Here is a 124,104-nt window from a genome sequence, read left to right as displayed (position 1 = left end):
TAGTGAAACTGAGTGTCTTTTCATATGCTTGTTGGTCACTTATACCTCATCTTTGGAGAAACATTCAAGCCTTTTGCCCATTTTGTAACAGGATTATTTTTTTGTTGTTAATTGGTAAGTGTTCTTTATGTATTCTTTAAATGTGCTGGGTGTTGTTGTCTGTGCTTTTGAATTCACTTCTGAATTTTTTTTTCCTTTGCTTTTCATATGGACTGCTATTTCCATGCACTGGAAGCCACTTTTTCTTTCTCAAAGGACTTTTCACAGCTTTTAAATTGTTTTCTCAGGTCCCCAGTCTTCTTGTTCCCGCATGACTATGAAGGGCGAGTTGAAGGAGAAAGACAGAGCTCATATTAATTCACCATTTTGTTAAGAATTGGAAATCCTGACCCTTTTTATTACTTTCTTGTGGTGGAAATGATTTGGTCTGACAGGTCTAATCACAATTCCATGTGTGGGGTGGGGATTATAGATTAATATGCTATGTGCTCTCTGTTCTTTACAAGCTATATTAAACAGTAAGAGTGCTTAGAATTCTTTTAAGAATTTTGCAGGGTTTTTTTTTTTCCACATTTTTGTTTTTTCAACACCAAAAATATTTTGTATTGGGGTATAGCTGATTACAAATTTTGTGATAATTTCAGGTGAAGCAGAGAAGGGACTTAACCATACGTATACATGTCCTATTGTATAGCACGTGGAACTCTGCTAAATGTTATGTGTCAGCCTGGATGGAGGGTGTATTTGGGGGAGAATGGATACATGCAAGCATTTATATTGTGACAAACTGGTGAAATACACCTTTCTTGGAAAAATTATAGAGTGATTTAATCAAAAGTACTAGCTGTTGTTCAGCTGCTAAGTCGTGTTCAACTCTTTGCAGCCCAGTGGATTACAGAATGCCAGGCTCCTCTGAGAGAAAAAAGGCCTTCACCCTCCTTGCTATTCTCTGGAACTCCGCATTCAGTTGGGTATATCTTTCCATTTCTCCCTTGTCTTTCGAATCTCTCTTTTCCTCAGCTATTTGTAAAGTCTCCTCATACAAACACTTTGCTTTCTTGCATTTCTTTTTCTTTGGGATGATTTTGGTCACTGCCTCCTGTATAATGTTACAAACCTCCATCCAGGCTTCTTAGATCTAATCCCTTGAATCTGTCACCTCTACTGTATAATCATGAAGAATTTAATTGAGGTCACACCTGAACGGCCTAGTGGGTTCCCCTACTTTTTTAAATTTAAGCCTGAATTTTGCAACAAGGAGCTCATGATCTGAGCCACAGTCAGCTCCAGGTCTTGTTTTTGCTGACTCTACACCGCATCATGTTAATTGCTCAGTTGTATCCAACTCTTTGTAACCCCAAGGACTGTAGCCTGCCAGGCTCCTCTGTCCATGGAATTCCCAAGGCAAGAATTCTGGAGTGGGTAGTTATTCCCTTCTCCAGGGCATCTCCCCAACCTAAGGATTGACCCTTGGTCTCCTGCACTGCAGGTAGATCTCAGCCAACAGGGAAGGCCATAATCAATGTGATTTCGGTAACCTGCCAATCCCATTTGTCTCCTGGAGAGTTGGGGGAGGGTCATTAAATCTAGTGGACTTCCAGAGTAAAAAGGAATTTGACCAAGAAGTTTACAGAAGTACACTAAGCAAAGGAACTTTTGTTACCAGTCTTCAAGGAGCATTTAACTCACAGGCTTGCTGTGAAGATTATATAAATTATTCATGAAGAAGCACAGAATGGTGATTAAGAAGATAGGCATCAGAATTAAGTAGACCTAAACTGTGCTTCATGTGACCCTAAAATGTTTAAATTCCAAAGCTTCAGAAATGTTTTCATCTGTAAAATAATAACATCTTAACAATAGATTGCTTAGAATTTTTTGAACCATTTCATGGAAAATACAGAAACTTTGCAGCTACATAGTTCCATTTACAATGAACTCCTGACAGTTTCTACACACAAATTTTTATATGTATTACAAAGTATTACAAACTCCATTAGAAAATGCTGCAATTTTTGCTTTAAAAAGTCAAATGTATTTTAAAGAAATTAAAAGGGAAAATAGTCTTTTATATTTGACCTAGTCTTCACGCTGAATGTCCAATTTATTTAGATATCATTTCTCTTTAACCTGAAGTATTTCCTTTAGCATAGCTTGTAGTGTATGTCTCCTGGCAACACATTCTCTCAATGTGTTTCATCTAAAAATGTCTTTATTGCATCATCATCCTTGAAAGGTGTTTTTGTTATATTGCCTTTTTCTTTAAACACTCTAAAGATTTTGCCCTGCTGTTCTCTATCATCCATAATATTTGCTAGGAAATTTGTGATTCTTAGAATTGTGGTTCCCTATGTGTGTCTTTTTTTTCTAACTGTTTTTTAGCATTTCAATTATGATGTGTCTGTCTGCTGTGCTGTGCTTAATTGCTCAGCTGTGTCCGACTCTTTGCGATCCCGTGGGCTGTAGCCCACCAGGCTCCTCGGTCCATGGGGATTCTCCAGACAAAGATAGTGGAGTGGGTTGCCATGCCCTCCTCCAGGGGATCTTCCCAACCCAGGGACTGAACCCAGGTCTCCTGCATTACAGGTGAATTCTTTACCATCTGGTCCACCAGGGAAGCCCATGATGTGTCTATAGTGTTCTTTGAATTTATCCTGTTTTGTGTTTTCTGAGCATCTTGAATCTTTAAAATTTATGCTGTTGGCCAAATTTTGGTAACTTTTGGCTAGTTTTTTTAGTTTTCTCTGCCTAAATTTTTCTACTTCTGAAACTCCAATTATTTGTATATTAGACCTTTTGATATTGTTCCACATGTCTCTTGGGTTCTGATAATATTTTTTCAACCTCTTTTTCCTCTTGTTTTTTCATATTGGATAGTTTCTGTTGATTTATTCAAGTTTCTGACATTTTTCTTTGTTAAATCCATTCTACTATTAGGCCCACCCAGTGAATCTTTTTATTTCAGGTACTGTATTTTTCCTAAAATTTCCATTTGAATCTTTTATATATATATGTGTGTGTGTGTATATATATATATATCTTTTATATATCTATATAGGTATATTTACACATATATATACACTGATATATATGTATTTGGTCTCTTTGCTGAGTTTTACTATCTTTTCATTGATTACAGTGTACTGTCCTTTATTTCACTGAGCACAGTCCAATATTAGCTGTTTTTAAATCACTTTCTAATAGTTCCAATATCTTTGTCACCTGGAATTTAGCTTCTTTACTTTTTCCTTTGAGACTAGGCAGTACTGGCATTGTGTGTGTGCGCTCAGTCGTGTCTGACTCTTTGCAACCCCATGGACTGTAGCCCGCCAGGCTCCTCTGTCCATGGGATTCTCCAGGCAAGAATACTCAAATGGGTTGCTTTGTTCTTCTCCAGGGGATCTTCCCAACCCAGGGCTTGAACCCACATCTCCTGCATTGACAGGAGGATTCTTTACCTCTGTGCCACCTGTGAAGCCATGGAGACTAGGTCCCACTTTCTTAATAGGTTAAATGTCAAGAAATTCTGATTTGTCTTTGGCATTTATGAAAACTGTTGGAGTCTCTGGATTCTGTTTTATTTCTCTGCAAAGCACTCATGCTTCTTCTTCCTTTTTTTTAAAAGCAAGAAATAAACTTTGAAACAAACTGGAAAATTTTGTTTTGCTTGCAGTAATAACTCAAGTCTTGCTTCAGTTCTTTTAACTGGAAGAATAGTAGGATATTCTATCTTTGGTTCTTTTATCTGCCTTTAGGTTATTCAAATGAAAATAGGGTTTTTTGGTGCTAAAAATTTTAATTGAATTAAAGACTCTACATTCTATAGTGCTTTATAATTTTCAGAAGTTCACACAATTTCATATAACCTCATAACTCCCCTTTTTCCCTTACCACTATATTGACCCTACCCCATTCTCTCTCTTCACTGACAACCAACCATGTTTATTCTCTGAGTTTGTTAGTCTGCTTTTGTTGTTTTATTCACTAGTTATATTCCACATAAAAGTGATATCATACAGTATTTATCTTTCTCTGTCTTATTTCACTTAGCATAAGGCTCTCCAAGTCCACTCATGTTGCTGCAAATTGCAAAATTTCATCTTTTTTATAGGTGAGTAATATTCTATATCTCATATGCTTTATTCATACCTGATTATGGACTCTTAGGTTGCTTCTGTATCTTGGTAATTGGAAGTAAAGCTGCTATGAACACTGCGGTGCATGTATCTTTTGGAATTACTGTTTTTGTTTCTTTTGGCTATACACTCAAGAGTGAAACTGCACCTCTGCATTTGTATAGAGTTTGCCTCTCTGGTTCTGTTTTGGAATTCCTGCCTCATTCTCTGCTACCCTGGGCTTCTCAGGCCAGAAAGATAGTGGGCTTTCGATGATAGTTTTTTCCACCCTGTATTGTACCATGATTTTGGTCTGTCCATAGGTAAAAGCTTTCAAAAATTGGAAATCACTCTGTGTAGGTAACTTACTCCATATTTTGACTTTGCCTGTTTCTGTTCACTCTCTTGACCCCTTGGATAGTTTTTGCTTGTTTAATTGTTTTTGTATTTTGTCTAGAGTTTATAGCTTTTATCTGTGGAAAGGTCAGTCTGTTAGGAGCTTACTATTCCTCCCTACTAGAAATGGAATTCTCTAAACTAAAAAAATTAAAAAACTAAGTTTCTAGATAGAAATAATTATAAGGTTTATACATACATGATCTTTCCAAGGATTATGTTTTTTAGCATATGTTTTAGGAGAAGTCTCTACTTGTCATAAGCTACCATTTTAATTTTACTATGTCAAGATACTTTATTCTGATTTAAGTTGAAGGCACAAACCTATAGATCCAAATCAGTGCCATTCAGATTGTTGTCCACCAACTAGTGCCTGTATATGAAGGTATTTGCTGCCTTTCCGCAATGAGGACAGAACTGGGAATATGTGCTTAGAACCTTTCATGCAACTTTTATGGAGTAACTTTTATGCACTAAATATAAGAAATGAAGTAGCCATCATAGTCAACAAGAGTCCAAAATGCAGTACTTGGATGCAATCTCAAAAATGACAGAATGAACTCTGTTCATTTCCAAGGCAAACCATTCAATATCATGGTAATCCAAGTCTATGCCCTGACCAGTAACGCTGAAGAAGCTGAAGTTGAACAGTTCTATGAAGACCTACAAGACCTTCTAGAACTAACACCCAAAAAAAGATGTCCTTTTCATTATAGGGGACTGGAATGCAAAAGTAAGAAGTCAAGAAAACCTGGAGTAATAGGCAAATTTGGCCTTGGAGTACAGAATGAAGAAGGGCAAAGGCCAATAGAGTTCTGCCAAGAGAACACACTGGTCATAGCAAACACCCTCTTCCAACAACACAAGAGAAGACTACACATGGACATCACCAAATGGTCAACACTGAAATCAGATTGATTATATTCTTTGCAGCCAAAGATGGAGAAGCTCTATACAGTCAGCAAAAACAAGACCGGGAGCTGACTGTGGCTCAGATCATGAACTCCTTATTGCCAAATTCAGACTTAAATTGAAGAAAGCAGGGAAAACCACTAGACCATTCAAGTATGACTTAAATCCCTTATGAGTATACAGTGGAAGTGAGAAATAGACTTAAGTGACTAGATCTGATAGACAGAGTGCCTGATGAACTATGGATGGAGGTATGTGACATTGTACAGGAGACAGGGATTAAGACCATCCCAAAGAAAAAGAAACGCAAAAAAGCAAAATGGCTGTCTGAGGCAGTCTTACAAATAGCTATGAAAAGAAGGGAAGTGAAAAGCAAAGGAGAAAAGGAAAAGATATTCGCATTTTAATGCAGAGTTCCAAGGAATAGCAAGGAGAGATAAGAAAGCCTTCATCAGCGATCAATGCAAAGATATAGAGGAAGACAATAGAATGGGAAAGACTAGAGATCTCTTCAAGAAAATTAGAGATACCAAGAGACCATTTCATGCAAAGATGGATTCAATAAAAGACAGAAATGGTATGGACCTAACAGAAACAGAAGATATTAAGAAGAGGTGGCAAAAATACACAGAACTATACAAAAATGATCTTCACGACCCAGAAAATCACAATGGTGTGATCACTCACCTAGAGCCAGACATCCTGAAGTGTGAAGTCAAATGAGCCTTAGGAAGCATCACTACGAACAAAGCTAGTGGAGGTGGTGGAATTCCAGTTGAGCTATTTCAAATCTTGAAAGATGATGCTGTCAAAGTGCTGCACTCAATATGCCAGCAAATTTAGAAAACTCAGCAGTGGCCATAGGACTGGAAAAGGTTGGTTTTCATTCCAATCCCAAAGAAGGGCAATGCCAAGGAATGCTCAAACTACTGCACAATTGCACTCATCTCACACGCTAGTAAAGTAATGCTTAAAATTCTCCAACCAGGCTTCAGCAATATGTGAACTGTGAACTTCCAGATGTTCAAGCTGGTTTTAGAAAAGGCAGAGGAACCAGAGATCAAATTACCAACATCCACTGGATCATCGAAAAAGCAAGAGTTCCAGAAAAACATCTATTTCTGCTTTATTGACTATGCCAAAGCCTTTGACTGTGTGGATCACAATAAACTGTGGAAAGTTCCGAGACAGATGGGAATATCAGACCTGCCTCTTGAGAAACCTGTATGCTGGTCAGGAAGCAACAGTTAGAACTGGACATGGACCAACAGACTGGTTCCAAATATGAAAAGGAGTATGTCAAGGCTGTATATTGTCACCCTGCTTATTTAACTTATATGCAGAGTACATCTGCATATACTGGGCTGGAAGAAGCACAAGCTGTAATCAATATTGCCGGGAGAAACACCAATAACCTCAGATATGCAGATGACACCACCGTTATGGCAGAAAGTGGAAGAACTAAACAGACTCTTGATGAAAGTGAAAGAGGAGAGTGAAAAAGTTGCCTTAAGGCTCAACATTCAGAAAACTTAGATCATGGCATCTAGTCCCATCACTTCATGGCAAATAGATGGGGAAACAGGAGAAACAATGGCTGGCTTTATTTCTCTGGGCTCCAAAAAAACTGCAGATGGTGATTGCAGCAATGGAATAAAGGATGCTTACTCCTTGGAAGGAAAGTTATGACCAACCTAGAAAGCATATTCAAGAGCAGAGACGTTACTTTGCCAATAAAGGTCTGTCTAGACAAGGCTATGGTTTTTCCAGTGGTCATGTATGGATGTGAGAGTTGGATTGTGAAGAAAGCTGAGCACTGAAAAATTGATGCTTTTGAATTGTGGTGTTGGAGAAGACTCTTGAGAGTCCTTTGGACTGCAAGATCCAAACAGTCCATCCTAAAGAAAATCGGTCCTGGGTGTTCATTGGAAGGACTGATGTTGAAACTGAAACTCCAATCCTTTGGCAACGTGATGCGAAGAGCTGACTCATTTGAAAAGACCCTGATGCTGGGAAAGATTGAAGGCAGGAGGAGAAGGCGACGACAGAGGATGATATGGTTGGATGGCATCACCGACTTTACGGACATGGGTGTGGGTAAACTCCAGGAGTTGGTGATGGACAGGGAGGTCAGGCGTGCTGCAGTTCATGGGGTAGCGACGAGTCGGAAATGACTGAGCGACTGAACTGAACTGAACTGAAATATAAGAAAAAAACTTGGACTGTATTTTACACGCTTTTGGCTATTCTTAAAATTCATTTTCCTAGTAATTACTTTTTCTTATATTTTAATGAACAGTTTATATTTCTTATATTTTTTCTTATATTTTACAAGTAATGAAATTTTCTTATATTTCTTATATGTATACCATTGTTGGTGATGGCTTGGAAATTAAAAACAAAAAACAGGTTTTTCTCACAGGTAATTTGAAAAACACTGGCCTAGATTTCAAATAAGTAAATAACTTTTGGAAAGGTCTCAAGGTAACTGTTTAATAGGAGAGATGAGCCTAGACTGTTATTTTATTATAGTGATGGTTCCTAAATGAACCTGGGATAGGCTAAAAGGTTCTTTAAAAGATAATGAAACTGAGGTGCAGAAAGTCCTAATCAAGTTGATTTTTGAGGGGGTATATGAATGTCAGAAAAAAATTCAATGCTAACGTAACTTTCAGCTGAGTTGAAAGTATTCTTTGCTGCTCACTCTGAGAAGTTGCTGTATTATTTAAGTAATATAAAGAAAGCTGAGTGCTGAAGAATTCATGCTTTTGAACTGTGGTGTTGGAGAAAATTCTTGAAAGTCCCTTGGACTGCAAGGAGATCCAACCAGTCCAACCAGTCCATCCTAAAGGAGATCAGTCCTGGGTGTTCACTGGAAGGACTGATGCTGAAGCTGAAACTCCAATGGTTTGGCCACCTGATGCAAAGAGCTGACTCATTGGAAAGACCCTGATGCTGGGAAAGACTGAAGGTGGGAGGAGAAAGGGCCGGCAGAGGATGAGATGGTTGGATGGTATCACTGACATGATGGATATGAGTTTGAGTAAACTTCGGGAGTTGGTGATGCACAGGGAAGCCTGGTGTGCTGCAGTCCATGGGGTCGCAAAGAGTCGGACACGACTGAGGGCCTGAAGTGAACTGAAAAAATGAACTGAGTAGTAGAAAGTACAAGGGTTCCCGTCCAAGGACTCATCAGCTTTTACCAAACTTAGACTGGAAAATCCATGTCGAGATATCAGGTGACAGTGAGCCAACAATTTGGAAGACAGGTAGGGATTGAAAAGCATTAGCAAGTTTTTTTTTTCCTAATGAGTCATTATAGATATTTATTCTTGTTTCTGACTACCTGTTCTCTTTGCCTATCAGAGGAGTACAGTTAAGCTCTCTTTAGAGTTTATAGAAATAAAAAACAATAGTTGCCATCCAGTACCTGCGAAACTAGAGAATGGAACAGAAAGGCCAAGTCTTTTTGCTTCAATACATATTCATTAATTGTAAAAAGTACAACAGTGGCAGATTTTATTTCCTTGGGCTCCAAAATCACTGCGGATGGTGATGACAGCCATGAAATTAAAAGACATTTGCTCCTTGGAAGAAAAGCTATGCCAAACCTAGACAGCGTGTTAAAAAGCAGAGACATCACTTTGCCAACAAAGGTCCACGTAGTCAAAGCTATGGTTTATTCCAGTAGTCATGTACTGATGTGAGCACTGAAAAATTGATGTCTTCCAATTGTGGTGCTGGAGAAGACACTTGAGAGTCCCTTGGACAGTAAGGAGATAAGTCAATCCTAAAGGAAATCAACCCTCAATTTTCATTGGAAGGACAGTCGCTGAAGTTGAAGCTCCAATACTTTGGCCACCTGATGTGAAGAGCCAACTCATTAGAAAAGACCTGATACTGGGAAAGATTGAGGGCAAGAGGAGATGACAGAGGATGAGATGGTTAGATAGCATCACCAACTCATTGGACATGAATTTGAGATAGTGATGGACAGAGAAGCCTGGCCAGCTGCAGTCCATGGGGTTGCAAAGAGTTGGACAGGACTTAGCGACTGAACAACAACGAACTATAGCTTAGACAGAACACAACTAGGTTAGCTGCTCTTCTGAGGAATGTACTTGCAAGTTAATATTTCACTGCTTCTATACCTTGAGACTTTCCTAAAGACATCAGTTACTGTGAGTGTAAATTACATCTAGTTTAAATCAACATAATTCTATTTACCCTAGCAAGGAAGTTTTTTTTTTTAACTACTCATTGTCTTGATTTCTCTCACAGAAATAACCTTTGCATATTTTTATACCATGTACATGAGGTGACTGTGATTCCGTCTCAACCAGAGAAATTCCTTTATGATATCCCTTCTATGGCCTTCCTTTGTCCTCTGTGATAGAAAATTACCAGCAGAAGCACTTCCCCTTCACCCAGTTCCTGTTCTCTTATCACAGATTATCCGTTTACACTCCCTTCCTGCCTTGTTGGGGAATTTAAGGGCAGGGAAAGGCGGCTAAACCTTTGCCTTCTATCCAATAGCCACTGCATCCAATGGTATATATGAATCTTTTGCACATTTAACAGTTCCCTCACCAATTCCTCTTTCATACCTTTTTGTGTGGACAATGGATTAATGCCAAAGTGGTTTTTCCCCTTCACACACTTCAAAACCACAGAGTTTAATCCAAGCTACAGCAGGACTGATAGTTCCAGCTTTTATTTTTTTGTAGTGCCCTTTCTATAAAGGTGGGCCAGGGGTGCAAGGGAAACAGAATGATGAGCAGTCCATTTTTTTCCTACCTGGTTTTCATACTACCATTAACATACCAATCACACTTCCTTCTCAACCCCCTCCTCTCCTGTAGCTATCATGTTTGAAACTGTTAGAAACTGCTTATACACACTAGTCCATTTCATCCTAACCGCCCTTATGGAGAGGGTAGTAATACTACCTACATTTGAAGGCTTTCTATGTATGAAGGATTGTTTTAAATGTTTAAGATGCATTAAGTCATCTAATCTGTGAAGCTAGTTTTCCTGTTTTACAGATTAAAAAGTTAATGTTCCATGCCTTGGATTACACTGCAAATAACTGAGAGAGGCAGAATTTGAATCCACTAACTTTAAAGTAGGCTTTAATTATGATTTAATGAGCAATTACTTAATCATTTTCAGCCCTTGACCTGATGAGTATTTCGCCATCTCACCTCTCACAGCCTCATCCTTTACGCGAACCTGTGTTCAGGTCCTCCCTTCCTCATCCCCCCACGCCTCTCATCCTACGGTCTGCCCACATCCTGTATTATTCTGTCCTCTCCCCCGACCCCCACATTTCCGTCACAATCGTCCCCGTCGTTAAGGTCCTTGTTTCTCTCTTCAGACCCTGGTCCGTAGTACTCGCTGCTTCCTTGAAGATTTTTAAAACGGCCCCTCCTCCTGCAGCCCCGGCTCCCGCCGGCCTCAGAGGAGCCTCGGCCCTCAGGCGCCGTCACGCGCTCCCTGGCCCCCGGCGGCCGCGCGGGGTGGCGGCGTGCGAGGCGCGCGAGGGCGGGCGGCGCCCCCGGCTCCCGGCAGCGCCCGCGCGGTGCAGGCTGGGGGAACATGGCCGCTTCCGGTCTCCCTGCCGGGCCGGCGCGGGCCTGAGCTCGGACCCTGCCCGTCGCACCCCGCCCTCAGCTCCTCCCGCCGGGCAGCCGCGGCGGTCGCCGCAGGCTTTTCCTCCCGCTGCCCCCGCGCCGCGCCATGGAGAAGAGCTCGAGTTGCGAGAGCCTTGGCTCCCAGCCAGCAGTAGCACGGCCGCCCAGCGTGGACTCCCTGTCCAGGTAACCGGGGCCCGCCGAGCGTCCGAGGGGGATGAAGAGGGGCCTGGGACCCGCTGGACGGCGCCCCACCTCGCGGGCTCCGGGACTGGGAAGCTGCGCCGGAATTCCTTCCCTCAGGCTGGGAACAACTTCTTCCTTCCTCTCTGCGGGTTAGAGGCTGGGAAAGAGGAGGTTAAAACTCTGCGGTTCTTCATCGGCCTTACCTTTTGTATTCTGGCGTTTTTATCCGCGGCTGAGGACGCCTCGGCCCACTACATCCTCTGATCTCTCATTTCCCTCTTAATTCATTTTTTGGACAGCCCTTCCCGGACTCTGTCCCCACCACCCCCGTCTCCTCCCTTTCTCTGGACCACTCTTTTCTGACACCGTTCTCCTGTCTTTTTTCCATCCGTCTTTCAGTCTTCGGTTTCTGGGTTCTTGCCCACCTTTTCCGCTCTTTCCCGTCACTTCACTTACCTCTTTTACTGTTTCTTTGCGTTCTGATCTTCACCCTCCCCCCCAACTTTGCCTTAAAATGTAAGCAAGAGTACCCCCACCGTGAATCTTCCAGCTGAACGTTGTTATTCCTGAGAAATGAGGGGTAGTTTTCGTCCATCCTGGGCTACCGGTTCTCCAGGTTTCCATCTTGTATCAGCTGGGATTTTTTTCCCCTGGAATTTTGAGGAGGATTTTACTATGCAGCTTTTCACACAGTTGTCGTGACTGTTAACTTGACGTGTTTCAAAGGGAGTTTTTTCCTTTTGTTTTAAAATAGTAATTTAAATTTTATTAAGAAATAATGGAAGACCTGTATTGTTATACTGCTACGTTGAAATCAGGTTCTTTTCCTTTGAAAAAGTCTGGTTATTGTTAGTTATTAGATACTAAACCGCTGTAAACGAGCACATGTTTCATTTTTTTCCCCCGTGAATAAATTGGCGTTGCTCTCTTTTAATTCTTTTTGGACTCTGCTAAATACGGGTGATACTGCCATTGTTTTCGCTGTTGCTTTTCAGGACCTCATTGGGAAGTCAATCATTACCTGATCCCACCTTTCTTTATTAGATTCTCTTCCTAAATGTTCATGGCCACCTGCCCACCCCTTTTATAGTGTTTTTAACAAGCACAGTTTGGTTTAATTGTCTTCCCTACTAGACTATAAGCCACTTGAGGACAAGGATCATGTCGTATTGGTTTTCATATCACCATCATTTAACAGAGACCCTGCCTGTCAGAGGTGCTTAATAAAATTTTTTTTTGAATTTGTAGATGGAATTATGCTGGAGAGTGATTTTGCATTTGATGATGTACCACTAGTGTGCATTTGTTTCAGGTGTTTTTTAGGTGTATTGCTTTGAAATTTAGGTCTTCCCTGGTGCCTCGGAAGGTAAAGAATCTGCCTGCAATGAAATTTAGAAGGCTGGGAGATTTACACTCAGCTGTAAAATCATTCAGAAAACAGTTTGGAAAATTATAATTTTATGGGAAAGTTACAAATGACAACTATGGCTCAGGATAGAATGTAAAGAAAACAAATGAGACAACTGAAGTAATCTCATCCAAGGGAGGGTTTGGAACCACAGGAGGCAGAATAGTCTTGTTAGAAAGAAAAGTGCTGGCTGTCAGGAGGCTCCGGCTCTTTAGTCCTAGGCTCAGTCAGTCATTTGGCCTCTCATTTAACCTCTCCAGTCTGCAGTTTTCTCATATTTTGAAATAAGGCGGGGGAAGGGAGAGTTTATCTAGAATATCTGTAAGGTCCCTTTAAGCTTTCAAAATCTTGTCAGTTCTGTATCTTAGTGATAATAATCTTTGTTTTGAATTTTTGAAATTACACTAAATGTTTATATCACACAACTAGGTTAGTTTTGCCAATTAAGCACATTTATTTACTAAAAGAAAAAGCCCAACAACTTCAAAGTTTATATGTATATATTTTAACTTCTTAATGAAACATTAGGTTACATGTGAATATGGGAAAGTTTAAGAATTCTTTGAATTTTTACTGGAGTTTGTTGTCTTCATCCTCTCCAGACAAAACTGTAAGTATGGCTCTACTTTCACAGGAAAATGCCGGATTTCATTCCTCTTCTTTGGAAGAGTAGAAAAATAACATTTATTGATTGTCTATAGAATTCATCCTGCAAATTCTTTCATATCTTTTGTGAATCATTACACCTATTTGTGGCACTCTTTAATCAACATTATAAGATAGCTGGATTGTAGACACTTGTTAGAAAGCTTAATTTTAAACTTAATTTAGAGTAACAGTCAATCACAGGTGATTCTAATACAGAGGGAGGGTGGACAACTATGGTTACAACAGCAATGTTACCTCACTACCCAGATTAAGTTTATTACTTTTGTTATCCTATGATTAAGTGAAATACTGGTGTTTGAACTGTATTATCTCAGTCTTTTGCAGAAATCTCATTCTTAAATTGTTGTTCTGCTTTCATTTTATACAATTAGAAAATTCTCATTTTCTAATTTTCAGTTAGGAAAATTGCCTTGTGAAATTACTTTGATATCTCCTGCAAAATAATAGTTAATAATTCTATTCAGTGTATTACAGATTGTGATTTGCACAGTAGATTACCAAATTTCTGCTGAGTTTAGTTTCAAGGAAATTTTTGCTTATGCTTTCTGTTTGTTTCAAAGTGGAAATTATGTAGCTGCATCTTCAATTTGGCAAAAAGTCTTCAGTCAAATTTATTACTGAAGTTGGTAATATATTCATTTTTAATTCCTTCAATACTCCTACTATTAGATGGATCCAGCTTAAATATTATGTTTAAATGTGTTAATTTGTAAAATGTTTTATACTCTTCTGGGAAGTAGGAAAAATATAAACTGTAACCCATGTGGTTGCCCATTGTTTTTTGGAAAATGACACCCTCCATTTAGGTTGAGTGATTGGCTCTTGTGGGACCTGTAGTTCACACTAAATATATGTTGAGTTTTAATATCTATATATCCACAGTCTATGTATATCTATAAATCTGTAGTCAGCTCAGAATTGCTATTGCTTCTAGCTTTGCCTTCTAGGCCATGATAAGCCTGGTATCTTTGTTCACAGAAGAGCAATTTCATTCTTAATATGATATTCAGATAGTAGTTTCTATCAGCTATAGCTGATTAGCAATTATGTCATCTTGCATGCTTAAGCTAATTTTCTTTGGTTGAGTCCTGCTTGGTGTTGCTTGCTTGAGTGAACTGTTCAGCAGCTCTTGTATATCCTGCTGTTGTCCGCTCATCACACATGTCTTGCCCCACAGAGAGAGAGTTGTGAACACATTCATTTCAGCAGACTGATTATCTGACTGTATTCCAGTTGGTCTTGCTCTGATTTTGTGGTAGGACTATTGATAAAACAAGACTGTGGGCTGGATATGGTAGCTCGGGTAGACCTGAGCTTCAGAATTGTAGAAGTTACACAGCAGAATTTAACACTATATTGGTCCTCATCTGCCTTCTTGCTCTGTTTTTTTCCATCTTTCAGTTTGTACACTTAGAGAATGCTCTGCTTAAGTGGGTTTCTTTGATTATTTTTTACTGTGCACAATCATGCTACTACAATCTAGTGCTAAAGAGGCACCCAGCGAATGATCCAATAAAGAACTGTTGACTGAATGTTCAACACTTGTCTTATTTGTTGTTTCTACTCAAAGAATTAAAAGGTTTTCTAAAGTGAAGTGTGGCCTGTAAAGTCACGACTTCAGGTTCAAGCTGACGGTGCCCTTGCGTGAAGCCTCTTGACACCCTGGGCGTTTTTATTGTCTGCATTATCTTTTCTGTGCCCACTCCTTTGTCTTCACAACATTGTTTCCTTAGCCTACTGGATTTTCCATCTGTCTTCATTACTTCGGTCTTTTTCTCTCGAATTTAGTTTGTCAGTTATTTTATTTAATGTGTTTCTTTCATCTGATATATCCTCTTTTTCTAATCTCCCTGGGCACCATTTGTCTCAGATTATTTTTGGTTATCAGTTGATTTCTAGCGTATAAATTCATTAGCATTTATGAGCGTCTTATATTTATATTTAACTTAGATTAAAACAAAGAGGAGGTGCACATAATATAATAAAAAAAGTAGCTCCAGCTAATTACATTTTTGAATTGCATGTCTTCCTTAAAATTATCATCATTTGAAAACAGCAGATCGTGGATTTTTGTTTCTATGAATTTTGATGATACTTATAGCTTGAAGGGGCTTCCTTGGTGGCTCAGCAGTAAATAATCTCCTGGCAATGCAGGAGCCTCAGGAGCCGCAGGTTCGATGCCTGGGTCAGGAAGATCCCCTGGAGGAAGGCATAGCAACCCACTCCAGTATTCTTGCCTGGAGAATCCCATGGACAGAGGAGCCTGGCCACCTACAGCCCATACAGTTGCCAAAAGTCGGATACAACTCAAGCAACTTAGCATGCTTGTACGCAGACACACATAGCCCGAAGAGGTAGGAGTTTTTAAGATTTCTAAACTACATTTCACTGGAAGGTCTCATTTCTGGTTTCAGCCCCAAGGTCACTTAGAAGGGATGCCAGTAGGAAGTATCCTTTCAGGTTGTTTTTTTCAGTAGTGGTGATGGATTTGTATCCAGTGATACATTCTTACCAATTCTCCTTTTGACTCTTGACATGACTTCTGAGGCAGCTGGCTGCGTTAGTGGACTATAGCTACAGAACAAAGTGAAGCTAATAGATTGTATCTCCAACCTTGGCCTTATTATTAACACCTTGCATCAGACGTTGAACATTTTGACAGCCTAAAAATTACTTATTTTGAGTTTCATTATAACAGGACCCTAAAAGAACCTTAAAGTTCTATTAGATAAGATCCAGTATTACTGTGAACTAATCAGTACTTGTGTATATTTTTCTGGAAGAACATGTAAAGAGATTACTTATTGATCACAAGTGTTTGGGTTAATACTAAAGCTGAAACTGGGTCCTGTGTATGATTTTTACCTGCTTACTCTGTCATCATCAGTCTTCTATTAATATAGCTCAGTAGTTCCAAGACAGTAACATCAGCATCTTTTAGGAATTTGTTCAAATACAGGTTTCCTGACCCTGCCTCAGATGTAGCTGAATCCAAAGCTTTGGGGGTGGAGACCAGTGTTTGTATTTTTTTTTTTTTTTTGTTGGAGGCTAATTACTTTACAACATTGCAGTGGTTTTTGTCATACATTGAAATGAATTAGCCATGGATTTACATGTATTCCCCATCCCGGTCCCCCCTCCCACCTCCCTCTCCACCCCATCCCTCTGGGTCTTCCCAGTGCACCAGGCCTGAGCACTTGTCTCATGCATCCAACCTGGGCTGGTGATCTGTTTCACCCTAGATATACATGTTTCGATGCTGTTCTCTTGAAACATCCCGCCCTCGCCTTCTCCCATAGAGTCCACAAGTCTGTTCTATACATCTGAGTCTCTTTTTTCTTTTTTTGCATATAAGGTTATCGTTACCATCTTTCTAAATTCCATATATATGTGTTAGTATACTGTAATGGTCTTTATCTTTCTGGCTTACTTCGCTCTGTATAATGGGTTCAAGTTTCACCCATCTCATTAGAACTGATTCAAATGAATTCTTTTTGATGGCTGAGTAATATTCCATGGTGTATATGTACCACAGCTTCCTCATCCATTCTTCTGCTGATGGGCATCTAGGTTGCTTCCATGACCTGGCTATTATAAACAGTGCTGCGATGAACATTGGGGTGCACGTGTCTCTTTCGGATCTGGTTTCCTCAGTGTGTATGCTAGCAGGACGGCCTGATGCATGCTGAAGTTTGAGAACCACTGTTTTGGATCTTTTACTGATGGTTGCTTAGTAACTCCAAGCCTATTGCTTGAGAGCACTTTTGTAAAAATGTTAACTGAAATAATGAAAGGTAAAAGTCCATCTCTTGTGGATTTATTATATATGACTTTTAGGAAATTTCCTGAGAGCTTTTCTTTCTTAGCCACAAGAAAGAATACCAAAACAAGAATATATGTTTTTGGGCTTATAAAAATAGGTACTTGGGTGAGATGCATTAGTGGTAACATACAATTTTAAAAACTATTAAAAAGAATTCCAGAAGGCTATCACCTGAACCAATAAAGGATTATGTCCAAGGGAAGGAAATAACCCAGATACAGATGTTCAGAAAGCAGTGAGTTTAAAAAAAAAAAAAAAAATGAAAGCAGTGAGTTTATTTTGGAAAGCTTCCAGTTAATGCTATTGTATTCAAACTCACCAGGGACAAAGGTTGCATGTGATTCAGGAAATTCTCTAGATTAGTGTAGAGTATTTTCTTTCTAAAGGAAGTTAGTTTTGAGTTGGTAAAGAACTTGCTTTGTCTTGGCCTACTCTATATGATTTAGTTAAGTCAATGGATGGGATTAAAACTATTGAGAGGTGATAGTCTGCATAGGGAGTGATTTTATAAGCTTGCTTTACACAGGAAGTCAGGTTAAAAATGGAACTATATAAAATGAAAAGATTGATACAAGGTTATTATAATTAAAGGGACAGGGAAGATGCCCTTTTAATGGAAATAATAACCCCAGTAGCCTCAATTCCCTTTCCTGTAGCTTTGTTACACAAAACTAACTGTGGGTGTCCCTCTTAATGTGTTTCTATGTATGTACCAGTGTTGTCATCACTGTAGACCACTTATGAGCGAGTTTTGTAATTCTTCTCCTGGCCAAGTACCTTAGTACCGTGGCAGTCATTGCTGACGAATTTTCCTTCTTTAAAAGACTTTACTGGGTGTGATTAACTCTTGGGCTGTTTAAGTAATTCTTAGTCTAGGTTAAATAAGGGCAGATGCTACATAATAAAAATTTTTAAGTGTTTCAACCTATACACTTCAAAAAACCTAAATACACTTACTTGGAAAACTCTTCTTTCTTCTTTTTTTTTTTAAGTTTAGGTTTAGCAGAGTATAACAGAAAATCCAAAGTAACCTTGGCATAAAACAAAGATAGTTTTGTGTTATTTTTGCCCTACATAAAAACCCAGGAATAGTTAATACAGATCTGATACAGTGGATATAAAGTATCCAGGACACAGATTCTTTCTAACTTACTGTATCTTACATGCCAATCTTACCATGAGAGCCAAAATTAGTTGCAGTTCTTTAACCACTGATCTTCATGAGTCAAAAAGGAGGACAGGAAGAGGAAAGACATGTTGCCTCTATTTAAAGGATACACTTTTCAAAGTCACTTACCGCCTTTTAAGTTTACATCCAGTTGGTCAGATCATGGTCCCATGCCGTACCTGGCTACAGTGGAGGTTGGATTATGTAGTTTCTTCTGGGAGGCCTTATTCTAAACCAAACAATTGGAAGTGTGTTTCTAAGGAATAAGAGAGAATAGGTATTGAAGACAGGCAGTAGCTTCTCCCATGTATACAGATAAATCATCTTAAAGCAAGGAAAATATTTTTTTTTAAAGCAAGGAAAAATTAAGTGTACAACACTTAATTATGCCAGAGACATTCTTAGATTTGCCTGCAGTGATCATAATGGAAAATGCCTGGAAAGAGAGAGATGATATGTTCTAGCAAACCAAAAATGAGAACTGTATCTTGGAGCCCTCTAAACTTTTGAGTTTTTAAGCTTTTTACTTTTTGTGTGTGTATTATCTTAGGATAGATTTTTATAATCTTAATCTAGGACCACACAGTGAAAAGGATGCATTTATTAATTCTCGTGGCACTAAGTGGAAAGCAAATAGAAATCAAAGGAAGAGTGGCCAGCTGTGCTATTTCATTTGTGACGCTCAAGGAATTGTTGGGTGAAGTGGCGGTGGTCTGAGCACAGTGGCCTGCACTGCTGACGACTCTGCACTTTGGCATTCATTTTGAGGCCATGTGTCCATGTGTTTTACATCCTCCCAAAATGCTGCATGAGGTTATACTGAGGTATTTTCTCTCATTTCAGTTGAGGTTTGGTCTTCACAAGGAAAGGAAAGCGGGCTGTTCAGGGCCATGTTAATTTATGAATGCTTTTGCCAATATTGTTTGTTTATTTTTGTATCTTCAACCTAAAAGTTTGATGGAAAATTCAGAGCACTCAGTGTTTTATGCATTTTTGATACCAAACTGAAATATTAATATTTTACGCATGTAATGTCAAACATAAGGAGTTTAGTCATTGGGGATTAATGGAGGAGGGTAGAGGAGTCTCTTCTGGGAGACTCCTGTGATTCATTGTACTCAAGGAATTTGATAGGCATGAGTAACAGACATATCCATCTTCTTTCTAACAGCATTGGCAATACCGAAACTAGCAAGTGGGTAGTTGTTCAAGTAAGACTTTGTTAGGAGGTTGTGTGTTAGCCAAAGGTGTAATAACTGACTCATGATGGGCTAGTAATTATGAGCCTTAGTTTTCTTGAATTGAGCCAGGACATCCAGCAAAAGTCAAGAATAAAATTTCACATAATATAAATGTCCTCTGTTACTGGTACTGGATAATATTATTCTGTTATAACCAAAGGCAGTACTTAAAAATATGAACACCTGAGATAAACTCTGCTTTTCAAGTGAAAGTTGTAGTAAACAATAGTAGTAATATCAATAGTCACAATAATATTGTAAATAAAAGCACTTAACGTTTATTGAGTGCTTACTGTGTGCTTGGTATAGTGCTAAAATTCCTTATATGCATTTTCTCCTAATTGTATAAAAAGAAGCAGTATTATTTTTCCCGTTTTACAGATGAGGAAACTGCAGATTCGGGAGAGCAGTTTGGTGTTTGGGCCCAAGTTCTGCTTCAGTTCAGGGCTCAGTGCTGAAATGAACACACCATGCCTGGCGGTCTGGTGCCCCAGCTGCGGGGCAGAACTTGGTTCAGCAGTGAGGGCTGTCCCGGGCAGGTCGGGTGGGTGTCTTGACTGGGAGGTGAGTTTCCTTGACCAGTTGCACTTTCTGCTGAGCAGAAGGATGAGGTACACAGTATATTAAGTTCAGAATTTCAATCTTTGGAGAGAATTTTCTCTAGTTTTGAATGTTTTTTTCTTCCAACGGAAAATAAGATAATTTTTTTTCTTTGCCTGAATAGTAAGAGGATAGTATCACTTTCAGTTAGAAGAACAGTTTTACATTTTGAATAGCAGATAAATTAATAAAGTGAGTAAACATGATGCCAAAACCTCTTTCTGCCCACCCCTCCCCTGTAGGCTGTACAGAGTATTTTACTGTTTTACTGTAGGCTTCCTTAAATATCTGAATTCCCTTAAGTTCCTTTGTGTTTGTTTACAGTTAATGTGTTAAGAGCCATTGACATTTGAAGATCATCAGAAGTGAAGATAAAACATCTCAAAAATTATAATGTAAGTGAATGGGAAAATGGAAAGAAAAAATGGACGAAAGTTAACATTGCCGACAATATTTCTGCAGTTCATATATTATCCCAAATGAAATTTATGTGTATGAGTAACCAGTAACTTCAAACTTAATCCCAAATCCAAGTCCTAGTCCCTAAATTCTATTCTTTTCTACCTGGGGAAAATAGTCACCAAGTTTTAGACATCAGTAATTTCCCTTTAAAATTCTTTTGGCTTCCATGTACTATTTTTTGCTTTTTCCTTCCTAGACTTTGCACTTTGACAAGGGCTGATTTTGTATTTAAAATGGTATGTGTGTGGAGACTGAGGTCTTCACTTTCCAGCTACTCATGTATGTTTTATGCAGTTTTCATTTTACTATTGTTCTGTATTTCTTAGGCAAAAATCTGACCAGTAAACTAGCTAGCCTCTCCCTTCCTTCCCTTCTGTCTTTACCCGCTCCCTTCCTTCCTTTCTTACTCTCTATAAATATTTGCTTAACATAGATAATGTCCTGCACATTGGGCTTGGTCCAGAATTCCTGAATAAGACCTTGGTGCTGAAATGAGTAATGTCATCTTTTTATACAGTTAGGGCATTAGAGATCAGCTAGTTAATTTCTCAAGTGTGCCTGAGGCCCACTTGCACATTTCAGTCACTTGCTTGATGAGCATTTAGTTTTCTAGGTTCCGAACTAGACATTCTGAATCCTGGGGAGTGGGCCCAGGAATCTCTCCTTAAAGTAAGAACCACTAATCCAGATATTTTTAGATTCTAGTACAACTGTGCAAGTTTGTAGTTGAGGGAATAGACCTAGAGAAGTTAAGTAACTTAACCCAAAGACACCATAAGTGTTTGAAGGCCAAGAATGGTTTGGTGGTGTTTTCTCCAAAATCACAGAGATATTTAGTGCCAGAAGTGATCTCCTGACTCCTGCTTCTAGACTTCAAGTCATGGCATGATTTCAGTTAGGCCAGACCATTTTAGTGTGCTTGTGTGTGTGTGTGTAATCATAAGCGGTTCATCATTGTTCCTGAAAAAAGTAACTAAAAACATAACTGAAGAACATGATATTTGTTTCTTCATCTTTAGTCAGATGAATGACTGGTTCTGATTTTGAAATCATTGGGTGGGAAAAAGCCCTGGTAGTCCAGTCCAGAAAGAGTAACCCCTCTCTCCCCCGCACCCATGGCACTATCTCTACTTGGTCTTTAAATTTTATGCTTCTGAAAAGGAAGGATCTGATTTCATTTTTGAATGATGGTAGCTAATAGTAGGTGCTTGATAAATAGTATAAACAGGTTGCTGTTAAAATTTTCTTTTTTTCTTCCTTTGGATTCTATAAGATACTATTAGGAGTGGTTTTATTTCTTTGTATAGAAGTTGATACTTTATATATTAAGGCAGAGACCTTAAATAATTGAAGTCATCTGTATGTATGATACTCCACTGTTACATTTTATATGTTCACAGTATCTCTGAGTATGAAAATATTCTAAAGTATTTTTGGAACTATGTGTGAATTAATTTTAGTGTTGTATTTTATATTGTATATGGTATATTGATAATTACTGAATTTTAACCTTACATTAGTAAATGTATTTATTCAATTTTCTTTGAAATGTTCTGTGATTTTCAAATTAACTAAAGAGTTTAACTATAAAATGCTGTTAACTCAATTTTCCAGAAATTTTGGAACATATTTTAACTGTAAGATTTTTAAAAAGGGACATTTAAAATCACATACTCATTTCTAATAAGTTGTATTTTTGTAATTTAAAATTTTCTCCCATTAAATACTTTTTTTACTCTTTTTGTAATCAAAGACTTATAATTGTATGTATGGTAGTTCTAAAAAGGAGTCTTATCTACTATGCAGTGTAAATCCTTCCTTTTTTGTGTGTGTTGAGACACTGAAGTTAAGGGACTTGCCTAAGAGTGGAATTTTTATAAATATTAAAATACACATGTGAGCAAACAGTAATATTGTATTTCTATAATGATACGTATGAAATGTTTTAAACACTGTAAAAGTATCACACAAATGTAATGTATTATGGTTACTGCTCTGGTGATAATATGTGCACTTCGTTTCTTTATGATTAAATTAAAAACATTTACTATTTAAAATCAGAAAGAAAAATACGCAGATGCTTGTGACATGATCTATTCTCTTATTTCTTCTGTTCAGATTTTACTGTGTCTCCTTGAAGTCCGTGATACTAGAATAGATACTTTGTGTGGGTTACCAGTGAAATTTCTCTTTCCCTGTGGTAGTCCAATCCAGATTGTCACCTTATACAATTATACAAAATACTCAGAATGATATTTCTATATTGCAAGACTTCTATCAGCAGTTTTCTTTGGGGAAAAAAAATGGTGAGTGATGAATGTTCAGTAGTGTTCCCCAACATAATCAAAGTAACTGATGGTAATGTTAACACATTTTGGTCTAGTTTTTATAGTTAGAAAACTGTTTGGCCTACATTATCTCTTGTGAGGAGGTTCTCATTGGACAGATGAGTAACTTCAGGCTCAGAGGGGTGAATGACTGTCCATTGTCCCTGCTTAGAAGAGATTCAACTAGAACTTGAACTTTGACTCTAAATGCATGCTGTTTCCCTGTCCTACATAAATCATAGTATGCAAGTGTTCAAGTTCATGGGGTATTACGTTTTGTTTTTAAAAGTAAACTCTAAATATTGGAAAATTAATGATAGGTTTACCTTGTCCAGCCAGTCTAATTATTTTCTTTGGAAGTCTGACTCACTTTTGCTACTCTTAAAATGCTTAGCAAGAGATGAAGGTTTATTTTGAATATAAGGTATATTCTTAGCATGGTTATCAGTGTGTGCTGCCTAGAATTATTTGAGTGTTTAAATGTTTAAAAGAGTAGTAATTATAGTCTTTAGAAGTATATTGAACTGTGTAAGCCAAAAAATTGTGCTGCATAATATGTACAAACTAATGTAGTGAAAAGTCTTGGTACTTTCTTAGACCTGAGTATTTTTAGTTTGGATTCTGCTTCTTAACTGTAACTTGGCTTGATTTCTCTGAGCCTGATTCCTTTACCTGGAAAAAGGGTAAAATGATACTTGCTGTCCTTATAGAATTGTTGTGAGACCTGAATATGATGATTTATCTTGATGACAGTAATTAAAAAAAATAGCTAATGCTTATATAGTATGTACCATATAATAGGCACTGTTTTAAGTATTTTATGTGTAGTCATTGAATTCTCATAACAGTACTGTGAAGTATGAGAATTATCACTATAGATGAGGAAACTGAAGTACAGAGAGTTTAGTAACTTCCTCGAGGTCACAACAGGGTGGGAGAATCATAATTTAGTACCAGACAGTCTAGTTCCAGAGTTGGTAATAAGTATGAAAGAGAATATGTATGAGAGCTCTTTGACATTTGTAAAGGGCTATGCTAATGTTAAGTATTATTACTTTAAAAATATTTTTAAAGAGAGATGTTTTCGTCATCTTCATTATATAGCTAGAGGGAAAAAGGCAAAAACAAGCAAGAAAAAGCAACCAGCTTAATCTGGTAAATAGTGAATAGTGTTCAAAATTAAGGGAGGATAAATCCCTGAATGATGCTAGTACAGCAGATTTTTAACGTAACCATTCCAGGCTAGGAAGAGAAAGAGATAGTGAATGGTCTTATTTTCCTACGAAATGTTTCAGTGACTGCAGAATGAAACTAAACACCTATGTCAACTTCACTTATATTACTGAAGTTTTTGCAGAAAACTTGTATCTCAGGTTGATGGGGCTGTGACCAATTAATAGTAATAATTTGTTTTTCTCTGATTTGGAAAAGCAAAAATGTCTGTCTAGATAGCTTGAAGAATGGATGCATGACTTCAGAGTTTTAATAATGAATTCATATTTGCATGATGGAATGAGAAAATTACATGCAAGGTCATTTGTCAGTGTGTGAATTCCCCATGTATTTTCTGTATTTGTTCGGGTGAAAGTGTTGAGCAAGCATTTACAGAATAGGTCAACTCTTCCTCTTTTAAGTGTTTCTGCTCTGATACTTCAACTTGGATGGAACTGTTTGTCTCTAAAAGGAAACACAATATCTGTGTAGTGTGCTTTGAGCTCTGATAGTCTTACCAGCTTTCTAATAATCTTTCTCAGCTAAACTGATCTACACATAACTTCTCCTCTCTAGGCTTTGTATGAAACCATGTAAGTTTTAATTTCGACTCGTCAGAGTTTGAATCAGGATTTTTGAAGGGGTTCTGAGAAACTCTTAAAAAGGAGTTCTTGAGGGTGTTGGAACTCGTGGTCCCTCCTGCTCTCCAGTTCTTACCCCATCCCCCATGGGAATATTTGTTTTGGCTAGAATACTTTGGCTTTCACCTATTTATTTATATTTCCAGATAAGATCTTTGAAGAAACCGTACTCTGTAGAAAAAAAGATGTATGTAAACTTTTTTTTTTGCAACCTTGTTTTTCATACTTTCTGTTGCATTACCAAATAATAAGTCCTACCTTTTAGTTAGGAAAATGTAGTTGATAGACCTGAAACTAAAATAATAAAAATTAAACTATAACCAAGGTTGGCATGTACCTTAGGACTTAGAGATTTTCCAGATGTCAACTTGCACCAGCTGTCTCAGAACTCAAATCCCCTTTGTTTCTCTGAAGAATACGAAATGTAGTCTCATCTTTGTTAAGCAGATGCCATGATAAGATCACTGTGCCACCTCTTTTATACTATGGGTTGGTTAGGTAGAAAAAAAAAAATTCAGGTTTCTGGTGTACCATTTAAAAAAATAATTACTATAATTTGTAATTAAATTGTTTGGGGAGTTGTTTTTCTATTTTGGAGATCCTACAAATATTCTGACAATAGGTCTTTTGTATCCCAAGTGCTTTATACACACTGCAGGCCTTTTATTTATTTTTAATAAAACTTCCAACAGAATGATGAATAGAGCATGAACAGTGCTTATGTACTGTAGTCTATTGTGTAAGTATTGACAGCAGAATTTGCATTTCTAGAAAAGCCTGTTCACAGTCAGAATGTAGATTACATTCTTTAATGTACTTGGGCAAACATGCTATGTATGTGCTCAGGACATTACTTACAGGAGAATACTTATTTGAAAAGAACCTTTTCTTCCCATGGAATACTGAAGAAAAATTAAATTGGCTGTAGGAGTGAAGCGGTTTATATAAGGCAAGTGATTTAAATCTTACTGTAATGACTATGGTCAATAGTGACTGGAAATAAAAGAAATGCAAGCTTTCTCAGATCCTTGGGAGGCATTAGTTGATTAGGATATGTGAAAAGATAGGTGAATTGTTTCCAGTCACTTGAGTTAGGAGTGTAAAGTGTGGGCATATTTATCTGCACCCCTAATTTGCAGACACACTTTCTCAGTTTTGCTATAATAGAAATATTTTTTACTGGATTTTGAATTATTAAATCAGGAGAACTAAGAGGAGTATAAATCTATTTTTGGTGTCTTCTGATGCTTGAGTTTTATTTTTCTGTTTGTTATTGTGAAATACCTTGGTGTGTTTGACAGTAAAGTGATGTTAATTAATTCCATTAAGAGCCCAGCAGACCAGCAGAGTCAAGAGGGTCGGTACATTGCTGATAGTTACACTGAAAAATGCTGGTGATGGAATTGGTTTTATTTGGGCCAGTCTTCTGTTTGAATCTGTCAGAAGTTACACAGGATACATGTATGCATGTGTGTAACATGTACATATTTATATATATTAAAATTTTTTCCCCTTGATGTTTGTACTTGGAATTAAGTGATTCATCCATTAACTAAAACTTTTTTATTTTAAGCTTAAAAGTTTATACATTTAGTTATCTTAGTCAAATGAGGACATTTTACAGTGCACATCTGAGTAAAAAGTACTTTTAGTGCCAAGGGCTTTGCTTCGTTTTAATTTAATTAGTGAGTTACTTGAAAGGAGACCTTTATTTTTTATTTTATCCTATTTTCCCTTCTGACTAGGGTACTCTTGTATTTTCACAATGCTGTTGGTTGAACACTTTCTACCAGTTACTTTCTACAGGTCATGTGTTTTTTATCCTTATTACTGTCTTAATAAGGTATCATTACCTTATTTTATAAAGAAAGACGTTAGACTAAGTAACTTGCCTGAATTATTATCTGCTAAGTGGTGAAACCAAGTCTTTGTGAGCTGCTGCTCATGTTTCAGCTCCTGAGTGCTTCTGACGCCGCATCTGTGTTCTGTGCTTTGTAATCTCTGCTGTGTTTCTGCTGCATCCTTTATATCCCTTCATTTCCACACTGTTATGAAATACTTAGATATCCAGCATCTTCCTTGTACTCTTAAGTCCCTTGAAGAAAATGAATCTGTTTCAACACCATCCCTAGTCCCTGATGCATGGGTGATGTCAGTAACTGTCAGAGGGGAGGGTATGAAACAGGCGACTTGAGGCACTTCCTGCTCCCCGAAGGGAGAGGGAGAGAGTGAAGACCAGATGCCTTTAGTGGAGGGAGAGATTCTGAGTCTCTGTCCTGGCAAGGAAGCTGAGGGGTACTTTGAGGCATGGGAATATTTGGACGTGATAAGTTACCCCTACTAGCAACTGAACAGGAACAAGTATCTGGAGACAGAGTTTTCTGCTTTTGCAGCATTATCAGGGATGCTTGTAAGTTCAGTAGTGTGAGGTAAGAAATACTTCTGTGTAGGTACCCAAATTCATTTGTTTAGATATGACTGTCCTAAGTAGCAAGCTTTTAGCCTGATTAGCTCTCAGGGATAATTATAACTTTCAGGAATAAGTATAACTTAAAATCTGATTGAAACAAAGAATTGAAAAGTGGAGAGTGCCTTACCTTATTTAATGATACTATTTTGAAAAGCATATAAAAAGTAACTTCTGCCTGCCTACCAGTAGTTAGTTTGTATAACTCTATTTACCTAAATGTTACACTTTGAGCTTTTGAGACCAAAAGGGTGGAACACTGTTGTTAGGAATGGTGTAGCAAGGGAAAAAGACATTCTGTTATAATAACAGCAGACCAGTTAATGTGTGGGAATGACTAAGAGTCAGACGATGGGATTTCTGTTTTGATCTTGTGGTGGAAAGAAAACTGTGTCACTCTGGCTGCGATAGTGGCAGGACTATTGAAAAATAGTGTGACTAGTGCTCTCCTGTGTTCTGCTCTCTGTTGTTGCTCAGTCGTCAAGTCCTGTCCAACTCTTTGCAACCCTGTTGACTGCAGCAAGCCAGGCTTCCTGTCTTTTACTGTCTCCTGGAGTTTGCTCAAACTCATGGCCATTGAGTTGCTGATACCATCCAACCGTCTCATCCTCTGCTGCTCCTTCTCCTTTTACCTTCAGTCTTTCTCAGCATCAGGGTCTTTTTCACTGAGTCAGCTCTTCACATCATCTGGCCAAAGTATTGGAGTTTCAGGTTCAGTATAAGTCCTTCAATGAATATTCAGGGTTGATTTTCTCTAGGATTGACTGGTTTGATCTCCTTGCTGTCCAAGGGACTCTCAAGAGTCTTCTTCAGCATCACAGTTTGAAGGCATTAGTTTTTCAGCACTCAGCTTCTTTATGGTCCACCTCTCACATCTGTACATGACTCCTGGAAAAACTATAGCTTTGACTAGATGGACCTTTGTTGGCAAAGTGATGTCTCTGCTTTTTAATACGCTAACTAGGTTTTTCATAACTTTCCTTCCAGGGAGCAAGTGTCTCTTAATTCCATGGCTGCAGTCATTGTCTGCAGTGATTTTGGAGCTCAAGAAAATAAAGTCTATCACTGCTTCCACTTTTCCCCCTTCTATTTGCCATTTGTATTTTCTTCTGTGTTTCTGTTGCATCTTTTATACCCCTTCATTTCCACACTGTACTATTATGAAATACTTAGATATCTAGCATCTTCCTTATACTCTAAGTCATCATTCATCACTAAGATGTGATGAGACCGGATTCCATGATCTCAGTTTTTCAACTGTTGAGTTTAAGCCAGCTTTTTCACTCTCCTCTTTCACCCTCATCAAGAGGCTTTTTAGTTCCTCTTCACTTTCTGCCATTAGAGTGGTGTTATCTGCATGTCTGAGGTTGTTGATATTTCTCCCAGCAATCTTGATTCCAGCTTGTGATTCATCCAGCCTGGCATTTCACATGATGTACTCTGCATAGAAATTAAATAAGCAGGGTGGCAATATACAGCCTTGACGTACTTCTTTCCCAATTTTGAACCAACCTATTTTTCCATATTCAGTTCTAACTGTTGCTCCTTGACCTGCATACAGATTTCTCAGGAGGCAGGTAAGGTGGTCTGGTATTTAAGAATTTTCCATCTCTTTAAGAATTTCCACAGTTTGTTGTGATCCACCCAGTCAAAGGCTTTAGCGTAATCTGTGAAGCAGATTTTTTTCTGGAATTCCCTTGCTTTCTTGCCTCTGTTACTGTCTGTATACCTAAGTTCTATTTTTTCGTGGGTATGTATATATGTTCATTAGGTTATTTTGCGGAGCCAGACATTAACATTAAAATAATACTGACTTGATTCCTTTAAGTTAGGAATAAATAGAATAATATAGTTTAGGGTAGAATGAAAAATGGGTTAAAGAGGGGAATTCTGCTAAAAGTGGTTTCCCATTTATGAGGGCCATGGCTTTGCAAATTTGGATAAGCACATTTGTGAATGTAAATTGTTTGCCTGTTCATGTAATCTTTAACTACTCTTCTGAAGGGTAATATAATGAATTAGAATTTAGAGTGTAAGCATATAATGGCAGTTTTATTCTGAGATTTTTTTTTTAGCCTCTTGAGAAAAGCAGTCTACATATGAATAAATATATAGAATAATTAGTATTATTAACAAGAGTATTCCACAGTGCTAGTTATATTTTAATCAGCTTTGTAGCTTTTGAGAAAATATTCTCTCTATAACAACTTTATTTATTTCTAAAATGTGTTTTATTTATGCTTTTTTTTTTTTTTTGACATAGCACACTTATTTAAGTAAAGATATTACTACTGTTGAGGGCAAAATTTGTTTGCCTACCGTTAAGGTATTAGGATTGCTTTTGCTCCAAAGTACACTTACCTCTCCATTATTTTGAACCATGTTAATTACTTGAAGGTTATGCAAGGAATGTTCTATTTATTTATGGCTTAGATATTTGAACCTCTTTGGTGGTTTTTGGTACCTCCATTAAAGGATTTATAGGTAAAGAATAATTATAATTTGATATTATTTCTTAATGATCCTGATTGAAGGTTTGGGCAGAAAAATGCCCATGCTAATTAAAGATGAATAAAATTGATGCTGCTGCTGTGTAGCAACCTTCTTATAGGGAAAGTTTATGCAAAATAGCTAAGAAGTAATACTGACGACAAAGTCTTTGAATCACATTTTCATACTGACAGCGAAGTCATTGAATCACGTTTTCATATGGGACAATAGTTTATTTGTATGTATGTATACATGTGCGTGTTTAGAAGGGGATAGTCAGGGGCATTTTGACTATCAGGAGCTGAAAGGAATATTAAAAAATGGTAAAGTCCAGCTTAGCAAATTTTTCCAATACTTAGAACCATAGCTCTTTATTTGTAGTCTTAGAATTTTATGTCTAAGATTTGCATGCTCTGAGTCACAGGATCTCAGATTTGAACTTTGATACCATCTTGTATAGCAGCTCCATCCCTCAAGTCTTCCTTATGACTTGAATGTCATCACTGAATTGAGTTCATTGAATGTCATTGAATGTCATCATTCACAAAGCCCTCACTTTTTCAACACTTCCTGAACCATTTTGGAGATCATGCCAAAGAAGAGGCACTGGATATAGGAAATGACCCTTTAGTAGCCTGTCAGTTAAAGGGAATATGGATAGTGGAGAATGATTGCTAAGTCTGGAAACATAATTGCATTTCTCATGTATGCTTACATTTGGAGAAATCTTTTTTGTCATGGGGGGAGCTGGCATTTAGTGATTAAAACAGATACTGTGTAATGACTATAATTTAATTTGAATAGCAACAACTACAGTTCTTTTAATCTTTTTGAAATCACTCAGTGAAACTATAATGACACTAATTGGTCATTAAAAAAAAAAGTATTTGGGCCATGAGTCTGTGACTCTATATGTCATCTTCTCATTTGTGTGACCGATTCTACTCAATCTGGATTTTGTCAAAAATAAGATGACGTGATTTTTTTTTGGACATTTGGTGACTTTTCCACAGATCTTTTATTGTTTGTCTGACGGTTTTTCCTAGTGGCTCAGGTGGTAAAGAATCTGCCTACAATGCAGGAGACTCGAGTTTGATCCCTGGGTTGGGAAGATCCCCTGGAGAAGGGATGACAACCCTCTTCAGTATTCTTGCCTGGAATATTCCGTGGACAGAGGAGCCTGGCAGGCTGCAGTCCATGGGATTGCAAAGAGTCGGACACGACTGAACGATTAACAGTTTATTGTTTGTAATGATAGATTTGATCATCTCAAATATTTATTTAATGTCTTTTCCTATAAATCAGTTATCCCTTAAAAATTATTTTTAGTATAAATCAATCTGGCTTAATATTCTATTACTGTCATTTTAAATATAATAGATATGTTGTAAATGCTAATCTCTAAAGAGCCTGATTTTTATTTTTGAAGTTTTCTTGATAAGCAAGCATTTATTGAGTTTGAGCATTTTACTTAACTAGAAAACATAAGGTTGCTTGAAAACACTAGCAAAGAACTGTAAGAATTAGCTGTGAAGCAAAGATGAATGTGGTGAGCGGGTGTATATTCAAGGGAATCATCTGAGAGGAATGAATGGTGTTAGTCTAGAAAGTTCCTGATGCCTAGTTTTTTTGATAGCCCCATATATATCTGAAACATTTTAACAGTAACTTCACTATAATACATTATCAGTTGTTGAATGCTGGTCATCCCCCTGCACCCCCAGTAATGGTGTTTATATATAAAATAATTTTAATGCTTAGATAGTATTTTCACATTATTTTCACTTGGTCTTTGTAACCATCCAGTAAGATAAGAAGAGCGAGTATTTTTATCCCTGTTGCAGTATGAACTTGAGGCTCTGAGGGGCTAAATGACTTTCCGTGACTTATGAGACCTGATTTTCCTTTCCCTCCTTGTAGCTTAAACTTACATGTCCCTGTTAGAATGAGAGATTAGTTATGTGTCAGCATCTGCCAAAATGTCCTATGCTTCATCTTGTGAAGATGCTTTTCAGTATGGTTACTTATAGTAATCCACTATTAAACACATAATGGTAGATATCCTTTTTTGGTCATGAAATAGTACACAGCTTTTGTGATGAGAGCAGAAAGGATCTTATGTTTCCAACAGTGATTTAATAATTGGAATGGATTGCTAGAAGGGAAATGTGAAACCTTCTTTTCCAGAAGTTATTTTTGCTTTCTTGTCATGTTTTAAATAAATTGTATTAAATATTCTCTGGCAGAGACTATCCGATTATGGATAATTTAGCTCCTTGTTTCTTTAAGGATCAAATCGCTGAGAGTGTCATTTTTCTTAATTCTCCAGCCCTGTGTTTAACCTCATTCTGTTAAAACTGGAGTTCTCTGACGATAGTACGAGGCATGCTGTTCCAGTCTCCATTAGATAAAAATAATATTTTACATTGTTTTGGTGTTTCTGTCAGGTAATATGCTAAACTTTTTACATGCATTGTTTTATTTAATCTCTACCAGTATTTGAACTCTTCCTGGCATATGGTAAGTAAGTACTCAGCGAGTATTAACTAAATGGAGAAAGCAGAAAATAAGTAAAACAAGAAGTGTATCAGATTTGGAAAAATAAAGCTGGGAGAATAAGTAGAGAATGAGTGGGTGGGTTTGGAGTTGTTCACAATTTTAAATGGAATGGCCAGGGAAGGTCTCACTACACAGGCAACATTTGAGTAAAAAGGCTGGAAAAAGGAAGAAGTGGACTATTTAGAAGAGAGTTACAGATAAACAGAAAACATTAAGAACTTGAAGCGGGACCTTGCCTGGTGTGTTTGCGTGAGTCTGAGGGCTTCGCTGTTGCTGTGGTGCAGGGAAGCAGGGGGCGACTGTGGAAGGCTGTGGGGCATTTTAAGGACTCCATGGCTTCTGTTCTGAGCGCTGAGGGAAGGCAGCGGGGCTCTTTTTGCAGAGGGGTTACCGTGTCAAATGTTTCAGAGTGATTAATCTGACTGCTGTGTTGAGAAGAGACTAGGATGCCGAAGCAGGGAGACTGGTTTGTAGGCAATTGGAGTCGCCCAGGAGGCAGATGGTAGTAGCAGCCAGAAGAGTGAAGAGACTTGCTCTGAGGGGGGCAGCCAGGCAAGTTTCCGGACGGACCGAGCATGCAGTACAGGAGAGAAGTCAGAAACTCACTCTCGAGTCTTTAGCTCAAGGAAGTGCAGGGGACGTGCTCAGTTGTGTCCGGCTCTTTGCGACCCCATGGACTGCAGCCCGCCAGGCTCCTCTGTCCGTGGAATTACCCAGGCAGGAATACTGGGCTGGGTTGCCATTTCCTTCCCCAGGGGATCTTCTCGACCCAGGAATCGAGTCTGTGTCTCCTGCATTGACAGGCAGATTCTTTACCATTGCACAACCTGGGATACCCGGAGAAGGACAGAATTACTGTTTACTAAGATGTTAGAGCTGGTATCAGGAAGAAGAGCAGGAATTTGATTTGGGGCATATTAGATGTTCATCTGAAGGTATTAAGCAAATTCGTAATTGGAATCTAGAATTCAAAAGAGAAGTGTATGATGGTGCTTAAATTTGGGCTCATCATCTTAGAGATACTCAAGTGGGTGAGACTGGATGAGACTAAGGAGGGGAGGTGTGCATAGAGGAGATAAGAGTGTCAAGGACAGAGTTCAGGTGGAATTCAGTGTTAGGAGGTTCAGAGTGAAAAGGAATCACTAGAGGAGACTTGAGAGGAAGAGGGGCTTCTGAGGTAGCCGTAAGCATGCAGTGTTGGGGAGCCGGGTATAGAGCGTCTTTGAAGAAGGACAGAGCTCTGTCAGATGCCGCTCACAGCTGGGCACGGAGTGTTGACAGCTGAGTTTAGCACGTGGGGTTCCAGATGGCCCGATGGAAGCGTTTTTGTGGACCCATTGGAAACGGGTTCAGAGAGAGTGAGAAGCGAGGAGGTGAAAGCAGTGAACAGACTTCTGTTTCTAGGAGTTTTGCCAAAAGGAAGCGCAGAGAAGCGAACTGGTATCAGTAGGGGTTAAGAGAAATAATAGCATGTTTCTATGTTGACTGGAATGACTAAGAGGAGAGGAAAGTTTTTCTGATGCAAGAACCAGAGGGAAAATTGCTGGAGAGATTTTCTTGCAAAGATGAGGGGAGATAATAGTTCAGTGGAGGAGCTGGCTTTAGATGGAATTATGGATGCTTTCCCTGCAGTAAGAGAAGGAAAGGCAGAGGATATGTATACAGATGCAAAGACGTTGTAGTTGAGGGAGCCTGTGAAAGATCAATTTTTATTCCTTCTATATTTTTCAGTGAAATGGAAACCTAGGTCACTTACTGAAATTGAAGGTGGAGAGGGCAATAGAGGATTGGGAAAGAAAAAGCCATGTGAATTAGTTGTCTGGAAGAATGGGAAACATAATGGCCTAGAGAAATGTAGTGTAAGTCAAAGTTGCCTGAATGAATGAACGAACAGGTGCATGACCAAGTAACATGTAAAACGGCCCTCTGCTGCCTTGATGCCACCCCGGTCTTAATTCCAGGAAGAACCTTGTTGGCTACTTTCCTTTGTCTAATTGGCACACTGGTTTCTCCATCAGCAATACTTGGATCATATTTTGACCCTTTTCTCTCCCTGTCTCATCATGTCAAGTCAGTTGTTGAGTTCTGTTGATTCTGTCTCCAGTGTCCTTTGCATCCACTCCTATTTCCTTTCTCTGCTAGTTTAGGCCCTTAATACCTCTACCTTGAGGAGGTCTCCTAATAGTTTCCAGATAGGTTTTCCTGCTCTTATTGTCCATTCCTTGACCCACTATTAAAATGATTTTCCTTAAGCACAGAGACTTTTCAGTGTCTTCTCCTCGCTTTCAGAATCATCTAGATATCAGGTTATTTTTTAGGACTTGTGCACTGTAATAAAAACTTACCTTTTCTGCTGTATATCTGATTGAGCTTATAATTATCCCATGGTTCAACCAAAGGGGTCTGCCTCTAACAGTGGCCTTAAAATGTCCTGAATTTCCTAATTCTTTTTCTTTTTTTTTCATGTTGTTTATTTAGTAAAATTTTTGAGACCATACTGAGTGTCCTCTTCTTGTTCAGTCGGCCAAGTCGTGTCCGACTCTTTGCGACCCCATGGGCTGCAGCATGCCAGGCTTCCCTGTCCATCACCAACTCCCGGAGTTTACTCAAACTCATGTCCATTAAGTCAGCAATGCCATCCAGCCATCTCATCCTCTGTCAGTCCCCTTTTCCTCTTGCCTTCCATCTTTCCCAGCATCAGGATCTTTTCCAGTGAGTCAGCTCTTCGCATCAGGTGGCCAAAGTATTGGAGTTTCAGCTTCAGCATCAGTCCTTCCAATGAATATTCAAGACTGATTTCCTTTAGGATTGACTGGTTGGATCTCCTTGCAGCCCAAGGGCTTCTCAAGAGGTTCTCCAGCACCACAGTTCAAAAGCATAAATTCTTCAGGGTTCAGCTTTCTTTATAGTCCAACTCTGACATCCATCATGACTGCTGGAAAAATTATAGCTTTGACTAGATGGACCATTGTCGGGAAAGTAATGTCTCTGCTTTTTAATATGTCATCTTGGTTGGTCATAGCTTTTCTTCCAAGGAGCAAGCATCTTTTAATTTCATTGCTGCAGTCACCATCTGTAGTGATTTTGGAGTCCAAGAAAATAAAGTCTGTCACTGTTTCCATCGTTTTCCCATCTATTTGCCATGAAGTGGTGGGACCAGATGCCATGATCTTCATTTTTGAATGTTGAGTTTTAAGTCAGCTTTTTAACTCTCCTTTTTCACTTTCATCAAGGGGCCCTTTAGTTCCTCTTCACTTTATGCCGTAAGAGTGGTGTCATCTGCATATCTGAGGTTATTGATATTTCTCCCTGCAGTCTTGATTTCAGCTTGTGCTTCATATAGCCCCGCATTTCGCATGATGTACTCTGCATATAAGTTAAATAAGCCGGGTGACAATACACAGCCTTGATGTACACCTTTTCCAATTTGGAACCAGTCTGTTGTTCCATGTCCATTTCTAACTGTTGCTTCCTCACCTGCATACAGATTGCTCAGGAAGCAGGTCAGGTGGTCTGGTATTCCCATCTCTTGTGGAATTTTCCGCAGTTTGTTGTGATCTACACCGTCAAAGGCTTTGGCGTAATCAGTAGGCAGAAGTAGATGTTTTTCTGGAAGTCTCTTGCTTGTTCTATGAACCAGCAGATGTTGGCAATTTAATCTCTGGTTCCTCTGCCTTTTTAAATCCAGCTTGAACATCTGGAGGTTCACGGTTCACATACTGTTGAAGCCTCGCTTGGACAATTTTGAGCATTACTTTGCTAGCATGTGAGATGCGTGTACTTAAAGATGAACTCCCCAGGTCGCTAGGTGCCCAGTATGCTACTGGAGAAGAATGGAGAAATAACTCCAGAAAGAATGAAGTGACGGAGCCAAAGTGAAAACATTGCCCAGTTGTGGATGTGACTGGTGATGGAAGTGAGGTCTGATGCTGTAAAGAGCAGTAATGCATAGGAACCTGGAATGTTAGGTCTGGGAATCAAAATAAATTAGAAGTGGTCAAACAGGAGATGGCAAGAGTGAACATTGACATTTTAGGAATCAGTGAACTCCAATGGACTGGAATGGGTGAATTTAACTCAGATGGTCATTATATCTACAACTGTGGGTAAGAATCCCTTGGAAGAAATGGAGTAGCCTCATAGTCAACAAAGGAATCCAAAATGCATTTCTTGGATTCAGTCTCAAAAATGACAGAATGATCTCTGTTCATTTCCAAGGCAAACCTTTCAATATCACAGTAATCCAAGTCTATGCCCCAGCCAGTAATGCTGAAGAAGCTGAAATTGAACGGTTCTATGAAGACCTTCTAGAACTATCACCCAAAGGAGATATCCTTTTCATCATAGGGGACTGTAATGCAAAAGTAGGAAGAATAGAGCTACCTGGAGTAACAGGCAAATTTGCCCTTGGGGTACAAAATGAAGAAGGGCAAAGGCTTACAGAGTTTTGCCAAGAGAACGCACTGGTCATAGCAAACACCCTCTTCCAACAACACAAGTGAAGACTCTACACATGGACATTACCAGATGGTCAACACTGAAATCAGACTGATTATATTCTTTGCAGCCAAAGATGGAGAAGCTGTATACAGTCAGCAAAAACAAGACCGGGAGCTGACTGTGGCTCAGATCAAGAACTCCTTATTGCCAAATTCAGACTTAAATTGAAGAAAGTAGAGAAAACCACTAGACCATTCAGGTATGACCTGAATCAAATCCTCTATGATTATACAGTGGAAGTGAGAAATAGATTCAGGGGATTAGATCTGATAGACAGAGTTCTGGAAGAACTATGGACAGAGGTTTGTGACTCTGTACAGAAGGCAGTGATCAAAAACTTCCCCAAGAAAAAGAAATGCAAAAAGGCAAAACAGTTGTCTGAGGAGGCCTTACAAATAACTGAGAGAAGAAGAGAAGCTGAAGGCAAAGGAGAAAAGGTAAGATATACTCATCTGAATGCAGAGTTTCAAAGAAGAGCAAGGAGAGATAAAAAAGCCTTCCTCAGTGATCAATGCAAAGAAATAGAGGAAACCATAGAATGGGAAAGACTAGAGATGTCTTCAAGAAAATTAGAGATACCAAGGGAACATTTCATGCAAAGATGGGCTCAATAAAGGACAGAAACGGTATGGACCTAACAGAAACAGAAGATACTAAGAAGAGGTGGCAAGAATACACAGAAGAACTGTACAAAAAAGATCTTCACAACCCAGATAATCACAATGGTGTGATCACTCACCTAGAGCCAGACATTCTGGAATGTGAAGTCAAATGGGCCTTAGGAAGCATCACTACGAACAAAGCTAGTGGAGGTGATGGAATTCCAGCTATTTCAAATCCTAGAAGATGATGCTGTGAAAGTGCTGCACTCAATATGCCAGCAAATTTGGGAAACGCAACAGTGGCCATAGGACTGGAAAAGGTCGTTTTTCTTTCCAATCCCAAAGAAAGGCAATGCCAATGAATGTTCAAACTTCAAATGTTACTTCTTTCTTAAAAACTTCAAACCCTTAGTCCTGATCCTTAAGTTCTTTCTCTCTCATTTGTGTTTTGTATTCTATATTGTGTTGTGTAGTAAGTACTTTGGACTGAAATTCACTAGGGGTAGCAACCCTGTTATTTTTCTCTGTATTAATACCTAGTAACTCCTAGAATAGTAGTAACTTGCATGTAATAAGTGCTCAGCAATATTGATGAAATTTAGCTTAGATATGAAATAACCAAAAGAATATGGTAGTGAGGAGAGCTGAATTTATTATAACAGAACTGAGAAAAGACCTTTCTTAAAAAAAAAATCAGATCATTAATAAATACATTAAGGAGCCATTTTAGGGACTTTGTAGAGTCAAAAGCCAAAGTAGAAGGAATTGGGGAAGGAATGGGTACTAAGCAAATGGAACCATTGAGAATAGACAATTTGCTGTAATGTGGAAGGTAGCTAAACTCTTAAGAAATGGAATATGGTGTGCAGATTTGGAAAGAGACTGGTGAAGGAAAAGCACATGTGGTGTTTGAAAGAAAAATGAGTGTGTTGGCAGAAATACAGGTACCAAGATTACTCCAAGTCATGTGTTTTCGTTTTTCACCTTGGCAGAGGCTAAGCTCTTCAATGAGTCAGGCCACTGAAGCTAATAATGAGTCCAGTGTGCTGAGGTCACAGGGCTAGAGGAAGAGTGTAGATCTCGGGCCAGGAAGCCTTGTAAACCTGGTCAGAGCGACCATCGGCAAGGACGACGCTCCTGAGTCACACGTTCTTGTGTTCTCGTCCATTCTGATGGAATTATTTATTTAGAAACGTTAACTGAACCAACTGTATGTATATTTTTATGGAGGTATCTGCCATAAATTATTATAGATATGTTTTGAAATTTATGAGGTTTGATAGAGAATCGTTAAGCTCAGGAGTCCGAATTCAGGAGCTGTTTGATGTGTGGTAGGGCCAGGGAGGCAGACTCTGAAGGCCTTTCCATCGCACTGAAATGACATGATGGGGAGACTTCTGTGGCCCATCTGTGGTTCAGTTTTTTTTTTTTTAAAAAAAAAAAGGAAAAAAACTCATTACTTAGCTAATTAAAATATTTTTCAAGTGTATTTTAAAAGATATAGTTTCTGATAAAATCACTTGATTTAAAAACAATGAAAATATTTAATTTCATTGTTTAAATATTTAAACAATGAAAGGTAAATAGTTTCTGATAAAAGTCACTTGATATTAAAACAATGAAAATATTTCTTGATAGAGTATTATTTCTGTTTATCTATAATTGGGGGCGTTGAGTTTGCAAAGTGATAGCCCAGAGTTCCTAAAATAAGTGTAGCTGTTGGATTTAGTTTCCTTTTGATTCTATTATGTGAAATACAATATGGGAATATTTCTATTTAGGCTGTGAGTCTTAAAATTTATTCAAGTCTGTGATTACCTAGTTAGAAAATACCTAAGTGTCTGCCTACAATGCAGGAGACCTGTGTTCAATCCCTGGGTTGGGAAGATCTCCTGGAGAAGGAAATGGCACCCCACTCCGGTATTCTTGCCTGGAAAATCCCATGGACGGAAGAGCCTGGTAGGGCTACAGTCCATGGGGTCACAAAGAATCAGACACGACTGAGCGACTTCACTTAGGTGTATATACACATACATGTACATATACCTTCTGGACAGTCAGTTTAATTTTTCATTATTTCTCTAGATAATTGTGTGAATATTTCAAAAGGTAGAATACTCATTTCTGAAGCTCTGGACTATGTTAGAACTAAAAGAGATCATCTAGGACATGATTGTTAACCTTAAAGCTACTGACATTGGAAAGAGTTCAGGGAATAGTTTCCAGGAGATTTTCAAAGAGGTATTTGACCATCAAAAAGCTAACGTCTAAATAGTCTGATCGGTACTTTTCACAGATATGGAGCTATAATGGAGGGTAGGGTTTAAGTCACTCAGCTGCGGATACTGCTCTTAACTAGAATGGACTAAACTCCTGGTTTCTTAATTCTCAACAACTTTTTCTTTAACCATTTGGGAAATAGCAGTCAAAAAACAATTTCTACTAGTTGTGTAAGGATTATTTGTCATTCACGTCAGACATGGTCTCTTTATTAAAAATTTTAATTTTATATATTATTTTTGGCTGTGGTGGTCTTTGCTGCTGCACAGGCTTTTCACTAGTGCGGAGAGCAGGGACTAGCTTCTCCCATGGGCTTCTCATTGCTGTGGCTTCTGCTGAGCTCACAGGCTCGGGGGCGGAACCTTCAGAAACTGGCGGCGCGTCGGCTCAGCAGTTGCAGCTCCCGGGCTCTTAGAGCACAAGCTCAGTAGTGGTGGCCCGCAGGCTTAGCTGCCCTGCGACATATAGGTCATCCCACGTCAGGGATTGAGCCCACGTCTCCTGCATTGGCAGGTGCATTCTTTACCACTGAGCCACCGGCGAAGCCCTAAGACATGGTCTCTGTCACAGAATGTTTGCTCTAGTGTCCTAAGAAGTTTTTATAGAAATGGAATACTGTATATATGGCATATATATTAAAAAATCCTCAGTAATTCCAGAAGGAAAATGAAGCTTTCTGTTTATCTTCCCCTACTTTTGAGTTTTTTTTTTTTTCAGTTTCAAATGGTTCAGCTGAATGTATTTCTTCTTTTCTCTAATCCTTAAGTTATTACCATTTCCTTTGAGTTTTTTTCTCCTAGCCCTTGTTTGTACCTCTGTGGTATTATTGATATGTGCTTGTGGTATAATGTCTGTTTCTGGCTGAAGTCTCAAGGGCAGAGGCTGTTCTGTAATCAAGCGTTACAGTTCAGCTACTGATCTACTGATCAGTTCAGCTCAGTTGCTCAGTTGTGTCCGAGTCTTTGTGACCCCATGGACTGCAGCATGCCAGGCTTCCCTGTCCATCACCAACTCCTGGAACTTGCTCAGACTCATGTCCATCAAGCTGGTGATGCCATACAATCATCTCATCTTTTGTCGTCCCCTTCTTTTCCTGCCTTCAGTCTTTCACAGCATCAGGGTCTTTTCCAGTGAGTCAGTTCTTCACATCAGGTGGCCAAAGTATTGGAATTTCAGCTTCAGCATCAGTCCTTCCAATGAATATTCAGGACTGATTTCCTTTTTGATTGACTCCAACACCACAGTTTAAAAGCATCAATTCTTCGGCACTCAGCTTTCTAAATAGTCCAACTCTCACATTCATACATGACTACTGGAAAAACCATAGCTTTGACTAGAGAGACCTTTGTTGGGAAAGTAATGTATCTGTTTTTTAATATGCTGTATAAGATGGTCATAGCTTTTCTTCCAAGGAGCAAGCATCTTTTAATTTCATGGCTGCAATCACCATCTGCAGTGATTTTGGAGCCCCCCAGAATAAAGTCTATCACTGTTTCCTTTGTTTCCCCATCTATTTCCCATGAAGTGATGGGACCGGATACAATGGTCTTGGTTCTCTGAATGTTGAGTTTTAAGCCAGCTTTTTCACTCTCCTTTTTCACTTTCATCAAGAGGCTCTTTAGTTATTCTTCCGTTTCTGCCGTAAGGGTGGTGTCATCTATGTATCTGAGGTTTTTGATATTTCTCCTGGCAATCTCGATTCCAGCTTGTGATTCATCCAGCCTGGCATTTTGCATGATGTACTCTGCATGTGAGTTAAATAAGCAGGGTGACAATATACAGCCTTGACTTACTCTTTTCCCAATTTGGAAACAATCCATTGTCCCATATCCAGCTGACTGTTGCTTCTTGACCTGCATACAGACTTCTCAGGAGGCAGGTAAGGAGGTCAGGTATTCCCGTCGCTTTAAGAATTTTCCGCAGTTTGTTGTGATCCACACAGTCAAAGGCTTTGGTGTAGTCAATAAAGCAGAAGTAGTTGTTTTTTTGAAACTCTCTTGCTTTTACTGTGGTCCAACAGATGTTGGCAATTTGATATCTGTCTCCTCTGCCTTTTCTAAATCCAGCTTGAACATCTGGAAGTTCTCGGTTCATGTAATGTTGAAGCCTGGCTTGGAGAATTTTGAGCATTAGTTTACTAGCGTGTGAGATGAATGCAGTTATGCAGTATTTTGAACATTCTTTGCCTTTGCCTTTCTTTGGGATTGGAATGAAAACTGATCTTTTCCAGTCCTGTGGTCACTGCTGAGTTTTCCAAATTTGCTGGCATATTGAGTGCAGCACTTTCACAGCATCAACTTCTAGGATTTGAAATAGTTTAGCTAGAATTCCATCACCTCCACTAGCTTTGTTCATAGTGATGCTTCCTAAGGCCCATTTGACTTCACATTCCAGGATGTCTGACTCTACATAAGTGATCACACCATTATGGTTATTTGGGTCATTAATATCTTTTTTGTACAGTTCTTCTGTGTATTCTTGTCACCTCTTCTTAATATCTTTTGCTTCTGTTAGGTCCATACCGTTTCTGTCCCTTATTGTACCTATTGTTGTATGAAATGTTCCCTTGGTATCTCTAATTTTGTTGAAGAGATCTCTAGTCTTTCCCATTCTGTTGTCTTTCTCTATTTCTTTGCATTGATCACTGAGGAAGGCTCTCTTATCTCTCCTTGCCTTCTTTGGAACTCTGCATTCCAATGGGTATATCTTTCCTTTTCTCCTTTGCCTTGAGCGTCTCTTCTTTTCTCAGCTATTTGTAAGGCCTCCTCAGGCAAACGTTTTGCCTTTTTGCATTTCTTTTTCTTAGGGAAGGTCTTGATCACTGCCTCCTGTACAGTGTCACGAACCTCTGTCCATAGTTCTTAGGCACTCTATCAGATCTAATCCCTTGAATCTGTTTGTCACTTCTACTGTATAATCGTAAGGAATTTGATTTAGGTCATACCTGAATGGTCTAGTGTTTTTTTTCTACTTTCTTCTATTTAAATATGAATTTGTCAATAAGGAGTTCATGATCAGAGCCACAGTAAGCTCCTGGTCTTGTTTTTGCTGAGAGTATAGAGCTTCTCCATCTTTGGCTGCAAAGAATATAATTAATCTGATTTCAGTGTTGACCATCTGGTGATGTCCATGTGTAGAGTCTTCTCTTGTGTTGTTGGAAGAGGGTGTTTGCTATGACCAGTGCTCTCTCTTGACAAAACTCTGTAAGCCTTTGCCCTGCTTCATTTTGTACTCCTAGGCAAATTTGCGTGTTACTCCAGGTAGCTTTTGACTTCCTACTTTTTGCATTCCAGTCCCTTATGATGAAAAGGACATCTTGTTTGGGTGTTAGTTCTAGAAGGTCTTGTAGGTCTCTATAGAATTGTTCAGCTTCAGCTTCTTCTTCCTGCTGAAACTAAAAACTATGCCTCCATATGGCGTATGCAGTCCTTTGCCCCTTCAGTTGGGGCAAGTCCAAGTAGACTTGGACTACTGTGGTATTGAATGGTTTGCCTTGGAAACAGATCGTTCTGTCGTTTTTGAGATCGTACCCAAGTACTGCATTTCAGACTCTCTTGTTGACTACAAGGGCTACTCCATTTCTTCTAAGTGACAGGGGAAAGTAGTTAAGGAACGAGTTGGGTCCGGTGTGGGAAATCTGGGTGCAGCCAGAGAAGAGCTACATCTGGCAGCCAGATGTATAGCTAAGTTTTGTACATAGGGTTTTATAATTGTTAATTTTTTTTGAAGAAATATGTGCCTTATGCAGTGAATCAGTATAGACAAAATTGAGTCAGTATAAACAGTACATCAATATAAACATAACCAATTACAAAGGTTTTGAAATGACTAGACTTATTGAATCAGTAAGAATAACAGGACTTTTTATTGTGGAAAATGCACCTTCAGGATAAGTTTGAGGTGGTTAAAAACCAGGATTGGTCAGAAGAGAAGACAGTTTGGAGACTCAGTTAAAGAATATTTAGAGAGGAAATGGACAAGACTGATTCTCATGACCAGTGGCAAGAAACAGGTGTGTCTGGCTGGAGTGAAATGTAAACTTGAGCTAGAATTAGATATGGTGGAGCACCTTGGCACTCTGAATACTGTTAAGAGATTTAATTTGATTTGGAGGTAATTGGGTAACAGTGTATGTACTTTCATCATAATGAATACAAGTGCTAAGTAATTGTTGGAGTGATGTTTGAAGAAAATTATTCTTATAGATTTGAATATTATATATTAAAAAGTTATGGGACTAACATTACTGAGAGAATCCAGTTACGAACTGATTCCGGCTTTTTTCAGCCAAAGTGTTTTGAGCTAGAATGAGACATGAAAATGGGAAGTAAAAATCATATTCAATGTGAAAGAAAGGAAGGGAAGAAGAAAAAAATATATATACAGTATTCCTTAATGGACATGACTTCATGCAATTGAATTGGCTGTCAAATTGGAGTAAACAGTTTTGGGAAAGGTAGTTCTGTGGAAAACATAATAGGCAAAAGAACTTTAATTTTTACTCACATTTTTTCCAGAGAAAGGTTATTTTTGGTGACATAATTAGGTGCCTTCTGGTGGTACTACCCTGTCCTTTTTATTACATTATAGAACACTTGAGCTTTTTTGTATAGAAAAAAGTTAGTTTTATATTATCAGTTTCAAGTTGGATGTCTTTCACTTCTGAATCCATATTATCTAACATAATGCTGCCCAAAAGATACAGTTTCTTATTCTGTGAGTGCCAGGTCTTTGATTACAGCCCCGCTGTCTCCTCTTCAGCCCTGTCAACCTGTGAGGATAGTCACTCAGAACATCTGTGCTCTGACTTGGGTGTCACAGCCGGAGTAGTGATATTGCGAGTGAAACAGCACCTTTGCCATTAGGATTTTTAAATTTACGCAGCTAGTCTGACTTGGAGTAGTGTAGTTTCTGTGTAGTAACATCTGTTGTAAATAATAGCAGTTAATCATGTGGTGCTACTTTTTTTTAGGCACTTTACATATTTTGTTGTAAGCAAGTTGAGGAAATGATCTATGGTGAAGGATCTTGGAATAGCAAACAACAAAAATGTCTGAGAAGAGGAGCTCATAGATGAGTAAATAAAATAAAATTTTACAGGTATTGCAATAGAAATGTGTACAGTGTGCAGTGAAGGAAGAAGTAGTTACGTTTATAAGATGGATAGGGACAAACAGGGCATGGAGGTGTATGACGGACATTACAGGCAAGGACAGCAGAGTCAGCAACAAAGGTGCAGATGCATGAGATGGCTGAAGAACCTAGAGAATCTGCACGCCATTCCCAGTGGGTTCCGTTGAGTGATGGCTACAGCTAAAAATATAGAACAAGGCCTGGTCCTGGAAGACTTCAGGTGTCATGCTGAGGAGCTTGGGCACGATCCTGTAGGTAGTGTATAGTCACTGAAGGTTTGAGCAGGGAGTGCAGGTCAGAACCACAGTGGACAGCACTTCATACCTGTTGTTGTTCAGTTGCTGTTCAGTCGCGTCCCACTCTTTGAGACCCCGTGGACTGCAGCACGCCAGGCTGCCCTGTCCTTCATACCTATTAGGATGGCATTTATCAAAAAGACAGAAAATCGTGAATGCTAGTCAGGATGTGGATAAAAGGGAGCCCTGGTAGACTGTTGGTTGGAATATAAATTGGTGCAGCCATTTACGGAAAAAGGATGGCAGTTCCTCCAAAGATTAAACATAGAACTACCATGCGATGCAGCAGTTTGACTTCGGGATATTTCTCTGAGAAAAACAAAAACACTAACTTGAAAGGGTACTTGCACTCCCATGTTAACTGCAGCATTATTTCCAGTAACCAAGACATGGAAGTAACCTAAAGGTCCTTTGATGGGTGAATGGATAAAGGAAATGTGCCGCGCGCGTGCGCGTACACACACACACACACGAAGAGAGACACAGTGGGTGATATTTAACCATAAAATGAAGAAAATACTGCCATTTGCAACAGCATGGCTGGATCTTGAGAGCATTATGTCGAGTGAAATAAGTCAGAGAAAGACACATACTATATGATCTCACAATACATGTGGAATCTGAAAAACAAAATCCAAACTCATAGGTACAGAGCACAGATTGGTGGTTGTCAGAGGCAGGCGATTTGGGTTGGGGGGAATGGGGGAAATGGGTAAAGCTGGTCAAAATACATACTTCTGGTTATGAAATAAACAAGTTGTGGGGATGTGATATATACCATGGTGACTATAGTTAATAAGAATGTTGAGAGTTGTAAGAGAGTTGATTTTAAAAGTTCTCATCAGAAGAAACAAATTGTTCATGTATGTGGTGATGGGTGTTAATGAGATTTTCTATGATTATTGCACAATATATACAAATATTGAATCATTAGGCTGTACACCTGAAACTAATGTTATATATGTATTATATGTCAGTTTTTTAAAAAAAAAATTTTAAGCAGAGAAATGATAGGATCAGATCTGTTTTTGAAAGATCACTTTGGTATTAGTTTGGGATGATGTATTGAATGAGTAGTTGAGGGAAAAGGTGTTGCGCTAAGACAGTAAAAATTAGGATATTAAAAAGGATGCATTCAACGGATGGTAGGGAGGTGGACTCTATAGGACTTTGGATTGATTGGTTGTGATTGGTTTAGGAAAAAAATGGTGATGGTTTAGAAAACTCACTGGGGAAGTGGGAGTGTTGCTGAGCACTGCCTAGGGTTTAGCTAATGTTTCTAACGGAGAGTTTAAAATGGCCCCAATGTGAAGATTTACTCCATTAGCACAGGAGAAGGTAGATAGTTATATTGATCTGAATTTAGGGATTAGCAGGGCAGGGGTGGTCAGTGGATAGAAGGATACTGAGGGCTTGCTGAAAGAGAATGTAAACTGTTACACTGGGTATTTGAGGTTGGATGCAGAAGGAGGTGGAGCGGGGAGAGAGAGCAGTAAGCATGGAGAGTAATGACAAACGGAGAAGTTGAGGAATGAGTTGTCACCACTGGATTGAAGATTCGATGAAGGGAAAGTTAAGAAAGTGAGACCTTTGGAAAGAATAGCGTCTGCGGTCAGATACTGGTTTCCTTGAGTTTACGATGACAAAGACTGGGTAGTTTCCAGAAATGATAAAGTGTGGTATGTGCTGCAGAAACACGTTGCTCAGGTGGGGATGTTGATGAGGAATATAGGAAGTGAGGAATTTTGAGCTAGGTGGTTGCTAGTTTGTCCCTATGAACATTAAAATTCCTACGATGAAGGCAGTTTTGGAGTAGAAAGAAGCTTTAAGAGGAGAAAATGAGCCAGGCTAGTAGGAAGTCTTCGCTAAAGTGAGAAGCTGTGATTAAAAGGTGAGTGGGTGATAGTAACAGAGAGGTTGTATGCCCAAATACCAAGAACCTCGGAGGAAGAAGGCTTTTATATGTGGAGGTGGAAAAGTAACACTCTTGTGGAAGCGTGAGACAGGAGCTGGGGAAATGCTGGCTTCACCTTTGGATTTTGTTAGATGTGGGACAAGAGCCTTCTCTGGAAAAGGCTGCAGGGAAGTGGGCTCCTGGAAGGAGATCTCAGCTGAAGCAAAGAGGTGGAGGGGAGAATTTGGTTGAAGATAGACAATTTATTCCATATGGTGTAAAAAGTCCAGTATAAGGGAAAGGTTAGCTGAAGGAAGACTTGGGCAGGGAAAATGGATAGAGGAAATAGAGTCGGACTTGAAGGTCTGGCCTTTTTGAAGAGGTTCAGGATGACAAGGGTAACAAGAATGTTTGGATTGAAGTTTGCGTGGTGAAGTTTATGGGCCTAGGGAAACTGAGGACCAAAGCAGCGTTGGTTACTTAGTGAGATTGTTGTTGTTTAGTCGCTGAGTCGTGTTTGACTCTGCGACCCCGTGGACTGTACCCACCAGTCTCCTCTGTCCGTGGGATTCTCTGGGCAAGACTGGAGTGGGGTGCCATTCCCTTCTCCACACTTAATGAGGTTAGCAGACTGCAGTCTTTGCTCAGAGTTCAGATGCCTTGCCAATTATAAGATTCTTATTCTCTAGCAGTTTATCATTTAAAAGGAGGAGGCAGTGTAACTAAAGTGCTCTAGTCTAATGTGGAAAGATTTAAATGCCATTATAGAGCATAGGCAGAAGTACAGATGACTGAGTTTTATGCCACTGGATCACCTGGGAAGACTTCCTGAAAAAATTGGCCTTTTAACTAGGTCTTAAAAGAGTAAGTAACAATAAGACGTTAATAAATAGAGAATTAGCTCAGTGGTGTTTGACTCTTTGCGACCCCATGGACTGTAGCCTGCCGTGCTCCTCTGTCCATGGGATTTTCCAGGCAAGAAGACTGGAGTGGGTTGCCATTTCCTTCTCCAGACCTTCCTGACTCAGGGATATCTGACCCAGGGATCGAACCTGGGCCTCCCACACTGCAGGCAGACTGTTTACCGTCTGAACAACCAGGGAAGATAAATGGGCATTCTGTTTTGGAGTTGCATGAGCAATGTTATGAATTCAGGGAAATACAAAGCTTATTTATGGAACAGTTCATAGAAGGTAAACATAGAGAGCTTGACCTCAAGATGAGCAGTGGAGAAATGGAAAAGAACAGTGGAAATTAAGTTATATTGTCCTAGTATCCATGGTGATCCAGAAGCATGTACAAAGCCCATATGACAGGAGAAAAATAACTATTGAAAATAGAGCTCTGCATTCTGTAGCCACCTTCAGTCTTGAGTAGCCACTGCATGTTTATACCAGAACTTTCAGTAACTGTGGTGGTTGGTGGTAGTGGTATGTGTATGTGTGTGTGTGTTTGCTATAATCACAAGAACAATACTAGATATAGTCACACGTGCGTCCCCTCCAGTCCCTCGTAGCTTGCCTGGAGCTTAAAACCTTCTAGTGCTTATTCACATATGTTGTAGATCATAATATCTATATATTTATGTGTATCTGAAAAGAGAAGTTAATAATTAAAGGCTGTTTTCCACACTTCTGCTTGAAATACTGATTCTTTGAAACTGCAAGGTACTAGTTGCAAGACCTGGTTTTGTCTATTTTCCCTTAGATTTGTTTACTTCATACTTTGGCTCTAAAGAACTATTTGGTGTCTTAATGAGACATACTCTAATATTCCTATTGATACTGTTTTTTCTAGGTCTATACTACCCTAATTGCAAGTTGTATTTTGTTGCCTTTACATATTTTTCTGTTTTCTCAGGTCATACACATAAAAAATAGTATTATACATTTCACGTTGTTCAAAATAGACGTTGTAAAGTGTTGATTGCTGTAACACTTAGAGTTGTGTTTGGCTGTACAGAATAGAAGATTCCATTACAGTGATTTTAAAAATTGAACTTCATTTATTTTACATAACCAAGACTCCCAAAGTAGGGAGTTGTTGGGGTGGATTCAGCTGCTCACCAGGAAAGGACTTTATGCTCTTTGGTGTCCTACGTAGGCCAACACTTGCTCCTGTTTACAGGACTCTTGGTCCAGGCAAGCGAAAGTGGGAAAGGTTAAGAAGTGCCTTGCTATTTCTACTCCTCTTTATTAAGACAATAAAAGGCTTCCAAAACAATGGAACAGACTTCCCCTTAAATTTCACTGACCAATTTTGTGTCACATTGTCTCAATGTGACATGAAAGAACCAAAAGCAAGCATGTCATTGTGGGCTCACCGTAACTGTCCTCATGCAGATCGGGAAAGAAAGGAATGTGTATATATATGAAGTAGGCAGCAAACAATATTTTCAGAGTACTGTGCCTAAATTTTTATTGTTTTACTTGTTATTTTAATGTTATGTTTAGTGTTATTTTAATTATAAATTGGTACAGAAAAAAATCATTCTCAGCCTATCAATTTATCTTTCCTTATACTATAAAGCTAGATAATAGAATTCTTATGACTGTTCCCTTGTCATATTGTAGATTCTTGGACACAAAAACAATTAACCACAATTATACTTTGAAATAGTTGATAAAGAGATGTTTGTATTTGAAGAAAAACTTTTTGAAGTGTTCCCAGTGATATGCCATTTTCATTAATTTAAATGAAGTGATTATTTTGAGGGAGATTTTCACATTGTATAAATATATAAAAACGTAGATAACATGACTTCATGCATGCAACGTTGTAAAAAACTACAAAAAACTAATACATTCAGGAAAGTAGCAGGATACAAAATCAACATGCAGAAGTCAGTTGTTTCTATATAGTAATAATGCATTTTCGTGAAAAGACATTAAGGAAACAAATTCATTGCAATAGCATAAAAAAAATTACAATACTAAGGAATAAAATTATCCAAGGAAGTTAAAGACCTGTATGAAGAAAACTATAAAACGATGATGGAAGAAATTGAAAACGACACAAGTTGATAGAAAGTTATCCTGTTAATGAATTGGTAAAATTAATCTTGTTAAAATGTCATTGTTTCCCAGAGTGATTTACAGATTCAACGCATGCTACATAAAAATTCTAATGGCATTTTACACAGATAGAAAAAACAATCTTGAGGTCAGTATGGAGCCATGAAAAACCCCAAATGGCTAATGCAGTCTTGAGCACAAAGGACAGAGCTGGAGGCGTCATACTTCCTGTCCTCAGACTGTATTGTGAGGCTGTGGTTAGCAAAACAGTGGATAGCAGAACGGATTGGAGAGCCCAGAAGTAGAACTGTTTGTGTATACAGTCAGTCTGTCTTTGAAAACAGCAGCAGGAATGAACAGTAGGGAAATTATGATAGACTCTTCAATGAATAGTGTTGATGAAAATGGATATCCATATGCAGAAGGGTGAAATTGGACCCTTAGATTAAATCATACACAGAAATCAACCAAAATGGATTAAGCATTTAAAAGTAAAACCTGAGTCTGTAAAACTCCTGGAGGAAAACATTGGGGAAAAGCTCTTTGGTATACTGGTCTTGAGAATGGTTTCTCGGATTTGCCACCGTTAGGGCAGGTAACAAAAGCAAAAACAAACTATTAGGACTACATCAAAGTGACCTACAGAGTGAGAGAAAATGTTTTTAAATCCTGTCTGATAAGGGGGAAAAATTTTATCAAAAGGGACAAATTTTCAGATATACCTAGTATAGAGAGCATAGTGACTATAGTTTAATAATGTTGTATACTTGAAATTGCCAAGATGGTAGATCTCAAATTTGTCTCACCACAAAAAGAAAGGTAAATGTGTGAGGTTATGGTGTCTCAATTAGCTTTATTGTGGTGATCATTTCATAGTGAATACACATATCAGAATATCGTATTGTACACCTAAAATATATATAGTTTTTTTAGTATCCAAACTTCAATAAAAACGAACTGACAGTTATTTGAGGGGAGATGATTTTTACATTGTAAACATAATTTAGTAGTTACTACATGCAGGTATTATGGTAGACAAATTTTAAAACAAAAATGTGGTTTCTAAATATCACAACCTCAAGGTGGATTATTCCATCAGAATCTTGACTTTTTGTGTGAAGTAGACTTTTAATATGTTGGGAGTGAAGCTTTAGAAAAATGTATTTCTTAGTCAGAACTTTAAGTTTCAGTTCAAAATGTCTGAGATTTTCCTACCATTGATTTTTCTTCCTTAAATAATTTTAAGTTTCTTCTACTGATAAAAGGAAATGATGTAAATCATTCAGTTTGTGGCATCGGTTTATTGTCACTGTATTTTTTAATTTAATAAATATAATACACGTTAACTATATACAAAGGCACTGAAGTAGATTTTATAGAAAATAAAGACACAGTCGTCCTTCTTGGGACATTGAAATTTTAATTGGTGAGGCAACATTTATATACTTGAGACCAATAAATAGTAAAAGGCAGTATGCGATCAGGCATCAAAAGTTCTATGAGAATTTAAGAGAATTGAGTGTGATTACTTAAGAGTAATGGAAACAATGGATATTTAAGACAGGCTTGTTAAAAAACACCCAATTTGGTTGGGGAGAGTTACAAGGTACAAAGACAGGCTAGTCTTTCCATCATTATCTTTTCCCCTTCTGCTCATCTAGCCCTGTCAGACTATTTGTAGTTTCTTAAGTGTTCTATGCTCTTTGATAATTCTATACTTGTAGTGTTTTTTGTTTGTTTTTGGAATTCCCTTGCTTTGTCAGCCTGGCAATTTCTTGTCTTTCTAGATTCAGTTCAGATACCACCTGCCCTGTGATGTCTTACCTGAACTTACCTGGGTAGAGTTAGGTACTTTCCTTTTTCCAGATTCATAGTCATGGTGCTTCTCTGTCTGTCTCTCTGCTCTCCATCCACCTAGGGGGTGTATGTGTGTGTATAGTTCGAGTTATCACATTGCGCTGTTCATCTGTCTGTCTCTTCACAAGCTGTGAGCTTTATGAGCTTTGTCCTATTTGTCTCCAAATCATAGTGCCCGGTGTAATGGTTTTTTGCACATTGGCCTGATAATTGAGTGGTTAGATAATTGGATGGTTAGATAAAAAGAAAGAATTAACCTCGAATGTATTCATAAATACTGGGGAAGCCTGTCTGGAGGGAATGTGGATGGTAAGAATACTTAGCCCTCTTCTTAGGAATAGAGCTTGCAATTTATCAGTATTTAGAGATAAGATTGAATAGGCAGTATTGGACTGGTTGGCAGTAGAAGTTTTAATAAACAATGGGGTTACAGTTAATAATATTTCTGAATTTTTAACACTCCCATTTTTCAAATGTCCTGTGCTTTTGTATCTTTTAGTGCTTCCACTTCTCATTCAGAGAATTCAGTGCATACAAAATCAGCTTCTGTCGTCTCATCGGATTCCATATCAACTTCTGCAGAGAACTTTTCTCCTGATTTGAGGGTATGTATACTGTTCCTAAGTCCTAGTGAAGTATTTGCTATCAGTTGTTTGTGGCCACACTATCAATTTAACTTTTAACTAATTAGGCAGGAGACATTGATGGAGTATTGTCAAAGACCTGAATCTGTGTTTAATATCCTAGAACAGGCTATTCTTACTTATCTATAAAAAAAGAAAAAAAACACATGTATTTCATTTCTGAGTTTGATGTCTTCTAAGTTCTTTGCCAAAAGATAATTAATGAATTCTGTAGTGATATAAAAGATTTTCATGAATACTCCCATAATGCTTTACTCCCAGTCATAACTAATATTTATTGAGTGCCTACCATGTGCCAAATGTTGTTCCAAGTACTTTAGTGAAATATCTCTTATAATACTTCCACCAACTATGTTAAGGTAGAAATTATTATCACCACCATTCTACAGATGACAGTAACTCAAAGAGAGATTAAATAGCATGTCCAAGGTATCATGGCTAATACATCTCATTGTCAGTACTCCTGCTCATGTAATCCAGCTCTGGAGCTCAGTCACTTAGACACTGTGCTGTAGTTGCTGCCTATCTTATTGTAGTTTATAAGTGTTCCTCTATTCATGGAAGGTCTTCTTGTTATGAAATTAGCCATATTGGTGATATCCTGTTGCACTTTGTACATTTTTGGATTCATCTGCTTTTCTACTACTGCTTGTCTGTGAACGAAGGGGAAAATAATTTCATATGTGGTGATAACCTTTAAGCCTTATGTCAGAATCTTTTCATTCTGATCAAATGGCCTTCTCAGTGGTTACACTTTCACAGCTTTAGTCAAAACCTCGGTTTCTTTAGTGATGTCATTTGCTCTTGAGAATATGTTCAGAATGTGTCTTTTTCAAGTATTTCATTTTCAGACCTAGAATCCAACAGATGCAAACAGACTGAATAGAAGCATCTGTAAAGGCTTCTGCATATTTGCCTTATCTTTTGTGAAATATCACAAAATACTAAATAGGGTATAGCAAAACTTTAAACATCACTAAAAATGATAAAGGTTTATATTTAGAATCTGAATATATGTTGTGCTGATTAAAAAGACTTCATAATATCATTAACTGTTATCTTGAAGCATAGCATACATTTGGGGTAGGGCTCATCATTAATAATAGTGGATATAAATCTGCTATTACCTTTCATTAATTTATTACTATTTAAAAATACACATTTGATATATGTATCTAACTTTGGTTTATTCATTACATTAAAAGTGCATTAAGGGCCTCTGGGCCTCTTGATAATTTTGAAGTTTTTTGGCCTACTTCTAATCAGCTTTTATTAGTTAAAAACTATCATTTTAAACCTCATGTGACTGATAAAGAACTCATATTAGGAGTGGGAGAAATACTGCTTTTATTTCTAGCCTATACTTACATTATTAATGTTATATTCTATATGCTATTTCTTGCCTAAAATATGTTAAACCATTTGTGTGTTCTTGTGAGATTTAGTTTGCTTAAATTCCTTATGGTTCCATTAAATTTCGTTAAATTCCTGGGCACACATGTGAAATGCAGTGCATTGTAGGAAGCTGAGAGAAGGCATCCACTATCAGCTTCTCTTTATTTCCTCAGAGTGTTGTGTGTACGTAGGAGTGGTTTACATTGGGAAAAATAGGGGTCAAGGCAGGAGGAGAAGGGGACAATAGAAGATGAGGTGGTTGGATGGCATCACTGACTCAATGGACATGAGCTTGAGTAAACTCCAGGAGTTGGTGATGGACAGGGAGGCCTGGCATGCTGCCGTCCATGGGGTCGCAAAGAGTTTGACATGACTGAGCGACTGAACTGAATTGAATGTTAAACTGTATGTTAAATATTTTAATTTCTTATTTTGAGTAAAGTTTTAATTTTAGAACAGGTTTAGATATACAGAAAAATTGCAAAGATACTACAGAGTTCCCATACATTTGACATCCAGTTTCCCCTGTTATTAATATCGTATAATGCATTAGTATGGTATATTTGGTAAAATTAATGAACCAATGTTGATACATTATTATTAAATAAAGTCAGTGCTTTATTCAGATATGCTGAGTCCTTCTTTGTGTTCCATGGTCCATATCACAGTGCATTTGGTAGCCATGTCTCTTGAGGCACTTCTTGGCTGTGACAGGTTATCAGACTTTCTTTTTGATGAGACTTACTTTCTTTTCTTTCTTTCTGGCACTAGTGGTAAAGAACCTGCCTGCGAATGCAGGACATGTTAGAGACATGGATTTGATCCCTGGGTCAGGAAGATCCCATGGAGGAGGGCATGGCAACCCACTCCAGCATTCTTGCCTGGAGAATCCTATGGACAGAGCAGCCTGGCAGGCTCCAGTCTGTGGGGTTGCACAGAGTTGAATGTGACTGAAGTGATTTAGCACACATGCATGGTCAGATACTTTGCAGAATGTTTGATGTTTTACCCATTATTAGACTGGGGCTATGTGTTGGACCACAGAGATGAAGAACCATTTTCATCACATCGTATCAAAGGTGGTACGTACTGTCAACATAGCGTGTCACTGTCAGTGTTGACCGTAATCTCTTGGTTCAGGTAGTGATAGGTTCTGTCGCTATAGAATACTCTGTTTTACCCCTTCTTATCCTTACAGTGTACTCTTTGAAAGGAAGTAACTATGCACAGTCCACGCTTGAGGAGCCCAGGTAGAGTGGAACACTTTTTATTTCTTTTGCATGAGAGATTTGTCTCTTCTGCCTCATTTATTGAGTTATGCAGTTATTTATTTGTATTGGTGTAGACTCATGGTTATTTATTTTATATATCACAACACAGTATTACTTTGTTGCTAAAGTTGTTTCAGATTGGGAGTTCTTTCGGTTGGATCTTGTGTCCCTTTGACATACTCCCATTATGGTGTTTTGTTGTTGTTGTTTTCGTCTGTTTTTTGTTTAGACACTCTTCCTTACTCTTTGTCACTGCAAGATGCTCCACGCTCATCTTGATACTTCCCACCGCAGTCCTGGAATCATCATCCATGTCTCAGGGAGCCAGATTTCTTTTATTGGAAAGTGGTGTTAGAAAGTACGATCTGGGCCCTAGGTGTGCTCACTTGCTTTTTCTTCCCTCTCCCCTCCCCCAGCCCCTTTTCCTTCTTTCCTTTTAAGATTTATTTTTTTATTCATTGGCTGTGGTGGCTCCCCATTGCTGTACGTGGGCTCTCGCTAGTTTTGGGGAGCAGGGCTCCTTTTCCTTGCAGTGGCTTCTCTCGTTGGGGAGCACAGGCGCTTGGCACTTGGGCCTCAGTAGTTGCAGCTCCTGGCGCTCAGTAGTGTGGCTCATGGGCTCAGTTGCTCTCTGGCATGGGGAATCTTCCCGGACCAGGGATGGAGCCGGTGTCCCTTGCATTGCAAGCTGGATTCCTGGAGAAGCCCCTCTTTCTTTCTTTTAACAAAAAAAGGTAACAAAGTACTTTTATTCTCCTTCTGAAGCAAAAGATCATTTGTGTACATCCTGTTTGTAGATAATGAGAATTGTGATCACATATGCAAGTTTGTCTGGAGTAGTCTTATTTTATGCTGTTGTCTCTTCAGGTTTAACAGTAGACACAAAAATGTCCTGAGTTATTGACTCTCTTAGCACTAGGATACTAAAGGAATCTGTTAAATTTATACATCAGCTCCATGACTTTGGGATTGTCCCCATTAGTGCCTTATTAGTTCAGTATCTTTCACAACTTAGTAGGGCTCTGAGATAATTTTCGTTAGAAAAATGAAGAGACAGTTGTTAAATGTTATAGTAAGGAGTGTTAAATGTTATATAAAGGAGAAGATCATTTTGGACACCAAAGGTTAACTGTACTCACCATGGTAGGGTGCCTGAACGGCAGAGAAAAAAAGGAAATTAATATGTTTAGGCTGATTCCTTCATTTTAAAACACACCTTTGATAATTAGGTATAATCTTTACTTGAATTACAGTCTTCTTATTTAGTTGTGGGAAGATGAATGAGGAGCATCTAATATCATTTAAGACATGAAGCCTGATTTCAAATGTATGTGTAGGATGGAAAGAAGGATGTGCTTCTAATAATTGAAAGAAGTCCAGTGCGTTACTTGGATAAATATTTATACAAGCTCCGTCTCATCACAGCAGTCCTCTGAGACCGACACCAGTCTCTCATTTGACAGAGGGGCAGCCTGGTGCTCAGAACGGCTGAGTTCAGTGATGTGCTGGAAGGCACACAGCTCGGGGTTGCCCTTTTGCTTGGTCTCCAGTTGGTTGTATCCTGTGCAGCACGTTACCCAGAGAGACTGTGCTCCCGTGACTTCGCTGCTCAGTGTTTTCAAATGTGGAGTGTCTGTTAGTCACTCAGTCGTGCCCGGCTTTTTGCGACCCCATGTACTGTAGTCCACCAGGCTTCTCTGTCCATGGAATTCTCCAGGCAAGAATACTGGAGTGCACTGCCATTCCTTCTCCAGGGAGTGTGAAGTGAGAAGTTCTTAATTCAAAGAAGTATCTTTAAGCATTTTATGAGGTAGAAGTAGCAGTTTACAGCATTCCTTAATAAATGAGAATTGCTTTTCTACTTAATTCTAAAAGAGGGTTTTTCTAATAAGATCTGATTTCTCCCCTTCCTCAGTTTTGTTAGTTGTTGATATTTTGCTTTTAGTATATGTACCTGTAGCTCTAAAATGGTAGTGTTCTAGTTAATTGTAGGTGGAACTCACTGCAGACAGCTATGTGTTTTTCTTTCACTGATCAGTTTGGCTTTGTTTATGAGATGAGGGGCTTGGCATGCAAATCATCATTCACAGATGATTTGAAGTTGGTTAACCTCTGGGCTTTGAGTTCTCCTTACAGCGTCACCGTTTATCTCTGCTCTGAGCCTCAGCATTTTATAAGCTCCATTAATAACAGCTTTTAAATACAAGTAGAAAGAACAAAATGCATTAAAAAGCTAATACAGTTTCATTAAAAATATTAAATCAGATTGTGTAGGTTTTCTGCTACAAGTACCATGAAGTGACTCTTTCCTCGAAGGATAGTGTTGTAATAGAGTAACACCCGTGAAAGCTTCTGTTAAGAATTTCCTATTCAAACAAGGTGGTTTGCTCCCTCGTCAGTAAAGCAGAATCAAAAGTCAGCAGGGATAAGGGGTATTTACTCAGGTAGAATTCCGTTTGTGTTACTTTTTCACGCTGTAAGTGTAGCTTGTTCTGGAAAAAGTCATATACAGATTTAATCCAGTAGACGTATTTCTGAAAAGTTGAGCACAGCCTCAGGCTTGATAGATTGAATCATGCTTCCTCAGAGATGACAATGGTAGTGTTTCCTGTTCGCTTTGTTCTTCACTTTGGCACTTGGCCTATTGAATTTCAATTTAAAAACTTAAAATCCTTTCATATAAAATTTTTAATAATCAAGTTATTTTAAAAGAAGTTTTCCATTTTAAAAATCAAGCTTTCTTTAATCTAACTGTGTTCTTAATAAGAACATAGTTTCAGAGTTTGACAGTGGAATTAAGAACCTAGGGAACTTGTGTTTGGTTGATTTCTTTGTTCACCAGAGACTAAAATCTCATGAAATACAGGACTTTAAAATTCAAATGCGCAGCTCTATTTATTTATAAAATGTAATTTTTATGGCATTGGGCTTTAATTGAAGTGTATTCCTTAAATGGTGGTGATTAAAAGGTGAGTTAAAAGTCAGGCTGTGCAGTATTTCCTTTCCTTTGTTGATGCCTGTGATATGGCACTTATAATGATGTTTGTCTGCAATTCAAAATCAAATTGTATTGATATTGTATTCTGTATTTTTTATCCCATTATTTTAGAAGGTCTCAGACATATGATCTCAGAATATGTATATAAATGTATTTATATAGTTTATATATATGTATAATTGAGATAAAAGTTGTAGTATTTTGGGTTTTGTTTATAACTATCTTTCCTTATCTTGAAATATTTAATGGTCTTAAATAAAGCAAATGTGATTATCCATTCAAAATTTGTGTTACATTAATATTTCTTTATGAACCAAAGGTCACAGATAATTAGATTATTTCTTCTAGAGTACATACATGAATGTAATATTGACACATTCTGTAGGTATGCAGGTCTAGTCGGAACGAGTTAAGGCTCATGGAGCAGCTGTTAGGTAAACGAAGTTTCTGTTACATGTAGTTATTTCAATAGCCAGAGCAAAAACTGATTGAAGATAGCCCTTATTTTGTGATTAACACCACCACCCCTCATATTGGTGTCACCTCCTAACAGCCTACAAATTGAAAAGAACAACTTAGGCAAATAAAGGATATCCACTAGAAACTCCATTATAAGCCTCATCCTTAATGGAGGTGTGTTAGAAGCCATTTCCTTTGAACTTAGAAACAGGACGCTGGTTTCTGTCACTACTTTCAACATTATGCTAGAAGTCCTAGCTAGTAAAATAGGAAAAGGATAAATAATATAAGGAATGAAAGGGAGAAGCAAAACTTTCATTACTTATTGATGATTGATGATACAGAAGATTTAAGAAGAATCTATTATATACAATTCCAGCACTGATGCTGGATACAAGACAATTTAACAAAAAAATTATGCTTCTGTACTTTAGCAGAAATGTTTAAATAGGGGAACACATGTAAATACATGGCTGATTCATGTCAATTTATGGCAAAAACCACTATAATATTGTAAAGTAGTTAGCCTCCAACTAATAAAAATAAATGAGAAAAAAAAAGGAAAAAGTATTCAAGTCACAAGAGCAACAAAATTACATTACTTATCTAATAAAAGATATGTAACAACTTCACGGAGAAAGTTATAAAACTTTATTAAAGAGCCTAAAACTATCTCAAATATATGAGTAGACAGAATAGCTTGGGAATGTCAAATATTTTCAAAATATCGGTTTAACTCAGTGTCATTTCAAACAAAATTCAAGTTTATCCTGTAGAACTTGGCAAGCTGATCCTAAAATTTACATGAAAAGGTAAAAGGTCAAGATTACTAATAAGAAAAATGAAGCAGGAAGATTCATTTAGTTGAATATAAAGCTAAAGTAATTAGTACAGAAATAGATGAATGAAAAATAACAAAGTTCAAGAACACATATTTATAGGAACTCTGTATTGGAGTTGGTGTAATAGATCTTTAGGGGAGGAATGAACTATTTAGTAATCAGCTGTATCAGCCATATGGTTAGCCATATTGGAGAAGGAAAGTTGAATTCTTAATTCATACTTACACAAAAATTGAGTTCTTCAAACACTTAACATTGAAAAATCAAAATTTTGAAATATAATATCCTTATAACTTATGTCAGAAGAGAATGTTAAAATAAGACCCACAGTATTAACCTTAAAAGAAAAGCTGTAGAAGGCCCCCCTAGTGGGTCAGTGGTTAGGAGTCCGCCTTGCAATGCAGGGGACTCGAGTTTGATCTCTGGTCTGGGAACTAAGGAAGATCTCACATGCCATGGAGCAGCTCAGCCTGCGTGCCCCCGCAGCAGTCTGAGCTGCGGTGAGAGATCCCGAGTGCTGCAACTAAGACCCAGTGCAACCAAACAAATAAATATTTTTAAAAAGACATGAAAACTAATTTTAAAAGTTTCATTTATAAAAAATGAAACAAAATTTTATTATGCTAAAATGGTAAGGACGTTTTCCTATTTATTTGATTGCTGTTCATTTAACCTCTCTCAAATTAAGCTCTGCAAAGGCAGGAGCCTTGGTTATTTCCCTAGTATGTAGAATAGTGCCTGAATCAACGTGACTTAAAATCTGTTTCACACATGTGGTCAGTTGCAACCTAAAGCTCCTTGGGATGCTGGGAACATTCATCCTCCCATTTGCTGTATTTATTTGGTGGAAAAGGTTGAGGAGCACTCTTAATTGACTGAAATTTGAAACCACCTGTTGGCTACATCTGGGAAACTAAAGAAGAAAATTTTATGTTTTATTCATAGTTCCCAATGAAATCTGTGCATTTAATGGCAACCCACTTCAATATTCTTTCCTGGAAAGTCCCATGGACAGAGAAGCCTGGTGGGCTACAGTCCATGGGGTCACTAAGAGTCGGACATGACTTAAACAACTAAATGGGATTCACTAACTCACTGCACTCTCTTGAAATTTCCTGAGTGAGGAGAAAGTATCCAGTAAGACCTGGCCTCAGCCAGCATGAAAGTTAGAATCTGGTAGTGGAAAAGGAGATAAGCAAATCAGTGATTATTATGTGACAGGTACTATCGCAAAGGTATACCTTGGAAGCAGAAAGGACAGAACATTCTAAAACAGTTTATATTATAAGCAAATAAATTCTGCTACATTAAACATACTGAAAGTATTTGGAGGGTATTTACAAAAAATAAGAATTTAAAGAAAAATAAACTTTCCAGAAAGAAAAAGAATATACTATAAGATATATACAGATAAGATGTATCTGTTGTCTTTTCTTATATCCTTAGCGCTTAGTATTTAGTAAATCAGTTGAAGAGAATGAGAAATATTCAGTTATTTTCTCTTTTAACAAAATGTCGTTATCTTTTGAAGAATGCTCATTCCCCTTTACTTTCCATTCTTAGTAGTCCCCTAGTTCTTATGTCTGGTAGACTGGCCTTTCCTGAAGCTAATGCACCATCATAAAACTCATCTTCCTTGACATCACTTTTCATGTGTGATAACCGCAGTTTAAAAATTCTTCAAGGGGATCCTTGTTTCTTACAGTGGTGAGTGCAGACTTCTGACCCTTGCGTTCAGGGCTCTTTGTGTTTGGTCCCATCACGGCTGTCACTCTGTATCTCCCACTGTCCCCAAGTATGACCCCACCTCTACTGATAGGGATTCTTCTGATAGTCTCTCACCTGTTACACAAAATGTGCTCATCTCACTGTCTTTCATGCGGATTTGCTCACATATCTGGAGTGTACTCTGCTCTTCAGTGAAGCAAATGATGCTCAGTCTGTTAATCAAAGACTCCCCACCACCTCTGTGCCTTCTAGCCCATATGATCTTTATTTTCTGATAGAAGATACTTAAATAAGTCAGAGAGAGAGCAATGGGGAAAAAACTTTACAGAAATTATATGAGGTGAATTTGGAAGACACAGGCAGTCACTAATGTGCACCTCCTTCATTGAAATCCCCTTGAAAATGCTTATGGTCATCTCATTTCCATGCTTAATAAAGAAATGACTTCAGACCATACCCTTATGATTTCCATTTTACTGAAACTTTTCTCTCCAGAGTTACCATTGGCTGTCCTTTCTAAAACTTTGTATCTTTTATAATAACCTTGAGAGTTTTTTTTAATTATAAAAGCAGTACAATGTAATAATAATTTGTGGGAAATAGAAACAGGGTTAAGGAAGAAATAAACATCACCAGTGCTTCTGCTACTCTCACCATTACTCTGGTACACAAAACAGTGTTCCTTGAAAGTTCCTTAAAAGTATTTGATATCCCCAAAAATCTTCCTTTAAAGTTCCTATGTAGAACTTTTGGGTATCGGAGTAAAAGCTCTTCAACTCTACTCACCATAAGCTTATGATGTCAGCAGTTGGCTAAGTTATAATATAAGTAGAGTCTTGCCTATTATACTGTTCAGTGGTCTGTAGCCTATTTATTGGGATTGTAATTATTTTATGTGATTCACAGATTATATTGCATATATTATCAATGTTATTAAGACTTAAAAGAATAAAAACTTTAAATGTGTTAAAAGTTCCAATAAAAACAGCCAAATAATTGCAATAGAAATATATAGAGAAATTATTAAAAAATTAGAAAGTGTGGAAAGACTGATGAACATAAAAGTATATTTCATACAATCATGATGCAGCAGGGATAATAACGACTATATTCAGTTGATGGTAAAGAAATAAGGAAAACTGTCTGTGCCACGAGGATATTTAATTAGGTGGTGGTTGTTCAGTTACTCAGTCGTGTCTGACTCTTTGCGACCCCATAGACTGCAGAATCAGCGTAGACAAGTAGCAAGTGAAAAACTCCAGGGGCGTCCCAGTCTTAGGTGGGCCTTCATAGTTTTGTGAAACTTACCAACAGGAGCCCTACCAAGTTCTTACAGTGAAGGCTTAGAAAAATTCTCTTGATACTGGCAGAGGGAGAGGAAAAGCAGTTATTTTGAAAATGTCCAGAACATTCTGTTTTTCTTAAACCTGCCCTCAGAAGAACCTGTTTTGCTAGCCTAGCCTGTGGGTTTTGTCAGAGCCTAACTTATCTGGGGGAAGGGAAATACCCAGTTCCAGCCTCCTGTAACCTTCCCCATGGGTGAAGAGAAATACAAACTGCAGCACCCTCTGGCCAGCATGTCCTATGTGGGGGGAAAAGTGAAAGTGTTAGTCCCTCAGTTGTGTCCGACTCTTTGTGACCCTGTGAACTGTAACCAGCTAGACTCTTCAGTCCATGGAATTTTTCCAGGCAAGAATACAGGAGTGGCTTGCCCTTTCCTCCTCCAGGGATCAAACCTGGGTCTTCTGCATTGCAGGCAATTTTTTTTTCACTGTCTGAGCCACAAGGAAAAAAGCACTTGTCAATGTCACAGTCTTTATAAAAGGCAGAGGACTAAGAGATTGAGACACGGAACGATGGGACATTTCTTCTCCCGCCTCCGCACTCTCTAGGTGATCATGGTCTTAGCACAGTCATACATCTGTTCAAATCAGCTGCTGCAGTGAGGTGTATGTCACCTTGGAAAAGTTGCTTAACTTCTGTAAGGGTCAATTACCTCCTTTGTAAATGGGAATAAGATACTATTTCTCTTTCAGGGTATTATGAGCCCTGAATGAATAATCTTCTACAAGCAGTGCATGAACTAGGCCAGTTTGGGTGATGTTTTCTGGATATTAGGTGAAATGAAAGTAATGAGATAACCTCCCTACCTTTCTACATCTCTCTTGTTTGTGGTAGAAATTGTTACAAGCCATCCTTTATTGGAAAGAACTGTTCTTTATCGTTAGTTTATATCTTTCTAATAACTTTCTGCTTTTAAAAGTCTCCTTTCTTTTATTAAATGATATTGCTAATAGATGGTAGTTGTTTTGATCAGTGTTCTCAGTTACGAAAAAAAATAGTGGCAGCCCTACATCATTCCTGTCCCCAACCTGCACAGTTTTTTTTTTTTTTTACTTGTATGCTTCATTTGTTATAATTGATGAACCAGTATTTACACATAATATTAATTAAAATCCATGGTTTACATGAGGGTTCAGTCTTGGATTGTATATTCTCTGGGTTTCCACAAATGTATAATGACATGTTTCTACCCTTACTATGTCATGAAAAGTAGTTTCACTCCCCTGAGAGCACTTGACCCCACCTCGCTGTCCCTCCCCCGTCTCCCTGAACCCCTGGCTACTACAGATCTTCTCACAGTCTCCATAGTTCTGCCTTTTCCAGAATGTCACATAGTTGGGATCATCCAGTACATAGCCAGATTGGCTTGTTAGCAATATGCCTTTATGATTCTTCCATGTCTTTACAGGGCTTGATAGCTTATTTCTTCTTATCACTAACTAATCTTCCTTTGAATTGATATACCACGGTTAGTTTATCCATTTACTTACTGGAGGACGTTTCAGTTGCTTCCAAGTTTTAACAGTTATGAACACCTTGCATTTTAACATTTAAACTGAAAATTTTTCTTCATATCAGGTATATTCATTCCTAGGGTTACTGTAACAGAATATGCAAAGTGGTGGCTTAAAACAACAAAATGTTATTCTCTCACAGTTCTGGAGTATGTAATAAGATATATATATATATATATATATCTTCATCTTTAGCTCTTAGAGCTCCTAAAACTTGTAGATCACTTCATCTTCTAAGTGATAAGAGCCAAAGAAGCATCTTTGGTTATAATATTTGGCTTTTAGTCTCTGGTTCCAGAGTGATAAAAGTAAAGAGCATCTTTTGTTATTCATAATATACCCTCTTGGATCACAAGAGAGGACTTTATGTTAATGAATAACTCTTGGAAAGCTCCTGGGGCCTGGTTATCATGGGAACCCACCTGTGATTACTTTTGGAACTTTCAGCCTCTTCCATCTCTGGGGAGGGGAAAGAGGCTGGAGGTTGAGTTGATCATTAATGGCCATAATTCAGTCGATCTAGTAATGAAGGCTCCATAAAGATACCCTGACTTGAGGGGTTTAGAGAAATTCCAGATTCAGTTCAGTTCAGTTCAGTTGCTCAGTCGTGTCCAACTCTCTGCGACCTCATGAACCGCAGCATACCAGGCCTCCCTATCCATCACCAAGTCCTGGAGTCCACCCAAACCCATGTCCATTGAATCAATGCTGCCATCCAACCATCTCAACTTCTGTCGTCCCCTTCTCCTCCTGCCTTCAATCTTTCCCAGCATCAGGGTCTTTTCAAATGAGTCAGCTCTTCGCATCAGGTGGCCAGAGTATTGGAGTTTCAGGTTCAACATCAGTCCTTCCAGTGAACACCCAGGACTGATCTCCTTTACAATGGACTGGTTGGATCTCCTTGCAGTCCAAGGGACTCTCAAGAGTCTTTTACAACACCACAGTTCAAAAGCATCAGTTCTTCAGTGCTCTGCTTTCTTTATAGCCCAGCTCTTACATCCGTATGTGAGTACTGGAAAAACCATAGCTTTGACTAAATGGACCTTTGTTGGCAAAATAATGTCTCTGCTTTTTAATATACTGTCTAGGTTTGTCATAACTTTCCTTCCAAGGAGTAAGCGTCTTTTAATTTCATGGCTGCAATCACCACCTGCAGTGATTTTGGAGCCCAGAAAAATAAAGTCAGCCACTGTTTCCACTGTTTCGCCATCTATTTGCCATGAAGTGATGGGACCAGATGCCATGATCTTAGTTTTCTGAATGTTGAGCTTTAAGCCAACTTTTTTATGTTTCTCTTGCACTTTCATCACGAGGCTCTTTAGTTCTTCTTCACTTTCTGCCATAAGGGTGGTGTCATCTGCATATCTGAGGTTATTGATATTTCTCCTGGCAATCTTAGTTCCAACTTGTGCTTCCTCCAGCCCAGCATTTCTCATGATGTACCCTGCATATAAGTTAAATAAACAGGGTGACAATATACAGTCTTGGCATACTCCTTTTCCTATTTGGAACCAGTCTGTTGTTCCATGTCCACTTCTAACTGTTGCTTCCTGACCTGCATACAGGTTTCTCAAGAGGCAGGTCAGGTGGTCTGGTATTCCCATCTCTTTCAGAATTTTCCACAGTTTATTGTGATCCACACAGTCAAAGGCTTTGGCATAGTCAATTAAGCAGAAATAGACATTTTTTTGGAACTCTCTTGCTTTTTTGATGATCCAGCGCATGTTGGCAATTTGATCTCTGGTTTCTCTGCCTTTTCTAAAACCAACTTAAACATCTGGAAGTTGTTAGTTCATGTATTGCTGAAGCCTGGCTTGGAGAATTTTGAGCATTACTTTACTAGCATGTGAGATGAGTGCAATTGTGCGGTAGTTTGAGCATTCTTTGGGATTGCCTTTCTTTGGGATTGGAATGAAAACTGACCTTTTCCAGTCCTGTGGCCACTGCTGAGTTTTCCAAATTTGCTGGCATATTGAGTGCAGCACTTTCATAGCATCATCTTATAGGATTTGAAATAGCTCAACTAGAATTCCATCACCTCCACTAGCTTTGTTCATTGTGATGCTTTCTAAGGCCCACCTGACTTCACATTCCAGGATGTCTGGCTCTAGGTGAGTGATCATACCATCATGATTATCTTAGTCATGAAGATCTTTTTTGTACAGTTCTTCTGTGTATTCTTGCCACCTTTTCTTAATATCTTCTGCTTCTGTTAGGTCCATACCATTTCTGTCCTTTATTGAGCCCATCTTTGCATGAAATGTTCCCTTGGTATCTCTAATTTTCTTGAGATCTCTAGACTTTCCCATTGTATTGTTTTCCTCTGTTTCTTTGCATTGATCACTGAGGAAGGCTTTCTTATCTCTTCTTGCTGTTCTTTGGAACTCTGCATTCAAATGGGAATCTCTTTCCCTTTCTCCTTTGCTTTTCACTTCTCTTTTCACAGTTGTTTGTAAGGCCTCCTCAGACAACCATTTTGCTTTTTTGCATTTCTTTTTCTTGGGGATGGTCTTGATCACTGCCTCCTGTACAATGTCATGAACCTCCATCCATAGTTCATCAGACACTCTTATCAGATGTAGTCCCTTAAATGTCCCAGATTGGTACACACTTTAAGGGTATGGAAATTTCAGGGCATGGAAATCCCACACAGCCTTATACCACATTCTGGTTTCTAAGTGCTATCCTTCATAAAAAACTGGCAAATGTAGGTAAGATGTTTCCCTGAGTTTTGTGAGCCATTTTAGCAAATTACTGCAGAAGAGCTTGTGGGAAATTTTGGTTTATGAATATTTGGTTAGAAGTAGAGATGACAGGTTAGGGTTTGAGATCAGTGCTTAAAGTGTAGAGGTGGTCCTGGGGGACTCAGCCCTTACAATGTGCAACCCCGCTCACTACCAGTGATAGTGTAGTAAGTGAGTTGCGGGATACCCAGCTGGTATCTGCCAAGAACTGGAGATTTCCTTGGTATGGAAAAACCCACATATCTGGTGTTAGAAGTGTTGAGAGAGAGGATAGAAAAAGTTTGTGTTTTTTTTCCCTTTTAGGAGACTCATAATCTGAAATCAAGGTGTTGGGAGGATGGTTACTTCTGAGCTCTCAGAGGTTCTCAGAGCCCTCACAATCTGTTCCATACCTCTTTTCTAGCTGCTGGGGAAGACCGATGATTCTTGGCGTTCCTTGGGTTGTAGATCCATCACACTAATCTCTGCCTCCATCTTCACATGACGTTATCCATGTGTCTCTGTATTTTCATAGGAATGTCGTCCTACATAGACGGCAGTCATATTGGATTGGGGTCCACCCTATCCAGTATATCCTCATTGAACCGATCATATTTCCAAATAAGGTCACATTCCCAGGTACCATCAGTTAGCACCTCTCCCTATCTTTAAATAACTGTAGCATGAACTGATGCTTTCCAGACTGCTCCTGTGTGGATGCTCTCCCTTTTTTTGTCATTGTCAAATCATTGATGATGATGTAATTTTATCCAGCTCTTACTAATTGTGGTTTCAGCTGAAAACCAAATTTTCCTTGGCAGTGTTATAAAAAAGGGCTTCCTTGTGCTTGAATTTGGATGTGTTTTCAAATATATAACCAATACGATGCATCCCAGATGCCAGTGTGTGGCTCTGCCCTGCTCAGATTGGTTTTTATGGCTCATTTGTGTGCTTTGTGGTTTGTCAAGTATAAAAAATAACAGTAAAGTGAAATTGATGTGAAATGATTTTTTTGTAGAATTATCCAATGAGGGATGTTTATTCTTATTATTATTTGCTGTTTTAATACATAGAGAAACTGTGAAAGATAGTTTATAACTTCTACAGACTCATTTATAATTTAGTGTTTTGCAGATTTCAGAAGGAATTCTTTTCCTGTTTTTCTGTTATCTTACATTCCATGTGAAAACTGACCCCTAAGCTTGCCAATTTCCAGATCATCATTATAGACAAAGTTTCTGAATTTCCTTTATAATAGTTTCCTAATCAGAGAGGAGAGAAAGGGAGGTTGGTTAGAGTCACATGGAAAGTTACTGAGCACTCTGAAAACAGTTTGATTAAAAGGCCATGGAAGAAAATGGGGAAGAAACATGCTTGGAGATAGGGCAAAAGTGAATTCTGTTATAGGAATAAAAAAAGTTATAAATTTCAATCTATGTGATTTTTTTTTTGTTTGTTTCCACCAGCAAGATTTTAATGTGTCAATAGGCTTTCCTTGAGAAGGGTTAAATATTGTATTGTCTGCTGTTAAAGAGCAGGTTTTATGTAATCTTTATTGATAATGGAGGACAGAGGAGCCTGATGTGCTGCAGTCTGTGGAGTTGCACAGTTTAGCTACCAAACAACAACATCGTCTATTGATATAGCCGGAGCTCCTGCATCAAGTCAGCCTCTAATGCAGCTGACCAGAAACAGATTGGCTAGCCAATTAGTGGCTTTGGTTCAGTAGGAGAGCACATCTTATGTATTCCAGAGGGTGTCTCCTGAGGGGGATGTCTCTCTTCCTCTCATACCTGAGTGTTACATAACTTTCTCTCTGCTGAAGATATTTGCATGTAAGTGCTGACATGCCTAATCAGTCTGGCTTTGCTGTCTTTTGTTTCTCTACTCTCATTTTAGGAAGGTAGGACCCTTGTGTTTTTGAATTCTTTGTTTTGACCTTAACTCCTTTTTTCATTTAATCTGTGTTTCCTTTTTCATTACTGACATATCTGAAATGCAGTTCTCTTCAAGTAAAAATCATCATGCATTATGAAATAATTGTTTGCATTTGTTTTATAAACCTAGGATCAAATTTTGTCACTTCTTCCAACAGTTTATCTCTTATCCCTCTTTATTTCTCTTATCATGGTTTAATTTAGGATTTTACTGTTTCGCTCCTAGATTGTTATCTTCTCATCTTTATCATATCAGTTTTGTGCACCTCTTTGACCATACCATTTACCTCTATCAGAGACCTGCAGTGGTTTTCCTTTAGAAGACTGGTCAAGTTTAATATCCTTACTATCCTCCCTCCATGTATTTTATTAAAAATTTCCAAACACACTACTGAGTTATATGAATTCTCTGTATGGTGAATATTAACTTCTTATCAAATATGTGACTTGCGAATATTTTCTCTAATTTGGTAGGTTGTCTTTTATTTTGTTGATGGTTTCCCTTGTTGTGCGGAAGTCCTCAGTTTGATATAGTCCCACTTGTTTATTTTTTCTTTTGTTGCTTTTGTGTGTGTGTGTGTGTCAAATCCAAAAAAATCATTGCAAAGACTGATGTCACTGATGTCAAGGAGCTTGTCCTCTACATTTTCTTCTGGGAATTTTTTGCTTTCAGGTCTTAAATTCAAGTCTTTAATTCCTTTTGGGTTGATTCTTGTGTTTGGTGTAAGATAAGAGTCCAATTTCACTCTTTTGCATTTGACTGCCCAGTTTTCTCAGCACTATTTATTAAAGAGACTGTCCTTTCCTCATTGTATGTTCTTAGCAACTTTGTGGTAAACTAATTGACCATATATTAGTGGGTTTATTTGTGTGCTGTCTATCCCATTCTGTTAATCTATGTATTTTTCTAATGCCAATACCATACTGCTTTGATTTCTATAGCTTTGTAATATAGTTTGAAATCAGGAAGTATGATGCCTCCAACTGTGTTCTTTCTCCAGATTTCTTTGGCTATTCAGGATCTTTTGTGGTTTCATACAGAAGATCTTTGTATTTCTGTTGAAAAATATCAGTGGAATTTTGATAGGGATTTTATTGAGCTTTTTATTTTAATGTCAAAATTTACCTCTTTTTATATTGTATATTCATGAAGGAATTATACTGGCTCTAGTTATTTTTAATAGTCTTTTCCTTTAAACTATGTATAATATGTTTAAAATTAAGTGGTTAATATACACATCCTATTACAGAATTTGAGTTTTCTGAATCTCACTGTATATTTACCTTTATCAGTGAGATGTACATTTTCATATATTTTCATGTTACTATTAGCGTCTTTTCATTTCAACTTGAACTCTTTTCAGCCTTTCTTTTTTTGTAAGGCAGATCTAGTAGTGATGGTTTTTGTGTGAAAGACCTAACTTTTATTCATCTGGGAAAGTTTTTATTTCTTCTTCATTTCTGAAGGATACCTTTGTTGGATTGAGTATTTTTAGTTGGTGGTTTCTTGCTTTGAATAAAAGAAATGTGGAATATCATTCATTCCACTCTCTCTTCACCTGTAAGGTTTCTGCCTGGAAATCTGCTGATAGCCTAAAGGGGCTTCCTTTGTAGGTTACAGTCTTTATCTTACTGGTATTAGGATTTTCTGTTTGTCTTTGATTTTCGCAAGTTTCATTATAATGTGTCTTAGAGATAATGGGGGGGATCTGTTAGCTTCATGAACTTGGATGTGCAGCCTTCTCTCCAGGTTTGGGAAATTCTCATCCATTATTATTTTTTTTAAATGAGCTTTATTACCCCTTTCCTTTCTGTTCTGCTTCTGGAACTCTAATGATTTTGCTGTTTATTCTTGATAGTGTCCTAGAGATCACATAGACCCTTCTTATTCTTTTTCACTCTTTTTCCTTTGTTCTCCTCTGACAGAGTTATTTCAAAGTTCTGTCCTCTAACCATGGACTCTGTCTTCTGCCTGTTCTGCTGTTGATGCTTTCTCTTGCAGTCTTCATTTCATTCATTGAATTCTTTAGCTCCATAATCTATGTTTAGTTCTTTTAATGATTTGTCTCTGTTTATTTCTCCTTTTGATCATGTATTGTTTTTCAGATTTTGTAACATTTTCTCTTTATTTTCTTGTAGCTCATTGAGTTTCCTCAGATGGCTATTTTGAATTCTTTATAGGATAAATCACATTTCTCTGTGTCTTTGCCTTATGCCTTATGTCTTATGATCTTTTGGTAGTGTCAGGTTTCCCTTATTCCTCATGTCCCTTCTAGTTTTACACTGCTGTTTTGGCACTTGAAGTAACAGTTAACCTCCTCTAATCTTTACTAGCTGAGAGATACTTTTTGTAGCTCTGGTTTATGTTCTTGGGAAGGGTGATACTGGCAAAGGTCTTCCTACCCACTCTAATGTCCAAACTTCTATTTTTCTTGTTGTTCTGAGGGGAGTGCTGGAACTTCTTTAGAAACCCGAACTTTCATAAAGGCTTTCTCATATGTGGGTATCTGCCCAAGTCTGTGTTTTCCAGGTCCTGCAGTTAAGAGGAGTTAGAGTCAGTTCACAGGCTCCTGCTGGCTCCACATCCTGTACCAGATTCTTTCTGCTTGCTTACACATTGTTACACATTCTCCAGTGCTTACACATTGCTCAGGTGGATGAGGCTCCCTTTAGGTCCTTCAGCGTATGATGCTGGGTTCCACAGCTCCCATGAGGCACTTTTGTTCATTGTTAGATGCCAAATTTTAGATGTTAAAGGGCACCAAAACCAAGAGACGTCTTATGTTACCATGATGCTAACATCACTCCTCTTGCTGCTTTCTTTAGAACAGTAAGTTGCTTGCTATTCTGTAGCTAAGTCTAGGAGCTTAATAGTTCAAGAGTTAAATATATGCTTCCCATTATGATATCCTATCTCAAATATTAATCCTTGTGTATTTTAGAGCAGAGGAATAAAGTACCATGTGAATAAGCCATTGTGACAAGAAGACAGTGCAATTTATGTTGATACTTCTGTTAAGTGAATAAGTGTTTCTTACATTTTAATAGCACCTTGCAAGTGCCTTTATGATGCAGTGATCTCATTTCATATTCACAAACTTGTAAGGTGGATATTAATATTACCCTAGTAATATAAATGATGAAACTAAGACTCAGAGTTGTATGGTGGAAGTAAATGTTTTTTGGTTTTCTTTTTTTGTGTGTGTGTTTTTTTTTTTTTTTTTTGACTGCAGGGTAGTTAGGATGTAAAACTTGTCTTTACTGGATACCACAAATTTATTATACATATTGTAATTTTCATTTGCCCTTTTCAGCTTAATTACTGCCTCAAGTAATTTCTTTTTCTTTTTTCAAAAGCAGGACACATACGCTATATTTTTGTTGACTTGGCATATCTGAGAATGACTTCCATATTAGAGTGATCACAGACTTTTCCTTTAAGAATCCGATAGCGGGAGGGGGGACTGGGATGGGGAATACATGTAAATCCATGGCTAATTCATTTCAATGTATGACAAAAACTACTGTAATGATGTAAAGTAATTAGCCTCCAACTAATAAAAATAAATGGAAAAAAAAAAAAGAATCCGATAGCATTTTCTTATTGTTTTTCGGAGATATAGTTTTACAGAGAAGCCTGAAGGTAGCTGGTTTTGCTTTTGTATGTAAATTCTCTTAAAAAAAATTTTGTCTATATAGCCATAGTTTGTCTTTTAATTACAGTTCAAAAATTTTTGCTAAAATGTACCCATATATGTCTCTGTTCATTGATTTTTTTTTTTTTTTGAATTTGGAACACGGTAAACTAGTCTGATCAGCAAATATAGAATATCTTTATTCATTTCTAAAACATGTTCTTCAGTTACATGTTGGATTATTGCTTTTAACCTGTTTTAATTTTTTCCTTTAGGGAAGAGAATTATTTTATTGGTTATCACCTTCCCTCGTGATTTTTGTGTCTGTTCTTCTCTACAAATTCTTAGAGGACGTTCCATGTTTGCCCTCTACATAAATGCTGCTTTCTAAATAATTCATTCAGTTCTTTATTAATAACAGCACAGATTTTATTTCTGCTATTGCATTAAAATCTTTTGTAAGCAGTTCCTTGTTTTACCCATTTCTCTTAGTTTCTGTCTCCTTTCTGTTCCTGTCTCCTAGGGGGTTATGGCTAATTAACTTTCAGGTATGCAGATAGCTTACAGATTGTTTCTGCTAATGCTTATAGAAATTATTTTCAGAGGACTGCTGTTTTTTTTGAGCTTCAAGCTGATACTTCTTGTCAAATAATCTTTTCTTCTGGGCTCCCGTCCACCCCCTTTTTTCCCTCTGGTTTTGTTATGGATAGATTTGTTCAGAGTCAGTGTTTGCCAGTAAACAGTGTCTGGATTGCCCTTGGCCTGCCTTGTTCAGTTGTTTGAGCTTCTTTTTATGCCAGTATCTTGAGCTCTAAGTGAGTTGTTCATGTATAACCTCCAGTGTATACCTGTTATTAAAAGTCTGTCATCTGGTGCAGATTTTCCAAATAGTGCTGTCCATCTTGCTTCTCTTCATTGTCTTGCTGTCTGAGGTTCTAGTCAGAGAGTACGAGAGAGCCTACCATTCTCGACACATGCTACTGACATGCATTTCTCTGTCTTTTCTCACTTTGCAAAGTTTTACTTACGAAGATTATACCTCCTCATGCACCCATGCCTCTGCCAGAACTGCCTTTGTCTCCACGCCTGCAGTGCACATATTTTCTGGGTATTGTAGCTTCCTTCTGAATGCAGAAATACAGAAAGAGAGGAAATCGTGGGGAACAACACTAACAACTAGGAGAAGTAAACCTGTGCAGTAGAGAACGAGTGTCCAGCCTTGTGAGTGACATGAGTGAGTGACATTTCCAAATCAAGCAGTAGACAGTGGGCACAGAGTAAAGTATCTTCCCTTTATATGATTTTTCACGTTTGGTTTTTCAGTATACTGTGTGTGTTAGTTATTATTTGTGTCTTTTGTTTTCATAATTAGTAGAAATTCTTACCAGATTCTGGCAGTCTTGTTAGTCTAAATATTTTGCTATTATTGATGGAAAATACTTGTTAAGTATATTTTTGTGTCAACTCTGATTTAAATACTTTGTGTATTAACTCCTTTAATTTATAACAGCCCTTTTGTGGAGTACTGTGATTATGACCATTTTATAGGTGGGGAAAATGAGGCATAAAGAAGTTGAACACCTTGTCTAAGAGTACCTGGATAGCATGTAGCATAGGAAGAATTTGAAGCCAAGAAGTCTGTATATATTTGCATTGTGCAAGTTTTCATCCTGATTTTCTGTACCTTCATAGGCCCACCCTCTCTCCTTCCTTCCCTCCTTATCTCTTTTCCTTTTTTCTTACATTTCTTTTATGACTACATAAAAGATTGTATCAGGAAGTAGCAATGAGATAACATTAAAAATGTGACCTTTTTTGAGTTCTAGAATGTGGAATATTAAAAAGTATATATGTGTGTATATATTTTAGTTCTTTAGGTATTGCTTTATGAAATAAATTATTAAATTTTCAAAAGTGAATTTGTGCAGCTTGCGGATGTGTTGAACAGAAGTAATTGTTTTTTGTTCTTTGTAGTTCTTCCTTTATTGACCTTGGTGAGTGTTGGGCTGTGGCAGTAATTTCTAACCCTTTTTCCTCATCCTCCCTAAGTGCACAGCTTAAACTTGGGAATGACTTGATTATCAGTAAGAATTAGATTCATTGGAGTAGTGCTGCTCAATTCAGGCACCGCTAGACTGATGGCTGTTGAGCACCGGAAATGTGGCTGGTCTGGTTGAAATGTGCTAGAAGTATCAAACATACTCTGGATGTTGAAGGCTTAGTATGAGTAAAAGAATATAAAGTATCCTTTACTTAAAAATACTTATTATATCTTGAAATGACTTTTTGTGTTGTTGGATTAAGTAAAATATATTATTAAAACCAATTTTGACTGTTTCTTTTTACTTTTTTACTGTTAAAAGATAGTTAAAAATTATGTATGTGCCTGGTATTTTATTTTTGTTGGGAATTCAAAAATGTGTGCACTATGGTGCCTCTTCGCAGAGTCTGGTAGGGAGGAAAACAGACAGCCCCGTCAGAGTGGTGGGTAAGTGCCAGAGAGGGGCTTGTGCCTGCAGACCTCTGACCTAGCTTTGACGGCCCGTGGAAGGTGACCTTTAAGGCAGTTGCAGTACCTTGTCTTTTCTTCCTTTTTACCTTCTCTGGAGGACTCTCAGTCTACTTTTTGGATGGAAGGAAAGAAAAAGTCAAATGCTACATAACAAAAAAAAGTGAGAGTCTTTTTTCTAGGTGTTTTGGTTCTCAGTCTAATGAAACGAATCAAGGTTGGAGTGGAAGGTCTGAGTCAGCTCATAGACCACTGCTCGCTCCCTCCCGTGAAACTGACTTTGACAGTCACATGGCTGGTAGTGCCTCGTGCTCAGTGTGGAACACAGATCCATTTGAGATCTCTTCAGTGTCTGTGGGACATATAGAGGGAGAGGAACATTAAGCGGTTGGATGTGTGGAACTGGAGTCCAAGAAAAATATTGGCTGACAATATAGATTGAAGTGAGGTAAAGTCATAGGTAAGGAATGAAATCAACAGGAAGTGAGTAAAGTGAGAAGTGGACAAACTCTGAGAAATAAGGTTGAGAAAAGGGAATAGAAGGGTCATTGAAAAAGAGTGGCCAGAGAAGGAAGTGTTTAGCCAGGAGAGTGTGCTCTCAAGGAGCAGGTAAGTGCAGGTAGCATCAGATGTAGCTAGGAGATAGAAATAAAGACTGAGAAATACCCACTGTCTTTAATGACGAGGTTACTGGGGAGAAAGGGCTTCCCAGGTGGCTCAGACGGTAAAACGTCTGCCTGCAACGCAGGAGACCCAGGTTCGATCCCTGGGTTGAGAAGATCCCTGGAGAAGGGAATGGCAACCCACCCCAGTCCTCTTGCCTGGAAAATCCCATGGATGGAGGAGCCTGGTAGGCTACAGTCCATGGGGTCACAGAGAGTCAGACAGGACTGAGCAACTTCACTTTCACTTTCACCTTCTATTGGAGAGAAATCAGGTTCCCTGAAGAGGTTGGGTTAGGTGGCAAAGCCAGATTGCAGAAGGTTGAGGAACTAATGGAAGGTGAAGAATTGGAGACAGTGAAGGTTATCGATTGGCAGTGAAAGAGGTGAAAGCTAAGGCTTTTGAAAGGTCGTGGGATATACTTAGCATAAAACAGTTGCGTGTGTGCGTGCGCACATGTGTTCTGTGGGTTGTAAGTCCGTTAGAAAACCATGATTCTGCATCTTTACATTCTTGGAATCCAGTGTAACACTCTTCATAAGGTAACTACTCAGTAAGTGTTGTTGATCTTGATTTTAATTTATCTCTTTAATTTTATTTAAAATTTATTAATTTATTTAATTTAAATATCTCTTTTTCAACAAGATTCTGTATCAACATCATTTCCAGATTCTCTAAACATTAAATCTACATAAAAGTTTGATTTTATGTAAGTCTTAATGCAGTAAGGCACTTGAATATGGCTGAAGGGAAATAAAATGAGCTTTGCAGTCCACCAAAACTATATTTCAAATCTAGGCTCTGACACTTTTTAGCTATAGGATTTTTTACAAGGTAATTGTTGCTTCTGGCCTCTTTTTCCTTATCTGAGAAACGAGGATAATGATACCTTTCCTTATAGGGCCATTGTAGGAGTCAATAACAAACATAAAGTGTTTTGTGTAGTATCTTATACAAAGTAGGCACTCAGTAAATGTTTTGTAGAAAAACAGCAACTTCACCTGTTACACATGCCAGCATTACAGTCTTTGTAATTTGATTTAAAGCAGTGTGTGTGATACAATGCTATTACTTTAAATAAGACCGAGCATACTCAGTTGAAATTTAAGTTAAAAATTAGCCTTTGAATAAAAAATTGTTTCTTTTCTTGCTTCTCCTCTCTTTTCCAATCCAGGTGCTGAGGGAGTCTAACAAATTAGCAGAAATGGAAGAACCACCCTTGCTTCCAGGAGAAAACATTAAAGACATGGGTCTGTACTGGTATTTTTTGTCCAGTTTCCTCCTCTGTGACTGTACAGACTCGTCAGTGTTTTCAGCCTACACAGACCAGGCTCGCTGTGCAGACGCCTCCTATTGGGCAGACTCCTTCCTGCTTCCAGTGTGTTCTCGGTCTAGACCTATTGACTGTGTTTGGGTTTTGACTAATGGAAACATGCCATTGAGTTATATTTTGCTGCTTTTCTGGTTTGAAAGAAGGTGACTTATTTTAAAAACTATTGTGGAATTACATCACAGTAAATTTTATTATTTTGAATTACTGCAGTTAGATAGTGGGTTGACTAGATAAAAAATTGAATTGTCACTTTGTACAAGTAATTTTTTCTGAAACATATTCTCTCTTTTTACTTTATTTTTCCTCCTTTGAATAAATTTGTCAATTTTTGGATAAATATATTTCATCTCCATTGCAAAGTGAGTCCTTTGCATGTCAGTGCCTTTCGTTATCCAACCTGAGTAACTAAGTATTAATTTACTGTGTGGACTGGAAACACACTTTCAAGCTATTTTTTTGTCCTTATGCTTTTACTTTGTTTCATTTGTGTGATAATATACAAAATACCCATAGCTTTTGTATTTTTAAGATATTTATTTATTTATTGAAGTATAGTTGACTGAAAGTATTAGTTTTAGGTGTTCAGCATAGTAATTTGATATTTTTGAAGATTAAACAGCATGCATAGTTATTATAAAATATTGACTGTATTCCTTGTGCTGCATATTACATCCTTGTAAATTGTTTATTTTGCAACTGGTAGTTTGTAGTTCTTAATCCCCTTTACCTGTTTTGCTCCTTTCCCCACCCCTCTACCCCATAATAACCCCTACTTTGTTCTCTGTATCTGAGTCTGTTCTGTTTTGTTATATTTATTCCTTTGTTCTGTTTTTTTATTCTACATATAAGTGAAAATATATGGTGTTTGTCTTTCTGTATGACATATTAAATATAATATCCTCTAGGTCTGTTCACATTCTCACAAATGGCAAGATTTCATTCCTTTTTAGGTGTTCATTAACAGAGGAATGGATAAAGAAGATGAGGTTAAAAAAAAAAAAGATGATGAGGTATATACCGAATAACCATATGATCCAGCAGTTCCACTCCTGGGTCTATATCTGGGGGGAAAAAAAAAACATTAATTAAAAAAGATACACATACCCCGATGTTCATAGCATTACTTACAGTTGCCAAGATATGGAAGTGAGCTAAGTGTTCGTCAGTAGATGAATAGATAAAGAAGACGTGGGGCGTTTGTGTGTGTATGACATGGAATACAACTCAGCCATAAAAAGGATGAAACTTTGCCATTCACAGCCACATGGATGAACTTAGAGGTCATTATGCCAGATTAGGTGAGTTAGAGACATGCTGTATGATATCATTTATATGTGGGATCTAAAAAGTACAACAAACTAGTGAATATAACAACAAAAGAAGTAAACTCACAGGTATAGAGAGCAAACCGGTGGTTACCAGTGGGTGGGGGGAGGGTAGGGGCAGGAGGTTAAGACATACATGCTATTGGGCGTAAAATAGGCTATCAGGATGTATTGTAAAACACAGGGGATATAACCATTATTTTATAATAATGATATATGGAATACTACCTTAAAAAATTGTGAATCCCTGTGTTGTAAACCTGTAACTTAACTGTATAGTAGAGCAAGTACATGCCAGTTAAAAAATGAAAAGGTTATATGCTTGTATCCATAAAAGAACTCTAAAGAAATAGTGTAAGATGCTTAAGAAAAAGATGTGGTACACACACACACACACACACACACACAATGGAATATTATTCAGCTGTTAAAATACTCATAGCTTTTGAGAAATAAAGTAATGTGTAGGCAAATACAGTAGATGATTTCTTAGTCACTTTTCATTTTATCATCAATCATAATTTTAAAAAGAACTTGAAAGTGATAGTCGCTCAGTCCGACTCTTTGCAACCCCATGGACTGTAGCCCACAGGGGTCTGTCCATGGGATTCCCCAGGCAAGAATACTGGAGTGGGTTGCCATTCCCTTCTCCAGGGGATCTTCCTGACCCAGTCATTGAACCCGCATCTCTTGTGCCTCCTGCAGTGTGGGTGGATTCTTTACCATCTGAGCCACTGGGGAAGTCTTAAGCCAAGTGTCGTTTACTTGTGTAAAAATAAGCAGGCCAAAGGGGACCTATCCTCTGTGTTGTTGTTGTTGCCTGTGGCACATTTAGTTCCTTCATGTTTAGCATTTCTCTCTTTTACTTTTAAGTTGAATATTGGTTGAATACTTGCCCATTCCTTTTTTTCCCACTACTCACTTCAGGTATCCTAAGTTCTCCTGAGCTACTTACTCAGTAAGGTGTTATGTATTATTACTACTTGACACTATATAATAATGATACTTATCATTACTGAGTGCTTACTGTCTGATTTAATCATCCTCACAGTGACCTTCTGAGAAAGATGCTGATCCCATTTTGCAGATGAAGAAACTAAGGCATCGGAAGACTGCCTGGCTAGTAAAGTTATATCTAGCACTGTAACAGTTTTTTTCCCTCTTCTAAGCCTAAAAGCATATGCTATTTCCACCATGATAAATAACCTTATAAAAGAGTTTCAAGTTATCACTCAATCTCTTTTGTTATCTTCTTTTTTAGATAGCAACACTCCATTTAGGACTTGATCTGTGGCTTGTTTCCTTTTCCTTTCTTATTTGTTCTTTTTGATTGATGATATCTAAGTTAATAACTTTACCTACCATGTATTTACTGATGACTCCAAAACTTGTTGCTTCTAATGTGAACCTCTGTCCTAATACAGATAAACAATGCCTGCATCTTAGACACATGGCCATGGGTATTCTGTAGATACCCTTATACCCAACATATCCAAAACTGAAGTCATCACCTATATTTCTAAATTTATTTCTTTTCTTCTGTCCATCAGTTAACATTAACACATTCACTCAAGGCAGAAATCTGGGAGTCATCTTCAGCTGCTTTTTTTTCCTGAGCTCTGATAGTCAATCAGTTACCAGATCAGGAGGAGTAATCTCCAAAAATTTATTGAGTGTTCTTTTTCTCTGAATTTTCATGAGCCGTTGGTGTAGTATTTATGTTAAATTTCAGGTATTTAGGAGTTTAGGAGAGAGATCAGCTTAGAAGTCATATTTTGGAATCATCAGAATATGGATATTAGTTGAAAATGAAAGTATGAAAATAACTCAGAGTGTATGGAGTAAAATAGGGCCAAGAACATAGCTTTGGTAGGCATTTTACAGTTATATGGTAGAAGAACCAGGGAGGAGGAAATTAAGAAGGAATGAAGAGAATGTGATACAGGATGAATTAGATCCAGACTATATACTTTGTCCAAATAATTGCTTTACTTTCCCACATCTGTTTTAGGTTCTTCTCTTCACTGAATGATGTGTTAGCATCTCTAACATCTAAAGGGTACTAACCACTGGGGCACAGCTCTCATGCCTGTGTTCCTTGAATCTTCTCTGATCCCATAGCTTAGTGGACTTTCCTTCTTTATGTTACTTAGAGTGTGTTTTTGTGCCTCTCTGCACAGATTGTGTGCTCTCGTATATTACATTTATTTGCATATACTTTCCATCCTTATAGATATGTATTCTCAAAGTCATTTTGGTCTACCCCGTAGAAACTATTATGGATTCTTTGTGAGCTTAGGAAAAATTTGAGATCAGTAAGTCTAAGCTCTTTTAGCATCTGGCAGTGTTAGTATTGCAAAATTTAGAGAAATACTTAATATATTAAATAAGACACTCTGATTCAAATCATCAGATAGACTTGATTTTTCAAAAAATTAAATGTAATATAAAGTATGAAAAGTGAAAGTGAAGTCTCTCAGTCGTGTTCGACTCTTTGCGACCCCATGGACTGAAGCCTACCAGGCTCCTCCATCCATGGAATTTTTTTTTTCATTTATTTTTATTAGTTGGAGGCTAATTACTTTACAGTATTGTAGTGTTTTTTGTCATACATTGACATGAGTCAGCCATGGATTTTCTCGGCAAGAGTACTGGAGTGGGCTGACATTCCCTTCTCCAGGGGATATTCCCCACCCAGGGTCGAACCTGGGTCTCCCACATTGCAGACCGGTGCTTCACCATCTGAGCCACCAGGGAAGCATGGGGCGTGAGTGCCCTGGAGTGCGTTAACTCATGCAGAGATCAGTTCACGTGAAAGCTCAGTTACATTAGACCAGCTAGCGTTCTTAGTTGGTCTAGTGTAAATCTGCAGTTTAGACATGTTTTAAAAGTCACAGTGGTGTTAGAGACATCAACAGAATGCTCTAACAGCAGCTGCAGTAGTCGAAGGGTACTGGCCTGGGCACGTCAGCAGCAGAGGTGGCCTCAGCTGCGGTATTTCACCCTCTAACACAGGAGACAGACCGTGTCACCTGAGTGGCTTAAAAGTGACACAGTTGAGTTAGTCACACAATTGTGTCCAACTCTTGGTGGCCCCATGGACTGTAACCCGCCAGGATCCTCTGTCCATGAAAATTTCCAGGCAAGAATACTGGAGTGGATTGTCATTTCTTCAGGGGAAGGGGATCTTCCTGATGCAGGAGACCCAGGAATGGAACCCCTGGTCTCCCGTGTCATAGGCAGATTCGTGACCATCCGAGCCACCAGGGAAGCCGTTTGCATGCGGCTCTGGAAGCAGGTTTCAGTTTGCAGTCATGGAAACTGCACTCAAGTCCTAATCTTAGCAGTTACTGGCTCTGAAGCATTAGGCGATTTGTTTTACTTCTGCGAGCCCTGGTGTTCTCATCTGAACATTGTAGGTAGCTAGAAGTCTTAATGTTTAAAGGTGATTTTGAAGGTTAAGGCAGGTCCTCAGGTGAAAAGTACTGTATAAATTCTGTCAGTGCTGGTTCTTATTGTCATTTGCTCTGATAAGCTTCCTAGTCACAGTCTTTCTTCTACTTAGTACAAGCCCTGCTAGGCAGAAATTCTCTCTTCAGAGAGACCTAGTTGCTACCAGCCTGAGGAAAAAGACTAAAGGGACAGAGCAAAGCAGACCCTAATGATGATAATAGTAACATAGCTATAAACTCGTGTGTTTGGTAGAGTACTTCTAATTTTGGAAGTACATTCATGTATATTATTTCATGGTTTTATAATAAAGGGGAAGTTGTAGCAAAAACTTTGGACTGGGACTAACAGAGACATAGCCTGTAGAAGGGTACAGAATAATAAGATTGATTTCTTGTGTGAGTGAAGAAAATTGGCTCTGGAAAGAATCCAGGAATGTTTTTAGTAACATTGAGTAAAGCTTTCCCAATTGAGGTAAAAATTCATAAGGGCAAGAAATTGTATGCAAGGCAAGTTTATGTATCTTTCTTTAATGATGGGTTTATTTAATTTTAATAGCTTCCCTCTAAATGAAACATTGGAAATGCATTGGAAACAGTGATTTTAAAAAGTAGCTTATACTTGTACATTCCCAAGGGAGCCATTTTGAAGGTTAGAAATGTATGTTAGAAGATCAGTCTCATTTCAAATTCCATACTAAGTGGTCAGTCCTTCACAGTGAGGAATAGAAAGCAAACTCAGGAAATTGCATGCCTTATTAAGCATATTTCATGTTCCTACATTTTCCCAGAAGCCCTTTGAAAGGTTCTTAGAAGTTTTTTGCTTCTAATTGTGCCTTAGTTTCTTGCAACAATGAAGATACTCCTTTATCTGCTGATTTGCTGCAATGATGACATAGCAGGGATTTATGAGTATTTTAAAATAGAAAAACCTTTGTATTGGGCATCTGAATGCTACCATATTAAGTATTACTTTGAGCTAGTGGTAGTTGAGTTATCCTGCTTAATTAATGCATGTTTAAAAAAAATACTGTATAGATTCATCATTAAACATTAAACAATGTGATTATTTCTCTACAAAGTTTGACATCTGTTTCTTAATCAGGTACATAATACCCTCTTATTATGCTATTATATTTTTCTAAGAAATCATAGTTCATATACATTTTATTTTCTCTGCAGTATTTTCCCCATAAATATAATCAGGTCAGGAGTTACTGGTATTATGTTTTAGGTATTGTATGTTCAGAGGAATGTTGACAAACGACTACGGTCAGAAGAAAACCAGTGGACTGGGGAAGATGTCCCTCTGTTTCTTTAGTTCTTCCCACTTATTCTGCTTTCCCTCCCCAGACTGTAGTGCGTGGTTGGAAGCTTGGATTTAGCTCCCGAGGTCTCTTGGAATCACTGATTCTGTGATTTTCAAGCATAATTTAAACTAGCAGTCAGAATGCTATTAAATATTATTTGTGAACGATCAGAGTGCAGTTTTTAATAGTGTACAATAGAGAGTAAATTGTGGGCTCTTTTTCTTTTCAGCCAAAGATGTAACTTATATATGTCCATTCACTGGTGCTGTACGAGGAACTCTGACTGTTACGAATTACAGGTTATATTTCAAAAGCATGGAACGGGTAAGACTTGCTGGATTAGATTTTTTTTGTGTACATCTGTGTGTTGTTTGTTCATCTTTAATCATTTTTAATTAAAACATTTCTAATTAAATATTTTTCTCAGCTATAATTATACAGTATTAATTGCTCGGTTTTAATTTTTTTTTTTTCCTTCTTTTAGGATCCCCCATTTGTTTTAGATGCTTCTCTTGGTGTTATAAGCAGAGTAGAAAAAATTGGTGGTGCTTCTAGTCGTGGTGAAAATTCTTATGGACTGGAAACTGTGTGCAAGGTAAATGTTGTAATGTGTATGCAATTTTTTTTTGGTTTGGAAAGCTTTGTATTAAATAGAGCCAGTGTTTAGAAATTGGTTTCCAAAATATCAAATGGATTTCATGCTAGAAGCATCATTCTAGTAGAATAAAACAACATTTAGGAGTAATAAAAAGGTGATCTGTTGTGAATTTAATTTACAAATTAGAAACATAAGGCTCTGAGCAGTTAAGACTCGTAGTACTTTGTAGTGAAAGAACTGATTATGATATATTTACCTCTTTCCTACTTTTAGTTTTCATAATTTTTCTGCTTCTGAAACAGTAGTGGGGAAGACTTCATTCGGTAGACTGTCTGTATTTTATTATCTAACTCATTCTATAAATGCATGGATACTTATCCCTTACAGTGAACAATGTCGGATTCGTGATCTCTGAAGATTTAGCTTTGGGACCAGCTCTTGATCACTCAAGAGCTTCTGTGTAGCAGAGTTTTATTAAAGTATAAAAAGGGACAGGGAAAGCTTCTGGCATAGACATCAGAAAGGGGGACAGAGAGTGCCCCCTTGCTAGTCTTGGGAAAGGGAGCTGTATACCTTTTCAGTTGGCTGTTACAGGAAATCAGAAGAATGTCTCAAGGTTGTAAAGGTCTTACCAGACCCACTCCCTTGATTTACATTTTAAGATAATGGGATTAGAACTAACAATAGAAAGATCTTACCAGACTCACTCCCATAATGTACATTGTCAAATAACAGGGTTAGTCAGAAGGTTCTCCAGAAGGAAAAACATGTCCTCAAGCAGGATACATAGTTACTATATAATCCTTAATACAGAGTTTAAATTGTTTTGTTGTGTAATCATTAGCTCTGAGTTTAAAGAAAAAAAAAATGTTTTATGTGATTAAGATGAAGGAATGTAGAAAACAATTTGTCCTTTTCTCCTTCTTGAGAACTCCAGACACCTTTCTCCTCAGGGACCCCGGACTTCTTATCAACCTACCTAGGAATTCACTCTCTCAATACTTGCCTTAGATTGTTAAAGTAATTTTAACATTTAGTCATAGATATTTAATATTGATACTGTTGTCACTTCCAAGGTCACTCTTCTCCTTACTATGGCCTAATGTACACCTGTGTCCATCTCGCTTGTGGGTCAACGTTTTCCTTTCATTTTGCTGTCAGTGCCAAAAATGTAAAAACAGAACAACAAAAAAAGCAACAGCGCATTCATAACTTTAAAGATCCTTTCTTATGCCAATCTTAGAAGTTTTATCAATCTAGTATTGAAACTAATGCCTTAGTAATTACCTGCATGCTTTTCAGTTATCGTTGGAAGGCCTTTAAGAGCGTAATAGCTGTCAGCCAAGTTACAGGCACATTGTCTCCTGATTGCTCTTCTGTGATATAGGAGTAAATACAGTATAGATGGATATAAGAGGTCATGGAAGAGGGTGATTGGGAAATTTTGATCATTTTAAATATAACTTTTTCCATGGTGCAAGACCATTATCAGTAAACTCAAACATTTGTAGGGCCCCTGCTACTGTACTTTTGGAGAACTCTGTGTTTAACAGAATGGTTGTGAATATCTATTTGTTGTAAACATATTCACTAAGGAAAACCAAAAAGCTTAGGTTCTCACACGTTGATTTAAAATGGTGGCTTTCTAATTTTGGATGAGATTTGTAATAAAATGTTCTACTTGTTCATTTTCTGTAGGTGCATTGTGGTTTCTCTGCTCATTTTTACAGGATGCAGTTTAATGAGGCTATTTTGAATTCTTTCTAGATGAAAACAAAACGAATAGTCTTGAAATTATTCTTAATCCCAATTTTTTTTAGTGCTGCTAAGATCTCACTAAATTGGAACATGAGTATCTACATTCAGTCTGAGTATAGAAACCTGCTCGAAAACAAATAAGGGAAGGGAACTTTGGTTTTTATATCTGAGTATAGAGCCTCGATGATATCAACCAAACTTTCAGAGTTTTTGCTAGTAGATGTTTGAAGAGCTTGGGACCTGCAATGGAAGAAGACCTTTAGGCAGAGTTTTGGTTTTATCAGTCTAGTAGCCAGAGACTTAGGAATTAAAGATCCAATGGAAGTGAATCCTGGGAAGGTATTATAAATAGGAAAATGGTCACCAAGCATAATTGGAATGAAGACTTTATGAAATATATAACAATAGCTAATCAGATTTTTGGTAGGGAAATTCGTAACAAAAAATGGCCTTTAACAGGGAAAGGACATATTGTTGATAGTGTGTATCAGTCATGTAATACCATGATTTCAGATATAACATCTCTAATCTCCTGTGCGTACATCAGATGCTGCCTCCTTCACTGGCCCAACTTGAATTCGTAAACAGAGGGGAGTTTTCTGTCCTCCGAATCCTACCTTGTATGAGAGTTCCTGTGTTAATTTTTATTTCTCTTAATAAGGCGTTGTAATTTCCCTTCCTGCAGGAGCTTTGTCTGATTTATTTTTGTATCCCTCATTCACAGATCTTAACGTTTTACGAGCTAGTTCCAAGTTGCCTTATTTATTTATTAAAAAAGTGAGCAAACAGTGATAGGTGACTTGAATCCTAACTCTTTTCTAGGATATTCGGAATTTACGATTTGCCCATAAACCTGAGGGGCGAACAAGAAGATCAATATTTGAAAATCTAATGAAATACGCATTTCCTGTCTCTAATAACCTGGTAAGAGATTTCTTCTATCTTTGAAAAAGTTGTGTTATAATTATTGGTATAGTGTAGAGAAACTTGTCTAGGCTATCAAGAATCTCGGTGTTTACAATCTCACTTTGCCTTTTAACCAGATGTATAGTTTATTTAGGTTTATAATCTATGGGACCAGTTTTTTTAAGGTATAAAATGAGGAAGCTGGACTGATTTCTGAGGTCCATTCCTGTAGACTGACATTGTTTAATAATGGATGTTTCCATGATGAAAAGCTGTATGTGAAATCTCCTTTTTAATTGAGAGCTGAGAGTTAAGTCTAGCAATATTAGAAGGAAAGGGTGGATAAATACTTAGAGCTGAGTTTCTTCTGTGTGCTATTAACAGTGTTAGGTTTCCTCATTTCTTTTACATAATCTAATGTCCAAAGTAGCTCTATGGTGGTAAATATTATCTATCCATATTTTAAAGTTGAAACCAGAAGCAGGTAAACAATTAACTCAGTGGCACAGTTAGTAAGGAGTAAAATTTAGAATCAGTTTTGGTTTTTTGACTCAAGTTTGAATGCTTTTCATCATAGTTGTTCCTGCCCTTCTCTCCATATTAATGATAAATTAAATTTTCTATTTTGGTACACAGATTGCCTGCCCACAAATAAAAAGTCTTTTCTGTGTGTTTTAGAAAATGTTGCATAATCTGGAAAGCTGCTTAACGGCTGACATTTGTGATGTCAAATGAATTAATTATATCAGAAGTTGTCTTTTTTATGTGATGTCTTTCATTATTTAGAAGTAAACCTAAAACAGCTGCTAAAGATATCTGAAGGAATTATGGTAATATGTTAACTTTTGATAAATCTTGGTGGCAGGGCTTTGTGCTTTTCTGTGTTTGAAAAATATAAAAAAACAATACACTTTCAAAATTACAAAACAAAAGCTAAAACAACAGTTAAAAAAAAGTATACCAATACAAAATATCCGTGCAGATAAGTAAATGAAAACTTGGGGTATGACAGAGTTACATTTCTGTTTCATTACCTTCTTAAAGGTCTTTTTTAGCTATTAACTCTGTTTACTTTTTGTAGTCTCTTTTTGCTTTTGAGTACAAAGAAGTATTCCCTGAAAATGGGTGGAAGCTATATGACTCTCTTTTAGAGTATAGAAGGCAGGTAAGTACTTAAAAAAAATTTTTTTTTAATACTCTGTCTCCTTTAATACGACAAAACTTTCATGAATAGAAGTGAACAAACAGCTTTATATAGTTCTGTGGTTTTTTGTTTAAAGTAATAACCCATAATGAAAAAAAAGTCAGAAGAAATATGTATAGCTGAATCACTTTGCAGTACACCTGAAACTAACGCAATATTGTAAATCAGCTGTACTCCAAGTTAAGAAAGAGTAAACACGCAGATACACACATTCAGAAAAGAGAATTATGAGATTAGGAAATGCAGTAATCAGAATAGAGCATTGGACTCTACATTAAATGATACAGATGCTTTATGGTCTTTGACTTTAAAAGATTAAAAATTAACCTATTAATTTATTAACTTTTTACTGGAGAGTTAGGCACTTTGTCTGTGGCTCAACCATGTTAAAGTCTGGTGGCGAGGACCCTTCTTGGTGTAGTAGTTGATTACCAAAGAAAATGAAAATAATCTCTTTTTTTCCTGTTTCTTTCCTTGTTTTCATTGAAGTATAATTGACATACATTATATTAGTTTCAGGTGTATCACGTAATGATTTAATATTTATATGTATTGTGAAATGATTACCACAGTGTCTTGTAACAGCTCAACTGTGTCACCATACACAGTTACAGAATTTTTTTTCTTGTGGTGAGATCTTTCAAAATTATTCTCTTTGCAACTTTCAGACATCCCCTACAGTATTAATTATGGTTACCATGCTGTATATTATCCCTGTAACTACATTAACTTTATAATTGGAAGCTTGTCCCTTATGACTTCCTTTACCATTTCTGCCCACTCCTGACCCCCTACTTCCAATAAACAACCATCAGTTGGTTCCCTTTATCTATGAGTTTGGGTTTTTGTTGTTGTTATTGTTTTTTAATTCGACATGTAAGTGAGATCGTTGTACAATATTTGCTTTTCTGTTTTATTTCACTTATGTCCTCAAGTTCCATCCATGTTGTCACAGAGTGACAAGATTTCATTCTTTTTCATGGCTGAATAAAATTCCATTCAAGAGCCAACTCATTGAAAAAGACCCTGATGCTGAGAAGACTGAAGGCAAAGGAGCAGGAGTAGCAGAGGATGAGATGGTTAGATAGCATCACCGACTCAACGACATGAATCTGAGCAGACTCCAGGAGACAGTGGAGGACAGAGGAGCCCGGTGTGCTGCAGTCCATGGGGTCTCAAAGAGCTGGACGTGACTTAGTGACTCAACGCAATATAATTCCATTTTTTGTATATGTATATATAAGTGTGTGTTTATGTGTGCTCAGTTGCTCAGTTGTGTCCTACTCCTTGTGACCCCATGGACTGTAGCCTACCAGTCTTCTCTGTCCGTGGGATTTTTCAGACAGGAGTACAGTTGTGGGTTGCCATTTCCCCCTCCAGGGGACCTTCCCGACCCAGGGGCAAACCTGTGTCTCCTTCATTGGTAGGTGGATTCTTTACCATTGAGCTGCCTGGGAAGCCGCCGTATATTATTATGTATATATATTACATTTTCTTCATTCATTCATTCATCACTGGGCACTTAACATTGTGTCCACATTTTGGCTGTTGGAAATAATGCCGCAGTGACAGGGGAAGCACATATCTTTTTGAGTTAGTGTTTTCAAAGTGGAACTGCTGGATCATACAGTAGTTCTGTTTTCAATTTTTTGAGGAACTGCCATGCTGTTTCCCATAGTGCCTGTACCAATTTGCATTCCCAGCAGCAGTGCACAAGGGTTCCCTTTTCTGCCCATCCTCACCAACACTTGTGATTTGGCTTTTTTCTTTTTTGATTATGATTCTAATAGGTTTGAGGTGATACCTCATTGTAGTTTTGACTTGCATTTCCCTTACATTAGTGATGTTGAACATTGTTTCATGTGTCTGCTGGCCATTTATATGTCTTTGGAAAAATGTTTATTCAGATCCTTTTCTCATTTTTAATTGGATTTTTTGTCATTTTTAAGTTCTTTATATATTTTGGATATTAACAGCCTTATCAGGTACATGGTGCTGTATGGAACTGGAGAAAATATTTGCAAACCATGTATCTGAAAAAGGTGTTAATATCCAAAATATATAAGGAACTTGAACTTTAACATAAATGTTGAGACTAAAGATAAAGCATCAGAGTATCCCTTTGTCTTCTTGTAAATTAAAAGTTGAATTCAGTAATTCACTGGATAAAATTCAAAAGATATAAAAGGATATACTTAAAGAAAGGTTTCCCTTCTGGGCCAGCATTTTCCCCAGCTGTCCCAGCTCGTCTCCCTTTAGGAAATAATGTTACTCACCACTTGTATATCCTTTCAGAGATTCTATGTGACAAAGCCTGTATATGTGTGTACATTATTTTTTTTTTAAAGCAGATAATAGCATTCTCTGCACGCTGTATGTTTCTTTCTAGTTTAATACATTTTGGAGATTATACCGTCTCAGAATACATGGGCCTTTATTCTTTTATTCTTTGGAAGTGAGATAGCACTCACATGCCATAAGCTTTTCTGCCTTAAAGTGTACACCCCCTGCTGTTTAACATACGACGCTGTGCAGCTGTCAGCATGGTCTGCTGCCGGAGCATTTAGGGGACTCCACGTTTGAATGCAGGCTCTAGCTCTTGCTTAGTTCTCACACTTAGATGTGTGCCGCAGTGCCTTTATTTTTCACTTAGTGAGAAGAACTACCTTAATGGCATTTTGAGGAGTTAGTGTGATATGCAGGAAGGTGCATTGTAAACCATAGAAATCTATCTAAATGATTATTATTGTATTTATTACATTGTAAAGCTCTAAAAACAAGTCATATTGGTTGGCTTTTTGTGTGCTTTTGCTGAAACACAAGAGGAAAGTCACATTAAATGCATAGACTTTATCCATTATCATGCCTAAAGAAATTAGATTATATATTTTTTAAATGGGCAAAACTATGAATAACCATTTGTTTTCTGTATGGGAGAATATTCCTTTAATTGTCTCTTGACACATGTAGTGATTTACAGAGGACTCTGAAATTTGTGGGTAAGGTAAAGAGAAATTATCTGGTTGGTAATTATTAATGTAATTATTTTAATTATTATTAATTAAAATTATTAATTAAAATTATTAATGATAAAAATCAGTAAATGAAAAATGAGTATGGTCTTATGCACAAATAATCATATTGGTAGATATCTTAGTTAAGAAATTTGTAGAGCACTCAAGTATAGCCAAGGAGAATAGAAGTTTATTCTCAGAGCTGAGATGTAACTAACAAGGAAAGCTGTAATCCAGTTAATTTGATTGTAAATTGGCTCTGACAAATGGATACATTAACTGAAGGGCGGTGATTTTGTGGAGAGTGGAAAGATGTACATCAGAGATCAATAGTTGTCAGTATGTCTTTAACACTGTCTACAAAGAAAGTATACACCGACTAGCCAACTCCAGTTTGCTGCTTGGAAGGCAGTTCCTTTAGTGGGGGTGGTTATATCAATTTCTCTAAGAATGAGAGGAACTGGAGCCATTAGGTAATCGCTTACCTGAAAGATTCTACTCCCACCTAGCCAATTTTCTGAAGTGTGCTGTGTGCTCAGTCACTTGAGTTGTGTCCAATTCTTTTGTGACCCCATGGACTGGTAGTCCACCAGGCTCCTCTGTCCATGGGATTCACCAGGCAGGAATACTGGAGTGCGTTGCCGTGCCCTCCTCCAGGGTCTCTTCCCGACCCAGGAATCAAACCCTTATCTCCTGTGTCTCCTGAATTGCTGAGCCACTGGGGAAGCCCATTTTGTTTTTTCTGAAGAATATGACACAATCTCCATGGTAACACTTCTTCTCCCTGCAATGATTTTTCAAGGATATGGGAAGGTGGTGGGAGAGAGTTAGCTACCTGGGCTTAGAGTGGTACAGATCTCTCAGGAGATCTGACCCTTTCATCTTTGACTCCATATTTTTAAAGAAAACTTCAGAAACCAAATTTTCTTCTTGTAGAAGTTTCCTTAATGTTTCATTGATTTCTTCCTTCATTAATCAGAGTCATGAAGCACCTAGAGTGTATTAGCGGTTAAAACAGAAAGACACAATCCTGACTCCCATAGGATACATGTTTAACAGCAGATTCAAAGAAATAAACTAATAATGAAAATATACGGTTATGAATCCTGTGATTAATAGAGCAAGTACTCAGGTGAGAGAACATGATGCCATCTGAAAACGGAAGGTGTTTGGTTTAGGCTGGATTACAGCAAGCACTGGAGAATGCTGCAGAGAGGCCAGAGATCAGCAGGGAAAAGTAGGAATGTGAAGGTCTTTGCCAAGTCTTGTGTAAGGTTCTAAACTTTATCTGAAAAGAAACAGGTAGCCATTGACAGTTTTAGGCAGAAGAATGACATGATAACTTTTGCATCTTAAAAGAATTTTGAGGCAGTGTGGAGAATGGGTCGCAGAGGTACAGGATAGAAGTGAGGATTGAGAGAAGTGAGCAAACTTTTCTGGCTCTTTTGGAAGAAAAAAAATCCTAAAAATTGGTCATTGATTGGATGAGTTAAAAATAGCACTCAAGTTTCTTGGTTCTAGACCATACAGGTATGACCTAAATCAAATCCCTTACGATTATATGGTGGAAGTGATATATAGATTTAAGGGACTAGATCTGATAGACAGAGTGCCTGATGAACTATGGACAGAGATTCGTGACATTGTACAGGAGAGGCAGGGATCAAGACCATCCTCAAGAAAAAGAAATGCAGAAAAGCAAAATGGTTGTCTGAGCCGGTCTTATAAATAACTGAGTAAAGAAGAGAAGCAAAGGAGAAAAGGAAAGATATTCCCATTTGAATGCAGAGTTCCAAAAAATAGCAAGGAGAGATAAGAAAGCCTTCCTCAGTGATCAGTACAAAGAAATAGAGGAAAGCAATAGAATGGGAAAGACTAGAGATCTTTTCAAGAAAATTAGAGATACCAAGGGACCATTTCATGCCAAGATGGGTTCAATAAAGGACAGAAATGGTATGGACCTAACAGAGCCAGAAGAGATTAAGAAGAGGTGGCAAGAATACACAGAAGAACTGTACAAAAAAGATCTTGACGACCCAGATAATCACGATGGTGTGTCACTCACCTAGAGCCAGACAACCTGGAATGTGAAGTCAAGTGGGCCTTAGAAAGCGTCACTATGAACAAAGCTAGTGGAAATAATAGAATTCCAGTTGAGCTATTTCAAATCCAGAAAGATGATGCTGTGAAAGTGCTGCACTCAATATGGCAGCAAATTTGGAAAACTCAGCAGTGGCCACAGGACTGGAAAAGGTCCGTTTTCATTCCAGTCCCTAAGAATGCTCAAACTACCACACAATTGCACTCATCTCAACACGCTAGTAAAGTAATGCTCAAAATTCTCCAAACCAGGCTTCAACAATACGCAAACTGTGAACTTATAGATGTTCAAGCTGGTTTTAGAAAAGGCAGAGGAACCAGAGATCAAATTGCCAACATCCGTTGGATCATCAAAAAAGCAAGAGAGTTCCAGAACAATGTCTATTTTTGCTTTATTGACTATGCCAAAGACTGACTGTGTGGATCACCAGAAACTGTGGAAAATTCTGAGAGATGGGAATACCAGACCACCTGGCCTGCCTCTTGAGAAACCTGTATACAGGTCAGGAAGCAACAGTTAGAATTGGACATAGAACAACAGACTGGTTCCAAATAAGAAAAGGAGTACGTCAAGGCTGTATATTGTCACCCTGCTTATTTAACTTATATGCAGAGTACATCATGAGAAACGCTGGGCTGTGTGAAGCACAAGCTGGAATCAGGATTGAAGGGAGAAATATCAATAACCTCAGATACTCAGATGACCCCACCCTCACGGCAGAAAATGAAGAATTAAAGAGCCTCTTGATGAAAGTGAAAGAGGAGAGTGAAAAAGCTGGCTTAAAACTCAACATTCAGAAAATGAAGATCATGGCATCCGGTCCTGTCACTTCATGGCATATAGATGAGGAAACAGTGGAAACAGTGACAGACTTTATTTTTTTTGGCTCCAAACCCACTGAAGATGGTGACTGCAGCCATAAAATTAAGACGCTTACTCCTTGGAAGAAAAGCTATGACCAACCGAGACAGCATATTAAAAAGCAGAGACATTACTTTGCTAACAGGTCCATCTAGTCAAAGGTCTATCTAGTAGTGAATTTTTCCAGTGGTCAGGTATGGATGTTGGACTATAAAGAAAGCTGAGCACCGAAGAATTGCTGCTTTTGAACTGTGGTGTTGGAGAAGACTCTTGAGAATCCCTTGAACTGCAAGGAGATCCAACCAGTCTGTCCTAAAGGAGATCAGTCCTGGGTGTTCATTGGAAGGACTGATGCTGAAGCTGAAACTGCAATACTTTGGCCACCTGATGTGAAGAGCTGACTCATTGGAAAAGACCCTGATGCTGGGAAAGATTGAGGGCAGGAGGAGAAGGGGGTGACAGAGGATGAGATGGTTGGATGGCATCACCAAGTTTGAGTAAACTCCAGGAGTTGGCGAAGGACAGGGAGGCTTGGCGTGCTGCAGTCCATGGGGTCACAAAGAGTTGGACACGACTGAGCTCCTGAACTGAACTGAAGTTTGTTGATTGAGAACTTCATGTATAAACTCACCAGTTCATTGTACATTTTTTAAAATTATTGCATGTAAATACATTTTAAACGTCTCTACTAAACCTGCCTTTTATTTCTGAAAATAAGTTCAGATTTTACCTGAACATAAAGTTGAGGAAGGCAAGAGGGAAGGAGAGATGTAGATCACAGGTAGTAAGTTGGGGCCAAAGTAAATGGGGTAAATAGTATGTAAGGCACTGATGTTAAAATGGAGTGTAAATGGAAGCTCTGTTGAAATATTTACCACATGATTCCTGGGAAGGAATTTTGCCTCCTTTTTGATTGAAATTTGGTTAATTTACTGTTGGCTGCGCTGGGTCTTTGTCACTGGGTCAGGCTACTTCTGCTTGCAGTGCACAGGCTTCTCGTTGCTGCGGCTTCTCTTCCTGCGGAGCAGGGCCTCAGGTGTGGGCCCCGTGGCTGCGGCACGCGGGCCCTGGACCACGCAGGCTCCAGCACAGGCTCGGGTTGTGGCAGGTGGCTTAGTTGCCCTGTGCCATCTGTGATCTTCCTGGACCTGGGATAGAACCCCTGTCTCCTGCATTGGCAGGTGTATTCCCATCCACTGTGCCATCAGGAAAGTCCTCCCTTCTTCCTTAATTTTAATCTTGGGTGTTTGGCAACAGCTTGAGAAATACGCCTTCGGAGGAGAAGTCCCTCCTGCACTTTGATTTCAGGTTTTTATAACCGCTTTGTGAATCAGGATAGTGAAAGTTTTCTTGAGGCACAATGTATTTTATTATAAAAAGGATAGGTTTAGAATTTACATGGAATTTTTTTACTACCTTTAGTCAAGTTATAAGCTGTGCCACAAATTCTTCATCTTTACAGTGATGTTAATGAAACCTGAATACAGTAAATTGTGTGTGTGTGCACGCACATGTGTGCATGTGTAGGCATAGCGCCTGCTCAATAAATGTGTATATATATATATTTTTTACTGTAATTTGGTTTCTTTCAATTTTTTTTCTGTTCATTATAAGTTGTCATAGGTAATAAAATGAAAAATAAATATTTTCTTAATTCTAACCATTTACTGTAATGGCTTTATTTCCTATACTAATGGAAGATGGAAATTTTAAAGTGTCTTATTAAGTAATTGTATATGTGAAGTGGTATACTAGTTATAAATATAAGAAACCTTTAAGGACCAAAGGTTTAATAGTTGATGTGTATTAAAAAACATGTTTTGTTTCTCTTGCTTCTTTTTCTGGCAGAGGAGGGGGCTTTGCCTTCTGTTACTTTCTTGTTTTTCTCATATGTTTTACATTAGTGACATTAATACTGTGAAATTCACTTTATCTATTTCAGTGATAAATATGTGCATAGCTTTTTATTGGATGCTTAGCGCCTGCCCTCAGACATTTCTTTGTATAGATGAACGGCAGCAAAGTCAGTTGTCCATTCAAACTATGTGAGACTGTTCTTTTTAAAGACAAGAACATTTTTATTTTTAGTCTTACTGTTTCCTTTGTTTTTGTTTGATATGTTTAGGACAGACCCAGCACTCAGTCAGTATTTAATGACATAATAAATCTGTTAACATAAAACTGAGTGCCAAAATGAATACAGATTTTCTGTGTTAGAAGGTCTCATCCTAAAAGCTTGATCACCATAGGCAGACAATAACTATTCCGACAACTTAAGAGATGGATAGTGGAGTGTAAGAGAAGTTGAGTAGGAGCCTTCTGTTCTAATGTTTTCAGATCTAATGTTTTCAGATATTTCTCTTAGGCAGTAATTTGTCTTATGTTTATTTCACCTGTAGGGAATTCCGAATGAAAGCTGGAGAATAACAAAGATAAATGAACGCTATGAGCTCTGTGATACCTACCCTGCCCTCTTGGTTGTTCCGGCAAATATCCCTGATGAAGAATTGAAGAGAGTGGCTTCCTTCAGATCGCGGGGCCGTATCCCAGTAAGTGTGAAGCTGTGCTGAAGCTTCCCCATTGCTTTTGTGCCCCACATAATGCAGAGGAGAATGAATGGGGGAGTAGATGCAGGATAAACATAGCTACAGCAGTGGGTCCTCTGTGGGGCTATTAGGGAATGAGTTATTGAGTAAAACTAAAACCAGAGGAAAGACTTAGACTAAAGAGTTTTCTGGAGAGTTTGAAATGGGTATAAGAAGAGCGCCTCAGAATTGCATGGCTCTTAACTTGAAATCAAAGTTGGCTCTGATATTATTCACTATTTCTTTATCTTATACAGTTGGTCATAGTGATAAGTGCTGTCTTCTGTTAAATCCTGGAATGAAGAAAACCATACAAATTTGTGATGAATTTCTGTATTCTGGAAAGATAAGCTCTAATAATTTTAGGTAAAAAATGTGTAGACTCTGAACACTATAGTTGGGCATTTATGCTGAACTTTAAAAGTGGAGTTTACTTAGCCCCCTTTTAATGTATATTTTCCTAGAGACAATAGTTTTAATTAGTGACTCCTCTAAATCAATATCTGATTAACTAATAAGACCAAGTTTTCCACATGCCAGAGTTGACTTGAAAGAAAAATGATGATTTTTTATAGCAGCCTCATATTTCCTTTCATGGCTAGGCTTTGAATCCAGTTAGAAAGTAGAGTCTTATTGAGTAAGTTTTGGGGAAGAACTATAAATAGAGAAGCATGTCAAAGGGTGTGTTGCCATTTTTCCTCCATTAAGGTTTTGTCATGGATTCATCCTGAAAGTCAAGCCACAATCACTCGATGTAGCCAGCCCATGGTAGGGGTGAGTGGGAAGCGAAGCAAAGAAGATGAAAAATACCTTCAAGCCATTATGGACTCCAATGCCCAATCTCATAAAATCTTTATATTCGACGCCCGGCCAAGTGTTAATGCAGTTGCCAATAAGGTGAGATCCTCTTTCAGTAATTAAGATTATAGTTACAGTTTCATGAGTTTGTCAGGAGGTAGTTCAGTGGTAAAGAATCCACCTGCAATGCAAGAGACCCTGGTTTGATCCCTGGGTCGGGAATATCCCCTGGAGTAGGAAGTGGCAACCTGCTCCAGTATTCTTGCCTGGAAAATTCTGTGGACAAAGACCCTGGTTTGACCCCTGGGTCGGGAATATCCCCTGGAGTAGGAAGTGGCAACCTGCTCCAGTATTCTTGCCGGGAAAATTCTGTGGACAAAGGAGCCTGGAGGGTTACAGTCCATGGAGTCACAAGGAGTTGGACGTGACAGCACGCGCACGCGTACACAGTGCAGTAGGATGAGTTTAGGCTTTTCATCTGCTAAAGATATAGATTCTAATCCTGGCTCTTCTCATTGATAGTGTAACTTAAAGAATTTTATTTTTAATTCTATATTGGAGTATGGTTGACTAACAGTGTTGTGTTTCAGGTCTACCGCAGAGTGACTCAGTCATACACGTATCTTTTCTTCTTCAAGTTCTTATTCCTTTGTAGGTTATTACAGAATATTGATCAGAATTCCCTGTGCTTATTAGTCCTTATTGGTTTTCTGTTTTCAAAATAGCAGTGTGTACATGTCAATCCCATTTAATTTTAATCTCTTTAGTAACTTTAATTGGCTTATTTGTAAAATGAGAATCATAAAAACTAACAGAGTCGTTTTAGGGGCAAAACTCACCTGATAAACTGTTGTTTTAGGAGCAAAACGCTCCCTTCTCCAAACTGGGCACCACATACTGAGTTTGTGGCACTGGTCTGCACAGCGCCCTTGTAGGAAGCATGCAGAGTTCTCAGTGACCAGTGCTGCCCTCCTCTGGCAGGTCTCTGCCTGTACAAGCTAGTCACACTGAAGACGGGCAGTTAGTTGAAGCAGTGGTCCTGATTTCTGCTATAGAATAAATATTAGCATTGTGGAAATAGAAATTCTGGTCCACTTGGCAAAGTCTACTACTGGAGAAGAAAAGCGAAGACAGTTTAGCTTTAAAAAATTGCCTCACAGGTAAGACAAAGAAAAAAACCCACACGGTCTCCCTCCAAAACTAAAACACCCCAAATTCTATAACTAAATAAGAGACACACACCATTAAACCTTGACTATACTTCCAGACCTATGTACCTATGTGTGTACTCATATTTTTAAGACAAAATGAGATAATTGCAACTTCCTTTTTTAATTGATGCTGTTTCTTTCTATACCAATAAATATACATCTGTAACATTATTTTAATTGTATGATAACTAGTAACACCAATTGTTTTTGGATATTTAGGTTATTTCTTTTTCTTTTTTTGATTCTTTTTTGCTATTATAAACAATGCTGGGGTGATCATCCTTTAATTAAATTATGGAGCATGTACTTAATTATTTCTATCCTGTTTAGTGTTTTGAGGACAGTTTGAAATTCAGGCATTCTCTGTTAAGCTGTAAATATTTCCCCTTAAAGGCAAAACAGGACAGTGTACATATGAAACTGGTTCCCCAGGGACTGGTGCATATTTTTCCAGTAATTACTTTATACCATGAGTTAGCAGGAATGAGCGTACTATCTAGGATGAGAGACTTCCCTGGTGGCCCAGTGGGTAAGCTTCCATGCTTTTAATGCAGGGAATACTATCCTCTTCGCAGTCGGGGAACAAGATCCCGCATGCTGCCACTAAGACCTGGTACGGCCAAATACATAAATAGATTAAAAAAAAGATGTTGTCTAGGATGAGAGGCATATAAGGCAGAAAAGGGGGTAGGCAAAATGTTATATTCCTTGTAAAATGATTCCCACATGTATTTCACTATGGAAATCTCTTTTCTTAATAAAGACTAGTATATTTTATGTATTGGGGCATTTTTCTGATCATAAAATATGTAATAGACAACATAAATCTAGGAAGGGATGGGCAAAGTAAAGGAATAAAAAGCACCTGTAATTACTGATCTTTGATATATTTTCTCCCACTGTTTTTTCTATGCATTTATATATTGATTGTTTCAATTGTTTTGCCTTTTTATAAAAAATATTTCTTTCCAATAATTGTTCTTGAGAAATACTTTAATAAGTACTCATCATACAGCTATGTCATTGTTTACTTAATCATTCTTCTAATACTAGATATTTAGTATTTTAAATATAGCTAAAATAAGTACTTTTTGTTGACATTTTTGTTACCTAGCTATACCATTACTATATCCTGATTTAAAATATTCATATTTTTAAAAGTTTTGCACATATTGCCATTATTCTTCAGGAAAGTTAATTTACCATCTAGATAGATATCTTTTTTCCTGCTGTTTTATTGAGATATAATTGACATAGTAAAGTGTATAAGTATATATGGTATAGTGTTGTTGACCATAGTCATCACGTTGTACATTATATCCCCATGACTTATTTATCTTTTAACTGGAAGTTTGTACGTTTGACCACCTTCACCCAATACCCACCTGCCCCATCTCCCTTTTAAAATTTGCAAAAGCATACATATTTGTTGCAACAAATATTTTTTATCCTCATGGTAAGAATATTTTTTATAGCAGTGTGAATATGTGTGAGCAGTGTGACTGTGTGTGATATAGCAGTGTGTGAAGCAGTGTGAATATGTGTGAAACAGCAGTGAACATGTGTGAAGCAGTGTGACTGTGACTTCTTTTGCAGTCATGAGCCATATCAAGAATCAAAGCTTTACTAGCCACTAAGCCTTCCATGTGCACCCTACCCCAATCAGATTTGCCTTCTACCCCTGCTAAAGGTAACCACTGTCCTAACTTTTATAGTAGTCGTCTTCTTACATTACTTAATCTGTTGTTACTGAAGTATACACATCACTAGTCTCTGCAGTTTAGCCTCGCCTTGTTAAGATTGTGTTTGTATGCCTTTTAAGTCTCTCTTTGTCTACGGTCTGCCCCTTGCGCTTCCCTCCCTGACCCCCCTCCTTCTCTCCCGTATATTTTACTGTGGAGTTTCCCACAGTCCAGACTTCGCCGATTGTGTTATGGTATAGTTCTTTTGTCCTCTGAATTTCCTTCATATGAGTTCAGAGGTTTATTCAGATTTAGGTTCAGTTTCTTTGGCACAGCTGTAGGGGATACATCAGGAGGCACATAATTTGAGGCTGATTCTTCTTTTTGGATATTAGTAACTGATCAAGCTCAGTGCCAAGATCTGTTCCTTCAGTGGGGTTGCAAAATGGTGATACGCTTAAGTTCATAATTTTCTTTTCAACTATTAGTTGAACTCTTTCTTAAAAAAAGTACGTTCTCTTATCTAAATTATGGTTAATCAGCAGTGCAGTTCATATAAGAAAGCCAGGGTAAATACTTGATTCTTTTTCCTTATTTATCAGTTTTCCCAATAATAAATTTGCTCCCTGCCATCCCATGAGAATGACTAATTTTTTTAAGTGTTATTATGAATGCACTGGGGCTTCCCAGGTGGTACAGTGGTAAAGAATTTGCCTGCTAGTGCAGTAGACACAAGAGACACAGGTTCAATCTCTGGGTCAGGAAGATCTCCTAGAGTCAGAAATGGCAACCCATCCCAGTATTCTTGCCTGGAAAATTCCATGGACAGAGTAGTCTGGTGGGCTATAGTCCATGGGGTTGCAAAGAATTGGACACAACTAAGCACGTATTGTATTTGTATGTAGTCGGCAATTTCTAATTCATTGCAAATAGTATTAAAGTTTTTTTTTCCACCTTTGATCAAAAGGAGACTTTGCAAGTTACCTCCCGAGTGTGTTTGGCAGGACGGTAATCTTTAGGCTTCCTTGGTGGGTCATCGATAAAGAATCCGCCTGCAATGCAGGAGATGTCGATTTGATCCCCAGGTCTGGAAGATGCCCTGGAGGAGGGCATGGCAACCCACTCCGGTATTCTTGCCTGGAGAATCCTGTGGACAGAGGAGCCTAATGGACTGCAGTGCATGGGTTCACAAAGAGTTGGACAATACTCAAGTGACTGAGCCCACACACATAGTAATCTTTGCTATCTGGTATGATAAGATACACCAGAGTCATCAGGAAATCTTGTACATTTCCTGCCCTAGACTTGGAATAGCCATTTCCTTAAGAAGTTCTGGTTTCTGTTTGTTGGAGATGGTATTTGAAACCATAATTTGGTGCTAAGGATACTTACTTGCTACTGGACTGGTCCAATTTCCGAGTCTTTTCTGAATAGACTAGGAAATGGATAGAGCCAGGAAGTATTAATATATTTTTAAAGATACAGTACTTCATGAGTTTATACTGGTGCTTTCAGTTTAAACTCAGTGTTAGAGTTTTTACATGTGTGCATGCATGGGTGCTAAGTATGTCTGGCTCTTTATGACCCTATGGACTGTGGTCTGCTGGGTGGCTCTGTCCTTGGAAGTCTCTAGGTAAGAATTCTGGAGTGGATTGCCATGCCCTCCTCCAGGGGATCTTCCCTACACCCCATCTCTTTGTGTCACCTATATTGGCAGGTAGGTTCTTACATAACTTCTTCAAAATTACATGTGTAACTCCTTCCTTCCCCACCAGGAATGCTGATTCTCAAAGTCAGAGGGAATGATAAGATTTATATGTTACATAATTACTCACTTGCTTTATCCTACCATGGTGCTAGAATAACAGTGTTACTAGTATCCCCAGTACACTTATGGAAAAAATTTTTTGAACTTGCTCCCATTGTAAAATACATGTGTTGTATTTACATTGTCAGAGTAGGTAGTCTGTACACTCCCTTCTGTACACTTATTCTCCCTTTTACCTCTGACTTCTACAAGTAACTGTATTTTGTGCACACAACCAGTTCTTATGTGGAAATCTTTCTTGTCTTTTTCTTTTGTCTGAAGTTCTTCTCTTGTAAATATTTCATCAGAGCTGATAGAAACAATATTCTGAGTATTCACCTGCTGATAGCAGCTTATGAGGGACTTCCCAAGTGGTACAGAAGTAAAAAATCTGCCTGTCAGTACAGGAGGCACAAGAGATGTGGGTTTGATGCCTGGATCAGGAAGATCCCCTGGAGTAGGAAATGGCAACCCACCCCAGTGTTCTTGCCTGGAGATTCCGTGGACAGGGAAGTCTGGTGGGCTACAGCCCATGGGGTCCCAAAGAGCTGGATATGACTGAGCATGGACATGGGTTGAGGGGAGCAGCTTATGTTCCTTATATTTATATTGATTTTCCTGGGCATAAAATTCTTGGTTTGCATTTAATTTTCTTGAATGTCTTAAATATATTGCCTTTTTTTTTTTTGTCATAAAGTTTCAAAGTCTGATGATAAATTTCTTTTCTTTCTGAGTCACTCTTTTTATTTCAATGTGCAAAGAATTTTGTCTTTTGTTTTTCTTTTAAGTCCAGTTATTTTGCCAGAATATGTCTTCATGCTGTGTATTTTGGGTTTATATTATCAGGTATGCATGTGTGCTGTTTTCATTGGGAATTTCAATTTAAAAGCATCATGACTGTTTTCTTTAATCATAGTTCTTAGTATTTATTTCATTTCTTTGTTTTGGTTTTCTTCTTCAGGACTGCTATTACTCCTGGGTTGTCTCTTCTTTTCCTCTCTTCATCATTTGTCGCTTTCTCTTGACTCTTTTTTATGTCTTTCTAATTCCATTTTGGTTTTATATTTTACTTTTCACTGTTTCTTTTAATTTAATATCCACTGTATTCATTTGCTCTTGAGTTTCTTCTAATTTGGTCTTTATTTCTAATTTTTTCCCTTTTATTTCTATTTGTTTCCAAGTTCTTTTACTTAATCTATGAGTTTCTCCAATAACTCATCTGTTAGAATGGACAGAACCCTTCTCGGGTTCAGCTGCGCTTCTTAAATTGACCTGTTGTTCTTTCCTGTAGTTCTGGAAGAAGAGAGCTAAAACCAGGAAGCAGAATAATAAACACTTGTAAGACTCTCTTGTGAGTCCCTTGTTTTCTAGTCCATCTTATATGCATTGCTCCCTTCTGCACTTCCTCACATGTTCACTGATGGCACCTCTATCTTGTGACTGTGGGTGGTTCTGGGGTTTGATGGAGTGCTCTGTCCTCTAGTTCTGTCTTCAGTGATTTTTTTGTGTGTGTCTTCGGTTTTACTATCTAGTTGCTCTGTTTTTAAATAATACCAGTTGTATTGAAATATAATTCACATGAAATGCATTCTTACAGTATGTATTTCCTTGTTTTTAGTATATTTTCAGTTATCTGACAGCATTGAATGTACTCATGAACTTGTGCGAGTCTTGGTCCCAGAGTGTTTGACCCTGTGTGTTTGTGACAGGCTCCCTGCAGCTGCAGAACCGCCGTGTTTTGGGGATTTATTGCAACACATTTGCATGTCCCTCTGTCCCTAATGTGAGCTGTCCCCACTCTCTAGAATAATCCTTGTTAACAGGGACCTAATAAAACGCTGTTAATTTTGTACTTGTGCCCGTCTTGACTCTAAACCATTTTCCACACTGTCAGTGTCAGAAAGGAAACTTGAACGTCTGTTCTTCACTAATTTGTTGTTGGTTAAGAGGTAAGCTTTATTGTTTTCAAAAATGTGATCTCTTAATTTTATATAACTACAGTGACTGTTCCAGTATCATCCTAATATTTTTCCATTAGTACTCAAAGAGGTGTGATTTTATACCTAAGAGGCATATTTTATGGAAAAGGCAAAAGAATATTTTATTCAAAAAACAGGGAAAGATTCAACCCAGAAAAATTTGTTTCTTCTTTCCAGCTGTAGCTTCCTGTGAAACCAAATATTTTTCATTCGATTCTGTAGATATAGATTTACCTCTTTGAAAATAGTGATAGTATTATACTATAGTACTCTGTGATTTTATATTTGTTCTGTCTTTTTATTTAATAATAATTGTGCAGTTACCCTAGAAGTCAGTCACCACGATTGCAAAGCACTTTGCAAATATTAAGGTGAAGTGAAGAAAAGTGTGGGTCAGGTGTAAATTAGACAGATGTCCCTGTACATGGAGCTTCAGTCTTCTGTATGAAATTATGTTTGGGTAGGACTTGAGATATGGATAGTGAAATTATAGTGCTCTAAGTACCTTCCTATATGTTATCATATATAATTTTAATAACAGCAACAAGAGGAAGTCAGGGTGAGCGTGTATATTCTTGTTTTATGAAGAACTTGTGGGACAGTGTGGTTGTGTTAGGTTGCCCTGAGCCAGCCACATTTTCCCATGGAGTTTTCCTGTCCATCAGCGACATGTATCAGCTTTGATGTTTTTGGGTATTTTATGGCACTCTTTCAAGGATGTCATCATACAATGGATATGCTTTCATTTTTTATTTCCTGTGATGTTATTTTTCTAGGCAAAAGGTGGAGGTTATGAAAGTGAAGATGCCTATCAAAATGCAGAACTAGTTTTCCTAGATATCCACAATATCCATGTTATGAGAGAATCTTTACGAAAACTTAAGGAAATTGTGTACCCTAACATTGAGGAGACCCACTGGTTGTCTAACTTGGAATCTACTCACTGGCTGGAGCATATTAAGGTAGGGATATGTTACTATTTCTTTAAACTGTTAGAGACTATCAAACTTTGCCTCTTACAATTGAAATCAAGATAGAAGTATCTTTTTAAACAGTGAAAAATTGATGACTACTCTGATAATTAGAACTACTTTTAAGTTTTGGTCCTTGAATGAATTAGGTTTCTGTATCATACATTTGGTTCTGGTGTACTTTTTTTCCCCTCTCTTTCCCATCCTGTCTGAATCTGCCCATCCTCAGTTCCCGGTTTACTTCTTTGATAAAGTCTTCCCAGATGGAATTCATTTCCATTTTCTCTGAGCTTTTCATTTTACTTTTCTTTCTGGCTAATCAGATGCTCCCAAGTACTTGATTTAATTACTTTTATGTGTCAATTAACATAGATTGCTAATTCATGGAGAGTAGGACAGGATAAATCATATTTCTTCTTTGTCCCCGTAGGAGCCAGGGTAGCACTATATGATGTAAATAAATCACCCAATAAATAATTGTTACATAGCTTTTGAAAACCATTCTGGTCAGGCACATGAGGTGAAGTAGTTAAATGAAGGAGACTGTATGAACCTCAGCTTGCCTAAGCATAATGTTGGAAGCACCAAACATTATTTCAGTTAATATAGTTATAAATATTTTCAGATAGGTCTGAATTTCAATAACATAGCTTACCAAAATATAGATCTCTCTATATTATATATAGATCTCTCTATAATATATGAGCACATATATTAATACTAGGAAATAAATGGAAATAGGATTTTTCATGTTAAGAAAGAGTAGCTTATACTTACATTAAAAGCTCTAAAATTAAGAAAAATTGAAGGCTAAATTGACCTCTTGAGAATTATAAACTATTTTGATTACTGTTTCTCCTCTAGAAACAGAAGCTTGAATGTAGCAAAGTACATGAACGTTCTTCTGTTAGAGAGCATGGTCATGGGGACCATCTATTACATTGTATGATGTGTAAATAGAAAACCATAATACTTGATTAGGAACTGACATTCACTGAAGCATTTTGTAAATTACGCTCATTGTTTAGCAGGTACAATATTCTTTCCAAAAAACTGGCTATTAACAGAAACACATTTCCTTCAAAGAGGTACAGTTGTGCCTGGACCACCTTCTCCTTCAGTCTTCACACCTGCAAGGCTTACCCACTCACTTTCTTTAGATCTCTGCTCAAACTTCAGCTTCTCAAAGCTGCGTTTCCTGACCACTCCATACGCAGTGACAGTTCTGCCTGCACTCGCTGGTCTGATGGCACTTTTTCACTGTTGCCCTCTGACACACTGTTTCTTTCTTTCTTTGCATCTGGCCAGCCTCGCCTCAGTACAGTATAAACTTCATCACGCCAGCACTTATTCCGTTTGCTGCTCTGTAGTTCCAGCACCGTGAGCAGTGCCTACCATGTGGTGGGGGACTCCATAAATGTTTCTTTTAAGTGAATGAATGGATGAAGATGACCGAACGGAGAACTCTTCCTCATTGCCTTAGCTTTTCACCTGTTCTAACCCTTTAGGTCAATGGTGTGTAATTTTGCGTATATATTTGACTTACATGCTCTGTGTGTCCTCATTCACTCAATCATGTCTGACTCTCATCCCATGGACTGCAGCCGACCAGGCTCCTCTGTCCACGGGATTTCCCAGACAAGGATACTGGAGTGGGTTACCATTTCCTTCTCCAGGGGATCTTCCCGACCCAGAGATCAGACCCGCGTCTCTGGTATCTCCTGCATTGGCAGGTGGATTCTTTACCACTGCGCCACTTGGGAAGCCTCATATTTGAATTTTAGGTGGAAGTTATTTAAAAGAGTGAGTTAGGATTAATGGAGACCAGGCTTTTTTTTTTTTCCTTTTTTTAATGCTCACAGATAACTCTGATGCATAGACAAGATTGAGATTGCTTCCGAGTACCCCACTTCCAAAATATGCCTACGATTATGATTAAAAGGAGGTCATCATGAGGTTCTCCAAGCCTTCGTATAGCATTTCTTTTCTTTCCTCTTATCTATGTTTGTGTGATCATGCTGTTCTTAAAGTATGATTGGGCCATTGCAGAGAAGAGGGGGCTCTACTGTTCAGTTTAAAGGCTGTTACACTGTGTGTTTCTCTTTAGGTTACATCTAATTCTGTCTAGTTCTAACTCAAGATCAACTTCAGAGAAGGTAAATTATTTTCCAGAGAGAGCCTGCATATTTAAAAAAAATACCTGAAGTTATTTTAGATACCAGTTTAACGTGATAATATATTGGTCTGATGAGAATTTTTCATTCATACCAATATGTAAAAGTCGGCTTTCTCTAAAATTTCATGCTTTGCTTGCTGTGTGGTATAAAAACAGTAGAGTAAATGCTATAGAAACTGTAGACTATTTTATAATATCCAACTTTACTGCCTTCATATTTATTCTGCTTTGGTTAAGTATCACTGTTTTAAGTAACAGATAAGAATTCAACTGGTGTATTATTTTTACTTAAATGGATGATGTTGGAATATTTGAAGATTCTCAGAAGTAGATCTCTTCGGAACTTAATCCTTCTTTGTTATTAGTCATACTCTTGATTTGTTCAGAACCCAAAGTTACCTTTTGTTTGGATAGTTCATTGTGTAGATTAATAGGAGTCTGTATTTTTTAGATTTTTCAGTTTTAAAAGCAGTGTCAGTATTTTCCACCATTCACAAAAATTCCTTTTAGGAAAGGACTGATATTCTTTTCTCCACCTGTTTTTTGAGATAGTCATCTCTGAAAAAAACTATTAAAAATTTTGAGGAAGAAAGCATTTATTTTTTTAAAAAAATTCATTGAAAAACTCCTTTTCTCAGCTTATTCTTGCAGGGGCCCTCAGGATTGCTGACAGGGTGGAGTCAGGAAAGACGTCTGTGGTGGTGCACTGCAGCGACGGCTGGGACCGCACGGCCCAGCTGACCTCCCTGGCCATGCTTATGCTGGACGGATACTACCGCACCATCCGAGGCTTTGAGGTCCTCGTGGAGAAAGAGTGGCTGAGCTTCGGACATCGATTTCAGCTTGTGAGTGAAGAGCCTTGACTCAGGGTATCACATGTGCATCTCACACAAGGCGTGTGAAGATCATGTCTTTTATTCATTTGATATTCACGTATGACTGACCTTTTGTTCTAATGGTAAACTGCTCAAGAGAAACTTGTCAGATTATTTAGAGGATCCTGGAGATGAGAGGTAAGATTCTCAGAGGCGTTGAAGCCCCAGAGAGTGTGATTTTTGGCAGCGTTTTCCTAGGTTAGCTGAAAGACTTTCCTGAAATATGTTTGCCCAGATGCTGTCTCTAATGTTAGCTGTTAGTATCCACTAGCATTGTTTATTTAAAAAAAAAGCTTGCAAGAAATGGACATGTAAAGGTAGTCTGCTGTTTTAAACTTGAACTGTTAAATAAAATTGGTCATCTGGAGTATCCATTCAGATGGCTTGTATTTTTCAGCTCTCTATAAAATGTACTTACCATGATAAGACCGTTAAAAGAGTGATGTTTCGGTCATCCAGTGCTGCACATGTTCATATAAGGGTAACCAAAATCATAAACATTTCAGACTGTTTGAAGCTGCAGTGGATTCCTAAAATTGCTGACTCTGACTACCTACTCCGTTTTCCCCCTCTTGATTGTTATCTGAAAGCAGGATTTAACAAAGCACATCTGATTAAGTGGGTATGTGCACATGTTTAATATAGGGTAATGATTCTCAAACTTTCTGATTTCTGGACCTCTTTCCATTTCTACCAGTTGTTGATGACCCCAAAGAACTTTGTTTATATCAGTATTTTCCATATTAGAAATTAAATTTTTAAAATGTATGTATTATTTAAGGAAATAATCTGTTTTCTTAGTCCATTTGGACTGCTGTATTTCTCAGTTTTGACAGCTGGAAGTCCAAGTTCAGAGTGCCAGCATGGTAGGATTCTGGTGAAGGCCCTCTTCCAGATTGCAGACTGCCAACCTTTCACTGTTATCTTTAATGGTGGAAGAGGGTTGGGGAGCTCTTTGGGGCCTGTCATTTTGATAAGAGCACTAATCTCATTCATGAGGTTTCCACCCTCATGACCTGGGTAGCTCCTAAAACTATCAAATTGGGCATTTGATTTTCAACATGTGAATTTTGGGGGACACATTCAACCCAAAGTCCTGTTATATATTAGCATAAATAACATTTTAAAGAAAAGTAACTAACATAATATGTTAGGAATCATGGAGTTTTATGAGAAGAGTGGCATTATTCTACATTTTTTACAAGTTTCTTTAATATCTACTCAAAGTCCTGTTATATATTAGCATAAATAACATTTTAAAGAAAAGTAACTAGCATAATATTTGAGGAAGCATGGAGTTTTATGAGAAGAGTGGCATTATTCTACATGTTTTACAAGTTTCTTTAATATCTGGCTTAATAGAAGATAAATTTCATATCTACTTCTGCATTCAGTTTGTTACAATATGTCCTGTTGATTGAAGATATGAGGAAAATTTGACCACATGCAGATATATAGGTTGAAAAAAAGGGTATTTTAATTTTTTCCAGAAAATTGTGGATAGTTTTCTTTGCTACTGTGCCAAAACTTGACAAGTGGTAGTTTCTTAGTGGTTATTTGTAATGTGGAATCTAAAACTAGCTTGATGAGTTTTTTGGTGTGTGTTCTATTAAATTCCGTTGGTATGTCTTGCACTTTGAATAAATAGATCTTTTACCTGTGCATGATTTTGTAATATCACGTGTTGGTAATTGGGAAAATACTGGCTTACTAATTTACACAGCCCTTCCAGTCTTAATGCATTTCAATATATATCATAAAATCACAGGTATTAATATTACTACTAATTTTATCAGAAAAGTCTTTTAAGTATTATCAAACTCATTGTGGCAGGTAAAATTTTCCCTCAAATTTAACTTTCAGTCAACAGCTTGAATTTCATCATTGGTGACGAATACTGGCCATTGTTTTCCTTGAAGTGACAGACTCACTTTTGTACATTTTCAAAAAAGATATCTTCAAGATATTCAGGTCTTAATAACTATAATTCATATATCAATTGTTCTTTCAAGTCAAAATGATGTTCCATGAAAAAGCTGTGTTTCCTACATTCTACTTAAGTCTGCAGCAGAAGCACGTTATGTGTATTTCCCATTTTGTTACATAGGATACTTAAAAAATTATACTCCAAGGTGGAGATTTATTAATTTTTACTGCTTCATCAGGGACATTGGCTTAAGAGAGACTGACTTTTTTTCTTTCATTTAACTGCAAGTGTTTGACAGGGCAAACATAATAACTATAGTATAGCTCGATTCCAATGCCTTGTTTCCTGATTTCCTCCTAAGGTACCAGAAGTTTTCTTCCTTCATCACCTTTCCACCATTCTGGAGGAGGGCATGGTAACCCACTCCAGTATTCTTGCCTGGAGAATCCCCATAGATATAGGAGCCCAGCGGGCTGCAGTCCATGGGGTTGCAAAGAGTTGGACACAACTGAGCACCTAAGCACGGCACAGTGCAAATGTCAACCCACTGAAAAAGGCAAAGCATGTCTTAGTAATATTACGAAAATAGTTGTGAACTCACAGACCTCTCCCACTGCTGAAAGCCTGGATCACTCTTTTAGAATCACTGCCTTGGGGTATAGGGTCGGTGTTTATCTCAGTCATCTGGAGCAGAGGTCCTCAGAGGAGAAAAAAGATTCAGAAAGTAGGTGAGTGCATGCTTGAGGGGAGATGTCAAGCATTTTTCAAAAGTTTTCAGAGGTTTGTGCTAATGTGATTCTTTTTGAAAGACCGCCTGGAGCTCCAGTGCCGTAGGTCCCCTTCATGCCCTGGCCAAGGTGTTAAAGGAGACCTGTGCTTCCTGGGGCTAGTGTACAAGGAACTGTTAATATTCAGGGCATAGTAAATCTCCAGGACAGAAATCTGGGCTCTGAGGTCTGTCTGCTCCTATCTCCCATTGTCATCTTTTTAGGATCTAAGCTTCATTTGTTAAACAGACTTGTAATTCCTGTTACAAGTGTCTCCTGCCAGGAAATAATTGGACAGGTTGCAGATTGAAATGCTAATAGATAATAGACATTTCTCCTTGGTGGAATTTGGTGATTTCTGTTTTCCTTACAGTGCTCTTTCAAAAAGATTTTCTGAATTTTTAAAATAATGAGCAAATGTTACTTTTCTTGAAAAATAAAACTACTTTCATCAAAAGCTGAAAAATCCTACGAAGTTCATATAATATTTCACTCTTTGATTCAGAGAGTTGGCCATGGAGATAAGAACCATGCAGATGCAGACAGATCACCTGTTTTTCTTCAGTTTATTGACTGTGTCTGGCAGATGACAAGACAGGTAATTTATCTGGGATATCCATTCTTACGTCTCTCTTTTAAGCTACCCAGTCAGAGTTGGGTCTGGTCACTGACTATCTCACATTTCATGTAAAGTGGAAGTTCTTTTACGTTTCCTAGGTACTAGAAGTATTATTATCACATTAAATTATTTTATTTAATATTTTTAATTTATGTTAAATAATGGCAATATATTCACTCAAAAATTCATTTATACATTGCTAAAGGAGGTAAAGAAAATGAAATAGGCAAGGTGACTCAAATCCTGTTTTAGGCAATTTTGATGAAAAATGTGTTTAGATGGAAATCATGGCAACATATATATGAAATAGATTCAGTTTTTTTGTTTTTAGGTATGGAGCAAGAGATTGTGTGCTTTAGAGCTATCAGCATTCTAGAAAATGATTTAAATATTACCGTGAATAGGTTTAGTGTTTTGGAAAGATACAAGAGGAGATTGAAAAACACCTGATTTATTATGGGATAACTTTACTAATGAGGTAAAGAGTTCATGTCTTAAAAATGTTTAACTCATGATAAATAATCTGAGAACCCAAATGTCAGGTACTGCTCAGTGGTATATCAGTTATTTATCCTGGAGTTTTACTAGACCTCCAACCACCAGGAGCCTGGCTGGTTCTTCCTTGGACTGCCATGGGAATGTGCAGCAGGGCACTTGCTGGCTCTGCTTGGTATTCGCATTATATTTCAGCTTCAACAAAATATTCTTTACTTCATTAAGAGAAAAATGAAATTAGACTTTTTTTTTTAATCTTTTGGCTGTACCTCTATATTGGCAGGGTGGAGTCTTACCCACTGGACTGCCAGGGAAGTCCGGACCCACTTTTAACTATTACCATATTCTATTTTAAGATAGTATTTGACAGTGTTGGGAAAAATCAAATATGCCTTATCGGGGGACGACAAAAGACGTCGCTGATGGTTAAGTGTACTGCTTTCCAGGGAGAATATCTTGAAAGGAGCAACTCTTGGTTCTGGTATATTTATTAGAAAAACAAAATAGATCACATTTACCGATTGCATAGGAGAATCCATGACAAATATGCTTCTTTCTTAGTAATTGTGTTAACTTTTTATATGCCATACATCTAAAAGCAGTTTAAATCTTGATTTTACACTTAAGTTGCTAAGTAATGTTCAATCTTATTTCACTGATCGAACTTAAAATACATTATATATGTATAAATAAAAAATACGTATATTTTGTTATATGAGTGTGTATAATAAATACACTTTATTATACATGTCTGCTTATATTTTTCTTTGGTATTTTCCTCCTGACCATGTGAGATAGTAATAATGTTTGTTGGCAGTCATCAGCTTTATAAATAATTGAATGTTTGTGCAGAGGCTTAAATAGCAAATTTATCAAAAGGATCAGTTGTGTTGCAATTAGCCAGATTCTATGTCTCCTCCTGCTCTCATCATCATCTCTCACTGCTGGGATCAGGAAGCAGGATGAAGGGCTCTTCAGATTTTAAACATATAAGGAGAACAAAATATTCCTTCTCTGCTCAGGATTTTAAAAACAATAGCAGCGATTAATGTTCTATTTAAATAATGCTATTTTAGTTGTGTTTGTGAGGAAATCCCACTAATTAAGCTGTTTTCTCATAACTGAGCTAATAGTTTCGCCAAGAAGATGAAAGGCTAATCATAGGCTTAACTCCTTCGAATTGCTGTGTAGTAAGGTAGGGTGCATTCACGGTTGGCTAATAAATAAGCTGTTTAAGAGTGACAGTACAGGACATGGGATTTATTCTGTAAGTGAATGGATGGAATTTGACAAAGTTTTTTGTGATTAATTGGCTTTATGTTGGCATGTGCTTTATCACCTGCTTCATTTACTTCAGAACCACAAAAATTACTATTCAAGAGTAAATTGTTTAAGAAGATAAATTTGCCTTGTTATCCTGCTTATAAATTTAGGAAATTTGAAGGCAAACTTGTTTTCACTCTTGTCCCTTTTGTGTGCAGTTTATGCTGTTTTCATCCACTGTTGGGTAGGGATCATTCTAAGAAAAACTTGGCACCAGTATTTATTTACTAAGGCCACAATCCAAACATTCATGAAATTCTTTTTCACAGTCCTATAAATGGTACAGTCTTACATAGAAGCTTTCAAATAATTCTTGAAACAGTAAATGGTTAGGATGGATTATACTAAATCCCTTACCTTCCTGGGACCTGTAATTGGTCCTTGATAAATTACCCCTAAATTGTGTTGTTTGTGTAAGACATCCAGTCAAACACCTGTCCCTAGTTAAAGAGAGTGAATTTTCTCTTTTAAGAAAGGCTGCCAAAATACTGGATTATAAGATATCATGGTTTGAGTGCATGTTCCTTGAAAAGATGAGTAAGGTTGGCTTGTAAGTGAGCTGCACATCTCCTTTTCTCGAGACATTGATATTTTTTGTGTAATTCGTAAAAACCATGTTGTTGAAAATTTAAAGAAAAATCTTACTATGTTTCTTATTGTCATTCTTGGCAGAGAGACAAGTCAGGTCAGCCTCCCGTTGAGGGTGAACTGATATAAATGGACAGAAGGACAGCAGGATGGGAGCACTCAGGTTCTTCCTGCACAAGAAAAGGAGGTGTTAGGAGAAAGTATCTCAGCAAAGTGGTGTTTTTGAACAGAAAACCAAGCAAATATTAATAATATCATAATAGCTTAGAAATATATAGTCTTTGAATGCTGTTTAGCCTAATTTTAAGAAGTTTTACAAAGCACCCACCAATGTACAGGGATGAACATGCTTGGGAAGCTGCCCTAATTATTTCGTGTGTTTTGATGTTTGATTTGCAGTTTCCTACAGCTTTTGAATTCAACGAATATTTTCTCATTACCATTTTGGACCACCTATATAGCTGTTTATTCGGAACATTCCTCTGTAACAGTGAACAGCAGAGAGGCAAAGAGGTAACACACGATCCCTGCCTGTCTTGCCTCTGTCTATATATACACGCTTTCTCTACTGAGTGCAGCCTGGGATGGCTTTCAGCTGAACAGTTGTTCTTTTGGATGATGCCTTTGGCCATGTGTTCTTTTTTATGCTGTAATATGCTCACTTCTTTCCACACATCTGAGCTTGATCTGTCTTAAAGTACCTCTGTCATGAGGATGGGTAGGAGGCAGCATCTGCTGAAGGGAACTGAAGTATGTGGTGTCTTAGGAGCACTCGTGTACCTGTTACCACACTTCCTGCAGGATGGAAGTGCATCAGAAGCAGGTGCAGCAAGATATAATAAGCAAAAAATAAACATTTGAATGAATGCACAGCTCAATTCCCAAATACATTCTCATACATATGAACCATTTTAGTTTTCTTTTTAATTGTAAAACGTTCAAACACTGAGAACATATTAAGTAGAAAGTTAAAATTTGTTACCCCACATGCCCAGAGATATCACTGTTCAATGGTTGGTATTATTTATAAGAAATGTATAACGATTACATTTCAAGTTTTACTTCTGTGTTCCTCAGAACACATCTGCCTTATGTATGAAGTTCTAAATTATCTTGATTAGTGTCTCACTCTGCTTCAGTTTTCATTCTAAAAAATGTGACTCTCAAATAGTTTCTTCATGCTTTTCTATAAAGCCTAGTGACAAAGAATGCTTGCTCTGGAGCTAGGCTGCCTGTTTTCAAAGCTTGGACCTTTCACTTACTGTGTGAAGTTGAGCAAGTTAATTTCAGCTTCTGTAAAAGTAGGGATAATAGTACTTAACTTACGTACTTAATAGTGCATACTATTGTAAGGATTGAATAAAATAAACCATACAAAACCACTGTGATAATGGTTATATAGTAAGTGCTTCCTAGACTAGAAGTTCCTTGAAGATAGATGTTAAAATTTTTTAAATCACCCTTACATCTTCAGTATCTAGCATGCAGTAAATATTTCTATGCACACAAGCCAATCTAGAATTTATTGAATGTTAGATAATCAGTGGATAACTTCCAAAGAGACTTTCAGTTTTTGGGAGCCTCAAGTAGGATTTACTATATCTTAAAAAAAAAAAAAAGAAATGTTTTTAAAACTGAACTATAATTTGCATTCTATAATATTCACTTTTAAAGTGTATAATTTAGTGATTTTCAGCATATCTAGAATTATTTAGTCATCACCACCATTAATTTCAGAACATTGGAAAGAAACCCCATGCCTGTTAGTAGTTACTACCTTCCCATTCCCCTCTCCTCTCAGACCCTGGCAGACACTGTAATCTCTGTTGGTTTGCCTCTTCCGGACATTTCATATAAATGGAATCACTCCGGGTGTGGCCTTTGTGTCTGGCTTCTTTCAATTACCATAATGTTTTCAAGGTTCAGTTTGTAGCATGTATCATTATTTCAGTTGCTTTTTATTAGTGATATTCCGTTGTATCGTTACATTTCATCCATCTATCGGGTGATGGACTTGCGTTCCTACTTTTTGGTCATTGCAACTGATTGCTACTTTTAGCATTGTGCATGAGGTTGTCTGTGCCTGTGTTTTCACTTGTCTTGGATGTACATCTAAGAGTGGAATTGCTGGGATGGTAACTTTGTTTACCTTTTTGGAGAGCTGCACTGTTTTCCACTGCTCTCTGATTTTAATCAAAGTGGTGCTGTTGCCAAAGTGTCTGAGTTCTCTCCCTCTAAAACTGTTCAAATGATCACAAATGCCTTTTTACAAACTTCATCTAATGTACGATCAGCTTGTGTAGTGGAGAACCTTAACCTATTTTTCCTTCTTAAAGAATCTCCCCAGGAGGACTGTGTCGCTGTGGTCTTACATAAATAGCCAGCTGGAGGACTTCACTAATCCCCTCTACGGGAGCTATTCCAATCATGTCCTTTACCCAGTGGCCAGCATGCGCCACCTAGAGCTCTGGGTGGGATATTACGTAAGGTGGAACCCCCGGATGAAGCCCCAGGTATGTATGCCCTGCAATATCCAGTGAGAGGTTTTATCCATGCAGTTGTGTGAATTACTTTTGTCCCCTTTAAAGTGGCTAGAAAAGTTATCTGTGCATATTTAAAATTTCCATTTTTTCCTGTTAACAGTTACAGTGGGATAGTAGAAAAAGCACTGCGGTAGGGATGAGGAGTGCCCTGACTCTTGTCATGACTTGCTTATTTGGCCTTGCACAGATCACTTCTGCTCTTTCTCGTCTTCTCTCCTCCGTCAGATGAGGGTGCTGGGCTGGATAACTTCTAGAGGTTGGGGGAAATGGCTTTAGGAGAGTTAAAAGCCTCACCAAATTCTAGTCCATTTTTTAAAATGTTACAGAATATTTGCTACCTAGAACTGTTTAAAGTACTAAAAGTCTGCAATGAAATGACAGGAAATCTTTAAGTATTGGCTTTTAGATTATGTTGTTACTTAATTATTTGTTGTATTTGGCCAAGCACCAGTTTCAGGGTGTCCTGTGGAAACACCTGGGGAGACCAAGGAGGCCAGTGAAAGAGCTGTGGGTCAGTGGAGTCATTGAAGTTAATTTTCACTGATGTTCGGGAAAGGTGGGCATGGTCCCATAGCTGAAAGCACGCACTGAACATTTAGGGACGAAGCTAAATACCAGAATGATTTGACTTCGGGTTTGTTCTGGATTGCTTAGTTAAGTAATTTTATGGTGTATTGCTCTCATAGGAGCCCATTCACAACAGATACAAAGAACTTCTCGCTAAACGGGCAGAGCTTCAGAAGAAGGTAGAGGAGCTCCAGAGGGAGATTTCCAACCGATCAACCTCATCGTCAGAGAGGGCTGGCTCTCCGGCACAGTGCGGCACGCCTGTGCAGACGGTCGTGTGACAGGCGCTCCATGGGGCGGCGGCGCCGTGAACTCTGCTGACAGTGGCAGCTTCGTGAGGAGGAGGGCTTCCGAACAGAGAACCCGTCTGTGAGAGAACTTCAGTCACTTTATTTATTTCAGATCTCTCTAGGATGAGTTCAGGACTGTAGCAGTGCAGATGGTTTAAGGGAAATAACCTCACGTGTAATTACATGATTACAACACTAATCTTCTAAGTCGCCCAAAGAATATTAAAATGCTTGAATCCTGGCTCCACAGTGGGAACAAGTTTCTGATTTTCAAAGGAAAATACTGTTTCAGAAGTCTTGGTGTCTGCTAAAATCAAAACACAAACCACTTGAGAACAGCACTTCTTGACGGAAGAGCACTCACTGCACAGAAGGTGGAGCATCAGTCTTCAAACCAGTCCCCGCATTCCTTGGACTTGGACATACTGGGCCCCGTGTAGATAAATCAAGAAGGGTTGATGCTCCTTTCTCAACATCATGGGTTTTTCTTTTTTGTAGTAAGTAATTTACTTTTACCATTCAAAGCCTGTGTTCTTCATATGTAATAGGGTATGTGATATCGAGGATATTACGATGTAGTAGTAGTTGAAAATTATTGCCGTCATTATTTATGTGCTTAATTTAAGATATATTAGGTAGCTATTCCAAAACGATGCCTTACAGTTGTGCTTAGGAGGAGACTGCAGAGGAGAAAGTGGCAGCCGTCGAGGATTTCAGAGTTCCACATCCTTCAGATCAGTTACTGGAAACATCATGAAACGTATTTTAAAAACTCATTATCTGCCCTTCTTTATCTTATTTACTTTTTTGTATGGGTTTGAAGACAGAAGTTAATGGGTGAGTTTTGAGGTTCTACTTAAAAGTTTAGGAGGATTGACATTTTTATGAAGTTTGTATAAAGAGCATATGATGAGAAGTACTGTGCTCAAATTTTACATGAAATATTTTACTGCTACTTTCCTTTGCAAATTCTGTAATTCCACCAAATGATTGAGTCTACCAAAGAACTTATTGCATGTAAAGATGTATTACAGTCTCCATGCCAGTAAGGGAAATCCTGCCTCACTTTTTGCCTGCTACAGTAAGAGTCTAGCGCTGGTATAAACAGTCGACTCCCTGGTGTCTATTTTACTCTGTATAAGAGCCATATGTTATGTACTGTAACACAAAGGAGCTTCTTGTCCCTTGGGTCTTTAATTAAAAGAAAATTTCAGCTGACTTTTAAACTTTGTCCTTGTTCTAAGTTGTCTTAAGTTTCATATGCAGAAATGTTTGAATTTTTTTTTTTTTTTTAGAAAAGGATGTTTCATAGCAGCTGCTTTAAATGTTCAATTTGAAATGATAAGGAATTCCCTGGTGGTCCAGGGATTAGGACTCTGCCCTTCCACTGCAGGGGGGATAGGTTCCATCCCTGATCAGGGAACTAAGATCCTACATGCTGCAGCCAAAAAAAGAGATGTGTACAATTTGAACCAATAAATAATACTCAAAAATAGCATTTTTTTTACTCATTAACTCAGTAGACTGAACCTATGCCCTGCTCTTGATTTTGCAATGAGTATAATTTCTGTTATTAATATATCCAATATTAGCAATAAAGGACAGAAATGGTATGGACCTAACAAGCAGAAAATTTAAAAAACAGATAGCAAAAATACACAGAAAAACTATACAAAAAAGGTCTTAATGACTGGGATAACCACAATGGTGTCATCCCTCAACTAGAGCCAGACACCCTGGAGTGTGAAGTCAGGTGGGCCTTAGGAAGCATTATTACAACAAAGGTAGTGGAGAAGATGGAATTCTAGCTGAGCTCTTTAAAATACTAAAAGATGATGCTGTGAAAGTGCTGCATTCAATCTGTGAGCAAATCTGGAAAATTCAGCACAGGCCACAAGACTGGAAAAGGTCAGTTTTCATTCCATCCCAAAGAAGGGCAGTGCCAAAGAATGTTCAAACTACTGCCCAAGTGTACTAATTTCACATGCTAGTAAGGTAATGCTCAAAATTCTCTAAATTCTTTAAGCTAGGCTTCAATAGTACATGACCCAAGAACTCCAGATGTACAAGCTAGATTTAGAAAAGGCAGAGGATGCAGAGATCAAATTGCCAACATCCGTTGGATCATAGAAAACAAAGAAATTCCAGAAAAAACCTCTACTTCTCTTTCATTGACTACACTAAAGCCTTTGACTGTGTGGATGACAACAAACTGTGAAAAATTCTTCAAGAGACGGGAATACCAGACCACCTGACCTGCCTCTTGAGAAACCTATATGCAGGTCAGGAAGCAAGCTTCAGTGGTGAATTCTACCAGTCATATAAAGAATCAACACAATCTTCCTCCAAACACTTGCAAATACTAAGGAGGAGGGAACAATCACAAACTCTTCTACAAAGCCAGCAATACATTGATACCAAAACCAGATGAGGATACAAGAAAACTAGACTCCTATCTCTGCTGAATATAGATACAGAAATTCTCAACCAAACATTAGCAAACCAAACTCAAGAACACATAAAAAGGATTATATACTATGACCAAATGGGACTGATCCGTAGTATGCAAGGATGGTTTAACATATGCAAATCAATAAATGTAATATAGCACATCAATAAAGTGAAAGAAACACTACATGGCCATTTCAGTAAATGCAAAAAAAGATAAACATCTTTCATGACAAAATACAACATCTTTTCATGATAAGAAAGGGTGCTGAATTTTAGCAGGTTGGGTGAAAAATGAACATACCTCAGTAAAGGCTGTATACCCCAAACTGACAGCTATCAATGGAGAGATGCTGAAAGTTTTCCCTCTAAGATCAAGAAGACTGTGAGGCCCACTGTCACCACGCTTGTTCATTATAGTATTGGAATTCCTAGCTAGAGCAGCCAGGCAAGACAGAGAAAAGGCATCCAAATCAGGAAAGAAAGAGTAAACTTCTCTATTTGCTGATGATTTGATTTTATATGGATCTAATCGTGTCAACCAAAAAACTATTGGAACTAATCAACAATTTCAATAAAAGTTATATCATGCAGAAGTCAGTTGTATTCCTTTACACTAATGATGAAGTACCTAAAAACTATCCCACTCAAAATAGCATTAAAAGCAATAAACTATCAAGGGAAAGTTTAACCTAGGAAGTGAAAGATCTGTACAATGAAAACTACAGGACTTTGTTGAAGGAAATCAAAGAGAACACAAATGGAAACACATCCTATGCCCTTAAACTGGAAGAATTAAAATTGTTAAGATGACCATTACTGCTCAAAGCTATCTATATATTGAATGCAGTTCCCATGAAAATACCAAATGCATTCTTTACAGACACAGAAGAAACAATCCAAAAATTTTTGTGGAACCACAAAACCAAACCCCAAATAGCCAAAACAATCCTGGGTAAAAACTAAGCTGTGGGAATCATGCTTTCAGATTTGAAACTATACTATTAATACAAAACCACAGTAATAAAAACAGTATGTTACTGGCACAAAAAATAGACACACTGCCCACTGGAATAGAAAGACCAGAATTAAATCCCGCTGAGAGAAAAGTGAAAGTGTTAGTAGCTCAGTCGTGTCCAACTCTTTCTGACCCCATGGGCTGTAGCCCGCCAGGCTCCTCTGTACATGGGACTCTCCAGGCAGGAACACTGGGCTGGGCTGCCCTTCCCTTCTCCAGAGGATCTTCCTGACCCAGGGAGCGAACTCGGGTCTCTTGCATGGCAGGCAGATTCTTTACCATCTGAGTCACCAGCGAAGCCGACCGGTCAACGAACACTTGATGAGGGAGCCAGGAACACCCAGAGGGGAAAGGTAGTCTCTTCAGCAAAGTTCTGGGATACTGGAGAAACATGCAGAACCAACCAAATCGGATGCCTGTGCTGTGCTGTGCTTGGTCGTGTCCAACTCTCTGCCACCCTGTGGACTGTAGCCCACCAGGTTCTGCTGTCCATGAGGATTCTCCAGGCAAGAACACTGCAGTGGGTTGCCACGCCCTCCTCCAGAGGATCTTCTCAACCCAGGGACCGAACCCAGGTCTCCTGCGTCGCAGGAAGATTCTTTACCATCTGAGCCACCAGGGAAGCCCAGGAATACTGGAGTGGATAGCCTATCTGTTCTCTAGGGGAGCTTTCTGGCCCAGGAATCAAACCGGGGTCTCCTGCACTGCAGATGGATTCTTTACCAGATGAGCTACCCGGGAAGCCCAAATTGGGTGCCTATCTAACACCATTCACAAAACTTAAATAGTGCTAAGTGTTGTGAATAAAAGAGCCTAATGTGACACTAATAAGGCAATGAGGGGAAATTTTTGAAGTGTAATCAAAGAAGGCCTGCTTTGAATATATTAACATAAATCATACATTAATTAAGTTGAAATGGATCAAAGCCTTAAACATAAGACCTGATGCCATAAAACTTCTAGAAGGGAAGATGCTCAATATTGGTCTTGGCAATGACTTTTTGGGACATGATGCCAAAGGCACAAACAACAGAAGCAGAAAACAAAGGAGACTACATCAAACTCAGAAGCTTCGTACAGCAAAAGAGACAAAAGATGAAAAAATAGCCTAGTGAATGGGAGAAAATTTTTACACACCACATACAGTAAGTCTCTATAACAAACCTGCAAGCTGGGAACTCTCACAGATGCAAACAGGCCTTCACAGGTCCAATCAGGTCCAAGTTCATGTTTCTGGGCTACATAATCATGTGCCTGCATCCTCTACAATTGGCTATGCGTTTGTGTACTTTGCTGTATGTTACCATACAGTGTACAGTACTTTATTTCAAGCCCAGGATGTACAGAAGCAAGCATAAAAGCAGTGGTGTATAACCAATTCTGTAAGTTGGGTACTTAGGCTAACTTCGTTGTACTTACAAATTGGACTTATGAATGTGCTCTTGGAATGGAACTAGTTCATACGTATGGGACTTACACTGTATTAAATAAGAGGTTAATATCCAAGATATATTTAAACAAACACACAACTTAGTAACAATGAAAAAAATCCAAATAAAAAATGGACAAAACTAAATGGACATTTTTCCAAAGAGGACATCAGAGTGGCCCATGGTACATGAAGGGATGTTCAGCATGCCTAATCTGCAGGGAAATGGAACTAAAAACCAGGAGGGACCACCTCATACCTGTTAGAATGGTCTCATCAAGAAGATACATAACAGGTGCTGAGGATGTGGAGGAAAGGGAACCCTTATATAGCTGCCAGTTAAACAGAGGTTTGAACTGTGCGGGTCCACTTGGATGTTTTCAGTAATTAGGTACTACAGCACTACATGGTCTGAGGGTGAATCTGTGGACGCAGAAATGCTGTTCAAGGGTTAACTGTACACTGTTGATGGGAATGTAAGCTGGTCCCACTATTATATAAAATACAGAGGCTCATCAAAAAATCAAAAATAGATCTCATACTTCCAGGTAAAGAACCAAAGTAAATGAAAATAGGATTTCAAAGAAAATAATGCATTATTCCCACATTTACTGCAGCATTATTCACAGCAGCCAAGATATGGAAGCAACCTAAATCCGTCAGTGGATGAATGGATACAAATAGTGGATATATACACACAGAATATTATTCAGCCTTGAGAAAGGATTCCAGTCATTTGCAACAACATGGAGGAGCCCTGAGCACATTACGCAGAGATAAGTCAGAGAAACACACTATGGTCTCATATGTTGAATCTAAAAATGTCAAACTTACAGAAATCAATAAAATAGTGGTTGCCAGGAGATGGAGTTCAGAGGGACAAGATTGATGTTAAGGGTACAAACTTGCAACAAGTAGTAAATAACCCATAGAGATAATGCACAATATAGTGAATGCAGATAACAATATTGAACTATAGTTATATAATGTGACAGATGGCACTACAGTGGCAAATGTATTACAGTATATAAATGTATCAAAGTAACACTATATACCTTGAATTTGTACAATGTTACATGTCAAATTTGTTCAATGTGAAAACCTTACAATAAAGATGTTTCTAACAAAGCTATTCCCAAGCTGTGTTCAGAAGTGTCATTTCAGGGATTGGAAGTGATATTCACCCATTTTGAAATGCATGTAGTTATAGTTAAGTATTTAGGAAGACATAATAAAGATTGTTTCTGACAAAGCTACTTGACGCTGTATTCAGCAGTGTTATTTCAGTGCATGCAAGTGATACTCACTCTGTAGTGCATGTAATGAAGTGTTAACAAACAAAACACACTTGTAATAAAGATATTCGTAACAGAACTAAAAGCTGAAAGCTGGGGAGAGCAGTGTTAGCAACTTTTATATCTACAGTTATGTTTTCTAACTTTATCTATTGGTTGCATAGGTGTACTTTTTCCTTTGTGATTAGGGATATGAAATTTACAGACAAACCTGTGTAGTTAAGTCAAAGCTCCTGAGTCTCCTGGCACTTGTCTGCTTACCCTTCTGTTCTCATTGGCATAAACTCAACTTTTATGTACAAGTACTACTCAACGGGTCCCAATTCTCCCAGATGCCTGCCATCTTTGTTCATTTTTGTTCTTGTTGACCTGAGACTGTTCTCCCTGAAGGTCATTCCTGTTGTGTAGGCTAGGCATCACTGCCTTCTCCAGGAAATGATCCTTGTTTCATCACTCCCTTCTCTGCCAGGCCCCGCCTCCCTCTCCACCACCACAGTACACACGCCACCCACCGCTGTCCCGAAATGCATAGTCAACGCAGTAAAAGGCCTAATACGCTTAGTGACCACATAGCCACTGCATTTCATGCTGCTTGTCTAGATAAAATCCTGGAACTCCATTTCAATCCCAGGCAAAAGGGAATCTCTTTAATGTCTAGTCAATGTGTTCACACTAGCACAAAATTGGGAAAGGAGTACATCAAGGCTGTATATTGTCACCCTGCTTATTTAACTTATATGCAGAGTACATTATGTGAAATGCTGGGCTGGATGAAGCACAAGCTGGAATCAAGGTTGCTAGAAATATCAATAACCTCAGATATGCAGGTAACATCACCCTGTGGCAGAAACTGAAGAGGAACTAAAGAGCCTCTTGATGAAAGTGAAAGAGGAGACTGAAAAAGCTGGCTTAAAGCTCAACATTCAGAAAACCAAGATCATGGCATCCGGTCACATCACTTCATAATAGATAGGGAAACAATGGAAACCATGACATTTTATTTTCTTGGGCTCCAAAATCTGCAACCATGAAATTAAAAGATGCTTGCTCCTTGGAAGGAAAGTTATGACCAACCTAGACAGCATATGAAAAAGCAGAGACATTACTTTGCCAACAAAGGTCTGTCAGGTCAAGGCTACGGTTTTTCCAGTGGTCATATATGGATGTGAGAGTTGGACTGTGAAGAAAGCTGAGCACCTAAGAATGGATGCTTTTGATCTGTGGTGTTGGAGAAGACTCTTGAGAGTCCCTTGGACTGCAAGGAGATCCAACCAGTCCATCCTAAAGGAGATCAGTCCTGGATGT

The 124,104-nt window shown here is 38.0% G+C and overlaps 1 protein-coding gene across 7 annotated transcripts; it reads left to right on the top strand.

Moving 5' to 3' along the window:
* The first annotated feature begins 10,946 nt into the window (after positions 1-10,946).
* On the top strand, positions 10,947-122,636 carry MTMR2 (myotubularin related protein 2). 7 transcript variants are annotated; one of them, XM_020885510.2, is made up of 16 exons: positions 11,153-11,242; positions 20,476-20,546; positions 52,385-52,490; positions 76,722-76,797; positions 83,194-83,288; positions 83,449-83,559; positions 86,143-86,244; positions 87,308-87,391; positions 95,806-95,955; positions 96,700-96,888; positions 104,245-104,430; positions 107,254-107,460; positions 110,690-110,782; positions 113,609-113,722; positions 115,546-115,722; positions 116,439-122,636. In XM_020885510.2, the coding sequence occupies exons 4-16, from the start codon at positions 76,752-76,754 to the stop codon at positions 116,598-116,600; spliced, it is 1,716 nt and encodes a 571-aa protein (XP_020741169.1). In that variant the 5' UTR covers positions 11,153-11,242; positions 20,476-20,546; positions 52,385-52,490; positions 76,722-76,751; the 3' UTR covers positions 116,601-122,636. The 7 variants fall into 7 exon arrangements, with proteins under 7 accessions (XP_020741168.1, XP_020741167.1, XP_020741169.1 ...); XM_020885508.2 differs by lacking the exon at positions 20,476-20,546 and having other exon boundaries at positions 10,952-11,242; XM_070473657.1 differs by lacking the exon at positions 76,722-76,797.
* The last annotated feature ends 1,468 nt before the right edge of the window (positions 122,637-124,104 follow it).

The sequence above is a fragment of the Odocoileus virginianus genome, chromosome 10 (assembly GCF_023699985.2).
Source record: "Odocoileus virginianus isolate 20LAN1187 ecotype Illinois chromosome 10, Ovbor_1.2, whole genome shotgun sequence".
Classification (NCBI taxonomy): domain Eukaryota; kingdom Metazoa; phylum Chordata; class Mammalia; order Artiodactyla; family Cervidae; genus Odocoileus; species Odocoileus virginianus.
The sequence above is the reverse complement of the archived record's forward strand: the minus strand, read 5'-3'. Positions and strand labels throughout refer to the sequence as shown.

Excerpts from the sequence above, each read along its gene's own strand:
- MTMR2 (XM_020885508.2), top strand. The coding sequence starts at position 11,163 with ATGGAGAAGAGCTCGAGTTGCGAGAGCCTTGGCTCCCAGCCAGCAGTA. Across the intron at positions 104,431-107,253 it reads ACTGGCTGGAGCATATTAAG|CTTATTCTTGCAGGGGCCCT; the intron begins GTAGGGATATGT and ends TCCTTTTCTCAG. Across the intron at positions 113,723-115,545 it reads AACAGCAGAGAGGCAAAGAG|AATCTCCCCAGGAGGACTGT; the intron begins GTAACACACGAT and ends TCCTTCTTAAAG.